The following is a 144,179-nucleotide window of genomic DNA, read 5'->3' as shown; positions in this document are numbered from 1 at the left end:
GCTTTTGCCGTATGATATCCCAATTGGAGTCTTGGACTTCTGCGTCTGGTTTCAGAATTCCCATTTCTAGATCGATTGGTAATTGGCCGGGTCTTGCACGCATAAGGTAAGCTGGGGTGCAATTGGTGGAACTCACCGGGACATGATTATACAGATCCACCAAGTCAGGCAATTTCTCTGGCCATTGATTCCTTTCTGCCTCAGGTAAAGTCTTTAGTAGTTCTATTACAATATGGTTCATCTTCTCGCATAAGCCGTTTGTTTGTGGATGATAGGCCGCCGTCCGGATCTTTTTGCAACCATACATATTACAGAATTCTCTGAAGATCTCTGATTCAAAGGCTGTACCTTGGTCGGTGAGAACCTGTTCCGGATATCCATGGGGTCTACAAAAGTACGTTTGGAACGCTTTGGCTGCTGTTTTTGCTGTCAGATCTTTTACGGGTACTACTACCAAGAAGCGTGAATAATGGTCCACGATGGTCAAGGCATAGACATAGCCGGACCGGCTTGGTGTCAACTTCACGTGGTCCATGGCTACAAGTTCAAGTGGTTGTTTGGTGATTATGGGCTGCAGTGGTGCTCTTTGGTTCTTTTGATCGTTTCTTCTGAGGTTGCACGGGCCACAATTTCTGCACCACTGTTCGATTGATTTTCTCATCCCGACCCAATAAAATCTTTCTCTTAGAAGTACTTCTAACTTTTTCCAACCGAAGTGACCAGCACCATTATGGTAAGCTTCGAGGACCATCTTGACATCTTGTTTAGGCACGATAATCTGCCAAACCAATTCATGTGTTTTCGGATTGGTGTACCTTCTACAGAGCTTCCCTTGATACAGGAACATCTTGCCTCTCTCTTTCCAGAGTTGATGCGTCTCTTCTGGGGCATCCTCATCGGGATATGCACTTTGCTCAGTTAACAGTTCCTTCACCAACTTCACAGCCGGATTGCTGTCTTGGGTGTCAGCCCATCTATGGTGTGCTAACGGATTAAAATTCACCTCTTGTTGTTTCTGATAGGTACTTGACTGATGATGTTTTGCCTTGGGATGATGGAAGGCTGGTAGTTCAATTTCTTCAAGCTCCCCCGTTTCTTCTTCTACATCTCTCAAGTGTGGCATCCGGGATAGGGCATCGGCATTTCCATTCTTGCAACCTGCTCGATACTTGATCTTGAAGTTGTAATTAGATAACCGGGCTATCCATCGCTGTTCTAACGCACCTAATTTGGCTGTGTCCAGGTGGGTCAACGGATTGTTGTCAGTATAGACAATAAATTCTGCAGCAGCCAGATAGTGTTTGAAACGTTCAGTTACAGCCCAAACTACTGCCAGTAGTTCCAATTTGAAGGAGCTATAATTTTCTGGATTTCTTTCAGTAGGCCGGACCTTTCTACTTGCAAAGGCGATGACTTTCTCCCGACCTTCTTGCTTTTGTGACAGCACCGCTCCTAGTCCCACATTACTGGCATCGGTGTAGAGGATGAAAGGTTGATGGTAATCTGGGTATGCCAGAACCTCTTCTCCGGTTAGTGCCTTCTTTAGTTGTTCAAAGGAGTCTTCCCTTTCATCGTTCCACTGAAAAGGAGGGTTTCGGTTTGAAGGTTTCTTCGTCTGCCCTACCAAGGCGTCTTGCAAGGGTGCTGCCAATTTGGTAATTCCCAGGAATTGCCTCACTTCTTTTGCGTTGGTAGGTCTTGGCCAATCCCTTATGGCGCTTATTTTCTCGGGATCCGGTGCTACTCCCTCCGAACTCACGATGTGTCCCAGGTACTGTACCTTTGGCTTGAGAAGGTGACATTTGGATGGCTTGATTTTCATGCCATACCTGGATAAGGCTTCGAACACTTCTGCCAGGTCTATTAAGTGTTGTTCGTAAGTCTTTGAGTAGACGATCACATCATCTAGGTACAGGAGGACGGTCTCGAAGTTCTTGTGTCCGAGGCAGCATTCCATCAGCCGCTGGAAGGTACCGGATGCGTTGCAGAGTCCGAATGGCATGCGATTAAATTCACATAGACCCATTGGTGTGGTGAATGCCGTCTTTTCCTTATCTCTCTCAGCCACAGGGACTTGCCAATACCCGCTTGTTAAGTCTAAGGTGGAAAAATAATTAGCAGATTTCAAAGCAGTCAAGGACTCTTCTATCCTAGGCAAGGGGTAGGCGTCTTTATGGGTGATGTTATTAATCCGCCGGTAGTCTACGCACATTCTCATGGTTCCGTCCTTTTTTTTGACAAGCACTAGAGGGGCCGCCCAGGGGCTACAGCTGTCTCTTATTACCCCGGCCTGTTTCATCTCCCTCAGCATATCTTTTGCACATTGATAGTGAGCGGGCGGTATGGGTCTGTATCTTTCTTTTATTGGGGGATGGTCACTGGTGGGGATTGTGTGTTCTACCCCTTCTATCCATCCGAAGTCCAATGGGTGTTTACTGAAGACTTGTTCATATTCCGTCACTAGCCTATATACCCCTTGTTTTTGATGGGTAGGTGTTGAATTTATGCCCACGTGTAGCTGTTGACACCAATCCTCCAATTCTCCGTCTGAGCCGTTGCCTTCCACCTGACAGGTTGGTTCTAAGGGATCAATGGTTGTGATGGCATTGTTGTCAACAGTATATAGCTTTGCCACTGTAGCATACCTTGGCAAAGTGACCTCTTCCTCTCCACAGTTCAAAAGTCGTACCGGCACTCGTCCCTGGTGTACCTCGACTACCCCTCGTGCTGTGAGTATAGTGGGCCTGCTGTTGGTGTACACTGGTTCTATTAAGGCTTGATAATCTCGTCCCTTAGTACCAATGGCTGCTCTACACCATACCAGCATTTCTGTTTTTGGTGGGATTACAATAGATGTTGGATCACTTACCCTCACACTGCCGATTTCTCCACCTGCAACTTCTACCTGTTGCCTTAACATCAATACTTTTATTTCCCTTTGGAGAACTCTCTGCTGGCAGGATTGGGCAGTTTCAGCAATTTGCTGTAAGACAGAAATAACTTCGGAAAAGCAGTTCTCTAACACATTCATTCCTATCAATACAGTTGGTTCACAGTTCCGCCGGTCAACATCAACAACAATTATACCCTGTTTCTTCAATTCTACTTTACCAATCTTTATGGTCATCTCCCTGAATCCTAGTTTCGGTACCAACTTACCATTACTGGCCCATATATCTAGTTCAACATCAGAGGGCCCTTTATCAATATCTGCATCAGCCCAGTACCTCTTATAAAGGATATACGGTATAGATGAAATCTGGGAACCTGTGTCCAGCAAAGCGTTGAGGGGAATTCCGACCAGCACGATAGGGATAATGGGTCGTCCTCCGATGTACCTCTCGTGCCAGGGTGTTGGGCCTTGAAAGTTCATTCCTGCGAAGCGGCCCGCATTCACAGGGGATTCCCGTTTAAATCACAATCTCGTGCAAAGTGGCCTGGCTGCTGGCAACGGCGGCAAATGGGCTGTCCATCCGGTTGGTAGCGGTCGCGGGGTCGTCCTCTCCATGTCGGGTATCTCCGGGGTCTCATCCATGGAACATCCTCTCTACGGTTTGCGAACTCTATCTTGGGTCCTCTCATCTCCTGCATGGTTTTAGCCATTGAAGCAAAAACATCAGTTAAAGAGTCAAGCTTTTGTTGAAGAGCCTCATTAGTACTGGGCCCCAGGGGCTTAGCAATGGCCCCGGACATAGCTGATGTCACTGTAAAGCAATGGCGGCCGACAGCACTACTGCAGCAAAAAGTGGTTGCTCGTCCTAACTCCACAGGACCCAAGTGGAGAAGTACATACCAACGTATCGAAGTGAAGGACAGCATCCAATCCGGGTGAAGATAAGAAACACTTTATTGTGCCATAGGTGCAACGTTTCAACCTCAGAGGGTCTTTGTCAAGCATACATAATGATCAACATGACGGCCTTATATAGGAAGTAGATAACCACCACCTGGCAGGTCCGCCCACAAAAATTTACATACTTATTAACTGGTGATCATAATAACAATAAAAATGTGAAAATTGTGTGACATACATAGTTAAAAATGCATTACAGTATTACTATATTCCCCTATTGTGGATAATAACTTTCATAATCAACATAGAAAGCACATGTGGATGATCAAATATAAATAAACAGCCTTGCCTGTCATTTCTAAGCCTATCGAAATGCTCACGGGGGCCATTATATACATGAACTACCTATCACCGGGCTTGTATCACTACATTCCTGGTTAACCAATCAATGCCTAAGGTGAAGATCCAATCTGGGGCACCGGTACAGAACCAGCCCCACACAGTGGAGCCAATCCAGGCTCCATGTCTGCTTACCTAGAACCGCCTCCCAGTCTGATCACTTTTCCCGTTCGTATCATTCATGACATCCAAGCTCCCCACAAAAGGCTCGAGTCCCGGAACCAGTGCGCACATCCGTCGGCCCCCCGGTGAAGCAAAGCATGAAATGACATGCCGCTCCACCCCGGACCATCGAGAGACACGCCCACCAGCAAAAATATCCGCCCCATGTACAAGAGCCAATCAAGGCTCCTGGCTCACATCGATCACAACGCCCCCATGTTGGTCACCTGACCGACCAACACTGACGTCCGCCGCTCACCTGGTGCACTATTGTGGGAAGGAGTCCCCGACCAAGTGCGCATGCTCACCGGCTCCCAGGCGACACATACACAATATGCAGTGCCGCCCCAAACAGCCGAAGGGCACGCCCACCGGCCGCAAGCCCCACCCCCCACAAAGCAAGCCAGATGATAGCTATGGAAAACGCACATCCACCAGTGGCATATGTACAACATAAAGAGTCACTAGAGGCAACCAAAGGACATGCCCAGATTAAAAAAGTCCACCAGTACCACTCCAGAGTACAATCGCACGAACCAACCGACTTTAAGGGCCAGTGAAGCAGCATACAATGATATTCCCTAAAACACAAGGACAAATTGGAGAGAACAGCTACCACAAATAGCCCTCGAATCTCTATCCCGAATTACAGATAACCAGATTCACTCTAGTATGAGATAACAATATTGAACAAGGGTCGGTAACATAAACCGTCTCATATACTATATCGCCATACCACTGGCAGTATATTGAATTATTATTAATGGGGACACACCAAAACTGGTAAGAGAACTCTCAATCCAATGAATAAGGGACAGTGAAAAATCACTTCATCATATACTAACCCACATGGCCCTAGAGGTCATCCTAGGGGGTAGAGTAAACTATATAACCAATCACCACTTAAAAACAAAACCATACAGATGCGAAACCCCACAAATCATGCAATGCCAGATTAGGAAACACATAACAGGAGATTGTAGTCAACATTCAACCCTCCCGGCTGACGAGAGCCCAATTTCGATATCCATCTGAGTTCCTTTTTCTTTAATAATTTAACCCTATCACCACCCCTACGAAGAGGAGGCACACCATCAATAACTCTAAATCGTAATTGACTGACTGAGTGTCCACTCTCAATAAAATGTTTGGGTATCGGTAAATCAACCATCTTGGTTCTAATGGTACTTTTATGCTTGCTGATACGCGCTTTTATTTCCATGGTGGTCTCCCCCACATATGTAAGCCCACAGGGACAGACAATAAGGTAAATAACAAAGCTTGAGGTACATGTGTACCTCCCCTTGATGGAGAACCTCTGACCTGTGCGAGGATGATTAAAAAAATCCCCTTTAATCATATTACCACAACACGCACAGCCTAAACAGGGAAAATTGCCAAGCTTCGGGGGGGCCAAAGTCCTCTGTAAACTAACTACCGTTGAACCAATATCAGACTTAACTAATTTATCTTTCAAATTGCGCCCTCTTTTATACGACAAAATTGGTGGTAGGGTAAATTCCTCAATGTCAGGTAGACCTTGATGTAAAATATGCCAATGTTTTAAGATCATATTTTTCACATGCCCACTGACTGTGCTAAAGGTAGTCACAAAGGGGATCCGCTTGTCTCTAACCCTGATTTTTTTCTCCCTTAGAACTGCTCTAGATGTCTCTTTAGCCCTCTCAACATGCTTTCTAACTCCAATTTCAGGATAACCTCGATTTAAAAATTTACTGCACATCTCATCTAATCTAGAATCGAGGCGCGTGTCATCCGCCACAATCTTTCTAACTCTCAGCATTTGGCTCCAAGGTAACGACTCAATCATAGTCCTTGGATGATGACTGTTAAACTGTAGCACGCTGTTTCTATCTGTGCTTTTCACGTAAAGATCAGTCCTCAAAGATGTCCCAATCGTATATACCATTGTATCTAATAATTGAACTTGCTCCTGAGAGTATGTGATTGTAAAGCTGAGTTCTGGAAAAATATTGTTTAACTCATGGTGAAACTCCAAGAGTTCACTAAGGGGCCCCTCCCAGACTGCAAACACATCATCGATGTAGCGCCACCAGGCCCGGACCCGGGGCCAAAACTGGGAGACATACACGTACTGGTCCTCGAGTACCGCCATATAGATATTAGCATAAGTGGGGGCCACATTGGACCCCATGGCGGTACCTCTCAGCTGCAGGTAGTAATCATCCCCAAACAGGAAGTAATTCCTTCTGAGGATGAACCCCAGCAGCTGGAGGACCAGACGTGCACAGCCCGGCCCCACGTCCGAGCCCGATAGCGCCACATCAACGGCTGCCAATCCTCTATCATGGTCTATGGAGGTGTACAATGAGACCACATCGAAAGACACCAGAAACATGTCAGCTGTAACACTCAAGTCCTCAATTTTATTCAGAAAATCATCCGTATCACGAATATAGGACTTCGCCCCTGAGGCAAACTTCGATAACACTTTATCAAGAAAGATTGACACTTTATTGAAAATGGAGCCACGGCCCGACACAATCGGCCGGCCCGGAGGATTAAAATAATCCTTATGGATTTTGGGCAGAACATATATCAAAGGCCTAACCGGGCAATCCATAATTAGATATTCAGACAGCTTAGGGTCAATCAGGCCATCAGTCAAGGCCTCATTGACCATAAGCTGCAGCTCCTTCTGGAAACGTAATCTAGGATCCCCTGACAATTTACAATACACATCAGTGTCAGCTAATTGGCGCAATATCTCTGCTTTATATTTGTCAGAATCCATTACAACCACCGCCCCACCTTTGTCGGCGGCCTTGATTGTAATGGATGTATTCATAGAAAGGTTATCCAGGGCTCTCTTTTCATCTCTGGTAAGATTATGCTGACCACGATTCCTATGTGTCCTTCTTAGTGTCTCAAACTCTCTTTCAACCAACTGGATAAACGCCTCAACTACATGGGTTTTAGTAGGTGGCTGAAACACACTTTTGTTGTATAGACCCACACCCTGTAGGGTAAACATATCACTAATACCCACATCAACTGGATTTATTGTATTTTGTTCTCTATCTGCAAAAAAAGATGTTAAGCGACACCTCCTAAAAAAAACAAATAGATCAGTCTCAAGTTCAAACCAGTCTGGTAAATTTGTGGGACAAAACGATAGACCCTTTTCCAAGACACTCAGTTCAATAGTAGATAAAGCCACAGAGGAAATATTCACCAAAAGAGTTCTGTCCTTCAATTGTTGAACCTCCGTTTCTCCTCTCCATTCCTCTGTTTCATTGCGGTGTTCCGTGTCATTCTCGGTCCTTGCTTTGTTCCTCTTGTGTTTCCTGCCACCCCTCCGATATTTCCTCCCGGGATGGTATCTATCGGAGGCTCTTTCTCCAAAAAATGCGTGGACGTAGAAGCTCCCACATTTGAGTCATCAGTGGAGTCAGACTCCCCAGTAGTGAAGCCAAATTGTTGTTTGCCTTCCGGGGCTCTCCTTCGTCGACGTGTTTGAAAGGTTCTGTTATTCCTGTACGAGGATGACTGTTTCCCCATGTGCCATGGAAAAACTCGTCCAGTTTTATAGTCCTCATTATCCCGGAACCACTTAGACCTTTTTGTGCTTTCATTGTCTGCACGAAATTTGGCCAAATTAATGTTCAACCGTGTCAAATAAGTACTCATATCTGCAGCAGTTAGATGAGTTTTAAGTAGCTGTTCACATTCAACGATATTTCTTTTGAGAGTCTCTATTTCTTTGCTTAAAAACTCAATGTTCAACAACATCAAATCAAAGCAGTACTTGTTCGTTATAGATTCAAATCTCGAGCAAAACAGCACATTCTCTGCCATAAGTGTAGGTCGAAGATGTGGACGTAGCCCACGTGGTATTCTATGTACCTTATAATATTCGGTCAAAGTTGAGACATGTAATTCCAACGAGATCAACCTCCGTTTCTCATTCTCGTATTTCCTTTTCAACATGTCGCCAGAAGGTACACTCAAGAAAGTCACATCTGTCTGCGCAGCATTAATGATTCGTGCGGCATCATCATCCGTATAGGAAAAAATGCTACTGGCACCATCCAGTTCACCCATATCTGGATTAAGATTAGATTCAGCCATAGTTCACAGGTGCACGCCAGCCAAGGATCCAAACACAGTCCAAGTAAAGCAATGGCGGCCGACAGCACTACTGCAGCAAAAAGTGGTTGCTCGTCCTAACTCCACAGGACCCAAGTGGAGAAGTACATACCAACGTATCGAAGTGAAGGACAGCATCCAATCCGGGTGAAGATAAGAAACACTTTATTGTGCCATAGGTGCAATGTTTCAACCTCAGAGGGTCTTTGTCAAGCATACATAATGATCAACATGACGGCCTTATATAGGAAGTAGATAACCACCACCTGGCAGGTCCGCCCACAAAAATTTACATACTTATTAACTGGTGATCATAATAACAATAAAAATGTGAAAATTGTGTGACATACATAGTTAAAAATGCATTACAGTATTACTATATTCCCCTATTGTGGATAATAACTTTCATAATCAACATAGAAAGCACATGTGGATGATCAAAAATAAATAAACAGCCTTGCCTGTCATTTCTAAGCCTATCGAAATGCTCACGGGGGCCATTATATACATGAACTACCTATCACCGGGCTTGTATCACTACATTCCTGGTTAACCAATCAATGCCTAAGGTGAAGATCCAATCTGGGGCACCGGTACAGAACCAGCCCCAAACAGTGGAGCCAATCCAGGCTCCATGTCTGCTTACCTAGAACCGCCTCCCAGTCTGATCACTTTTCCCGTTCGTATCATTCATGACATCCAAGCTCCCCATAAAAGGCTCGAGTCCCGGAACCAGTGCGCACATCCGTCGGCCCCCCGGTGAAGCAAAGCATGAAATGACATGCCGCTCCACCCCGGACCATCGAGAGACACGCCCACCAGCGTGTCTCTCGATGGGTTAGTATATGATGAAGTGATTTTTCACTGTCCCTTATTCATTGGATTGAGAGTTCTCTTACCAGTTTTGGTGTGTCCCCATTAATAATAATTCAATATACTGCCAGTGGTATGGCGATATAGTATATGAGACGGTTTATGTTACTGACCCTTGTTCAATATTGTTATCTCATACTAGAGTGAATCTGGTTGTCTGTAATTCGGGATAGAGATTCGAGGGCTATTTGTGGTAGCTGTTCTCTCCAATTTGTCCTTGTGTTTTAGGGAATATCATTGTATGCTGCTTCACTGGCCCTTAAAGTCGGTTGGTTCGTGCGATTGTACTCTGGAGTGGTACTGGTGGACTTTTTTAATCTGGGCATGTCCTTTGGTTGCCTCTAGTGACTCTTTATGTTGTACATATGCCACTGGTGGATGTGCGTTTTCCATAGCTATCATCTGGCTTGCTTTGTGGGGGGTGGGGCTTGCGGCCGGTGGGCGTGCCCTTCGGCTGTTTGGGGCGGCACTGCATATTGTGTATGTGTCGCCTGGGAGCCGGTGAGCATGCGCACTTGGTCGGGGACTCCTTCCCACAATAGTGCGCCAGGTGAGCGGCGGACGTCAGTGTTGGTCGGTCAGGTGACCAACATGGGGGCGTTGTGATCGATGTGAGCCAGGAGCCTTGATTGGCTCTTGTACATGGGGCGGATATTTTTGCTGGTGGGCGTGTCTCTCGATGGTCCGGGGTGGAGCGGCATGTCATTTCATGCTTTGCTTCACCGGGGGGCCGACGGATGTGCGCACTGGTTCCGGGACTCGAGCCTTTTGTGGGGAGCTTGGATGTCATGAATGATACGAACGGGAAAAGTGATCAGACTGGGAGGCGGTTCTAGGTAAGCAGACATGGAGCCTGGATTGGCTCCACTGTGTGGGGCTGGTTCTGTACCGGTGCCCCAGATTGGATCTTCACCTTAGGCATTGATTGGTTAACCAGGAATGTAGTGATACAAGCCCGGTGATAGGTAGTTCATGTATATAATGGCCCCCGTGAGTATTTCGATAGGCTTAGAAATGACAGGCAAGGCTGTTTATTTATTTTTGATCATCCACATGTGCTTTCTATGTTGATTATGAAAGTTATTATCCACAATAGGGGAATATAGTAATACTGTAATGCATTTTTAACTATGTATGTCACACAATTTTCACATTTTTATTGTTATTATGATCACCAGTTAATAAGTATGTAAATTTTTGTGGGCGGACCTGCCAGGTGGTGGTTATCTACTTCCTATATAAGGCCGTCATGTTGATCATTATGTATGCTTGACAAAGACCCTCTGAGGTTGAAACGTTGCACCTATGGCACAATAAAGTGTTTCTTATCTTCACCCGGATTGGATGCTGTCCTTCACTTCGATACGTTGGTATGTACTTCTCCACTTGGGTCCTGTGGAGTTAGGACGAGCAACCACTTTTTGCTGCAGTAGTGCTGTCGGCCGCCATTGCTTTACTTGGACTGTGTTTGGATCCTTGGCTGGCGTGCACCTGTGAACTATGGCTGAATCTAATCTTAATCCAGATATGGGTGAACTGGATGGTGCCAGTAGCATTTTTTCCTATACGGATGATGATGCCGCACGAATCATTAATGCTGCGCAGACAGATGTGACTTTCTTGAGTGTACCTTCTGGCGACATGTTGAAAAGGAAATACGAGAATGAGAAACGGAGGTTGATCTCGTTGGAATTACATGTCTCAACTTTGACCGAATATTATAAGGTACATAGAATACCACGTGGGCTACGTCCACATCTTCGACCTACACTTATGGCAGAGAATGTGCTGTTTTGCTCGAGATTTGAATCTATAACGAACAAGTACTGCTTTGATTTGATGTTGTTGAACATTGAGTTTTTAAGCAAAGAAATAGAGACTCTCAAAAGAAATATCGTTGAATGTGAACAGCTACTTAAAACTCATCTAACTGCTGCAGATATGAGTACTTATTTGACACGGTTGAACATTAATTTGGCCAAATTTCGTGCAGACAATGAAAGCACAAAAAGGTCTAAGTGGTTCCGGGATAATGAGGACTATAAAACTGGACGAGTTTTTCCATGGCACATGGGGAAACAGTCATCCTCGTACAGGAATAACAGAACCTTTCAAACACGTCGACGAAGGAGAGCCCCGGAAGGCAAACAACAATTTGGCTTCACTACTGGGGAGTCTGACTCCACTGATGACTCAAATGTGGGAGCTTCTACGTCCACGCATTTTTTGGAGAAAGAGCCTCCGATAGATACCATCCCGGGAGGAAATATCGGAGGGGTGGCAGGAAACACAAGAGGAACAAAGCAAGGACCGAGAATGACACGGAACACCGCAATGAAACAGAGGAATGGAGAGGAGAAACGGAGGTTCAACAATTGAAGGACAGAACTCTTGTGGTGAATATTTCCTCTGTGGCTTTATCTACTATTGAACTGAGTGTCTTGGAAAAGGGTCTATCGTTTTGTCCCACAAATTTACCAGACTGGTTTGAACTTGAGACTGATCTATTTGTTTTTTTTAGGAGGTGTCGCTTAACATTTTTTTTGCAGATAGAGAACAAAATACAATAAATCCAGTTGATGTGGGTATTAGTGATATGTTTACCCTACAGGGTGTGGGTCTATACAACAAAAGTGTGTTTCAGCCACCTACTAAAACCCATGTAGTTGAGGCGTTTATCCAGTTGGTTGAAAGAGAGTTTGAGACACTAAGAAGGACACATAGGAATCGTGGTCAGCATAATCTTACCAGAGATGAAAAGAGAGCCCTGGATAACCTTTCTATGAATACATCCATTACAATCAAGGCCGCCGACAAAGGTGGGGCGGTGGTTGTAATGGATTCTGACAAATATAAAGCAGAGATATTGCGCCAATTAGCTGACACTGATGTGTATTGTAAATTGTCAGGGGATCCTAGATTACGTTTCCAGAAGGAGCTGCAGCTTATGGTCAATGAGGCCTTGACTGATGGCCTGATTGACCCTAAGCTGTCTGAATATCTAATTATGGATTGCCCGGTTAGGCCTTTGATATATGTTCTGCCCAAAATCCATAAGGATTATTTTAATCCTCCGGGCCGGCCGATTGTGTCGGGCCGTGGCTCCATTTTCAATAAAGTGTCAATCTTTCTTGATAAAGTGTTATCGAAGTTTGCCTCAGGGGCGAAGTCCTATATTCGTGATATGGATGATTTTCTGAATAAAATTGAGGACTTGAGTGTTACAGCTGACATGTTTCTGGTGTCTTTCGATGTGGTCTCATTGTACACCTCCATAGACCATGATAGAGGATTGGCAGCCGTTGATGTGGCGCTATCGGGCTCGGACGTGGGGCCGGGCTGTGCACGTCTGGTCCTCCAGCTGCTGGGGTTCATCCTCAGAAGGAATTACTTCCTGTTTGGGGATGATTACTACCTGCAGCTGAGAGGTACCGCCATGGGGTCCAATGTGGCCCCCACTTATGCTAATATCTATATGGCGGTACTCGAGGACCAGTACGTGTATGTCTCCCAGTTTTGGCCCTGGGTCTGGGCCTGGTGGCGCTACATCGATGATGTGTTTGCAGTCTGGGAGGGGCCCCTTAGTGAACTCTTGGAGTTTCACCATGAGTTAAACAATATTTTTCCAGAACTCAGCTTTACAATCACATACTCTCAGGAGCAAGTTCAATTTTTAGATACAATGGTATATAAGATTGGGACATCTTTGAGGACTGATCTTTACGTGAAAAGCACAGATAGAAACAGCGTGCTACAGTTTAACAGTCATCATCCAAGGACTATGATTGAGTCGTTACCTTGGAGCCAAATGCTGAGAGTTAGAAAGATTGTGGCGGATGACACGCGCCTCGATTCTAGATTAGATGAGATGTGCAGTAAATTTTTAAATCGAGGTTATCCTGAAATTGGAGTTAGAAAGCATGTTGAGAGGGCTAAAGAGACATCTAGAGCAGTTCTAAGGGAGAAAAAAATCAGGGTTAGAGACAAGCGGATCCCCTTTGTGACTACCTTTAGCACAGTCAGTGGGCATGTGAAAAATATGATCTTAAAACATTGGCATATTTTACATCAAGGTCTACCTGACATTGAGGAATTTACCCTACCACCAATTTTGTCGTATAAAAGAGGGCGCAATTTGAAAGATAAATTAGTTAAGTCTGATATTGGTTCAACGGTAGTTAGTTTACAGAGGACTTTGGCCCCCCCGAAGCTTGGCAATTTTCCCTGTTTAGGCTGTGCGTGTTGTGGTAATATGATTAAAGGGGATTTTTTTAATCATCCTCGCACAGGTCAGAGGTTCTCCATCAAGGGGAGGTACACATGTACCTCAAGCTTTGTTATTTACCTTATTGTCTGTCCCTGTGGGCTTACATATGTGGGGGAGACCACCATGGAAATTAAAGCGCGTATCAGCAAGCATAAAAGTACCATTAGAACCAAGATGGTTGATTTACCGATACCCAAACATTTTATTGAGAGTGGACACTCAGTCAGTCAATTACGATTTAGAGTTATTGATGGTGTGCCTCCTCTTCGTAGGGGTGGTGATAGGGTTAAATTATTAAAGAAAAAGGAACTCAGATGGATATCGAAATTGGGCTCTCGTCAGCCGGGAGGGTTGAATGTTGACTACAATCTCCTGTTATGTGTTTCCTAATCTGGCATTGCATGATTTGTGGGGTTTCGCATCTGTATGGTTTTGTTTTTAAGTGGTGATTGGTTATATAGTTTACTCTACCCCCTAGGATGACCTCTAGGGCCATGTGGGTTAGTATATGATGAAGTGATTTTTCACTGTCCCTTATTCATTGGATTGAGAGTTCTCTTACCAGTTTTGGTGTGTCCCCATTAATAATAATTCAATATACTGCCAGTGGTATGGCGATATAGTATATGAGACGGTTTATGTTACCGACCCTTGTTCAATATTATCTCATACTAGAGTGAATCTGGTTATCTGTAATTCGGGATAGAGATTCGAGGGCTATTTGTGGTAGCTGTTCTCTCCAATTTGTCCTTGTGTTTTAGGGAATATCATTGTATGCTGCTTCACTGGCCCTTAAAGTCGGTTGGTTCGTGCGATTGTACTCTGGAGTGGTACTGGTGGACTTTTTTTATCTGGGCATGTCCTTTGGTTGCCTCTAGTGACTCTTTATGTTGTACATATGCCACTGGTGGATGTGTGTTTTCCATAGCTATCATCTGGCTTGCTTTGTGGGGGGTGGGGCTTGCGGCCGGTGGGCGTGCCCTTCGGCTGTTTGGGGCGGCACTGCATATTGTGTATGTGTCGCCTGGGAGCCGGTGAGCATGCGCACTTGGTCGGGGACTCCTTCCCACAATAGTGCGCCAGGTGAGCGGCGGACGTCAGTGTTGGTCGGTCAGGTGACCAACATGGGGGCGTTGTGATCGATGTGAGCCAGGAGCCTTGATTGGCTCTTGTACATGGGGCGGATATTTTTGCTGGTGGGCGTGTCTCTCGATGGTCCGGGGTGGAGCGGCATGTCATTTCATGCTTTGCTTCACCGGGGGGCCGACGGATGTGCGCACTGGTTCCGGGACTCGAGCCTTTTGTGGGGAGCTTGGATGTCATGAATGATACGAACGGGAAAAGTGATCAGACTGGGAGGCGGTTCTAGGTAAGCAGACATGGAGCCTGGATTGGCTCCACTGTGTGGGGCTGGTTCTGTACCGGTGCCCCAGATTGGATCTTCACCTTAGGCATTGATTGGTTAACCAGGAATGTAGTGATACAAGCCCGGTGATAGGTAGTTCATGTATATAATGGCCCCCGTGAGCATTTCGATAGGCTTAGAAATGACAGGCAAGGCTGTTTATTTATTTTTGATCATCCACATGTGCTTTCTATGTTGATTATGAAAGTTATTATCCACAATAGGGGAATATAGTAATACTGTAATGCATTTTTAACTATGTATGTCACACAATTTTCACATTTTTATTGTTATTATGATCACCAGTTAATAAGTATGTAAATTTTTGTGGGCGGACCTGCCAGGTGGTGGTTATCTACTTCCTATATAAGGCCGTCATGTTGATCATTATGTATGCTTGACAAAGACCCTCTGAGGTTGAAACGTTGCACCTATGGCACAATAAAGTGTTTCTTATCTTCACCCGGATTGGATGCTGTCCTTCACTTCGATACGTTGATAGCTGATGTCACTGGCACTCCCTGTTGTTGAGGTGCCTCTGCCATAGGTTGCGCAGGATCCTGATCCCGAGGTGCCTCTGCCAGCTGGAGACGTATAGCGCTCTCCTTTAATTGAGCAAATGTCAATTCAGGGTTCTTAAAAACAAGCATGCTCACATGCCCCCGATGAGAAGGGGTGTAGAGTCCCTCCATAAATTGATCTCTTAGCAGTTATCCGCTCCGGTGTTAAAAATGGGTTCAGCCAGTGTAAGTGATTTAAGGGCTTCCTGCAGGTTTAAGGCAAAGTCTCTCACGCCCTCATTAACTTTTTGTTTGCAATTAAAGAATCGTATTTTAGCTTTGCTGCTGGCAGTGGTTTCAAATGTAGCTTTTAATCCAGCAAATATGCGTTCAACAGTGCCTTTTAGATCAGCTGCCCATGCTGTGACTTCTCGCTTAGCATGGCCACTTAACTGCATCATCAGGAGACTAACACGCTGAACTTCACCCACGGGGAACATGTTAAAATGGGCCAGCATCTTTTCTCTGAAATCGTCAAGGGTATTAGCCTCACCTTCATACATTGGAAGCCACGGGCCACCTGGGGTATATGGCATCAGCACCGGCATGATGGGCGCCACTCCTTGCACCGCTGCGCTACCAGATGCTCTATCGACACTCTGTCTTTCAGCTGCATTAGCGCCGCCGGGTGCTGAGGCGTCTCCGTGCTGCGACATACTGTGCCCCCTTAGTTAATCCGGACCCTTCCGGTCCTCCGCTTCCGTCGGGATAGTGTAGATTCGTTCTGCTGTGCAACAGGATTGGTTTTCCCCTTGCTCTGACGTCAGAGCGCTCAGCTTGGTGCCGCCCACAATGACACGCCCCCTGCTGCTCCCGCCCACCGCGCGCTCTGTAATGGCGGATTCTGAAGTTTTTCAGTTAGACTGGGGCTCAGGTAATGGCGTAGCTCAATTAACAGTCTCGCGCCTAACGGTTATGAGGTGAGTACCTCAGGGGATGGCGGCCATCTTTACTCCATTATAACCAATGGGGAAAAGTCACTTTCAATAGTTTTTAATGGGAAATGGAATTTTCTTTAATAAAGTCAATTTTCACGATTTTTCATCCAAGTTTTCAAAGTTTTGGGCTCCAATCACGGCACACAATACCCGGTATATGGGCTGGCTCTATCCTGTTCGTGACGCCAATTGTGACGCCCGAGAGACCGGGGTACCCAGCACCGGACCAATGGGGTCTGTCTCTTGAGGGGGATGTCACGGGTGGCTTGACCCGGTGCTGTGGCCTCAGGCAATGCACAGTGTAAAGGGTATCGTGAGGGAACAGGCACTTACTTGATCAGCAGCAGGTTCTCCCAGCGGTGATGATCCCAATCCTGGATAGATGGCTATTGTCCAAATGAAAGACTGAGGCACTGAAACGTTTAACCAGTTTACTTTAACAAAAAAGGATTTACAACCAGTCCTGTCACCGGAGTCTGTATGGGAACTCTGAGTTACTTTGACCCTGCCGGGGTCTTCGCCTCTTATTGTACGCAATATCTGTGTGGCCCTGCTGCTGTATGTGAACTGGCTGCCGGCCCAATCTGTCCCCTCCGGGTCGTGGTTCGACGGGCAACCCGAGTCCTTTTATCGGCTTACCCCCTCCGGGAGTACCGCTGAACTCTGTGTCTGTTGCTGCGTCCGACCCTAGTGAAGCTGATATCACCTCACGTTTTTCCGGTTGCTGTATTATATATAATGAATACAGCCACGGATCCGGTATCCGTCTTTGCGCCTGTTCTGGGTAGTGATTAATGCTACCCGGTTCTCACAATGTCCTTTTTCTCTATCCCTCTTCTCCTCAGGCCGGTGATTTGGGCCTGGAAACCGTCATAGGGCTGTTAGAAATTCAGCTGTATGACCTCTCACTTTCAGCTCCTTAGCCCAACTGCCCAACTGCCAGTTCTTCTCTCAGACCAGAATGGATCAAGGGGAGTCTCTGGAGCTCCCCCTTCTGGCCGGAGGAGGTAGTGCAGTCTTGCTATTTTAGTATTTGTATTCAGTGTCAGTAACTATATTTGTGGCAAATACCTCTAGGGGTGCCACACAGGGATCACCAGTGACATTATACACAGGAGCTTTGTATATAGTGTCTCTGTACAGGTAATACAGTGATCACCGGTGACATTATACAAAGGACCTCTGTACACAGTATATAGTGTATAGTGTGCGTGTACATGTGTAAGGAGGTGGCGAGGACCCTCATGTGCCTTTTACCACTGTTTGAGGCTGTGGACTGGTGTATTTTATACTGATAACAAGTTCAAACATGTGCCATTACTACAGGTAATGAGTGGAGGACAGAGGAGTCTCTTAAAGAGGAAGTTACAGGTCTTTGAGAGCCAGAAATCTTGCATGTTTTTAAGTTGCCAAATACTTAATTTCCGCCATAATTTGCAAAATAAATCTTGCCAAATCAGACAAGGTGATTTTCTGGATTTGTTTTCGTCTTTTGACTCTCATAGTTGTGGTCTACCTATGATGTCAATTACAGACCTCTCTTATCTTTTTAAGTAGGAAAACTTGCACAATTGGGTGCTGACTAAAAATGTTTTTTCCCCACTGTATATGCAGTTATGACAATTGTTTTCTCATCCCATTCTTTTTCCTTCTGCAGGTAGCTTCCCATCTTGCTTTATTCTTTTATTATACATGGATCCCTCTACTGCAAAATTTCAGTACTCTCATTCTGGAATTTCAAAGCAAGGCAAACAGCTGCAAGACTATGGCCCCCTCCTTATCTCTTTTTGTCTTAGGCCGGCTTCACACTCAGCGTATGAAAATACGGTCCGTATATTACGGCCGTAATACGCTGAAAAGTCCCGAAAATAGTGGTCCGTAGCTCCTCCGTAGGCAGGGTGTTTGAACGTTTTTTGCGCATGGCATTCTCCATATGTAATCCGTATGTCATCCGTACTGCGTGCTTTTATCGCAGGCTTGCAAAACCGACCTACGGATATACAAAGGATCCATGTGTTAAAAAAACAAACAAACATATATACTGTCTATATATATATATATATATATATATATATATATATGTCAGTAGACACATATATGTATAAATATAAATATTTCATCCAGCGCGATATAGCAGAAAGCCGGTAATTCAATTACCGGCTTTTGCTTTCTCCTTCCTAAACCCGACATGACATGAGACCTGGTTTACATACAGTAAACCATCTCATATCACCATTTTTTTGCATATTCCACACTACTAATGTCAGTAGTGTGTCTATGCAAAATTTGGCCGTTCTAGCTAGTAAATTAAGGGGTTAAATGGCGGAAAAAATTGGCGTGGGCTCCCGCACAATTTTCTCCGCCAGAGTGGTAAAGCCAGTGACTGAGGGCAGATATTAATAGCCTGGAGAGGGTCCACGGTTTTTGTTCCCCCCCTGGCTAAAAACATCTGCCCCCAGCCACTCCAGAAAAGGCACATCTGGAAGATGCGCCTATTCTGGCACTTGGCCACTCTCTTCCCTTTCCCGTGTAGCGGTGGGATATGGGGTAATGAAGGGTTAATGTCACCTTGCTATTGTAAGGTGACATTAAGCCAGATTAATAATGGAGAGGCGTCAATTATGACACCTATCCATTATTAATCCAATACTAGGAAAGAGTTAAAAAAATACACAAACACATTATTTAAAATTATTTTAATGAAATAAAAACAAAGGTTGTTTTAATATTTTATTGAATGCAAAATCCAATCACTGAAGACCCTCGTTCTGTAACAAAAAAAAACATAATAAACCAACAATATCCTTACCTTCCGCAGATCTGTAAAGTCCAACGATGTAAATCCATCTGAAGGGGTTAAAATATTTTGCAGCCACGAGCATTGCTAATGCAATGTTGCTCATGTCTGCAAAACCCCGGAGAATGTAGGTAAAGTAGGTCAATGACCTATATTTACCTGCATTTGCGGTGAGGCGCCCTCTGCTGGCTGTTCCTAGATCGTGGGAACTTTCCTAGATAGCTCCCTGGCTCGAGTTCATATGAGGACAACCAGCAGAGGGCGCCCTCTTATGATCTCGAGCCAGGGAGCTTTCTAGGAAAGTTCCCACGATCTAGGAACAGCCAGCAGAGGGCGCCTCACCGCAAATGCAGGTAAATATAGGTCAATGACCTACTTTACCTACATTCTCCGGGGTTTTGCAGACATGAGCAACATTGCATTAGCAAAGCTCGTGGCTGCAAAATATTTTAACCCCTTCAGATGGATTTACATCGTTGGACTTTACAGATCTGCGGAAGGTAAGGATATTGTTGGTTTATTATGTTTTTTTTGTTACAGAACGAGGGTCTTCAGTGATTGGATTGGGCATTCAATAAAATATTAAAACAACCTTTGTTTTTCTTTCATTAAAATAATTTTTAATAATGTGTTTGTGTATTTTTTTAACCCTTTCCTAGTATTGGAATAATAATGGATAGGTGTCATAATTGACGCCTCTCCATTATTAATCTGGCTTAATGTCACCTTACAATAGCAAGGTGACATTAACCCTTCATTACCCCATATCCCACCGCTATACGGGAATGGGAAGAGAGTGGCCAAGTGCCAGAATAGGCGCATCTTCCAGATGTGCCTTTTCTGGAGTGGCTGGGGGCAGATGTTTTTAGCCAGGGTGGGGGCCAATTATCATGGACCCTCTCCAGGCTATTAATATCTGCCCTCAGTCACTGGCTTTACCACTCTGGCGGAGAAAATTGTGCGGGAGCCCACGCCAATTTTTTCCGCCATTTAACCCCTTAATTTACTAGCTAGAACGGACAAATTTTGCATAGACACACTACTGACATTAGTAGTGTGGAATATGCAAAAAAAAATGGTGATATGAGATGGTTTACTGTATGTAAACCAAGTCTCATATCATGTCGGGTTTTAGGAAGGGGAAAGCAAAAGCCGGTAATTGAATTACCGGCTTTAAAGCTGTCTAGCGCTGGAAGAAATATTAATATATATATATGTGTCTCACTGACATATATATATATATACATATATATATACCTATTCTATGTGTACACATTTATTCTACCTATTCTACTGTAAGCTGTCAGTGTGATTTTACCGTACACCGCAATGAATTACCGGCTTTTCTCTCTAACACCGCTGCGTATTCCTCGCAAGTCACACTGCTGGTCCGTGTGTAATCCGTATTCTTGGGGCTTCCATAGACTTTCATTGATGTTTTATTTGCGCAATACGGTGACAAACGCAGCATGCTGCGATTTTCTATGGCCGTAGAAAGCCGTTTAATACTGATCAGTTTAATACGGCAGATAGGAGCAGGGGCATAGAGAATAATTGTGCCGTATGTTTTGCGAGTTTTACGGATGTAGTTTCTGCGCTCTTACGTCCGTAAAACTCGCAAGTGTGAAGCCGGCCTTAAGGTACCGTCACACTGAACGATATCGCTAGCGATCTGTGACGTTGCAGCGTCCTGGCTAGCGATATTGTTCAGTTTGACAGGCAGCAGCGATCAGGATCCTGCTGTGCCATCATTGGTCGGAGCAGAAAGTCCAGAACTTTATTTCGTCACTGGACTCCCTGCAGACATCGCTGAATCGGCATCTGTGACGCCGATTCAGCGATGTCTTCACTGGTAACCAGGGTAAACATCGGGTTACTAAGCGCAGGGCCGCGCTTAGTAACCCGATGTTTACCCTGGTTACCAGCGTAAACGTAAAAAAAAACTAACAGTACATACTTACCTTCTGCTGTCTGTCCCCCGGCATACAAAGAAAACGGCATTTATATCAAAGGACTTGAGGTAAACCTTGTATAGTTTAAAACCATGATCTTCTTTCCATTCGACATTTTTGTTTCGCTGTTCCTCCTTATATGACCATCGTATATTTTGATTTGCTTTGTATATATCCCTTTTCTCTCCCCCTTTTTCCTTTTTCTGTTGGTGATTTATATGTATTTTATATGTGTGCAATTATGCCGTTTTCTTTGTATGTATGACACTGTTATTTATACGGTTTCTTTGCCTTTCCAGTAACCCCATGAATAAGACCCGGGAGGGTCGAAACGTCGGGTTCATTGTCTACCTTACCAATGTGGCAACTACCATTTTTGTATTGTTTTCCTGAATAAAATTGACATATACCTTTTTCAGCACTATACCAGTATTGAGTGTGCGGTCATTTTTTCTGCTATTGATTGGACCACATGGTCAGTTTACCAGCACCTCATTTGTCCCTGACCTGAGTGCACACCATTTTTTTCTTATTTAAGCTCTATGTAGAAACAGGAAGTCTCTTTTAGCTGCATGAGTCCTAGGTCACTGTAAAAGTCCCTGACGGGGGGAGGGAGCAGCTGGGTCAAGAGATGAAATTGGAATAATAAATGCAAGGGACAAGAGATTTCCTGTTTCTATGTAGAGCAGAGAAAAGAGAAGAATTGGCTGGGTAGAAAGACAAAATGAGCTATTGTAAATGCTATACAATATGATAAATGCAATATATTAGGAGGATAAACACTTTTCTTAAAGTGTCTCTTTAAGAAGGGAACAAATTACCTTATCTCCATTATGCATTTCAACAAAATTAACAGGGTCAACAGCTGGGATGCCAACAGTCTCAGATTAGTACCTATTAAGACTTTGGTGCAAATGTTGATTTGTCTAATTCCAATTACCGTCAGCCTTTTTTCTAGGATTTCATATTTAGATGGAACATGTTAAGAATGGACCATGATCATCACCACACCGATGTACTTCAGGCCGAAGGTGACACTATTGCCGACAGTAATGGCCTGCAAATTATCTCTGTTTTCCCTCTACCTTGCCCACAAACAGTTTGGGTGGGGAGTATTCTTTTTTTTTGTCCGGACAAGTAGAGCTAGTGTGGCACCCCAGGGTCCTGGTCATCACAGTGGTATTGCTTTCCTTCCGGAGAGAGTGATGCTACATTTTGAGGCAAGGAAGGATAACTGCATCCAGGTATCACAAACAGGCAACACATTCATACTCCAGGCCATCAGGGTTAGCTTTTGATCCTATTTACTAGGTGACTCCCCATATATATATATATAACTGGTAGTCTGTAGGGATAGTGAGTCAGTCCTTCAGGGAAGCTGTTCCTGGCAGGAGCGGATTCCTGTCAGAGGACGGAGGAGAGGGTCCACAGAGCTGTGCATGCCCTAAGAGCTGCAGTTCCCAGAAAGAGACATTGCAGAAAGCAGAATTATATTGCAGCGAGCGAGAAGGAAAGCAAGGCACAGTAGAAGATACCAGAAGGGGACCAGCCAGGAGCAGGCTGTTTCCTTCTGAGGCGCAGAACACCAGTAGCCGGAACACCGAGGTAGTAATGACCTCTATGCCTTACTTCAGAGACCAGCAGGACAGATAATTGCACGTTTCTTGTCCTCACCCACACCCAGGAGGCACGGTAGCACCCCTTAGAGGCCGGAGCGTGCTAGAGTCCCTATAAACAGCCTCAAGCCACCAGTCATATGGCTTTTGTCCTATCCGACTACGGGGGACAGAGAGAGAGACACCACATCTGTGAGGCCCTTATTTGAAGGTTATGCAGTAAGGGACTACACGACTACAGCGCAAAGGAAGGCTATTGATTTCCACCTGGACAAGGGGACTCTGGAATTGCCTCCAAATCGGCCGGACTCTACCTGCCCTGTGTTCTCTTGCTCTGGACTGTGGCTGCTGAAACCAACAGTAAACAAGGTAAAGAGACTACAATCCTGTGTCCTCATTCTTCACTGCACCTCTCACCATTCTACCATCTACACACTGGGAAGCCCTGGGGATATACTTCACCTGTGGGAAGGTATACCATTTAGCTGCCATAACATCACCCCAGCGGACCCCTTAAAGCAGCGTCGGTCACCCTGACCGAATACCACAGGTGGTGTCACGAACATAAACTTTATCCCTTTAAAGACCTTTCCCTTTTATATGTACATCCCAGGGCCACGGACCGGGTCAGCCACCGTGACATCCCCCTGTGAACACCGGACCTAGTACCGCGTAACGCCCTTTGCCCTGACGGGGTGCTCCACTAACATGCCTCACTTTGTTGTCCACAAAACATCTGCAGGAATAAAATGTAGGTCTGGTGGTGGGAAGTGGCCCAGGACCCCCTGAGGGTTGATTGCAATTCAGCTTGCTCTGCCAGGCATTTAGCAAATCATTGCACTTGTGTTCTCAAAAAACAAACTGCACATGCATTTGGGGATTACACTTTCCCATTTGCTGAAGGAAGACACCAATCCATGCAAGAGCTGTAGTTACTTCTGGTTACCTTTGGGTTGGACAGTTCTGGAACCTGATCCATGACTTGATATCCTGATAGGATATTGGTCCTTGGCTCAATGGTGCTTGGCATCATTCTTGACCAAGGCACATTTCTTTGGTTTTATCTGTTCCAATGATACCTTTCACCTCACAAAAGCGAGTCAACTCAACTTTCACTTCCTTCTTATTATATGGTGGAAATATTTTCAAAGTTTACATACAGACTCATCACACCTCCTGGTCAGTCGAAAAGAGAATGGTTGATTATATGCAAAGACAGTCAGTTTCAGGAGACAATTCTAATTTATGTCATATTTTCCCAAAGAAAACTCATTGTGGAATAATATGACCCTGTGAGATATGGGAAAATGATATCTAATTGATTTCATTTTAATATCTGATGGAGTCCCCTATCAGATACAGTTTTCTCAAAAATACTTGCTCCAAACTCAGCCCCCACTTTTGGCATTTTCCCAGGCCAAAATGGAAGTCAAATACACCTCAAACAATGAGACCTCATTATCCAGCGAAGGCACTTCCTTGGACAGGGCAAATCAATGTTTTTTTTAATAAGCTAAAGCAAATACTACTTTGAAACTCTCTCCAGGGGTGCCAAAAGGCATAGAACCTGTAACCCCAGCAACAGGTCCAGCAATTATAACAGGGGTGTGAACTCTTGTGCAGTTACCAGCCAATTGGCTTCCTTTGTTGGACTGAGGCTGACATGCAGACATATTGGCACCGCATATCTCAGCACAAGGCTCAGAGATGTTGAATTTAGAAAGTGACATATAATAAAAGAATGCAATATCTCTGAACCTAGCCGAGGACATAATCGGAATCTGCATTCCTTTCCCCACAAGCCCATACCATGCAACCACCACTAGAATGCTGTGTTATTGAGTTATAAAGCATAGCTACCAGGAATTAAATACGGTAGCCGTATTTGGTCTCCCTGCACAGATATAATCCAGCAGAACCCAGTGGCGGCACCACCGTCCCATTTAGAGCTTTGAGTGGAAAGTTATGGGCATCCACATTTCTGGCTGGAAAACCATGCTCTCAGATATCGGAGGAGAGAGGCTGCACAGCCCAGGGGTTGGCGCAGCGTGTGGGACGTAGCAGCCTAAGGGATCATAGGCAGCTCCTCATTTTGGGCTTAGTTTTTTTCTACTGGCAGGAGGCCCATTAGCTGATGCAGCCAGAGAATTACGTAACAAAGATTTGGACCTGTGATTCATCAGCCCCTCCCTTTGGTCACATGCTACATAACACAGTAATTGTAATCTATCTGTACCCTACCCTTGTACTACACTCCTGACTGTATACTTGTATATTTGTTCTTGTATATACAGTATATACCTGTATCTTTATAGTGCGCCTCTCGGCGGTTAAATACAAAATTAGTCTTGGGTTGCTTTTTTATCTCGATTCATGAATCTCCATGTCCGCTCTCTCAGTTGGTTATTATATGCTACCCCGTGGTTGGTTTCTAACCCGGTATAAGCCTGTTGTTGGACGGGGCTCACATCTATTGAGGAATTGGTGGCAGCATACCGTACTGTGTTAGTGAGGAACTGTGACAGTGATGTCCGGGAGGTTTACATATATATCCCCAGCATGGACTGGTGATATATATCCCCCTCACTGGGAGCTCCTCAATAACTCGTATCTATAAGGGAAGCCTCTCGGGCGACTATTTGCCCTTGGTGCAGTTTCCTGACTGACCTGGGGTAAGTGGTGGCACCAGAGAGCTCATCCCTACTGGATCATTCTCTCCCCTCCCCAGAGGTGAGTGAAGTCGACACAACCCTTCCCCTGTACGTTCCGTCACAGACTCTCATGTTTCTGAACACATTTTTACAACCCTATACATATCAAACATGACTATGATATATCCATGATTCGAGTTGATATCATACTTATGTGGTTTCCCAAAGCTGAAAATCCTTCCTGTTGTAAGGGTACCGTCACACTATAACATTTCGATCGCTACGACGGTACGATTCGTGACGTTCCAGCGATATCGTTACGATATCGCTGTGTCTGACACGTAGCAGCGATCAGGGATCCTGCTGAGAATCGTACGTCGTAGCAGATCGTTTAGAACTTTCTTTCATCGCTGGATCTCCCGCTGTCATCGCTAGATCGGTGTGTGTGACACCGATCTAGCGATCTAGCGATGCGATCCAGCGATGCGTTCGCTTGTAACCAGGGTAAACATCGGGTAACTAAGCGCAGGACCGCGCTTAGTTACCCGATGTTTACCCTGGTTACAAGCGTTAAACTAAAAAAAAAAAAACAGCACATACTTACATTCTGGTGTCCGTCAGGTCCCTTGCAGTCTGCTTCCAGCACTGTGACTGCCGGCCGTAAAGTGAAAGCAGAGCACAGCGGCTGTGCTTTCACTTTCACTTTACGGCCGGCAGTCACAGTGCGGGAAGCAGAGACTGCAAGGGACCTGACGGACACCAGAATGTAAGTATGTGCTGTTTGTTTTTTTTTAGTTTAACGCTTGTAACCAGGGTAAACATCGGGTAACTAAGCGCGGTCCTGCGCTTAGTTACCCGATGTTTACCCTGGTTACAAGCGAACGCATCGCTGGATCGCATCGCTAGATCGCTAGATCGGTGTCACACACACCGATCTAGCGATGACAGCGGGAGATCCAGCGATGAAAGAAAGTTCTAAACGATCTGCTACGACGTACGTCTGTGTGACAGCTCCCCAGCGACCACACTACGATTTACCTACGATCACGGCCAGGTCATATCGCTGGTCGTGATCGTAGGTAAATCGTATAGTGTGACGGTACCCTAACAGTAAGGTTCCGCAGATATATCCATGGATTGTTTTTACTCCAGATTATTGTAGAGATGGCACTAGAATATTGCATTTTCATTGTGCCATGTTGATGTCCCTGGTGTAAACTAGAGATGGCCAGTCAGTGTAGGGGCATTTATCTTCACCTTTTTGTTAGAACATCTTTGATACAGAGGAAGCACAGAGAAACCATTTGGTCTTCTGGTAGAAGGTCGACTCCTAGCTAATGTGATTACCTAGATGATTAGATTTACAGTGGTGCATTGATATCAGATTCTTGTTCACCTAATCCATTACTATCCATAGGATAGGTGATACATTTATCATAGCTGGAGGTCCTACCAGTTACTGTAACGGAAACTGAGTATTGTACCAGCTGAATGTTTTTGGTTGACCCTATATACATTAAATGGAGAGGTATGTGACATGCATGACCACCCCTCCATTCAAACTTCTCACTGTGGTTGGCCAGTGAGATGGAATTAATGGTTGTGGAACACCATTCTAATATTTTGTGGCGATCCCAGCAATCTTCATTTATGTAATAGGTGATATATTTCCTTTGTGGGACAACGCTCTTAAATCAGAATTTAAAAGAAGACCTTCTTATTTATTATTCAGTGGCATGAAACTTTCTTCCAGGTGCTATCATAAAACCAATCCATTTTCATCTGTTCTTGTTTTCCTTTTTGGCAAATAATTGAACCATCATTATGTGCACCAGTGTAATAAAATATAAAGCATGTTAAAAATGTGTTTTTTATTGTAAAAATCCAACATTGTTTTAGATTTTTCATGACAATAATCACACTACAATATGTATTTAATACAATGATGGATCAATAGGTAATATACACTAATTATAAATACCATTCATTATACTAACAGCACATTGTAGATAACAGTACTAGGAATAATTGTGTGGATCATTGTGCAATCATATCAACAATATCAAATGATCATACAGCAGGAAAGGAGAAAACAGTCTTGGCAGAGCTAGTCATTACTTGCCATAGTGCAATATATCAGAAATATTTCATTTTTTCTTCCAGATTGACCTACAAAGTATTTACAGAAAGCATGTCGCTATCATTTATAACTTCAGAACTCATTATGGGAATTTCATTCAGTGCATAAACAATATTTGTAATTATATTAAAGCAGATATTGCAAATGCTTCAGAGGAAAATGGAATCTAAACCAGAGCATCTTCTTACTAATCGCTAAGATGTAATCTCTAAGCAGTATTTTGAGAAAGTTCCATTGGCACCAACTTCTGTCTTCTTCTACTCCTGGAGCAGAACGAATGGCACACGTAACTCCTGAAAAATAATTAGATGGTTAATCATGCAATAAAGACATTAAGACAGTGTTTGCTGTAGGTAGAAATCTACTGGCTTAAAGTAGTGAGGCTGGAGAAAGTTGTGACTGTAATTATCAGCATTTTACAGTTCACAGTCAATACATATAATGTTTTCATATGAGAATCGCGGGTTGCAGAGATATACCACTCAGAATTTATTATAGTCCTCCAATATTGTCTGTCTGTGATTTTTGGATATGTTGTCTAGAAAAATAAAAAAATCAGGTTGACAACCCTTATACGGACTGCAATGCCATGACTGACCGAGGATCTTCTGAGGCTGGAAATTATAGCCTCATTTGGGTCTAGAGACCCAAAGCTCAGCCCGGAAATTTCAGGCCATATACAAACCATGAAATACAGTCATCTGATCCCGGCCTTTGAAACATGATGTTGCGGCATTTAGTAATAAATAAGTATCACTGGTTCTTTTACCACCCCACTGTTTGCCAGCACTGGTCGATGCACATGTATGAGGATGAGCTGGCGTATTTCTGGTACATCTCCGGAAGCATTCCTTACACAATGTCCATCATTTTCCTCCAATTCTATTACGTTCAATTTTGAGAACAGGAGAGCTGTGTGGTGTACAAGGAAACCCTCACTAACAAGTGCAGGAGCAAATCCTGTACTACATACAGTATATAGTAGTAATAATTGCTATGAATCATATCCGCGACACATTTATTACAACAAATAATAAGTGTTCAACCCCTTTAATTATTATCATTACTTGTTCATCAGTACAACCATTTACAGCAAATTCTATATGAAGAGTGTGCGTCGCTGAGATAATAACAGAGCACTGTTCTATTAAGTTAATTTCTAATTATGTCATCTATTTTATTACTTATGTAATCTCTTCTGTTTCTGAGAAATCTTGGTTACAACCAGTATGGCCTGATCAGAGTTGTTAATCAGCCATCACAAAAAAATAATAATTGTAGTCGCCCATCTCACAATATCCATTTGTCAACTTAGGGTAATTGTCATGGGATTACCGCGACAGAGAGGAGCCAGAAGACCGCAGTGTCAGATTGCTCCTACTTCTGCACTGCAAAAAAGTACTTCACCTTCTTTTTACATGGTGTAAATTTCTTTTGGCAATGCAGGAGTTAATCGGCCATATTGAGAGCTCTGGGAGCTACAGCTCTCAGCTGAGTGCAGTTAGCCACTCCAATTCCCTGTATAATTTGGGTCCTGACTGACACACATCATCAGAGGTAGCTTATGCTGCATGGCTGGGAGGATAGTAGTTGGTGGTTATATGAGAAGGCATTTGGTGGATTTATCGGTGACTGTTGCTAGGTTTTGAGTCTGTGATAATTCCCTTTCTTCTCCTACTTTGGTTTTACCCCATTCTCTACTTCCTGGTGTATTCCTCTGTTATATGTGAGTATTTGTTTGCATGCTTGGTATTTTCCATTTCCCCTGTTTGTGTTACCTTGTTCATCTAGTTGGTGTACTATGGTTCTCTACTACTCCCCTCTTCCCTGGGTGGGGGAAGGGTACAGATGGAGGGCAAGTGTAGGAGATAAGACAAGGTACGTGGTCCCGGCATCTTCACCGAGCGTTAGGAACAGTGAAGGAGACACTGGTCCCGTATCAACCGACAACAAAGTTGTGACAGTAATTTACTATTCTCCTGTAAAAAGCTGGATTACCACTCCTGTGGCAGTTATATTTATGGTATTATACAGGTAAATAGCATTTAAAGGGGCTAAGACAGAATGACTGTTCAAACCAAGTACAGGCGCTCGGTACCTCATGGCGGAGCCAATCATTTAAGTGCACCTTCCCACCTGCTTGTTTTCCATCTCTCTCCTCCTTTCCTACTGTCTTTGACAGCTCTGACTTTATAGGGCCAGAGAAGTGCAAAGAAAGATGGGAATCAATCAAGTGTGAAGGTGCACTTAAAATCATGCTTGGCATTCTTACTGGAGCAGGGGCTACAAGGAGAAAATGAATGTAGAAGCAGGCTGTCACCGTGCCTTGGAATAATTACAGCTGTAACTACTTCCTGCAACGCTCCAATCTCCTGAGTTAAATGAATGAATGGATATCATTAATTATGTTACATGATATCCATTAGATGGAAATTTAATGGATGTTTTATGATCTGTGATTATACCATCACTTATGAACAAAAGGGTCCTGAAAATTTTTATACCTTCCATATATAAGTGAGTATTTTGATCAGTTCACTTGATGTTGGTGCTGTATAGCGCTCATTGTTACTATGGTGCTATGTATTTAGGGTGGGGTGACTCCAGAGTCATTGAGGCTTTGCAGTATGGGTGCTGCTGGGCACCTGGCTCGCCTCCCCTTCCTCCTGCTGGTGCAGTGTTATGATGGCAGTTCTCGATGCACAGTGCTACACCTAATAAAGCAGAGGTTTGCTGTGATGTAGTAGTGGGCTTATATATTTTGATCAAAATGTTATCTAGAAACCTCCTGTTTAAATTTGAAAAATGTTTCTACTATCTCCATTTACCTCAGCGTCACTATTCCCTCAAGCGTGGTTTCGACTCTTTTCCAGTCCCTATTGGTCCATCCACGACAGTGTTCCCAGCACCTACCTGTCCCGATTCCAGCTGCTGAGGGTACCCCCTTTAGTGTAGCGCTAGCGGGTTCCCTTTTATAAGTATTAAGACGTGTTGTGTTTTTTATGGTGTATATATAGATACTATCCTTATCCAATTAACCCCTTAGCGATGGCTAGCATGTGTACTACCAGTGTATGGAATGTGCTCAGGAACTGAATATTCACAATGCAGCGCACGTACCTGTGGCTGGACGTCAGAGGAGGCCAGTCATTTAACAATACACTGTAATACTATTGTAATGCAGTGTATTGCATAAGTGATCAAGAGTTTGCAAATTAATGTCTTCTAAAGGGACTAACTAAAAATGAAAAAAAAAAAAAAATAAATAAATAAAAGTTGAAATCGCCTCCCTTTTCCCTAAAGATAAATAGCAAAATGTAAAAAAAATAACACATTTTGTATTGCTGGGTGCATAATTGGTCAAACTAACAATATAATAATATTATGTACAGTGAACACTCAAACGGGAATAAAAGTCAAAACACCAGAATTGGTATTTTTTGGTTACCGTAAATACCCCAAAAATGCAATAAAAAGTGATCAAAATGTCATTTGCACCACAAAATGACATCAATAAAATGTCTGGTCGATGTACAAAAATCAAGACTTTACAGAAAATGGTGACACAAACCACATTTTCTTTTGAAAATTTCCAAATTTTGTGCTTCCACAGAAATAAAAAAAAATGTTGTAATGTTTGTATTCTTTTTTTTTGCTTCCTCCTTTGCCCAGGAGATCAGACATGTTCAGACCACATTCCTGCACGGTCAGACACATTTACCGTAATTGTGGAGCTTATTTTTCGTCCGAGATCTTTTGATTAAAATGAACTTAGTTTGTGGGATCCTTCAAGGGATTAAGGCCGACAAACTACATGCTAGGCTCACAATTTTGCAAATGTATAATAAACTCCATACAGATGACAAGGGCTGTATGGCAATACAGAAAGAATAAAGATCAGATGGTATCAGGGTTTGTTTCCCTTCCTCAATGTTAAACCCTTTCACCCCCTTTTTTCTTCTCTTAAGGACAAATCCTTTAAAGCAGCATTTACTTCTTACTACAGAAGATACTTGCTTTCCAATTTGGAAATAGGCAACTATAACTTTACCCTTCCAAAATTTCAAGGTTTTAAAGTAATAAATAAAAGTATTGTTTTATGTGGTGTATTTTCTGTGACTATTACGGCCTCTGTATGTATGGAGTTATTTTCCCCAATATATCTAGGGAAGGTCATTGTTACATCTATCTTCTATATCATGCATATAACCCTAAAGATAATGTGATAGTGCTCATCTTAATATATACTTACCTTGTAATGTCTTCACATCCTGTTCCATCCAGATGTGTCCGGATCCCAGAATTCCAAGCGGCGGAAGTTCACCGACCACCATATTGGGACACCCAAGGGAAGGCTGTCTCAATATGGAAACTGCTGGTGATACCAGCCTCTTGAGCGGTACCACCATCGGAACACCGTCCCACCACACACAAACACACACACTGTATACGCCGTATGCACCACACACACACAAACACACTGTATATGCCATACACACAACACACACTGTATACTCCATAAGCACTGCACACAAACACACACACTGTATACGCTGTGAGGCAGTTACTCATGTCACAGGTAGGCCGCCGTCACACATGCGAGTTTTACGGACGTAAGAGCGCAGAATCTACGTCCGTAAAACTCGCAAAAAATACGGCACAATTATTCTCTATGCCCCTGCTCCTATTTGCCGTATTTTACTGATCAGTATTATACGGCTTTCTACGGCCGTACAAAATCGCAGCATGCTGCGTTTGTCACCATACTGCGCAAGAAATACGCCAATGAAAGTCTATGGAAGCGTGAAAAATACGGATTACACACGGACAAGCAGTGTGACTTGCGAGAAATACGCAGCGCTGTTAGAGAGAAAAGCCGGTAATTCAGTGCGGTGTACAGTAAAATCACACTGACAGCTTACAGTAGAATAGGTAGAATAAATGTGTACACATAGAATAGGTATATATATATATATATGTCAGTAAGACACATATATGTATATATATTAATATTTATTCCAGCGCTAGACAGCTTGAAAGCCGGTAATTCAATTACCGGCTTTTTCCTTCTCCTTCCTAAAACCCGACATGATTTGAGACATGGTTTACATACAGTAAACCATGTCTTCTCTCCATTTTTTTTGCAGATTCCACACTACTAATGTCAGTAGTGTGTATCTGCAAAATTTGGCCGTTCTAGCTCTTAAAATAAAGGGTTAAATGGCGGAAAAAATTGGCGTGGGCTCCCGCGCAATTTTCTCCGCCAGAGTAGTAAAGCCAGTGACTGAGGGCAGATATTAATAGCCTGGAGAGGGTCCACGGTTATTGGCCCCCCCCTGGCTAAAAATATCTGCCCCCAGCCACCCCAGAAAAGGCACATCTGGAAGATGCGCCTATTCTGGCACTTGGCCACTCTCTTCCCATTCCCGTGTAGCGGTGGGATATGGGGTAATGAAGGGTTAATGCCACCTTGCTATTGTAAGGTGACATTAAGCCTAATTAATAATGGAGAGGCGTCAATTATGACACCTATCCATTATTAATCCAATACTAGTAAAGGGTTAAATAAAACACAAACACATTTTTTAAAATTATTTTAATGAAATAAAAACAATGGTTGTTGCAGTATTTTATTCAACGCCCAATCCAGTCACTGAAGACCCTCGTTCTGTGAGTAAAAAAACATAATAAACCAACAATATACTTACCCTCCGCAGATCTGTAACGTCCAACGATGTAAATCCTTCTGAAGGGGTTAAAACATTTTGCAGCAAGGAGCTGTGCTAATGCAGGCTGCTCCTCGCTGCAAAACCCCAGGGAATGAGGCTAAAAATAGATCAATGATCTATATTTAGCTTCATTGGCGGTGAGGCGCCCTCTGCTGGCTGTTCATAGATCGTGGGAAATTACCTAGAAAGCTCCCAGGCTCCCAGGCTTTCTAGGTAATTTCCCACGATCTATGAACAGCCAGCAGAGGGCGCCTCACCGCCAATGAAGCTAAATATAGATCATTGATCTATTTTTAGCCTCATTCCCTGGGGTTTTGCAGCGAGGAGCAGCCTGCATTAGCACAGCTCCTTGCTGCAAAATGTTTTAACCCCTTCAGAAGGATTTACATCGTTGGACGTTACAGATCTGCGGAGGGTAAGTATATTGTTGGTTTATTATGTTTTTTTACTCACAGAACGAGGGTCTTCAGTGACTGGATTGGGCGTTGAATAAAATACTGCAACAACCATTGTTTTTATTTCATTAAAATAATTTTAAAAAATGTGTTTGTGTTTTATTTAACCCTTTACTAGTATTGGATTAATAATGGATAGGTGTCATAATTGACGCCTCTCCATTATTAATTAGGCTTAATGTCACCTTACAATAGCAAGGTGGCATTAACCCTTCATTACCCCATATCCCACCGCTACACGGGAATGGGAAGAGAGTGGCCAAGTGCCAGAATAGGCACATCTTCCAGATGTGCCTTTTCTGGGGTGGCTGGGGGCAGATATTTTTAGCCAGGGGGGGGCAATAACCGTGGACCCTCTCCAGGCTATTAATATCTGCCCTCAGTCACTGGCTTTACTACTCTGGCGGAGAAAATTGCGCGGGAGCCCACGCCAATTTTTTCCGCCATTTAACCCTTTATTTTAAGAGCTAGAACGGCCAAATTTTGCAGATACACACTACTGACATTAGTAGTGTGGAATCTGCAAAAAAAATGGAGAGAAGACATGGTTTACTGTATGTAAACCATGTCTCAAATCATGTCGGGTTTTAGGAAGGAGAAGGAAAAAGCCGGTAATTGAATTACCGGCTTTCAAGCTGTCTAGCGCTGGAATAAATATTAATATATATACATATATGTGTCTCACTGACATATATATATATATATACCTATTCTATGTGTACACATTTATTCTACCTATTCTACTGTAAGCTGTCAGTGTGATTTTACTGTACACCGCACTGAATTACCGGCTTTTCTCTCTAATATATGTGTCTACTGACACATATATATATATATATATATATATATATATATATATATATAGACAGTATATATATATTTTCTTTTCTTTTTGGGACACATGGATCACTTCTATAGCGGTATGTTGGTTTTGCTAGCCTGTGAGAAAACCACGCAGTACGGATGCCATACGGATTACATACGGAGGATGCCATGCGCAAAAAACGCTGACACACCCTGCCTACGGAGGAGCTACGGACCACTTTTTTCGGGACTTTTCAGCGTATTACGGCCGTAATATACGGACCGTATTGTTTTACGCTGTGTGTGACGCCGGCCGTAGGGGTCGCTGTGTCTTCTCCCCAGGTTGTGCATGGAGATGGATAATGTCCATAGGTGTGCATGGGAGTCACTGATTCCCGATCCGGGTTTTCCATGTACCTGACGACCACAGGTTTGTGTGTTAAAAGCCCTGCCGTAAGAGGTATGGGTGTGTGAGGTGCACGTCAGTATCAGTGTGGTGTCCAGAGCAGAGGCCTGCAGAGTGCATGGAGGCATAGGCCAGCGGAGCCAGCACCCAGGGCAGCTGAATAGCCTGGCACCCGCAGCGTACACAGCGATGCAAGTGGTCCATGGTACTGGTCTCGGATGTGGACAGTCCTGTGCCTGGAGGTGGATGTCCTGTGCCTGAAAGAGATGGATGTGGACAGTCCTGTGCCCAGAGGTGGATGTCCTGTGCCCGAAAGAAACATATGTGGACAGTCCTGTGCCCAGAGGTGGATGTCCTGTGCCCAAAAGAGGACTAGCATGTGTAACGATTGCAAACAGTTGGATGTGGTGCCCGGCTGCTATCCAGAGGATATTCTGGGCTGTGTACGGCTCTGTGAGTAAAGAGACTGTGATACAGTGATGCAGGACACCCACGGGAACTAGTCGGAGGGGCCTGGCGTGTGTAGTGTCTGCAACATATGAGGCTGTGTATATGAAGACTGTAATGTGGTGTGCGGTCGCCCAGGGAAACTGGACAAGGGAAGTCTGGCCTGTTTAGGGACTGTAAATCTAAAGCCATATGATATTTATTGCTATGAACTGGTGTGAACTGAACACTGATAATATACACTGAAGTTATATGCATTTGGAATTTAATGCAGGTCAAAGAAAAGAGCACAGATGGGAAAAGTCAGCACATGGAGAAGGACAGAGTGGATAGGTGGATGGGCACATTGGGGGGAGAGATTCTCAACGCTGCAAAGCCTGCTTCCATCGTGACATTACCGCCCTCCCTATGTGATAGCATCAAGCCTCCATCTAGTTTACTACAAACTGCTTGAATCATTTGAAACCAGACAGACGTCATATAAATCAATGGGATCCCTCTCCTGCTGTTTGATTTGCTCCTGTTTTATGTTTTTAGCCCTTTCTGAAGAAAGCAAGAAGGTTCAAAGATTTAACTATCTAGCTTTTCTTTTACTCATTCTCTTTGTCTTCATGGATCTGTGTCCTTTATTAACCAAAATAGCTGTGTATTAGTATTAAAATATAGAGAAGAAAAATCTACGCCCTCACAAACCTCTCTGACTCATGATTGCCAAGCTTTTACTTTGACTTTTTTTTGTGGTCTTAGAGAATGCATATGTCTATGGTTGGGTAAAAAAAATATTTTTAACCCCTTAACGACAAGCATCCTACATGTATGGATGCAGGCTTAAGGGTATGTGCACACGCTGCAGATTTTGCTGCGGATCCGCAGTGGTTTCCCATGAGTTGACAGTACCATGTTAACCTATGGGAAACGAAATCCACAGTGCACATGCTGCGGAAAAAAACGCGCGGAAACGCAGTCCTCCAGAATACGTGTGCACATACCCTAAAGAGCGGGCTCATGAGGTGAGCGTGCACCATTCCCAGCAGGTGATGGCTGTGTTATTCAGCTATCTGCCTCTAATAGTCGCAGGTGGAGCTGAACTCCAATTTCTGACAGCGGTATTCAATTTTTCTTTTTTAATAAATTTGCAAAAATGTCTACATTTGTTTTTTTCACTCAAGCTGGGGTGCAGAGTTTACATTAGTGAGAAAAAAATGAACTTTTTTGAATTTACCAAATGGCTGCAATGAAATAAAGAGAGAAAAATTTAAAGGGGTAGGAATGCTTTACTCACTCACTGTATATAGGCTTCTTGGGCAAGGCTCAGTAAAGCTCGTATTGTAGTAATTGAAATCCCTGGAGTTTGTATACATAGGAGTCAGGTGGGTTGTCATGCTCAGTGTCTTAGGCCTCTTTCACACTTCCGTCTTTTTGAAGACGTTGCAATGTGTCGTTCTGTGCAAAAAACGCATCCTGCAAAGTTGCCCGCAGGATGCGTTTTTTGCACATAGACTAGTATTACCGACGCATCGCGACGTATGGACACACGTTCCATATGTCGTGCACTGGATGCGTCGGTAATTGGCGGACCGTCGTCACAAAATAGTTCAATGTAACTTTTTTTGTGTGATGCGTCCGCCATTTTCAACCATGCACGCGCAGCTGAAATTCCGCCCCCTCCTCTCCGGACTGCAGAGTGGGCAGCGGATTCGTCGAAAAACTGCATCCGCTGCCCATTTCGTGCAAAAAACTCACAACGTCTGTCGGTACATCGGCCCGACGCATTGCGACAGGCCCGTACCGACGGAAATGTGAAAGAGGCCTTATCTATTTCTGCATGCACAGTCATACAGCAAATACTATTATTCACTGAATAGGACCGCCCACTGGACTCATGTATACAAACACAAGGGATTACAATGATTAAAATACAAGATTTACTGTTTCTTTTCCCACAAAAATGTATATCAATCTGATCGGCTCCTCCTGCTCTATAACATTGTGCCTGCACATCAGATACCATTGTCAATATGATCGGGTCTCTTTAAGGCAGGTTTTATTCTACAAGTATCTCAAACTCTGGGTTTAATGATTTCTTGGTAACTGAATGGCATATAATCTCTTTTGTAAAAATGAACTTCAGTTGCATTCATTAAGTTATGTAGTTTACTTGTCTTAGACAATTAAAAAAAATAAATCAGCGTAATAACAATCATCACATTATCGTTACTTTACATGGGGAATGTGATTGACTGTTTATTATCAGCATCTGTGTTTTTTTTGCGTTATTTATTCATTGAGAATATGCTGTACATTTTTCTCTTTTGATAGACTTACATAAATCAGTAATCTCACTGGGTGTTGTAAAGCTAGCTGACAAGGACATTAATTATATAAAAGTGATTTATTACTCAGGGAAGTTTGCAGGTCATTGCCAATTTATTCGCATGGTTAGCGATAAGTTGCAAAACAATTAGAAATATTATTGGTGTGGATACAGACGGTGACAAAATGGTATCTGTGTGTTTAAAGGGAACCGTCAGCGGGATTTTACTTCTTCAACGATTTATATGATCATGAAACCCTTTCAAAGACAAGACCAGCAATACCTTTTCATGGCCAGTCCATTACTGAGAAATCAGCATTTGAATTAATATGCAAATGAAGTTGAAGGACTACTGTAGATCTGAAGCCTCTGCCATGCTAGCTCTATTTCCTGTCCCTACTTTCCTCCCTAGCCTAAAGGCCCCTTCACATTAAGCGACGCTGCAGTGATACCGACAACGATCCGGATCGCTGCAGCGTCGCTGTTTGGTCGCTGGAGAGCTGTCACACAGACAGCTCTCCAGCGACCAACGATCCCGAAGTCCCCGGGTAACCAGGGTAAACATCGGGTTACTAAGCGCAGGGCCGCGCTTAGTAACCCGATGTTTACCCTGGTTACCAGCGTAAAAGTAAAAAAAAAAAAACACTACATACTTACCTACCGCTGTCTGTCCCCGGCGCTCAGCTTCTCTGCACTCCTCCTGTACTGGCTGTGAGCACAGCGGCCGGAAAGCAGAGCGGTGACGTCACCGCTCTGCTTTCCGGCTGACCGACGCTCACAGCCAGTACAGGAGGAGAGCAGAGCACAGCGCCGGGGACAGACAGCGGTAGGTAAGTATGTAGTGTTTTTTTTTTTTACTTTTACGCTGGTAACCAGGGTAAACATCGGGTTACTAAGCGCGGCCCTGCGCTTACTTACCCGATGTTTACCCTGGTTACCAGTGAAGACATCGCTGGATCGGTGTCACACACGCCGATCCAGCGATGTCCACGGGAGATCCAGCGACGAAATAAAGTTCTGGACTTTGTTCAGCGACCAACGATCTCCCAGCAGGGGCCTGATCGTTGGTCGCTGTCACACATAACGATTTCCTTAACGATATCGTTGCTACGTCACAAGAAGCAACGATATCGTTAACGATATCGTTATGTGTGAAGGTACCTTAAGTTGGCCTACAGTTTATCATGGCCTCTACAGCAGCTACTTATGCTACCTTAAAGGAAATGTAATATAAAAATCACCTATTGGATTAATTATTTCTTTTTCTTTTGTTAACCCTTTAAGGACTTGTCAAAAAGACCCAAAAGGGCATTTTCGTTTTTGTGTTTCCATTTTTTGCTCCCCTTCTTCCCATGGCCATAACTTTTTTTGTTTTTCCATCAATATGGTCTTGTTTTTTGCGGGATGAATTGTACTTTTGAATGGCACCATTGATTTTACTATATCGTGTACTGGAAAACGGAAAAAACATCCAAATGCAGTGAAGTTGCAAAAAAACTTAAATTACACTATTTTTGGGGGGATTTTTATTTACCATGTTCATTAAATGCTAAAACTGACCCACCATTATGATTCTCCAGGTCATTGCGAGTTCAAAGACACCAAACATGTCTAGGTCCTTTTTTATTTAAGTGGTGAAAAAAAAGTCAAAGTTTGTAAAACAAAAAAAAAAGTTGCTATTTTCTGAGACCCGTTGCGTCTCCATTTTTCAGGACCTGGGGCCGGGTGAGGGCTCATTTTTTGTGTTCCAATCTGACGTTTTTATTGATACCATTTTGGTGTAGATGCGTTCTTTTGATCGCCCGTTATTGCATTTTATTGCAAAGTTGCAGTGACAAAAAAATAGTAATTCTGGCATTGCAATGTTTTTCTCGCTACGCCATTTACTGATTGGATTAATTCTTTTTTTATATTGATAGTTTGGGTGATTCTGACAGCGGCAATACCAAATATGTGTATATTTGATTTTTTTAATTGTTTTATTTTGAATGGGGTTAAAGGGGGACAATTTGAACTTTTAATATTTTTTAATTTTTAAATATTTTTAAAAACTTTTTTTTACTTATTACTCGCTTCAATAGTCCCCATAGGAGATTAGAAGCTGTGATCATCCAATTGCTTGTGCTGCAGCCCTGCTCTATGTAGCAGAAATGCTCACTTGCTATGAGCACCGTTCACTGGGCGGCGCTCATAGCTATCCAGCTATGACAACCACAAGGGTCTCCTGCTGACCCTGGGTTGTCATGCCAACCCATTGGTGACCCGTGGTCATGTAACATGGACGGTAATGGGAGGAGGTAATGACGCTGTTCCTGTGCGTGCATGTTAAATGCCGCTGTCAGAGTTTGACAGCGGCATTTAACATGCTAACAGCTGCGGGTAGATCGCAATTCCACACACGGCTGTTAGGGGCACATGTCAGCTGATCAGATCAGCTCAGCTGTCATGTGCTGGAAAGGGTGCATGCTCATCACCGGAGCCAACACCAAACAGGGAGAGGCGTCCAATGACGGACACTACCCGTCATTGGACATTAACCCCTTTCTGCCAGCTGACGGAATAGTACGTCAGCTGACACATCCCCTGATTTGAGGTGGGCTCCGGCGGTGAGCCCAACTCAAAGCCGCGACATGTCAGCTATTTTGTACAGCTGACATGTGCGCGCAATGAGCACGAGCAAAATCGCGATCCGCCCGCGCCCATTAACTAGTTAAATGCCGCCGTCAAGCGATGACAGCGGCATTTAACTAGCGCTCCCGGCTGCGCGGCCGGAAGTGCTCGCACTGCTGACCCCCGTCACATGATCAGGGGTCAGCAGTGCATTGCCATAACAACCAGAGGTCTCCTTGAGACCTCTATGGTTGTTGATGGCCGATTGCTTTGAGCGCCACCCTGTGGTCGGCGTTCAAAGCAACCCTGCATTTCTGCTACATAGAGGTGATCTGTGCTTCACCTCTATGTAGCAGAGGCGATGGTGTAGTGCATGCTTCTAGCCTATGGAGGCTATTGAAGCATGCCAAAATTAAAAAAGAAAAATGATTAAAATTATAAAAAAATAAAAAATATATAAAAGTTCAAATCACCCCCCTTTCGCCCCAATCAAAATAAAACAATTAAAAAAAATCAAACATACACATATTTGGTATCGCCGCGTTTAGAATCGCCCGATCTATCAATAAAAACAAAGGATTAACCTGACCGCTAAATGGCGTAGCGAGAAAAAAAATCAAAACGCCAAAATTATGTTTTTTTGGTCGCCGCGACATTGCATTAAAATGCAATAACGGGCGATCAAAAGAACGTATCTACACCAAAACAGTATCATTAAAAATGCCAGCTCAGCACGCAAAAAATAAGCCCTCACCTGACCCCAGATCACGAAAATTGGAGATGCTACGGGTATCGGAAAATCGCGCAATTTTTTTTTTTCTTAAGCAAACTTTGGAATTTTTTTCCACCACTTAGATAAAAAATAACCTAGACATGTTAGAACTCGTAATGACCTGGAGAATCATAATGTCAGGTCAATTTTAGCATTTAGTGAACCTAGCAAAAAAGCCAAACAAAAACAAGTGTGAGATTGCACTTTTTTTGCAATTTCATCACACTTGGAATTTTTTTCTTGTTTTCTGTTACATGGCATGGTAAAACCAATCATATCGTTCAAAAGTACATCTCGTCCCGCAAAAAATAAGCCCACACATGGCCAAATTGACGGAAAAATAAAAAAGTTATGGCTCTGGGAAGGAGGGGAGCAAAAAACGAAAATGAAAAAGCGGAAAAAGCTCCGGGGTGAAAGGGTTAAGGGGTTAAATATAATTTCAAAAAAAAAAATGTTGGCAATGTTTTTTCATATCACAATCTGTATTTAAAAACTATATTAAATATTGCAATTTTCACCTTTGCCACTAGGGCTATTTATTTTTCTTTACAAAAGACTTTTCTGTAGCCTAATTATCATCAGAGGCAGAATTACAAGGACAGTTAACATAACTGGACATTTCATTCCCGCCTCCATGCATAACCCTTCACAACCTTGGGATTTTCCATTTTTGTGGTTTTGTTTTTTGCTGCCCTTCTTCACAGAGGCATAACTTTTTATTTTTCCGTTAATATGGCCATGTGAGGGGTTATTTGTTGAAGAATGAGTTGTACTTTTGAATGACACCATTGGTTTCACCATACAGTGTACTGGAAAACGTGAAAAAAAAAATCCAAGTGCGGTGTAATGGCAAAAAAGTGCAATTCCACAACTTGTTTTTTTAATTTTTTTTTACCAAGTTCACCAAATGCTAAAACTGACCTGCCATTATGATTCTTGAGGTCATTATGAGTTCGCAGATAGCAAACATTTCTAGCTTCTTTTTTATTTAAGTGGTGAAAAAAAATCCAAATTTAAGAAAAAAAACCAAAATGGCGACATTTGTAGAAAATTGTAGTGATTCTACTTTTAGGGATCTGAGGCTGGGTGAGGGCTTATTTTTGTGCACCGAGCTGACATTTCTATTGAATTTGGTGTAGATACAGAGTTTTGATCACCTGTTATTGCATATTATTGCAAGGCTACAGCGACCAAAAAAACGTAATACTTACGTTTTGATATTTTTTCTCGCTACGCCGTTTACTGGTTGGATTAATTATTTTTATACTTTGATAAATCAGGTGTTTATGAAGGCAGCAATACCAAACATGTGTATTTTTTTTTTTCTTTATGTTTTATTTTGAATGAGGCAGAAGGTTGGTGATATGAACATTTATATATTTTTAATTTTTTAAATATTTTTTAAAACTTTTTTTTTACTAAACACTTCAGCCCTGCTATATGTAGCAAAAATCATCATCTGCTTTGAACGCCAGCCATGGGGCTCTGCTCATAGCAGATCTGTAATGACAAGCATGGAGGTCTCTTGCAGACCCCGGTTGTCATGCCAACCTATTGGTGTCCCGCAGCCATGTGTCATAGGCACTGATGTGCGGGGCTTATGATGTGCTTCTGGCACCACTTTCAGAGATTGACAGAAGCATTTAACATGTCAACACTCATGGGTGGATCGTGAGTTCACCCACGGTTATTAGGAGCACATGACAGCTGATCAGATCAGCTGTCATGTGTCTGAAAAAATGCGGACTCACTGACGGAGCCTAAATCAAAGGGGGGTACATGACTTATGACGTACCTATACGTCATAGGTCGTGAAGGAGTATAATAGGATTTGTGCTGAAAAGGCGGACATACCTTTGGTGCAATGTGTGCTCTAGAAGTTAAAGTAGAGGGCAAAGCAACTATGCAACTGTGCATTTCTTCAGAGTCCTCTCTGGGGGCGTATTTTTCACCTCTCCCTCCCAGGTGCTGCTAATCACATCTTAGCCATATTTGAGGCTGGTAACCTACTAGATCAGCTGCCAAACTGTGATTAGCAGTGTCTGGGAACAATGGTTAAACTGCATGTCCCAAAGAAGACTCTGAAGAAACGTTCAGTTGAACTACAAGCAGAGATTTCACATACTGCCTTACTGTAGCAAAAATGTGAACATCTCTGCGATGGAGTGATGCAGCACGAAATGGAAAAGAGTCGCAGACTCAGTGGAGAGTGGGGACTTTACAAAGTATTTAAATAATTTTTTGAGCAAGTAACACATCCTTTTTAAAGAAGTAAACAATCTCTTTCACTCATGTATCTCAATTATAAAAACGTAAAAATAAACCCTGCCTACTACAACCAAACACAGAGCCACTTTAATTTTTCTATTGCTATTTAAGAAAATTAAAACTGTATTTTAATTAGTTACTGTGGGTTACAAGATAATTTTTCTTTTTTAATAAATTATGCCAGCTCTTCTCTATTTATATCTACAAGATAGGATGGGAATTCTGTTGGGATCACGGTTATTTTTGAAGGTAATAATAGCACAATGTTATGCGTTGTTTTGGGCTGCAAGTATAGATTTTCCATTATACTGTTTTTTTGTGTTTTTTTAAAATAAGGCACCTTGTATCACAAAACATATTTTTGTCATAGTTACAAAAATAATAATGTAACGTGTCATTATATGGCACTGATCACAAGATCACAGCTTTTCTGTGAATATATACACTCACTTTACATGAATTTCTATATATTTAAAAAAAATAGCATAATTATCTTGAAATGTTATGTTAAAACAGTGAACAAACACATTTACCTGTTTGCTAATTCCAAGGAAATCTCCTCCAGCGTCCTTCCCTTTGTATTTGGAACAAACATAAGAACAAAGAGCAAAGACGCCATGCTCATTACAGCATAACTAAAAATCATCCATGGAAGGCCAATGGACTCTGTTCATATTAAAAGTAAAGAAAAATGAAAAATTACTGAACCTACAAATCTGTAATTCTATGTATAGTAGATTAATCTTTAATAATGCTTGATTAGAAATAACAAACGACTAGGGCGAGAAAGTGTGGTTCAGATGTCCGTATAGCTGAAACTCTGTCTATCAACACTGGCTAGTGGCCACATGATTTTATTCTATAATTGTGAGGGCATTGGTCACCTAGGTTCGGCGGGCGGAGATTTGGTCTTGTGGTCAGCTGCATTGTATGTTCTAACCCTTATATTTATTGAATCAAACTATTTTGTCATCCAAAAGTTAATAACTAATATAAAAGAGAATCATTAACATTTTCTGAGGGCTCACGGTGTTAATATAAAGCCAATGAGTTAGAAAAACAGTTAGTAAAGCGGATGTGGAGGATTAAAAAGAAAAATTTTTTTTTTTTTTCCCCCTCGAAATTGTGCCATGCCTGTCCACAGGTTGTGTGTAGTATTGCTTTTCAGTCCTAATGCCTTTAAGGGAGCCTGTCATGTAAAAAAAAAGCTATTATCCTGCAGATATATGATTAATTTGCATATTAATAGCGTTCTGAACCTGCCCGGCACGTACACTGAGAGCCCTGCTGCCTGGAACAAATTAACTTTATTTCTCCTGGCAATGTTCGGCTTTCAGTCAAAGTGATGGGCCAGCATGGCTTCAGTCACTGTTCAGTGTATAGATAGCAGCTGAAGTAACCATGCCCCCACCACTGACTGACAACCAACTCTGCATTAATCATTAACCTGAACATCAACTCCATATCTGCAGATTATTAGCATTCTTTACATGGCAGGTTCCCTTTAAAGGGAACCTGTCATACCACGGGCACAATGAGTCAAAGACAGATTCCATAATTACAATTATCTACATTATCTAACATGCCAGTGTTAAAAAAACAAACACACTTTGAACAAAGACTGAGCAACAAGGTTACTACGATGACTAGTCATGATGGCAGATTGTCTTCTACCAGCTTCTCCCTGCCAGCTTTTCATAACTGATAGGTGTCTCTCAAAACACATATACAGCGGGTGAAATTAATATTGAACATGTCACCAATTTCTAAGTAAATATATTTCTAAAGGTGCTGTTGACATGAAATTTTCACCAGATGTTGATAACAACCCATCCAAGCCACACAGGCAAAGAAATCAAATCATAGATGTCAGTAAACTAAGTTATGTCTAATAATGAGAAATGACAGACACAGGGAATAAGTATTGAACACATTAAGAAAGGAGGTGCCAAAAGCGACGGAAAGTTTTGACACCAGCTGAAATCTAACAGTAATTAGAAAGCAAACCTACCATTTAGTGAAAAATAATTTCAGTTGGTTCAATTGACAGCCTATAAAAAGGTATCTCATTATCAAGGTGCCACACAAGAAATAGCTCATGATGAGTAAAATCAGTGAGCTGTCTTAAGACCTTTGCAACCTTACTGTCATGGTGATACTGCGACCGAGAAGGGCCAAAAGATTGTAGTGTCTCGTCACACGAAATCTTGCACTGATTAGAGCAGCTTCACTATCCTATTAAACAGTGTCGGTTTCCTTGCTGTTTCATTGTAAGGGTTTATCAGTTCAGTTGATCTCATTGAGTTCTCCATCCTGAATTGCCCCAGTTGTTCTGTGTTGGCCACTCCCCATTGGTATATATGCTTGCCACTGGCACTTGAGAATTGTCAGTGATAATTTTTAATTCCTGGTTAGCTGTTGGGGAGAAATTATGTGTCTGGAGTTGGCAATTTTAGAGTTATCCAAGAAATTTCTGCGTGGAGTTCATTTGCTTTCATTTGTTTATCCTTATCCTCTCCTATGTGGTTTCTCCAACCTTTCCCTCGCCTGTGTTCCATTCAGTTGTTTTGTGAGTTTTCTTTCATCCCAGTCTGCCTGGTTAAGGTACCTTCACACATAACGATTTCGTTAACGATATCGTTGCATTTTGTGACGTAGCAACGATATCGTTAACGAAACCGTTAAGCGTAACAGCGACCAACGATCAGGCCCCTGCTGGGAGATCGTTGGTCGCTGGGAGTGATCAGGACCTTTTTTTGGTCGCTGATCACCCGCTGTCATCGCTGAATCGGCGTGTGTGACGCCGATCCAGCAATGTGTTCACTGGTAACTAGGGTAAATATCGGGTTACTAAGCGCAGGGCCGCGCTTAGTAACCCGATATTTACCCTGGTTACCATTGTAAAAGTAAAAAAAAAAAAAGTACATACTCACATTCCGTTGTCTGTCACGTCTCCCGGCGTCAGCTTCCCGCACTGACTGTGTCAGCGCCGTCCGGCCGTAAAGCAGAGCACAGCGGTGACGTCATGACGATGGACTTCGGCATCGTTGAAGACAGTTTCAACGATGCCGAAGTCTTTCCCCTGATCGTTGGTCGCTGGAGAGAGCTGTCTGTGCGACAGCTCCCCAGCGACCATACAACGACTTACCAACGATCACGGCCAGGTCGAATCGCTGGTCGTGATCATTGGTAAGTCGTTAAGTGTAACGGTACCTTTAGTGTAATCTTATAAACTTCAGCCTCACACCTCCCTGAGTGTCGGAGGAAACATAAGATTTATGATAGGAGAATAGTAAGGTACATGACTCCACCTTCTGTGATAATCTGGAAGACAGGTATAGACTAGGATGCCCCCTTTGTTTGAGGGATCAGGTAGGCACTCATCATCCCTAGTCACTATGTGACATTATAACTTGCCATAGCTTTTTGGATCCATGATGGATCATGTGGCTTGGAGGGCAGTCTTACACTCAGTGGGTTTGCAGCACCTATTAACTCCAGGCTTAGGTCCCTCGGCTACCAGGCAACCCCTGGTTGAGCCAAAGATCGCTCTGCCAGATAGGCTCTCTGGTGGTCAGGAAATGTTTGTGGCTTTCAGGTAGGCCTGCAAAATTATTTTACATTGCTTCCTCACTCCTTGGGTACCAAGGAGCAACGGATGGGAATCGTAATCTCTCTTCTCCAGTCTTTTCTAATTACAAGTCGGTTCCTATATGAGAGAAAGGGGTAGTTATTGCTACTATATGTTCATAAGTGATCATAGAAGCCCAGGGTGATGCCTCTGCCTCCTTTCCTTCAGGTAAACTGTTTGCTCCTGTGAACCTCCATCTTAAAATTTTGAGTGAAGATCCTGATTTGGTCTTGGCTGGACATCCTGCTAGTAAAGCCACCATAGAGCTTCTTACTTGTTGTTTTTGGTTGTTTGCGGTGCACCAGGACGTTCGGGAGTATGTAACTGCCTGCAGTACTTGCGCTTGTTCTAAGACCCCACATACTCATCCATCCGGGGTGTCCGGAATCTTTGGCAATTCCCTACATACCATGGACTCATTTATCTGTAGATTTTATCACTGATATAACCATTTCAGCAGGCAACACTCTCATATTGGTGGTGGTTTACAGATTCAGCAAGATGACTCATTTCATTGCGTTCCCTGCTTTAACGAATCCAAAGACTTTGGACCAAATTTCTATAAAACAAATCATGGAATTACATGGGATTCCATCTGATATTGTTTCTGACAGGGTTTCCAAAATGTGGAAACATTTTGCTTGGGAATTCATCTTTTATTCTCATCCACTTTTCATCTTCCGTCTAATGGGCAAACTGAACGAATGAACCAGAACCTTAAGACATATCTTAGGTGCTTTGTGTCTGAGAATCAGGAGGACTGGGTTTCTTATTATCTTTAGCTGAGTTCACTGTGAATTATCGTTGTCATCAATCTACTGGAAAGTCCCCATTCTTTGGGGCATACAGTTTTTATCCTAAATTCTGCTCCTTCGATAGGAATCATTCTTCAGAAGTACCAGAGGAGGAACAGTTGTCTACGTCTATTACATCAGTGTGGCAAGGTGTTCTTAATAATTTGAAAAAGATAGGGTCCAAATTTAAGAGTATGCCCGACCTGTGTGTTGGTAATTTGGTGTGGTTGTCCTCGAAGAACATTAAGTTGAAGGTTCCTTCTTGAAACTGGGACCTAGGTTCTTTGGCCCCTATAAGATAGTTGCCATCGTTAATCCAGGTGGATTTCGCCTTGCTTTTCCACCCACTTTTAAGATGCATGTGTTTCATTGCTCCCTTCTCAAAAAGTACATTGCTTCCTCTGAGCCATCTTCACCACCACTTTCACCAATCATTGTTGATGGGAATCTGTAGTTCCAGATAGCGAAGATTATCAATTCTCACTTTGTACGGTCTTTTCAATATCTGGTACATTGGAAGGGTTACAGTCCTAAAGAGAGAATGTGAGGACCGGCAACTGACGTTCATGCGATCAGGTTGGTCCAGTGTTTTCAAGCATCACATCCAGATAAACCTGGTTCTGAGATTCCGGAATTCCCTCTTAGAAGGGGTGTACTGTCACGGGTATACCACAACAGAGAACGGCCAGAAGATCAGAGCATCTGATCCCATGAATTCCTGCAATGATTAGAACTGCTTCAAGATCCTATCAAACAGTGCATGTTTTCTTTGCTCTGTCAATGCAAGGGTTAATCACTTTAGTTGCACTCCTGGAGCTCTCCATCCTGAGTTGCCTCAGCTTTTCTGTGTTGGTCACCCCCCTCTGGTACATATGCTCGTCACTGGCACTTGAGAATTGCCAGTGATAGTTCTTACCTCCTGGTTAGGTGTTGGAGGAGAATTTCACTGTTTGGAGTAGACAGTTGGAGAGTTGTTCAAGAAATTTCTGCATGCAGTTGGTTTGCATGCTTATCCTCGTTCTATCCTATTTGGTTTCTCCATCCTTTGTGTCTTCTGTGTTCAATTCAATTGTTTGGTGAGTATCTTGGTATGATTGTAGTTTTCTCTCATCCCAGTCTGTCTTCCTTTGTCTGTCTGGTTAGTGTAATCCTATACACTTCAAACTCACTCCTTCCTGGGGGTGGGACAGAATGGATAAAGTTTAAGATAAGAGAATTGCAAGGTACTTGACCGTGGCGTCTCCACTTCTGGGGAAATCCGGGGGACAGGGATAGACTAGGGTGCTCCCCATATTTCAAGGGATCAGGTAGTAGCCCAATGTTCCTTGTCACTACGTGACAAGACTAATGGCATTGGATACAGAAAAATTTCTAAACTACTGAAAGTTCAAATGAGTATTGTTGGGGCCATAATCCAGAATTGGAAAGAACATAATTTTACAATAAACTGGCCACGAACAGGTGCTTCCCGCAAGATTTTAGACAGAGGAGTGAAAATAATTATCAGAAGAACTGTCGAAAAGCCAAGGACCACCTGTGAAGATCTACAGAAACACCTGGAATCAGCAGGTACAATTGTTTCAAAGAAAACAATAAGTAATGTGCCCAGCATCCATGGCCTGTATGTACGCTCACCACAGAAGACTCTATTGTTGAACGAAAAGCAATTTCAAGTTTGTTTAAAAGTTGCTCATCAAGATTTAGAAAAGCCTATGAAATATTGGGTGAATAATGTCTGGTCAGATCACACCAAAGTTGAACCCTTTGGATGCCACAGTACACACCATGTTTGGGACCAAAAGGCAGTGCAGACCACCCGAAAAACACCATACCAACAGTAAAGTTTGGAGGTGGGAATATCATGGCATGGGGCTGTTTTTCAGCGTATGGCACCGGCAAACTTTATTTAATTGAAGGAAGGATGAATGGACAAATGAACCAAGACATTCTTGATAAAAATCTGCTGCCATCTACCATGAAGATGAAATGAAGGTGGACATTTCAGCAAGACAATAATCCCAAACACCCAGCCGTGAAAACTCTCAATTGGTTTAGAGAAAAAAATAACGCTGCCCAGCATATCACCAGACCTGAATATAATAGAAAATGTATGGAAGGAACTTAAGCTCAGAGTTTATAGAGGAAGCTCACGGAATCTACAGGATTTGAAGAGTGTTTGTGTGGAAGAATGGGCCCAAATCACACCTTAGCAATGAATGCGACTAGTTTCTCCATACAGGAGGTGTCTTGAAGCTGTCTCAGCAACAAATATGTGATGGTGTGATATGTTATGTGGGTATCATTTTGTGTATATCTATATTTTACTGATTATCATGGTGTTCTCTTGTAGGATGAGTTGTTATTTGCCATCTGATATCCCCCCCCCCCAGTACTGTACTGTTATCTCTCCACAGAGTCAGTGAATAATGTTGTTTGCTAATATGCTAATGACGTATTGAACTAGCTTGTTGAAACAATGAGCCCCTGCAACCCATCCCCCTAACCTGTGAATGAGGAGAGGGACCTAAGGGAGGTGAGACACAGTCAGTCCTGTGTGGAATGATGATGTGCTCACAGCACGTCAGAGAGAATCGGATGCATATGGACCATTTTTTATCCTCTGTTTGCTGGATTATTGGACTCTCATCTCCTTGGACATTTATCCGGTTACTGAACTGCATTCGTGTTCTGGACTATCTTATCCTTTGTGTGGTGGATCGTATATGGACCTTTCATGTTTTTGCCTAAATAAAGCTTTTGGAATTGTTCACTATTCTCTTGCTCTGTTGATTGTGTGGTATCGGAGAAGGACCCTGTGACAAAAGGCTTTTGTACAAAGTATTAATTAAATTTCACTAAGCGTGTTCTATACTTTTTCTCTGTGTCTTTTCTCATTATTACACATAACTTCATTTATGGACACCTATGGGTTAATTTATTTGCCTGGGTGGATTTGATGGGTTGTTACCGACATCAGGTAAGCATTTGATCTCAATAGCACCTTTAAAAATATATTTACCTAGAAAATAAGTGACGTGTTCATTACTTATTTCACCAGCTGTAGGTGGCTCCTTCTTCAAAGTACAGTATATTTTCTTGGAAACGCCACAGTGTCTCAGAGTGAAGCATAAGTATAAGTAATGGAGGAGCCTGTCTATGATTAATGCTTCCCAGGGGTTCTGGCAGACTGAATCACCTTACTGGTCCCCTTTAATGGAGCTGAGATAGAATACCAGACAGAACCCATGGACAGGTGTTGTTGAGCCAAATATCCTTACTAAATGTTAATTCTGCCGTGTAATTTTTGCATGGATGTTGCCAAGAAGTGCTACATGTAAATGCAAATCGGCTAATACAGTTTACATTTTTGCAGAAGGTATTGGCTCTCACTCTTGTTAGCATGTACAGATAACACTGTGTGCATTTGGGTGTGCACAACAGGATCCACCTTAAATTAGCTGTGAAATGTATGCAGATGACTGAAAGTTTTATTAGGCAACGTGACCATTAAAATTAAACAATGAAAATTCTGTTGAGAGTTAATTCTACAAATGGTGAGGGCAATTATTGTGATAAAATCTCTTAGCTTAGATGGGATACAATTGTATAGACTAAGAAAATGTGAAGTCATTTTTTTTCTGCGTATACTGTCTTTAATTCAGCCAAACATATCAATGTCACATAATACTTGATACATTTGTTGCGTCTTTAGATACAAGACTTTTGTCTTGAACTGATTCCAATTTTTACGCCATCCCTCTACTGGAGTGACTTTTTGACTTTTTAAAAGAGTTACAAGCCAGAAATATGGATACAACCATGAAAATGTCAGGGACCTTTGTCATTTTGTGTTGAGTCCATCATTATTATTTTGAGATAATCAAAAGATGGAGTCTGGATGCAATAAAAAATGACAAAGAAAGCATAAACTTCCCCCCATACATGTTAGAGTGACAACCGACTTTAGTCCAATATATAGTTTAGCCTTGACTACCCCATGAGATTGAGAGCTGCCTTCAGCTCCTCTTCTCAGTGACTTCACTGCTCTTTATATTAGCTGGCTCACTGTATGCTTGTCTCTTTCACAATGTAAGTTTATGGAGTGGCTTGTAAAAGTCATTTCCGGGTCATGTAGAGCGAAATGCGACCCGGATAGTCTGTAGAGAGAGGACATCACTAAGATGAGAAGCAAAACAGTGCTGGATCCCGGAGAAAGAGTATGTGAGTATATTAATACTCTTACATTACTTTAGATACAGATATACAGTTTTATTTTGTTTTTTAAAACAGACCAATCATCTACTCTAAGGAAAAATGTATATATTTATCATACTTTTTTATGCATTATTCCATGTTGTTTTGTGTTGAAATTATGAGTGGTAAAGTTAAGGCATTGCTAACAGCAAGAATTATGAAAACATTAAAAATAATGTGATTGTGTGCTAGTTAAATTAAGAACACAAAAGAATTTTAAAGATCATTCTCACCCGTTAGTGTAAGGAACGTCAACGAGATGAGAAGATTCATGCCCCAGTTCATGCTACTTGTTATTGCAAAGGCTCGACCTTTTATCCCAGCAGGAAAGATTTCACTCTGTACTAGCCAAGCCACTGGAACACAGAAAAGCTGGAATGTTCACTTAATGACTGATATTCATGAAATTTGTGAGAAATAACAACTCAAAACATGAAATAGTCACCAATAAATCTAAAGACACTACTGGAGGCCAGTAGACATTACCAATATTTGTATTGCAATATATTTCAAGCTTTTTTTTATTTACGCAATGCGAAACAGGTAATTTTTTAATTTGTGATACAGTTTTAAAAATATTTAAAATTGAGAGTCCTCAGTGGTAGATACCTTTTAATGGCTAACTGAAAAGATGGTAACAAATTGCAAGCTTTCGAGACTACACAGGTCTCTTCATCAGGCAAAGACGAAAAGAAATTCTGAAGAATCACATATTTATGCACAACATAGCACAGAAATAGCATTTATGTTGTGTATAAATATGTGATTCTTCAGAATTTCTTTTAGTCTTTGCCTGATGAAGAGACCTGTGTAGTCTCGAAAGCTTGCAATTTGTTACCATTTTTTCAGTTAGCCATTAAAAGGTATCAACCACTGAGGACTCTCAATTCTAAATATTTTTCTATCTACTGGCTAACATGGTACCAAGATATATATCTTTCCTGATACAGTTTTAGTAAGTAATTAACCCCTTCACTCCAAAACTTTTTTTCACCTTTCTGCCCAAGCCAAATTTTCAATTCTGATTAGTGTCACTTTATGAGGTAATAACTCTGAAACGCTTCAATGTATCCCAGTGTTTCTAAGCTTTTTGTTCATGACACATTGTACTTTACAGTAGTGGTAAGTTTAGGTAAATATTTTTTGTGTATATTTGTGAAAATATCAGAAATTTGGAAAGAATTTTGAAAATGTCGCTAAATTGACTGCAATAAATAGGGGACTCCATGTCACGTTTAAAAAGCACCTGATGTACCAAAACAGTGGAAACCCCCACAAGAGACCCCTTTTTTAAAGCTACACGTCACAAAGCAATTTTTCTAGAGCACTTTGAACTCACATGCTGCACAGAATTTGATAATGTTGAGCCGTGAAAATGAGAAAGTGACATTTTCCCTGGAAAAATGTTGCTTTAGGCCCAGAATTGTCATTTCCACAAGGGGAATAGGAGAAAGTGGACCACCCATTTTTTGTGCAATTTATCCTGAGTATGCTGATATCTGGTGGAAAACTACTCTTTGGATACACAGCAGGGCTTGGAAAGGAAGGAGCACAATTTGACTTTTGAAGTGCAAAAAAGGCTGGAACAGAAAGTAGAGTCAAATGCCATGTCTCATTTGCAGAGCCTTTGAGGTGTCTAAACAGAGGAAACCCTCACAAATTACCCAACTATGGAAACTCCACCTCTCAAGGAATTTTTCTAGAGGTGTGGTGAGCAACTTGTACCCATAGGTGGTTCATAGAATTTGATAACAGCTTGAGCTTTGAAAATGAAAAAATACATTTTTCCTCTAAAATGTTGCTTTATCCCCAAATTTTTCATTTTCATAAGGGTAACAGGAGAAAATGGACCTCAAAAATTCTGCAATTTCTCCTGAGTATGCCAATATCCCATGTGTGGTGGAAAACTACTGTTTGGGCACACTGCCGAGCTCTGAGGAAGGAAGGAGCAATGTTTTTGAGCTCAGAGTTTGATGGGATGTCTTGTGGGTGCCTTGCTGCATTTGGAGAACCCCGGATGTGCCTAAACAGGGGAAACCCCTGGCAAGTGACCCCATTTTTTAAACTTCACCTCTGAAGGAATTTATATAGAGGTGTGGTAAGCACATTGAACCCGCAGGTGCTTCACAGAATTTCATAACGCTGAGCTGTGGGAATGAAAAAAATATTTTTCCCACAAAAATTTGTTGTAACCCCAAAATGTTATTTTCACAAGTGTAAACAGGAGAAAACGAACAATTTGTACAATGTATTGCTCAATTTCACATGCAGTATACACTAATACCCCATATGTAGTGAAAAAACTACTTTTGAGGCACAGTACAAAGTTCAGAAGTGAAGGAGTTGCCATATTATAGTGCAGATTTTGCTCTTATGGTTTGTGGGTGCCATATCAGGTTGGCAGAGCCGTGAGGTGTCAAAACAGCAGAATCCTCCTAAAAGTGACCCCATTTTGCAAACTACACACCTCAATGAATTCATCTAAGGGTGCAGTGTTCATATTGACAACACGGGTCACAGCATACCATTGGGCAGTGAAGCAAAAATAATTACATTATTACCACAAAAATTTAGTTTTAGTCTCAGATTTTACATTTTCACATGGGAAAATTGGTAAAAATGGCGCAAAATTTGTTACTCAATTTCTGTTGAATGTGGTATGTAGCTGTATAGTACTGTAAACACAGCAAGACTCAGGAATGAGCACTATTTGACTCTTGAAGCACAGATTTTCCTAGAATAGTTTGTGGATGCCATACATGGGGCTCCTAAGTGACAGAAGAGCAGAATCCGAACTCGAGTGACCCCAGGTGTACTGATGATTTTGACTTCATGGGTGTTTTCCAGAAATAAAAAGCAATAGATGTTGTTGAGTGAAAGTTGCAAATCTGCCATTGTATTGCTCAGTATGTTGTAGTGCTTGTACCTTATGCCTAGTTCGTGCTTCTGGAGACATGCATCTGCAAATTAAGTGGGCTCTTATTTGCTACAGAAATGATAAACTTGGATGCTAAATGTGGTTTAGGCATGCTGTGGCTCAGAAGGGAGGGGGACATTTGGATTTGTGAGTGCAGAATTGTTTTGCGTTTGCCCTTTTGCTTTTCCAGAGCCATTGTGTTACCAGTAACATGGAATCCCCCTAAATTCCATTAACAGATGACGGACCTAAGTGGGGACTTTCTTTTTTTTTGGAATAAGTTGAAGCTTTTACTCGGAACATTTTACATAACATTTTGGATCACATTTATCCTGTGCTCTACGCTGAATACTTACATCAGGGTTTCCATCTAAATCTCGGAATTATGTGATTCAGATGACTGCCGCGTCTGATCCAACCACTATAAAGAGGCAGCAGCGTTACTCTGGACTCCATCTGGCTTCTGTTCAGTGGTGTCCTTCTTTTCAGAGCTGCACAAAACTGTGGCGGATCGCGCTTTTATGGCCGCCAAAAAAAGACAGACACATCCAGATCACAGGCCCAACAGTGTCCACAGTAACCCAATCTGCCTCATTATAGGGAGCCTTCCATCAGGAGTTCTGTATTTCAGAGATTTACACGGAAACCTCGGTGTAAGCGCTTAGAATACAGCGCAGGATAGATATTCAGCCGAGCCTTATTGCGATCTTTGGGAGGCAAAATAAACAAATAAACAGCTGGTCAAGAATTGGTTATATGTATTTTTCACGCCATTTCTTGTGTTGCATGAGTGATTAGATGGCTTTGTGCTTTTGGTCACTGCGATTACAGCAATACCACATTTATGTCTTGATTTTATGTTTTGCTACTTTTACACAGTAAAAAATGTATTAAAAAATTGCTTTTGCATCACTGTATTCTGAGAGCTATATCTTTTTTATTTCTCACCTGATGGAGCTGTAAGGCAACTTGATTTTTGCGGGACAAGATTAGGTTTTCAGTGATACCATTTTTATTTACATTTTACATTTTGATCGTCTTTAATTCCACTTTTTGTTTGGTGGTGAGATGAAAAACATTTTTTCCCACTTTTTTTATTTACCATGTTCACAGAAGAGGTTAACTAGTGTGACAGTTTTATAGAATGGGTCATTCTGGACGTGCTGATACTAGATACAGTGGGGGAAATACATTTTTGATCCCTTGCTGATTTTGTAAGTTTGCCCACTGACAAAGACATGAACAGTGTATAATTTTAAGGGCAGGTTAATTTTAACATTGAGAGATAGAATATCAAACATAAAATCCAGAAAATCACATTTTATAAATTGTATAAATTCATTTGCAATTTGCAGGCAGCAATAAATAAGTATTTGATCCCCTACAACCATTAAGAGTTCTGGCTCCTACAGACCAGTTAGGTGCTCCTAATCAACTGGTTATCTGCATTAAAAACAGCTGTCTTACATAGTAACCTATATAAAAGACTCCTGTCCACAGACTCAATTAATTAGTCAGACTCTAACCTCTACAACATGGGCAAGACCAAAGAGCTTTATAAGAATGTCAGGGACAAGATCATAGACCAGCACAAACCTGGAATGGACTACAAAACCATACGTAAGATGCTGGGTGAGAAGGAGACAACTGTTGGTGCAATAGTAAGAAAATGGAAGAAATACAAAATGACTGTCAATCGACATCGATCTGGGGCACCATGCAAAATCTCACCTTGTGTGGTATCCTTGATCATGAGGAAGGTGAGAGATCAGCCTATAACTACATGGGGGGGAACTTGTTAATGATCTCAAGGCGGCTGGGACCACAGTCACCAAGAAAACCATTGGTAACACATTACGCCATAAAGTTTTAAAATCCTGCAGTGCCTGCAATGTCCCCCTGCTCAAGAAGGCACATGTGCAGGCCCATCTGAAGTTTGCCAATGAACTCTTGGATGATTCTGTGGGTCATTGGGAGCAGGTGCTGTGGTCAGATGAGACAAAAATGTAGGTATTTGGCATTATCTCAACTCGCCGTGTTTGGTGGAAGAGAAATGCTGCCTATGGCCCAAAGAACACCGTCCTCACTGTCAAGCATGGAGGCGGAAACATTTTGCTTTGGAGATGTTTCTCTGCTAAGGGCACAGGACTACTTCACCGCATCAATGGGAGAATGGATGGAGCCATGTACCGTAAAATCCTGAGTAACAACCTCCTTCCCTCCGCCAGGGGGGAAAAATGGGTCGTGGCTGGGTCTTTTAGCAAGACAATGACCCAAAACATACAGCCAAGGCAACAAAGAAGTGGCTCAAAAAGAAGCATATTAAGGTCATGAAGTGACCTAGCCAGTCTCCAGACTTTAAACCCATAGAAAACTTATGGAGGGAGTTGTAGCTCTCAGTTGCCAAGTGACAGCCTCAAAATCTTAATGATTTAGAGACGATCTGCAAAGAGGAGTGGCCCAAAATTCCTCCTAACATGTGTGCAAACTTCATCATCAACTACAAAAAACATCTGACTGCTGTGCTTGCCAACAAGGGTTTTGCCACCAAGTGTTAAGTCTTGTTTGCCCGATGGATCAAATACTTATTTATACAATGTGATTTTCTGGATTTTATTTTTTGATATTCTATCTTTCAATTTTAAAATTAACCTACCCTTAAAATTATAGACATGTCTTTGTCAGTGATCAAACTTACAAAATCATCAAGACATCAAATACTTATTTCCCCCACTGTATGTTGTATAGTGTTGTAGGGTTTCTAGTTACTCGGTTGCAGTTGAGGTAGTGCAGGGTGCAGTATTATTAAATGTCCAGGCTGGTTTATTAGGACTGCATAAACCGCTTTGGAAACCAAACAGCCTTTTTCAACACAAATTGAAAAGACAAAGTAAATAGTCCATACACTATTGCGGATTCGCCCACTCAGGTGAGTGTCCAGTTCTTAAGGCCTTACCACAGACCAACACACTGGAGATCTACACATCTCCAGACCCAGACACTGAATGAGAAAACTGGTCTCAATTTTATATGCCATACACACCCTCATGGTGGGGATATGTGAGCAGTCAGTCACACTCATCTCTTTGACTGCTCATAAAACCCTGATACACCCTATTAACTCTTTCAGCACTATAAGTGCTGGAGCCTGCTTTCCCACTCTTACATCACCAAAGCTACTAACCAACCTCGACGATGCATATCTCTCCTCAAGGACATGTCCTTCGGTAATCTTATAATGTGCACTTTTTTAACTCCTTTCTGACCTCGGACAGGATAGTACGTCCGAGGTCAGATCCGGCGGTGAGCCCACATTGAACAGCTGACATGTGCGCGCAATAGCGGTGGTGGAATCGCGATCCACCCGCCGCTATTAACTAGTTAAATGTCACTGTCAAACGCTGACAGCGGCATTTAACTACCGCTTCCGGCCGGAAATGCGCTCATCGCCGACCCCCGTCACATGATCGGGGGTCATCGATGTGTCAGCATAGTAACCAAAGGTCTCCTTGAAACCTCTATGGTTGCTGATGCCGGCTTGCTGTGAGCACCACCCTGTGGTCGGCGTTCATAGCAAGCCTGTAATTCAGCTGCATAGGAGTGATCTGATGATCGCTGCTATGTAGCAGAGCCGATCAGGCTATGCCAGCTTCTAGCCTCCCATGGAGGCTATTGAAGCATGGCAAAAGTAAAAAAACTGATAAAAAAATATGAAATAAATAAAAAAAATATAAAAGTTTAAATCACCTCCCTTTCGCTCCATTCAAAATAAAACAATAAAGTAAAATAAAATATACACATATTTGGTATCGCCACGTTTAGAATTGCCCGATCTATCAAGAAAAAAAAGGATTAACCTGATCGCTAAATGGCGCAGCGAGAAAAAAATCAAAACGCCCAAATTACGTTTTTTTGGTCGCCACGACATTGCATTAAAATGCAATAACGGGCAATAAAAGAACGTATCTGCACCAAAATGGTATCACTAAAAACATCAGCTCAGTGCTCAAAAATAAGCCCTCCCTCGACCCCAGATCACGAAAAATGGAGATGCTACAGGTATTGGAAAATGGGGCAATTTTTTTTTTTTTTAGCAAAGTTTGGAATTTTTTTCTACCACTTAGATAAAAAACAACCTAGAAATTTTTGGTGTCTATGAACTCATAATGACCTGGAGAATCATAATCGCAGGTCAGTTTTAGCATTTAGTGAACCTAGCAAAAAAGCCAAACAAAAAACACGCATGGGATTGCACATTTTTTGCAGTTTCACCGTACTTGGAATTTTTTTTCCATTTTCTAGTACACGACATGGTAAAACCAATGATGTCTTTCAAAAGTACAACGCGTCCCGCAAAATATAAGCCCTCACATGGCCATATTGACAGAAAAATAAAAAAGTTATGGCTCTGGGAAGGAGGGGAGCAAAAAACGAATACGGAAAAACGGAAAATCCCAAGGTCATTAAGGGGTTAATGCTTTTCTGCTCTAAAAAATTTTTTTTTTAGAAAAATGAATTGTTTTTGCATCGCTATATATCAGAAATTATAGTTTTTTTTTTTACTTCTCCGCTGGCATAGCTGTTGTGCCGACAGGAGCAGAGACGGAGCTCCCTCTCTCTGGTATGCCAAACAACGTCGCTGTCTCTATTGACAGTGGCATCAAATGGGTTAAACGCGCTCAATCATTAATACTGATCGTGGTTGTTTCTGCAGAGTGTCAGCTAAAATATATAGCTGACTCCTGCTGATGATCACACCAGCTCTGCGAGTGAGCCAACACAACCGTCTGGCCATACGTGAACGCACCTCCCAAGGCGCCATACATGTATAGCAAATGTCTTGTAGGGGTTAATGCTACTCTATTTCCACTGCTCTACCTAGTATTTTTGAAGGGGAAAATTTAGGTAGCAGTTATGCTTTCTTGGTCAGTCAAATTGCACAATTTTCAAAATTGTAGTAGTTCTTTTAATTTGCTTTCCTAGAGATCACACTGAATGATAACATAAATGCAAATCATTCAGTGTATGTTTAGTGATTTACATATATTGAAAAGGTTTTTCTACATTTTATGTAGCAGTAGTGGATGTTATGGGAAATGAATAAAAAAGTGATAGATGGCCATGTAAAAGTATGTGCACTCTTGAAGTACTTAGGTGAAAATATTATGAACTGCATTCTGAACATCTCATCATCATATCAAACTAATCTTTTGTATAGCAAAAATGAGGGAAGAATAAAAAGGACAGCTGAGGGTGAATGCAAAATAGATAAAGGCAAAAAAACAGCACTCTGTAGGTGTGAGGAACGGTATATAACAATAGCATGTGACGCCTTGGAAACTAACTTGCTCATTTAAGAGGTCTACCAACATATGATGAGTCTACTGGATGTTTCAAGGCAGTAGCCAAGTATGAGTGCCATATGCACAAATGCACGCACTTACTCGCCTTTTCTGCTATCAGTGAGGTTATTATTGGTGGTCTGAGGAATTTTCTGCCATTCTGCGTGCACTTAGGCATCATCAAAATGCACTTCTGGCAGCTTCCTTTGCAATTGCCCACTAATGACATCTCATGTGTGTTTGATGGGAGACACGTCTGGAGATACTGCAGGCCATGGTAGCACATTTAGGCCATGCAGGTTGCTCAGAGTTGCATGAGAAAGATGAGGCCTAGTATGCAGTACAATTGGTACCATGACCAAACCAATGTAATTGGCTATCATGGTGCAAGACATAAATGGAGGCTGGACTTGAGGTCTATCCTCTTCAAATCTAAGTCTCTGTTTTGTCTTAGATGCAACGATAGCAGACAATTGCTCTGTAGACCAAGTGCTCAATGGCATGCAGAGGTCTTCAAGAGGGATTATCACACTGGCCCTACTCTCAGTTAAGGTACTGTCACACTAGACGATATCGCTAGCGATCCGTGACGTTGCAGCGTCCTCGCTAGCGATATCGTCCAGTGTGACAGGCAGCAGCGATCAGGCCCCTGCTGGGAGATCGCTGGTCGGGGAAGAAAGTCCAGAACTTTATTTCGTCGCTGGACTCCCCGTAGACATCGCTGAATCGGCGTGTGTGACACCGATTCAGCGATGTCTTCGCTGGTAACCAGGGTAAACATCGGGTAACTAAGCGCAGGGCCGCGCTTAGTAACCCGATGTTTACCCTGGTTACCATCCTAAAAGTAAAAAAACAAACACTACATACTTACCTACAGCCGTCTGTCCTCCAGCGCTGTGCTCTGCACTCCTCCTGCTCTGGCTATGAGCGTCGGTCAGCCGGAAAGCAGAGCGGTGACGTCACCGCTCTGCTTTCTGGCTGCCCGGCGCTCACAGCCAGACCAGAGAAGCAGAGCGCCGAGGACAGACGGCTGTAGGTAAGTATGTAGCGTTTGTTTTTTTACTTTTTAGGATGGTAACCAGGGTAAACATCGGGTTACTAAGCGCGGCCCTGCGCTTAGTTACCCGATGTTTACCCTGGTTACCGGGGACCTCGGGATCGTTGGTCGCTGTAGAGCTGTCTGTGTGACAGCTCTCCAGCGACCAAACAGCGACGCTGCAGCGATCCGGATCGTTGTCGGTATCGCTGCAGCGTCGCTATGTGTGACGGTACCTTTAGGGTGTAACAATGTCGGGTGGCATAATGTACATTAGCTGGACCACTCCTGTCTGCATTTCAGATAAACTGTCAGCTAGACATTACAATGTTGAAGAGTTTTTGTCTGCAAAGTAGTGTAGTGGTATTAAAAAACTTACTGATCATTGTATTCCCTGTTTCCTAATGTTATATAACTCCTGTGTGATCTGGAGTTTATTAGAAATGAAAGGGAACCTGTCACCAGGTTTAGCAGATACGAGTTACGGCCACCCCCTTTCAGGGCTTATCTACAGAATTCTATAATGCTGTATATAAACCCCCGATCCGACCTGCAAGAGAAGTAAAATAACTTTTATTATACTCACCCGGGGGCGGTCCGGTCTGATGGGTGTCACAGGTACTGGTCACCTCCTATCTTCTTGGGATGCCGCCCTCCTGCTTGCTTCACAGGCTAGCCAGCATTGTGCTCTTGCGCAGCCGTACTTATCTGCCTTGTTCAAAGTACTGCAGTGTGCAGGCACCAGGAAAGGATCAGAGAGGCCCAGCGCCTGCACATTGCAGGAATTTGCTCTGCCCTCAACAGGACAGATAAGTATGACTGTGCAGGAGCACAATGCCGGGGAGCCTGTGAAGCAAACAGGAGAGCGCCATCGCAAGAAGATGAGAGATGCCGGACCAGGACCTGCAACATCCATCGTACCAGACCGCCCCAGGAGAGTTTAGTAAAAGTTATTTTTATTCTCTTACAGGTCAGATTGGAGCTTATATACAGTATTATAGAAAGCTGTAGTTAAGCCCTGAAAGGTGATGGCCATAACTCATATCGGCCGAACCTGGTGACTGGTTCCCTTTAAAGTCACATGACTCAGAAGAGGACCAGTGCAACATTAGAAACCCATAAATATGGAAATCGGTAAGTATCATGTTCCTCTGAAAATAATACAGGGTGTTATAATATTTTTTGCTCTAAAACATGGGTTAGGGCTTATTTTCAGAGGATGTCTTTTTCCATGAACAATTCTTTCTTGAATTCTTATTCTTGAAGTAAAAATTTAGCATTTATTACAATCATGTCATCCTGCATTTAAAGGACCTTTGATTAAATCATGGTCACATGATCGTGATGCCGCCAAAGGTCCATTGGCAGTTTTAAGCTAAGAATAGAAACGCTGGGGGCCCCTAAGGCTACGTTCACATTTGCGTTGTGCGGGGCTGCGTCGGTGACGCACCGCACAATGCAAACAAAAACGCAACAAAACGCACGCTAAAACGCAGCGTTTTGTGACGCATGCGTCCTTTTTTGCAGAAATTTGGACGCAAAAAAAATGCAACTTGCTGCGTTTTCTGCGCCCAACGCTTGCGGCAAAAAAAACGCATGCATCGCAAAACGCAGCACAACGCATGTCCATGCGCCCCCATTTTAAATATAGGGGCACATGACGCATGCGTCGCCGCTGCTGCGCCCGACGCAACCACGCAAAACGCTAATGTGAACGTAGCCTAAGAGAGTGGGGGCCCTGAGAAATTGCCCAGTTTGCCCCCTTCCCACAAATGCCAGCCCTGCATAGCAGCTTGCATCCTCTTTAGTTCCTCTATACTCCTGCAGTTAAAAGACTTTTTGTAACATCATGGTCACATGACCGTGATGTCACCAAAGGTCCTTAAGCATGTCCTTTAATCTTGGAATAGAAATACTGGGGTTCCATAAAAGAGTGGGAGCTCTGGACAACTGACCAGTTTGCCCACACCACCATCCAAACGCTGGTCCTGTCTGCAACAAGTCCTTTATTATTGGAGTAGGGCTTATATTTCAAGCATACTCCAAAAATCCAGAAAAATTATGCTAGGGATTATTTTCAGGGTAGGCTTTTTTCAGAGAAACACAGTATTTTAATACAACTATACTATATTACAGACATACAGTACAGAGCAAAAGTTTGGACACACCTTCTCATTTAAAGATTTTTCTGTATTTTCATGACTATGAAAATTGTACATTCACACTGAAGGCATCAAAACTATGAATTAACACATGTGGAATTATATACTTAACAAAAAAAGTGTGAAACAACTGAAATTATGTCTTATATTCTAGGGTTTTCAAAGTAGCCACCTTTTACTTTGATGACTGCTTTGCACACTCTTGGCATTCTCTTGATGAGCTTCAAGAGGTAGTCACCGGGTATGGTCTTCCAACAATCTTGAAGGAGGTCACAGAGATGCTTAGCACTTGCTGGCCCTTTTGCCTTCATTCTGCGGTCCAGCTCACCCCAAACCATTTCAATTGGGTTCAGGTCTGGTGATTGTGGAGGCCAGGTCATCTGGCGTAGCACCCCATCACTCTCCTTCTTGGTCAAATAGCCCTTACACAGCCTGGAGGTGTGTTTGGGGTCATTGTCCTGTTGAAAAATAAACGATGATCCAACTAAATGAAAACCAGATGGAAGAGCATGCCACTGCAAGATGCTGCAGTAGCCATGCTGGTTCAGTATGTCTTCAATTTTGAATAAACTCCCAACAGTGTCACCACCAAAGCACCCCCACACCATCACACCTCCTCCTCCATGCTTCATGGTGGGAACCAGGCATGTAGAGTCCATCCATTCACCTTTTCTGCATCACACAAAACACGGTGGTTGGAACCAAAGATCTCAAACTTGGACTCATCAGACCAAAGCACAGATTTCCACTGGTCTAATGTCCATTCCTTGTGTTTGTTGGTCCAAACAAGTCTCTTCTGCTTGTTGCCCGTCCTTAGCAGTGGTTTCCTAGCAGCTATTTTACCATGAAGGCCTGCTGCACAAAGTCTCCTCTTAACAGTTGTTGTAGAAAAGTTTCTTCTGCTAGAACTCTGTGTGGCATTGACCTGGTCTCTAATCTGAGCTGCTGACTCTTGGTCTTCCTTTCCTGGGGCGGTCCTCATGTGAGCCAGTTTCTTTGTAGCGCTTGATGGTTTTTGCCACTGCACTTGGGGACACTTTCAAAGTTTGCCCAATTTTTCGGACTGACTGACCTTCATTTCTTAAAGTAATGATGGCCACTCATTTTTCTTTACTTAGCTGTTTTTTCTTGCCATAATACAAATTCTAACAGTCTATTCAGTAGGACTATCAGCTGTGTACCCACCAGACTTCTGCACAACACAACTGATGGTCCCAACACCATTTATAAGGCAAGAAATCCCACTTATTAAACCTGACAAGGGCACACCTATGAAGTGAAAACCATTCCGGGTGACTACCTCTTGAAGCTCATCAATAGTATGCCAAGAGTGTGCAAAGCAATCATCAATGCAAAAGGTGGCTACTTTGAAGAAGCTAGAATATAAGACAATTTCAGTTGTTTCACACTTTTTAGTTAAGTATATAATTCCACATGTGTTAATTCATAATTTTGATGCCTTCAGTGTGAATGTACAATTTTCATAGTCATGAAAACACAGAACAATCTTTAAATGAGAAGGTGTGTCCAAACTTTTGGTCTGTACTGTATTGAAAGATTTAGGGGATAACATTTTGTCGAGAGTGCTTCTTTAAATGTAATTTTATTGAATTTGAATCAGAAATTTAATGACTGCACTCTTCTTCAAATTCTGATGCCACATTTACCATCACGAAATTGATATGGTTTACATGTGTACCTCAGTCTATGGATTCTTAAAAGACATATTTTTGAGCAACATAAAGTATAAATGAATTACAGTTTACTCAGGTGTATACTTGTTTGTAACTATAATGCAAACTGAAATAGGAAAAAACACTTACTTGGTCCTAAACCTATGGAAAATGCTGCTACATAAGACAGAAGACTGGCTAAATACAGCCATTTCATAAATACTGGAACATCTTCTTTCTTTTGGGTGATTTGAGGTCCTTCTGAGGAGCTCGGAGGTATCAGAGTAGTCGAATATTCCAGTTCGATCTCATGTTTTGAAACATTCAGTAGAGATGTTTTAGATGATAACTGATTGAATTCTTTCCAAAGAGAGTCATTACTACTGACTATTGTCATTTGTTTATATAAATAGGTGTCATCCAATGACTGGTTTAGTTGGGAATTAACTTTACAAATACTATTAAAATTAACATGAATGTTGAGAGTTATGATTCCCATTGTAACTAGTGACGCAGCCATGACAGCTGACCCAACACAAAGAAAAGTCTTACTTCCTACACGATCTACAAAGAATGTTGCCGGAATTGTACTGACCACTTTAACAACTCCAATTCCTGTAGAAGCAAGGCTTGCAGCTTCATTACTTTCATAGCCTACTGACTTTAGCACTGTAGAGGCATAAAACAAGATATTTGGTTGCCCAGTAATTTGCACAAAGAAACTTAATGCTAAACCTATTAAAAGACGAGCTCTCATGTTGTCCCTCGAACAAAATAAGTCCCAAAAATTATATTGGTATTCCGCTTTGATAGAAGATCTGATGGTTGTGAGTTCCTCGTTGGTTTGTGAAGTTGCTCTTAGTTTTTGAAGAACTTTCCCTGCAGCCTCATCATTTCCCTTCATGATCAGAAAACGTGGGCTTGGTGGGAGAAAATACATAGCAATGGCTTGTAAAGCAGCTAATGGAATGATGAGTCCAAACATATATTGCCAACCATTGGCGACTGTTGCAAATACATAGTTAGAAATATAGGCCAGAAGAATGCCAACAACAATCATTAGTTCATTTAGAGACACCAGCATTCCTCTTTTATGCTGAGGAGCAATCTCTGCAATGTAGACACAGGTTGCAATGGCAGATAAGGATATGGAAATTCCAATGACAATGCGACCCGCAATGAGGCTTTCATAGGATGCAACGGCGATCAACAGCAGATTAGCAAAAACAAGTAAACAAGAAGTGACCATGATTGTGATTCTCCTGCCATAGTAGTCTATGAGAAATCCTCCAACAAGAGAGGCAAAAAGTGCTCCAATGAGTAGTGCACTCACGACTATTTCCTGGTGTTGACATGAAAGGTCTAGTAAGGAGTGTAGCTGAAGAAGAGCTCCTGAAATAATTCCTAATTCGTAGCCCACAAGTAGTCCACTTATGGCTGCTATTACCGATGACAGAATGATAAAAAATCCACATCCTAAAAAAAAAAAATAGTTATATGAAGTTATATGAAGTAATGACACTTTTAGCTCTATATATCATAACAAAATCTGTGATTATATCGGTTACAATCAAATACACAATATTGAGATGCTAAAAATTAGCACTTTTAATATACTGCTTATATAGTTTGGACCCAATTTATCACGACAAACATGTTGTACCCCAGTCTTGATTAAGAGTGACTTGGAGAAAGATGTGACAAATCACAAAGAGGCGTGCACCCATAAAAAGTGTTGTTAGAACATGACCTTTTATTTAAATCATATTTTTTGGCATTAGATTTATTATCAAAAATGTTTTGCGGTAATTAATATGAAAAAAGCTATATTAGCAATCTTGCAATTTTTACCCTGGGGTTATTTTTAAGGGTACCGTCACACAGTGCAATTTTGATCGCTACGACGGCACGATTCGTGACGTTCGAGCGATATAGTTACGATATCGCAGTGTCTGACACGCTCCTGCGATCAGGGACCCCGCTGAGAATCGTACGTCGTAGCAGATCGTTTGAAACTTTCTTTCGTCGTCTAGTGTCCCGCTGTGGAGGCATGATCGCATGGTGTAACATATATCGTATACGATGTGCGCATAGTAACCAACGGCTTCTACATCGCACATACGTCATGAAATTATCGCTCCAGCGTCGTAGATTGCAAAGTGTGACAGCAGTCTACGACGCTGGAGCGATATTGTTACGATGCTGGAGCGTCACGGATCGTACCGTTGTAGCGATGAAAATTGCACTGTGTGACGGTACCCTTACTCATGCTTCCTTCCAGGAACAGTTTAAAGCAGTTTTCTTATCATCAGGATTACAATGACAGATAACACCTCCATACAAAGCTGATAACAAATCACAACAGTTCATTTCACAGCTGACCCTGCTCCCCCTCATTGCACAATGAGTTTTGCATGTGCTTATTAGAAGCTTCAATACAAAACATAGGGTCAGAGGTCAGAGTCTGTTAATTGCTGCTAATCTACATGTGAATTTCCTGAAAAAAACAGGAAGTTAGAGTGTAAAAAGTCAAACTGGCAAGTGTGAGAATTGCAATATTTCTAATTATTATTTTTAATAAAGATTGTGCTATGGAAAAAAACATTGTTGGCAATTGAAAAATACTGTACATTTAACACAAAAATCAGATTAAAACAATAAATTATTGGAATATCCATGTTGGTACCGGACAACTATTATCCTGCTTCTGTTGCTGTACAACATTGCAATTTTCATTGTGGATGAGGCAAGGTGACAGTGCGACAATCATATTTAATTCCCTGGGACTTCCCAGGGAGCTTGGGGTTAATTCCTGTTATTGGTTTAGCATTAACTTCTTGTTGTGAGCCCTGGATGATTCTGCTCAATATATAAACTCTTGAATCCCTGTCTTCCTATGCCAGTTATAATTGCTGTTTTACCTGGTTCACACGTGTTCTTTTCCCCTGTTTTGCAAGTGTTGATTCCTGTTTAAGAAGTGGTCTTATTTTCTGACTATTTTTCTTTTTGACTTTTGGGTTCTCATCCGTATTTCTGGTATTTCTGAGTGAAGGGGGGCACAGCGCCGGTTGCTGTGGACCAAAACTGAGTTCTCTTTTCCTTGAAACCCCTCTTCTAAACAGGAATCTAAGTGGAGTGTGTTGGGCTGTGGGGTTCGTTCTTTACTCACTTTTAGTTCTGGAGTCCTTGTACCTCCCCATCCATTGGACCAGTTCCGGCTACAGACAAGACAGGAGACCTTAGGCCCGGTTTAACAGGTTCAGCTTTACTGTACAATTCAGTTACACACGGCTACAGCATACAAATTAAGTCAGAGTCTACGATAGTAGCAATTGGATACAATAAAACTTTACTTTTATTAACTATTGTTAAAAATTCTGAATATACGCGACATATATACCAAAACAACAAAAAATATACGGAGGAAGGGACCAAAGTGAGAAAGTGCCCTATACCCTAACACAGAAGGAAAGACAAACATATACACAGATATAAGAATGACAGTACTGTTATATAGTTGAACTGGTATATACCAGCAACCAATAATAGTGCAGCAGCAGCTACACTATTGGCAAGCAAACGGGGAACGCTCTGTGCCTCCTAATCCCTGTGGAAAAAATGCATATATAATATCCAAAAGAATAATGCATAATGAAGCTGTCTACCATAGGGGCTAACCTGATATGTACGGATATCTGCTAATTCCTCTATACAGGCTAATGTCTAGGCATATATATATCCAAGTCACTCAAAAAACCTGAAGGGAATAAAGTTGCAGACAACAGTGTAATATAAGGAGGCTTTTTTTGAAAAAAGTAAACACAGCATAAGTCACTGATGTGGGTCCATAACTATAATATAACACCAAGGGACTAAGCCATTATATTGTGTTTATGTGCGTCCCAATCTTAACCCCTTCCCGACCCATGACGCCACGTAGGCGTCATGAAAGTCGGTGCCATTCCGACCCATGACGCCTATGCGGCGTCATGGAAAGATCGCGTCCCTGCAGATCGGGTGAAAGGGTTAACTCCCATTTCACCCGATCTGCAGGGACAGGGGGAGTGGTAGTTTAGCCCAGGGGGGGTGGCTTCACCCCCTCGTGGCTACGATCGCTCTGATTGGCTGTTGAAAGTGAAACTGCCAATCAGAGCGATTTGTAATATTTCACCTATTATAACGGGTGAAATATTACAATCCAGCCATGGCCGATGCTGAAATATCATCGGCCATGGCTGGAAATACTAGTGTGCCCCCACCCCACCGATCGCCCCCCCCAGCCCCCCGATCTGGCCGGTACACTGCTCCGGCTCCCCTCCGTCCAGTGCTCCGCTCCTCCCCGTGCTCTTGTCCGCTCCCCCCGTGCTCCAATCACCCCCCCGTGCTCCAATCACCCCCCCGTGCTCCAATCACCCCCCCTGCACTCCGATCCACCCCCCCCCCGGTGCTCCGTTCCACCCCCCCGTGCTCCGTTCCAGCCCCCCCGTGCTCCGTTCCACGCCCCCCGTGCTCCGTTCCACCCCTCCCGCACTCCGATTCCCCCCCCCGTGGTCCCCCCCCCCACCCCATCATACTTACCGATCCAGCCGGGGTCCCGTCCGTCTTCTCCCTGGGCGCCACCATCTTCCAAAATGGCGGGCGCATGCGCAGTGCGCCCGCCGAATCTGCCGGCCGGCAGATTCGTTCCAAAGTGCATTTTGATCACTGAGATATAATCTCTCAGTGATCAAAATAAAAAAAATAATAAATGACCCCCCCCCCCCTTTGTCACCCCCATAGGTAGGGACAATAAAAAAAATAAAGAAATTTTTTTTTTTCCACTAATGTTAGAATAGGGTTAGGGTTAGGGGTAGGGTTAGGGTTAAGGTTAGGGCTAGGGGTAGGGGTAGGGTTAGGGGTAGGGGTAGGGTTAGGGTTAGGGGTAGGGGTAGGGGTAGGGCTAGGGTTAGGGCTAGGGTTAGGGTTAGGGCTAGGGTTAGGGTTTCGGTATGTGCACACGTATTCTGGTCCTCTGCGGATTTTTCCGCTGCGGATTTGATAAATCCGCAGTGCTAAACCGCTGCGGATTTATGGCGGATTTACCGCGGTTTTTCTGCGCATTTCACTGCGGTTTTACAACTGCGATTTTCTATTTGAGCAGTTGTAAAACCGCTGCGGAATCCGCACAAAGAAGTGACATGCTGCGGAATGTAAACCGCTGCGTTTCTGTGGGCACAGCGATTTTTGTTTCCCGTAGGTTTACATTGAACTGTAAACTCATGGGAAACTGCTGCGGATCCGCAGCGTTTTCCGCAGCGTGTGCACATACCTTTAGAATTAGGCTATGTGCACACGGTGCGGATTTGGCTGCGGATCCGCAGCAGTGTTCAATCAGGTTTACAGTACCATGTAAACATATGAAAAACCAAATCCGCTGTGCCCATGGTGCGGAAAATACCGCGCGGAAACGCTGCATTGTATTTTCCGCAGCATGTCAATTCTTTGTGCGGATTCCGCAGCGTTTTACACCTGTTCCTCAATAGGAATCCGCAGGTGAAATCCGCACAAAAAACACTGGAAATCCGCGGAAAATCCGCAGGTAAAACGCAGTGCCTTTTACCCGCGGATTTTTCAAAAATGGTGCGAAAATATCTCACACGAATCCGCAACGTGGGCACATAGCCTTAGGGTTGGAATTAGGGTTGTGGTTATGGTTAGGGGTGTGTTGCGGTTAGGGTTGTGTTTAGGGTTATGGCTACAGTTGGGATTAGGGTTAGGGGTGTGTTGGGGTTAGTGTTGGAGGTAGAATTGAGGGGTTACCACTGTTTAGGCACATCAGGGGTCTCCAAACGCAACATGGCGCCACCATTGATTCCAGCCAATCTCGTATTCAAAAAGTCAAATGGTGCTCCCTCACTTCCGAGCCCTGACGTGTGCCCAAACAGTGGTTTACCCCCACATATGGAGTACCAGCATACTCAGGACAAACTGCGCAACAATTACTGGGGTCCAATTTCTCCTGTTACCCTTGTGAATCAAAAAAAATGCTTGCTAAAACATAATTTTTGAGGAAAGAAAAATGATTTTTTATTTTCACGGCTCTGCGTTGTAAACGTCTGTGAAGCACTTGGGGGTTCAAAGTGCTCACCACACATCTAGATAAGTTCCTTTCGGGGTCTAGTTTCCAAAATGGGGTCACTTGTGGGGGGTTTCTACTGTTTAGGCACATCAGGGGCTCTGCAAACGCAACGTGACGCCCGCAGAGCATTCCATCAAAGTCTGCATTTCAAAACGTCACTACTTCAATTCCAAGCCCCGGCATGTGCCCAAACAGTAGTTTACCCCCACATATGGGGTATCACCGTACTCGGGAGAAACTGGACAACAACTTTTGGGGTCAAATTTCTCCTGTTACCCTTGGGAAAATAAAAAATTGCAGGCTAAAAGATCATTTTTGAGAAAATATATATATTTTTTTTTTCATGGCTCTGCGTTATAAACTTCTGTGAAGCACTTGGGGGTTCAAAGTCCTCACCACACATCTAGATTAGTTCCTTTGGGGGTCTAGTTTCCAAAATGGTGTCATTTCTGGGGGATCTCCAATGTTTAGGCACCCAGGGTGTTATGACCCCAATGGCGAGGGTCTCAGAGGAACGTGGAAGTCTGCAAGATACAAAAATCCAGCTCATAGGGCAGTGGTAACTGGGTTGACCATATATCTACTCCTAACGCCAACACTAGAAGTAGCCGGGGGTCATACCTACGTTGATCCTAGATGACTCGCGCCAGCCGGAGAATCTAACTACCCCTAGTAGAGGAAAACAAAGACCTCTCTTGCCTCCAGAGAAAGGGACCCCAAAGCAGGATAGAAGCCCCCCACAAATAATAACGGTGAGGAAAGAGGAAATGACAAACACAGAAATGAACCAGGTTTAGCACAGAGAGGCCCGCTAACTAATAGCAGAATATAGAAAGGTAACTTATATGGTCAACAAAAAACCCTATCAAAAATCCACACTGGAAATTCAAGAACCCCCGAACCATCTAACGGTCCGGGGGGAGAACACCAGCGCCCTAGAGCTTCCAGCAAAAGTCAGGATACAGATTAGGAACAAGCTGGACAAAAATACAAAACCAAAAACAAATAGCAAAAAGCAAAGTAAATGACTTAGCTGAATAACCGGACCAGGATCAGTAGACAAGAGCACAGCAGATTAGCTCTGATAACTACGTTGCCAGGCATAGAACTGAGTGTCCAGGGAGCTTATAAAGCAACGCCCCTAACTAACGACCCAGGTGCGGATAAAAGGAAAGACAGAAAAACCAGAGTCAAAAAACTAGTAACCACTAGAGGGAGCCAAAAAGCAAATTCACAACAGTACCCCCCCCTTAGTGAGGGGTCACCGAACCCTCACCACGACCACCAGGGCGATCAGGATGAGCGGCATGAAAGGCACGAACTAAATCGGCCGCATGAACATCAGAGGCGACCACCCAGGAATTATCCTCCTGACCATAGCCCTTCCACTTGACCAGGTACTGAAGTCTTCGCCTGGAGAGGCGAGAATCCAAGATCTTCTCCACCACGTACTCCAACTCGCCCTCAACCAACACCGGAGCAGGAGGCTCAGCAGAAGGAACTACAGGCACAACGTACCGCCGCAACAAGGACCTATGAAATACATTGTGAATAGCAAACGACACAGGAAGATCCAGACGAAAAGATACAGGATTAAGGATTTCCAATATCTTGTAAGGACCAATAAAACGAGGTTTAAATTTGGGAGAGGAGACCTTCATAGGAACAAAGCGGGAAGAAAGCCATACCAAATTCCCAACGCGTAGTCGGGGACCCACACCGCGGCGGCGGTTGGCAAAGCGCTGAGCCCTCTCCTGTGACAACTTCAAGTTGTCCACCACATGATTCCAGATCCGCTGCAACCTATCCACCACAGAATCCACCCCAGGACAGTCAGAAGACTCCACATGACCTGAAGAAAAGCGAGGATGGAAACCAGAGTTGCAGAAAAAAGGCGAAACCAAGGTGGCGGAACTAGCCCGATTATTAAGGGCAAACTCAGCCAACGGCAAGAATGTCACCCAATCGTCCTGATCAGCAGAGACAAAACACCTCAAATAAGCCTCCAAAGTCTGATTGGTTCGCTCCGTCTGTCCATTAGTCTGAGGATGGAAAGCAGACGAAAACGACAAATCAATGCCCATCCTACTACAAAAGGATCGCCAGAACCTGGAAACGAACTGGGATCCTCTATCTGACACAATATTCTCAGGGATGCCGTGCAAACGAACCACGTTCTGGAAAAACACAGGAACCAGATCGGAAGAGGAAGGCAGCTTAGGCAAAGGAACCAAATGGACCATCTTGGAGAAGCGATCACATATCACCCAGATAACAGACATGCCCTGAGATAGCGGAAGATCAGAAATGAAATCCATGGAGATATGTGTCCAAGGTCTCTTCGGGACAGGCAAGGGCAAGAGCAACCCGCTGGCACGAGAACAGCAAGGCTTAGCTCTAGCACAAGTCCCACAGGACTGCACAAATGACCGCACATCCCTTGACAAAGAAGGCCACCAAAAGGACCTGGCCACCAGATCTCTGGTGCCAAAAATTCCCGGGTGACCTGCCAACACCGAGGAATGAACCTCGGAAATGACTCTGCTGGTCCACTTATCCGGAACAAACAGTCTGTCAGGTGGACAAGACTCAGGCCTATCAGCTTGAAATCTCTGCAACACACGTCGCAGATCCGGAGAAATAGCTGATAAGATAACTCCATCCTTAAGAATACCAACAGGATCAGCGACTCCAGGAGCATCAGGCACAAAGCTCCTAGAAAGAGCATCGGCCTTCACATTCTTTGAACCTGGTAAATACGAGACAACAAAATCAAAGCGGGAGAAAAACAATGACCAGCGGGCCTGTCTCGGATTAAGGCGTTTAGCAGACTCGAGATACATCAGATTTTTGTGATCAGTCAAGACCACCACACGATGCTTAGCACCCTCGAGCCAATGACGCCACTCCTCAAATGCCCACTTCATGGCCAACAACTCCCGATTGCCCACATCATAATTTCGCTCGGCAGGCGAAAACTTCCTAGAGAAAAAGGCACAAGGTTTCATAACAGAGCAACCAGGGCCTCTCTGCGACAAAACGGCCCCTGCTCCAATCTCCGAAGCATCCACCTCAACCTGAAAGGGAAGTGAGACATCGGGCTGGCACAAAACAGGCGCCGAAGTAAACCGGCGTTTCAACTCCTGGAAAGCCTCCACGGCAGCAGGAGCCCAGTTAGCTACATCGGAGCCCTTCTTGGTCATATCCGTCAAAGGTTTCACAATGCTAGAAAAATTAGCGATAAAACGACGGTAGAAGTTAGCGAAACCCAAGAACTTCTGAAGACTCTTAACTGACGAGGGCTGAGTCCAATCAAGAATAGCTCGGACCTTGACCGGGTCCATCTCCACAGCAGAAGGGGAAAAAATAAACCCCAAAAAGGGAACCTTCTGTACACCAAAGAGACACTTTGAGCCTTTGACAAACAAAGAATTTTCACGCAAAATTTTAAAGACCAACCTGACCTGCTCCACATGCGAGTCCCAATCATCAGAAAAAACCAAAATATCATCCAGATAAACGATCAAAAATTTATCCAGATACTTCCGGAAAATGTCATGCATAAAGGACTGAAAAACTGAAGGCGCATTGGAGAGCCCAAAAGGCATCACCAAGTACTCAAAATGACCTTCGGGCGTATTGAATGCGGTTTTCCATTCATCACCTTGCTTAATGCGCACAAGGTTGTACGCACCACGAAGGTCTATCTTGGTGAACCACTTGGCACCTTTAATTCGGGCAAACAAGTCAGACAACAGCGGCAGAGGATACTGAAATTTGACAGTGATCTTATTTAAAAGCCGATAATCAATACAAGGCCTCAAAGATCCGTCCTTTTTAGCCACAAAAAAGAATCCTGCACCAAGAGGGGAAGAAGACGGACGAATATGTCCTTTCTCCAAAGACTCCTTGATATACGAACGCATAGCGGTATGTTCAGGTACCGACAGATTAAAGAGTCTTCCCTTAGGAAATTTACTGCCTGGAATCAAATCTATAGCACAGTCACAGTCCCTATGAGGAGGCAATGCACTGGACCTGGACTCACTAAAGACATCCTGATAATCAGACAAATACTCCGGAACTTCCGAAGGCGTAGAAGAAGCAATAGACACAGGCAGGGTATCCCCATGAATACCACGACAGCCCCAACTAGAAACTGACATAGCCTTCCAGTCCAGGACGGGATTATGGGTCTGTAACCATGGCAGCCCTAAAACAACCAAATCATGCATTTTATGTAAAACAAGAAAACGTATCACCTCGCGGTGTTCAGGAGTCATGCACATGGTAACCTGTGTCCAATACTGCGGTTTATTTGCTGCCAATGGCGTAGCATCAATACCCCTAAGAGGAATAGGATTTTCTAATGGTTCAAGAGTAAAACCACAGCGCTTAGCAAATGACAGATCCATAAGACTCAGGGCAGCACCTGAATCTACAAACGCCATGACAGGATAAGACGACAGTGAGCAAATCAAAGTTACAGACAAAATAAATTTAGGTTGCAAATTTCCAGCGGTGACCGGACCAACAACCTTAGCTATACGTTTAGAGCATGCTGAGATAACATGTGTAGAATCACCACAGTAGTAGCACAAGCCATTCCGGCGTCTATGAATTTTCCGCTCATTTCTGGTCAGGATTCTATCACATTGCATTAAATCAGGTGTCTGTTCAGACAACACCATGAGGGAATTTGCGGTTTTTCTATCACATTGCACCGAATTAGGTGTCTGTTCAGACAACACCATGAGGGAATTTGCGGTCTTGCGCTCCCGCAATCGCCGGTCAATTTGAATAGCCAGTGCCATAGCATCATTCAGACCTGTGGGAATGGGAAAACCCACCATAACATCTTTAATGGCATCAGAAAGACCATTTCTAAAATTAGCGGCCAGTGCACACTCGTTCCAATGTGTCAGCACGGACCATTTCCGAAATTTTTGGCAATACACTTCAGCCTCGTCCTGCCCCTGAGACATAGCCAGCAGGGCCTTTTCTGCCTGAATCTCAAGATTGGGTTCCTCATAAAGTAAACCGAGCGCCAGAAAAAACGCATCAATATCAGCCAATGCCGGATCTCCTGGCGCCAGCGAAAAAGCCCAATCTTGAGGGTCACCCCGTAAGAACGAAATAACAATTTTTACTTGCTGAGCGGAGTCTCCAGATGAACAGGGTCTCAGGGACAAAAACAATTTACAATTATTCTTGAAATTCCTAAACTTAAACCTGTCTCCGGAAAACAGTTCAGGAATCGGTATCTTAGGTTCTGACCCAGGACTTCTGATAATATAATCTTGTATGCCCTGCACTCGAGTAGCCAGCTGGTCCACACTTGTAATCAAGGTCTGGACATTCATGTCTGCAGCAAGCAGAAGCCACTCTGAGGTAAAGGGGATGAAGAAAAAAAAAAAAAAAAAAAAAAAAAAATGAGAGAGGAGAAAAAAAAAAACTCAGAATCTTCTTTCTTATAATCCCTCTTTTGCAATGCATTAAACATTTAATATTGGCCTGGCAAACTGTTATGACCCCAATGGCGAGGGTCTCAGAGGAACGTGGAAGTCTGCAAGATACAAAAATCCAGCTCATAGGGCAGTGGTAACTGGGTTGACCATATATCTACTCCTAACGCCAACACTAGAAGTAGCCGGGGGTCATACCTACGTTGATCCTAGATGACTCGCGCCAGCCGGAGAATCTAACTACCCCTAGTAGAGGAAAACAAAGACCTCTCTTGCCTCCAGAGAAAGGGACCCCAAAGCAGGATAGAAGCCCCCCACAAATAATAACGGTGAGGAAAGAGGAAATGACAAACACAGAAATGAACCAGGTTTAGCACAGAGAGGCCCGCTAACTAATAGCAGAATATAGAAAGGTAACTTATATGGTCAACAAAAAACCCTATCAAAAATCCACACTGGAAATTCAAGAACCCCCGAACCGTCTAACGGTCCGGGGGGAGAACACCAGCGCCCTAGAGCTTCCAGCAAAAGTCAGGATACAGATTAGGAACAAGCTGGACAAAAATACAAAACCAAAAACAAATAGCAAAAAGCAAAGTAAATGACTTAGCTGAATAACCGGACCAGGATCAGTAGACAAGAGCACAGCAGATTAGCTCTGATAACTACGTTGCCAGGCATAGAACTGAGTGTCCAGGGAGCTTATAAAGCAACGCCCCTAACTAACGACCCAGGTGCGGATAAAAGGAAAGACAGAAAAACCAGAGTCAAAAAACTAGTAACCACTAGAGGGAGCCAAAAAGCAAATTCACAACACCAGGGGCTCTCCAAACGTGACATGGTGTCCGCTAATGATTGGAGCTAATTTTCCATTTAAAAAGCCAAATGGCGTGCCATCCCTTCCGAGCCCTGCCGTGCGCCCAAACAGTTGTTTACCCCCACATATGGGGTATCTGCGTACTCAGGACAAACAGGACAACAATATTTGGGGTCCAATTTCTCCTATTATCCTTGGCAAAATAGGAAATTCCAGGCTAAAATATCATTTTTGAGGAAAGAAAAATTATTTTTTATTTTCATGGCTCTGCGTTATAAACTTCTGTGAAGCACCTGGGGGTTTAAAGTGCTCAATATGCATCTAGATAAGTTCCTTGGGGGGTCTAGTTTTCAAAATGGGGTCACTTGTGGGGGAGCTCCAATGTTTAGGCACACAGGGGCTCTCCAAACGCGACATGGTGTCCGCTAACAATTGGAGCTAATTTTCCATTCAAAAAGTCAAATGGCGCGCCTTCCCTTCCGAGCCCTGCCGAGTGCCCAAACAGTGGTTTACCCCCACATATGAGGTATCGAAGTACTCGGGAGAAATTGCCCAACAAATTTTATGATCCATTTTACCCTACTGCCCATGTGAAAATGAAAAAATTGAGGCGAAAAGAATTTTTTTGTGAAAAAAAAGTACTTTTTCATTTTTACAGATCAATTTGTGAAGCACCTGAGGGTTCAAAGTGCTCACTATGCATCTAGATAAGTTCCTTGGGGCGTCTAGTTTCCAAAATGGGGTCACTTGTGGGGGAGCTCCAATTTTTAGGCACACGGGTGCTCTCCAAACGTGACATGGTGTCCGCTAAAGAGTGGAGCCAATTTTTGATTCAAAAAGTCAAATGGCGCTCCTTCCCTTCCAAGCCCTGCCGTGCGCCCAAACAGTGGTTTACCCCCACATATGAGGTATCAGCGTACTCAGGACAAATTGTACAACAACTTTCGTGGTTCAGTTTCTCCTTTTACCATTGGGAAAATACAAAAATTGTTGCTAAAAGATAATTTTTGTGACTAAAAAGTTAAATGTTCATTTTTTCCTTCCATGTTGCTTCTGCTGCTGTGAAGCACCTGAAGGGTTAATAAACTTCTTGAATGTGGTTTTGAGTACCTTGAGGGGTGCAGTTTTTAGAATGGTGTCACTTTTGGGTATTTTCAGCCATATAGACCCCTCAAACTGACTTCAAATGTGAGGTGGTCCCTAAAAAAAATGGTTTTGTAAATTTCGTTGTAAAAATGACAAATCGCTGGTCAAATTTTAACCCTTATAACTTCCTAACAAAAAAAAATTTTGTTTCCAAAATTGTGCTGATGTAAAGTAAACATGTGGGAAATGTTATTTATTAACTATTTTGTGTCACATATCTCTCTGGTTTAACAGAATAAAAATTCAAAATGTGAAAATTGCGAAATTTTCAAAATTTTCGCCAAATTTCCGTTTTTATCACAAATAAACGCAGAATTTATTGGCCTAAATTTACCACTAACATGAAGCCCAATATGTCACGAAAAAACAATCTCAGAACCGCTAGGATCCGTTGAAGCGTTCCTGAGTTATTACCTCATAAAGGGACACTGGTCAGAATTGCAAAAAACGGCAAGGTCTTTAAGGTCAAAATAGGCTGGGTCATGAAGGGGTTAAAGCCAGAGATGACCAGTACTGTCAAAAAGTAGCAGCATAGCAACGGAGCTTCAAAGCCAACATTTATAACACAATGCGCAGTAGTCCTAATTTTTATACACGTGGAACCATCATGCCCCCTATATCATTGGTGGGCGTTCCCTTACATTGGAACTGCAAATGCTAAGAAATGGCTTAAAATATGTGTACATCAATATCATTGATCCAGATCGGTACCCAATGTGTGTACTGAGTGTTCCCAAATAATGGGTGGATCTCACCAAAAATGCCAAAGAGAGTTCCTGGTTGTCTGGAGTTCTCCCGCATTGGTGAAACCAAAATAGAAGCCCCGGCTAAAAATGGCGTCTCCCAAGATGAGGGGGCATGATGGTTCCACGTGTATAAAAATTAGGACTACTGCGCATTGTGTTATAAATGTTGGCTTTGAAGCTCCGTTGCTATGCTGCTACTTTTTGACAGTACTGGTCATCTGTGGCTTTAAGATTGGGACGCACATAAACACAATATAATGGCTTAGTACCTTGGTGTTATATTATAGTTATGGACCCACATCAGTGACTTATGCTGTGTTTACTTTTTTCAAAAAAAGCCTCCTTATATTACACTGTTGTCTGCAACTTTATTCCCTTCAGGTTTTTTGAGTGACTTGGATATATATATATGCCTAGACATTAGCCTGTATAGAGGAATTAGCAGATATCCGTACATATCAGGTTAGCCCCTATGGTAGACAGCTTCATTATGCATTATTCTTTTGGATATTATATATGCATTTTCTCCACAGGGATTAGGAGGCACAGAGCGTTCCCCATTTGCTTGCCAATAGTGTAGCTGCTGCTGCACTATTATTGGTTGCTGGTATATACCAGTTCAACTATATAACAGTACTGTCATTCTTATATCTGTGTATATGTTTGTCTTTCCTTCTGTGTTAGGGTATAGGGCACTTTCTCACTTTGGTCCCTTCCTCCATATATATTTTTTGTTGTTTTGGTATATATGTCGCGTATATTCAGAATTTTTAACAATAGTTAATAAAAGTAAAGTTTTATTGTATCCAATTGCTACTATCGTATGTATCTTACTTCTTGGATCATTCACCCTGCTGATATATATAAGTCAGAGTCTATTTTGGGTGATGTTCCCTTTGTCCTATGTATTATCAGTCCTTGCCTTCATTCTGCCTGACCTGACACCTCCTCAACTTCCTCTCTTGGTACTAGGGACCTTCTATGTGGCATAACAGCTTCCGTGAAAACCACTATCCTTCCCCTTCGCTGAGACCCAGCTGACAACTTCCTCACAGGGTATGCATTAGAGATATTACACTCAATACCTCTTCCAGGCCGTAGGCCCAAGACTGTCCCAGCATTCTCAAAAAGCTGGAGATGTGTCCTCATGCTGTTTGGAGATTTGTCACTGACAGAACTCTTTCGCCTATGTTGCATCATCTTTCCCAGAACCTTCAAACACTGAAGTGTCTAGCCCTTTCTTCTACACTCCACTCTGCTAGACTTCTCTCTTCTCTTCAGTCTCTCACTAACTAAACCTCTAAACCAGGAAATGCTTTTTCTAAAAACTCATCTAACTAATGGGCTAATCCCAGTGTATTAACTGTATGCTCCCTGTGTAGCGAGAACTATATCCCTATGCTGGTAATGGTTCCCCTACTGGACAGTCCTCCCGAATACCCAGGGACAGCCTTAAGGTAAAGCCTAGCGTAGAAGTGAGACACTAAACCGGCCATAGGAATAAAATAGAACTTTTTATCACACACCTAAATAATCACACATCAACATCAATATATCAAACTTCAAACATGGTCATGTCAACCCCCTTGTTGCCACAGAGTCTTCATCATCCTTTCTTCCTCCCTGAATGAGGATACTGAAATTCTCTGACAGCATTCCCCACCAGAACGCAGCTACTCCTTGAACTCAACCCAGGGCACCTGGGTAAGTCTCAATCTCTGTGTTGGAGGCAAATGGTGAAGGCCAGGGATCCCTGGAACTTGATAGAAGGAGTAGCTAGTGCAAAGCCTGTGTGTGGAAACCTTATATATAGCTGACATGCTACCCCATAGAGAGCAACTTTACGGTCATTTTTTATGACACATTCCCTTTAAACACAGTGGTCTGGTGTTACAGCTTAGTATTATTAACCTGAATGAAATCTGTAGTGGTATACAATACTAGGCACAGTCACGAATAACAGTACAGAGCTATATCAGGTAGACAATTCTGTAAAGGAAATGCACTGCTTATATTGCTGCAGCCCTATGAATAATTTGATTCAGGTTGACAACAAAAGGATAAACCATAAACTTTTCAGTTCTAGATAATTCTTTTAAAGGCTCCCTCACACAAGTGTAGATTCTCTCATATAAGAGAATAGGATCCATTATGTAAAAGGTGTTCAGATACTGAATTCCCCATGCTCTGTGCACTGCGAGGATTTGCTGATTTCTGTGCCGGGAACGGAATGAAGGTGATGTATGCATTAGGCATACTCCCAGGCAGAACCAGGAATGGGGGTGATTTATGTAGTATGCATATTCCCAGGCAGAACCAGTGTAGCGGACATGGCCTAGTTCAGTATTAGCTTATGGAGTAGGCCGCGCGCACTAGACAGGTTCTGGCCAGGAGTATGCATATTACATACATCACCGCCATTCACGGGCTCAGAAACTGGCGAATTCTCAGAGAGCAAATGTGTGCACTGGGGGGATTCAGAAGTCTGCATTCACACTGAGATTGATCAGAGTGTCAGCTTAGCGTGATCTGATTGTTTCAGATGAGAGAATCGTAGCACAGGTGAAGAGAAGATGGAGATCAAAATTTCTCCATCTTCTCCATTGTGTAAGTCCGAGGAAATTGGACTGCACTCGGATGTCATCATAGACTTAAATGGAAGTATGACATCCAATTTGCACTGCAAATCATAGCATGGTGCAATTTTTTTTTCTTATACCGAATCGCTGGGAGGAAAAAAAACTGATCAGCACTGCCCCACAGAAAAACTTTGGTCCGAGTGCAATCTGATAAAACAAGGAATAGCTTTCGTCCGGCATAGCAACAATACAGTAGTATCCGACACGGTGACAATCATTTTTATGCTGCTGATCAGTATTTTAGGACACTTGATAATTTGACCCACAGCTTTATGTTAATATTTAAATATTGTGAATTTAATATACAGTAAACTAAATGTCTGATTTTATTTATTTACCTAGGTTCCAACTCATAGGTGTCAAAACTCCAACTAAAGGCCCCTTCACATTAAGCGACGCTGCAGCGATACCGACAACGATCCGGATCGCTGCAGCGTCGCTGTTTGGTCGCTGGAGAGCTGTCACACAGACCGCTCTCCAGCGACCAACGATGCCGGTAACCAGGGTAAACATCGGGTTACTAAGCGCAGGGCCGCGCTTAGTAACCCGATGTTTACCCTGGTTACCAGCGTAAAAGTAAAAAAAAACAAACACTACATACTTACCTACCGCTGTCTGTCCCCGGCGCTCAGCTTCTCTGCACTCCTCCTGCACTGGCTGTGAGCACAGCGGCCGGAAAGCAGAGCGGTGACGTTACCGCTCTGCTTTCCGGCTGACCGACGCTCACAGCCAGTACAGGAGGAGTGCAGAGCACAGCGCCGGGGACAGACAGCGGTAGGTAAGTATGTAGTGTTTGTTTTTTTTTACTTTTACGCTGGTAACCAGGGTAAACATCGGGTTACTAAGCGCGGCCCTGCGCTTAGTAACCCGATGTTTACCCTGGTTACCAGTGAAGACATCGCTGGATCGGTGTCACACACGCCGATCCAGCGATGTCCACGGGAGATCCAGCGACGAAATAAAGTTCTGGACTTTGTTCAGCGACCAACGATCTCCCAGCAGGGGCCTGATCGTTGGTCGCTGTCACACAGAACGATTTCCTTAACGATATCGTTGCAACGTCACCAAAAGCAACGATATCGTTAGCGATATCGTTATGTGTGAAGGTACCTTTACACTCCTGACTTCTAGCAGTGCTCTGTCTTTCGACAATGTAAATATGTAATTCACATAGCGTAAAGGGATTTGTTTACTCTAGATACTGTAGCTATAGTGTATTCAGTGCATACAGAATAAGCAAAAGAACTATTCAGAATAATAAAGGGAGAAATGAGCACAATGAAGCTTCCTCTGTGACAGTTGCACGTAGCTAAGATGTTATAATTAAAAGAGTTGTCTTAAGTTCATTAACCCCTTCATGACCGTGGGATTTTTCGTTTTTCCGTGTTCGTTTTTCACTCCCCTCCTTCCCAGAGCCATAACTTTTTTATTTTTCCGTCAATTTGGCCATGTGAGGGCTTATACTTTTGAACGACATCATTGGTTTTACCATGTCGTGTACTAGAAAATGGGAAAAAAATTCCAAGTGCGGTGAAATTGCAAAAGAAGTGCAATCCCACACTTGTTTTTTGCTTGGCTTTTTTGCTAGGTTCACTAAATGCTAAAACTGACTTGACATTATGATTCTCCAGGTCAGTACGAGTTCATAGACACCTAACATGACTAGGTTATTTTTTACCTAAGTGGTGAAAAAAAATTCCAAACTTTGCTAAAAAAAAAAAATAAATTGCGCCATTTTCCGATACTCGTAGCATCTCCATTTTTCATGATCTGGGGTCGGTTGAGGGCTTATTTTTTGCGTGCCGAGCTGGCGTTTTTAATGATTCCAATTCAGTGCAGATACGTGCTTTTGATCGCCTGTTATTGCATTTTAATGCAATGTCGCGGCGACCAAAAAAAACGTAACTCAGGCGTTTCAATTTTTTTTCTCATTACGCCGTTTAGCGATCAGGTTAATGCTTTTTTTTATTGATAGATCGGGCGATTCTGAACGTGGCTATACCAAATATGTGTAGATTTGATTTTTTTATTAATTGATTTATTTAGATTGGGGCGAAAGGGGGGTGATTTAAACTTTTATATTTTTTTTATTTTTTTCACATTTGTTTTTTACTTTTTTTTTTACTTTTGCCATGCTTCAATAGCCTCCATGGGAGGCTAGAAGCAGGCACAGCACGATCGCCTCTGCTACATAGCAGCGATCTGCTGATCGCTGCTATGTAGCTGAAATGCAGGTGTGCTGTGAGCGCCGACCACAGGGGGGCACTCACAGCAGGCCTGCATCAGTAACCATAGAGGTCTCTAGGACCTCTATGGTTACCATCCTGACGCATCGCCGACCCCCGATCATGTGACGGGGGTCGGCGATGATGTCATTTCCGGCCGCCCGGCCGGATGCGGTAGTTAAATGCCGCTGTCTGCGTTTGACAGCGGCATTTAACTAGTTAATAGCGGCGGGTGAATCGCGATTTCACCCACCGCTATTGCGGGCACATGTCAGCTGTTCAAAACAGCTGACATGTCCCGGCTTTGATGCGGGCTCACCGCGGAGCCCTGCATCAAAGCAGGGGAGCTGACATCGGACGTACTATACCGTCTGATGTCAGTAAGGGGTTAAATGTTAAAATTGCAAAGTGTTTGTTAAAACAAGCAGCTTTGCAATTTATTAAAAACAGAGGGATTTTAAATCTAGGTTACCGACCACCTGAAATTAGCTCCTAGGCAAAGCGAGCGGCAGCAGTGATCAGTGTAGATACAGTTTCATAATTTTTAATGTTGAAGTCAGACTTGGCTCTATCAAGTTCAACAGTTCAACCTATAGCTTAAAATGTTGATCCAAAGGAAGGCAAAAACCCCATGGAGCAGACACTAATAGCTCCATATACTAATAGCTTCTTTACTCTACATATGGCAGAAAAGTGCCCATCACAGAATATAGTACACATAACTACATGTAAGCTAATCGGCCGTTATTTACAGACCTGTTTAGACAGGCCAATCACACTTCTATGTGCACAAACAGTTTTGAGCACATAGATAATGACATAAATGTCAACTTAGCAATACATGTCCGGTTGACATTTACCCGGCAGCACACTGTTACGCTCAGGGACCAGGAAAGCGAGATAAGTGGACCCACTGGACCGAAACAGCGAACCTCCCCAGGACGAGTGGACCAGGTGGACCGCCCCCTATACAGGGAGCGTTAGGAGCAGGCCCAGGGGAGACTACTGAACGGCAGCCGGTACCAAAGTACAAGGAAAGGAAAAGGTCAGGGCAGGGACGACGGAATAGAGAACGAAGAAGGAGAAGCAGAACGGGTAACGGGAACTGACAAGACAGACAGAGAATGGAAGGACAAACCGGAAGACAGGACGGAGACACGAGACCAAGGAAGCGCAGGAGAGGATGGCGGAAGGACTAGGCAGAGGATCAGGAACACCGGGTAGAAACGAAGGTACAGGAGAACTGGAGCTGCAAGGGAAGCACGGAGACAGTTAATGATAATACACAGAAACGAAAAGTCAGAGACAAGCAGCAGGGAGAACGTAAGGTATGCTAGGAAGCGAGGGAGCCAGAGGCATTTGCCAGAAAACAAATGACAGACAGGCACAGCCAAAAGGAAGAGGCGGCCTTAAATGCAGTGTGGCAGCATACCTTCCGGGTCATGGTCCTCCAGGACCACAGAGAGCAGGGGAAAGAGTGTCCAAAGAAAAAGGCAGAGTGCGCATACAAGTGCTCCCAGTAGAGGGCGCTGTGGACGCGCAGGAGCGCTGCTAGTAACGTCAGCGCTGCCAGCGAGACACAAGGCTGACCGGAGCAGGGAAGGCAGAGTGCGCGTGCGCAGGACACCCTAGTGCGCGCGCGCCCGACAGGAAGCAGGAGTCGGGAGAGCGAGCAGAGAAGGCGGCGCTGGAACAGGAGCGCGCCGGGACGCCGAGGAGCGGTAAGTAAAAGCGGACAGCAGGGGCCGCGGCGGTGATAATGGCGACCTGACACACACATACCGCTCACCCGAGCGGTATAAGGCTATGTTCATATGTTGAGACAGCGTTCCGTTCTTTTGTTGCTAAAGTAGAGCTGAAACATTTTTGGCACAATTTCAGAACAACAACACAATAAAAAAAAGTGCAGATACAGTAAATGCTTTTAAATTGTTACCTGCAACTGGCAAAATGTTAACCCCTTAATGACCGCCAATACGTCTTTTAACTGACCTGAGATATAAGAGAATAGCCTCCCCATACAGGTGACAATCCAGCAGCTGTCGGCTGTACACTATAGCTGACAACTTGCTGTATCAGCCACGATCAGTATTTGCACCTTCTAAATCTGTTTAACCCCTTAGATGCTGCTGTCAATAGTGACTAGATCATTATAAATGGTTAACAGAGTGTGGGGGCTTCTTCTTTATCCCAATTGGTGCCCTCAGATCACGATTTTGTTGTCCTGATGTTTGCGATGGCAATTCATGACCAAATAGCGGCCTTACAGTCTGCCGGCTGTAGTAATCTGTTTAGAAGTTAGCAACATTTAGGTGGTAAAAATACACATTTTCATTTCTGTCATGCCACTTTGCATTAATTCCTGTAAAGCACCTGAAGGGTTAATAAACTACCTGACAGCAGTTTTCAATATGTTTAGGGGTGCTGTTTTTAAAATGGTATCACGTTTGGGGGTTTCCCAATATATGGGACCCCTAAAGTCACTTCAAACATGGATAAGTCACTAAAAAAATAAATGTGGTAAATTTCTTTGAAAAAATGAAAAATTGCTGCTACATTTTTAAACCTCCTAAAATGCTAACAAAATAAAATAACATTTTACAAATGGTGCTGATGTAAAGCAGACATGTGGGAAATGTTATTTATTAATGGTTTGCTGTTGTATGACTATCTGGATTAAAGGGATAATCATTCAAATTTAGAAAATTGCTAATTTTTTAACATTTTTCTCAAATTTTTTATATTTTTTATAAATAAACACAAAAAATGTTGAACTAAATTTACCATTATCATAAAGTATAATGTGTCACGAAAAAACAGTCTCAAAATCACTGGGATTTGTTGAAGCATTGCAGAGTTATTACCACATAAAGTGACACTGGTCAGATTTCAAAAATTTGGCTCGGTCACTAAGGGGTTAAACCTTTTGACAAAACCCATGAAGGAGCTTGGGAAGAGACAGATTAGATTGTTTTGTTTAAAATACATACATTTCCTCAGTGTTAATGACATTTTCTAAGGAAATCTCTTAAGACAATTATCTTTATTTTTTGTTTGCAAAAAATCTTAATGTGTACAGCCAGCTTAACCCTATTGATGCATTGTCCCTTCATATCTAGTGTCTATGGTAAGTTGTATAACTTCCTACTGGGCATTCACCTTCAGGAGATTAGTGATAACAGGCATTTATTGTCCCTGAATCTGCTCTATTTTATCATAGATTTGTTTCCATCTATCTACTTTGCTAGTGTCTGTTATGTTGGCTAAGTAGAGGAAAAGTAGAACAGCACTCCAGAGTAGTACATGTTTGCTTCAACCAAAGATTTCAGATTCAACAGAAAGACACTTTATCGGACTTTATGATGATTTATTTATTTAGTTTTTGAGCTGAAACATTTTATGTAATGAATAAGAATTCCAAGAGCTGGATTTTTGATGAGTCTGGATTTTTTCATTAAATCTATAATTGAGTAAACCCTGTAAGACTGCTCTACTTTTCTCTACATATAAGGGTACTTGGATGAGGGGTGGGCAGCTAACATAGAATGTGCACCCGTACCCCATACACTATGTAGGAGTTGTGCCGCCTTAATTTGTACCAGGCATCTGTTATTTTGGATATGCCCACATCTATCTTAGAACTGTATGGCAGCGGCTTTAAGCTCTGTGTGGTAATTAGGCAATGACCCAAGAAAGTTCAACATAAATGTGTTTGTTTTCAAGATCACAAACTATATCATCCAGTTTGCAACTGGAACGTCCGTATCAGTCCTTTGCTGCAGGTGACTGCGCCACCGTATGACTTGTGGGTGCGTCAGAAACTTTGCTTTCCCTGGCTCTGGCCTTTTATCAGTCTGAAAAAGACTTGTCCTACATAGAGCCCCCTACTCTGATGCTCCAAACAGAATATTGACAAACCCAAACCATAACTGAAAGTTTAAATGTGATTTGTGTCAGTCCCATGACCTGGACTGGAGGAAGAGATCCACCCAACTACCATCCTGCAGATCTCTCCAAAAATAAAAGCCCATCTGGTGACTCAAGAATTCCTCTCCTTGACATTTCTTATTGAGATGAAGTGCGAATGGTTCGTTACCAAGCGAAACTGTTACTGGATCAGATAATAACATAGAGACACCAAGGCACACTTAATGGCCAAGCACTCCTTTTCCACTACATTCTAAGTTTTATCTGCCAGGGTAAGTTTCCTACTCAAGTAGGTGACTATATGTTTTTCTCTGTTCACCTCCTGTGACAAAACTGCTCCTAGGACTACTTCAAATGCATCTGTTTGCACAATAAAGTCTTTCATGAAGTTGGGACTGGTGAGGATGGGCTTTCCTCACAATGCCAACTTCATGTACTGGAATTTTCCTCCACAAAACCATGAACAATTCCCTTCCCTTTAAGAGATCGGTCAAGGGTGCCGATCTCTAGGCAAAATTAGCTCTAAATTGTTGGTAATACCTAATGATGCTGAGGAATGCTCTTACCTGTTTTGTAGTAAGAGGCTAGGGCCAGTATTGAATGGCCTCAGTTTTGTTTAATTGGGGTTAGATAAAACCACGGCCAATCATGTAACCCAAATACCGGGCTTTATCTAGACCTATTGCAAATTTTTGGGGGTTCGCCATCAAGCCTGCGGCTTGGGAAAAAATCCACTACCTCTTGCACCTGGGATAAGTGGGTATGCCCGTCAGTACTAAAGATGATAAAATCAGCGAAATATGCCAATGCATACTTCTGATGGGGCTCTCAAACTATGTCCATCAGCCTCTGAAACGTGGCCGGGGCCCCATGTAACCCAAAATACAAGATGACATAGTGATAGAGACCCCACAGCATTATGAAGGTGGTCTTTTCTTTCGCTGACTGTCACAGGCATCTGCCAGTAATACTTTGTCATTTCAAGCGTCATAAATCACTGGGCCTGCCCCAGTCTCTCAATCAAGTAGTGCACCCAGGGCATTGGATAAAGGTCAAATTTTGATATTTCATTCAGTTTTCATAATGATCCATTTGGCTTCGGAATCAGAGCAATGGGGCAAGTCCACCCACTCCTGGACTCCTCAATAACTGCTAGCTGGAGCATTTGTTTCATCTCAGCCATAATGGCTTGCCTCCGGCACATGGTACAGTTTCATTTGTATCCTTACCTGAGCTTCGGTGACAATGCCATGTTGGATTACAAATGTTCAGCCGGGCAGTTCCAAGAATACGTCTGTATTATGTTGCCAATTTCCGTGCCTCCCGATTCTACTGTTTAGAGTGTGTCCGTTATGTTTACCTCTCCCCCAGTGTAGGAGGGTTCACAGACCATACAACCAGAGTGTCATCCGTGATCATACATTCTTGGTCTTTCCATGCTTTTAGCAGATTTACATGATATAGTTGTTCGGGTTACCTCTTCCCAGGCAGATATACTCTATAATTCACTTCCCCAACCTTTTCCTGGACTTCATATGGCCCTTGAACTTGTCCACGAGCTTACTTTGTGAGGTGGGCACTAAAACTAAAACCTGATCACCTTGTTTAAAGGACCAATTGTTGCCTTTCTATTATACGCTCAGCTCTGTGCTGCCTGGGCATCCAAAAGATGTTCTTTTATTTTTTTACAGTAAGCATTACCGCCATGATCTGGTCCTGCATACTCGCTGCATGGTCTATTATGCTTTTATGAGGAGTAGGCTCCTGTTCCCATGTCTCTTTGGCTATGTCCAGCAGGCCTCTGGGATATCTTCCGTATAATAGATCGAATGGAGAGAACCCCGTTGAGGACTGCAGTACCTCCCAGACGGCAAACATTAAATAAGGCAGTAACATATCCCCATCCTTCTCATCTTTGGAGACCACTTTCTTTAGCATAGATTTAAGGGTCTTGTTGAATATTTCCATTAGATCATCTGTCTGTGGGTGGTACACCGATGTGCGCAACTCTTTTATCTGGAGCAGTTTACACAGTTCCTTTTTAACCTTGGACATAAAAGGAGTCTCCTGATTCATAAGGAACTCCTTAGGTAGCCCATGGCGACAGAACATAGAAAACCACTCTTAAGTAATAAGTTTAACCGAGCTGTGACGAAGCGAAATTTCCTCCATTGTAACGAGTAGCATAGTCCTTCCAGATCCATAGCAATCCATTCAAAAGGTACCTCTATAATAAGAAAATAGGCAGAGGCACCAATGGACTACAGAAAATTGTGGTGGGTGTGGTGATCTGACACTCTGGGCATGACTAACAAATCCTTTGAACCTCGGTATAAACCCTGGGCCAAAGAACAGTTGAAGAATACGCTCTTGCGTCTTTTTAACTTCTAGGTGACCACCCAGCTGTTCCACTACTTTGTCACAGATTTTGTGAACCTGATACAGCAACTGTTAGTTGACTGCCATATGCGGAAATAGCACTTCTGCTCCCAGTTGCTGAGCCACCCCATTTACCTTTATCACCCTTTCCCATGCCCGGGTCAGATTAGGATCCCGAGATGCTTCCGGCTCTTGGATCAACGTGGTCTCCTCAACCTCTCCTGTCTACAATTCTTGGGAAAACCTGTGCAGTGTTTCATTTGAAGATGGTGAGGAAGGCTTCCAGGTCATCCTCCAGACTCATTTTCCTCAGCGTCGTTCTGACTTTGTCCCAGGCCTCGGAATGGACCAAGGTCAGTGGTGGGGGTGTCTCTCACAGAGCAGCAATCTGTTGCAGTTTCAGGCTGTTAGTCTGCAACTGGTACAGCTACTGCTGTTGCCACTGAAACTGTAGTTTCTGCTCTTGGGTGAGATCAACTGCTCCAATAGCTCCTCCATATTGTCATATAGGAGAGTAGCTTACTCACCCACCTAGCACCCGATGTGCATTTCGCCAACACTTCGTCTGACGAAGCGCATCGGGTGCTTTGTGGGTGAGTAAGTTACTCTCCTTTATGATGAAGCACATTGGGTGCTTGGTGAGTGAGTAAGCTACTCTTCTATATGATTTACATGTGATCCTTTACTTCATACCTTGGGGGCTACTTGTATGTGCAGGCTTAATGCCAGTTTGCATTCCCCTTTGTATACAATCTATCACAATGCTAGCTAAAATACATACTGCATATACTTTTTCTAGCTTTGTATAACATGATAGTAGGAATATTTAACTCTCAGGTAGCTTTGTGAGTTTATTTATTTGTTAATGCACTTTAGAACTAGCACATATATATATATATATATATATATATATATATATATATATATATATATATATATATATATATATATATGATATACCCTTTACCTGAATAAATTTGTTAAAACCTCATCTTCACATACAGTATTTGTATGTAAATACCCCAGATTGTCTCATCTACCATCTTTTATGTGTCTGCTCTTTGGATTTTAAATATATATTTTAAATATTTTTTTTATATATTAATTTCAATAATGGTTTTGAAGTTTTTAACATGATATAATACTAGTCCTGGCATTCTTTTTTCTTTTTGATGTATATTTGGTGATGCTATATGGGACAAGATAAATACCACCAGAGGTAATTTTGCAGCTCATTGATATTTATATATGCAGATGTTAGTAAACCCTAAGTCAAATTGTATGGAAGTATTAAAGATACGTAGAAGTTAAGGTAAACATTTATGCTTATAGGTATTACTGGAGTGTTCAATCTGAGCACAATCTCGCCTGATGCTCCAACAATAGTCAGTGACTAGTCACCCATCCAACAATGGTCACCCATTATGTGAGCAGGTAGCGGGATGCAATAACGGACAGTAGGCAGAGCAAAAGTTAACAGGTTTATTAACAGGGGCATACACCATGCAGGGAGGTAATGGGTTAAGCAGGAGGTATAAGGGTTAATATAAGCACGATATGAATGTGGGGCAAGGTAACAGAATATGCAACTGTTCATAACAGGGTTAACTTATCAATCCACCGACTTCCTCACTGCAGAGCCTTTAGGTTCCAGTGGTGGTGCCTATGCAACTGGCACGTGATGACTCCGGTTTTGTCCTTTGGAAGCTGGAGGTCCAGTTCCTGGTGATGGCGATGAGTCCTCGTTGTTTCAAGTGGCGACCTGGATCCACGGTTTGTCGTATGGGGTACAGCACAGTCTGTTACACCGCTGGAGCGTGGCTCAGCTCGTTGAAGGTCGGTCCAACTTGGAAAGCTTTCCCCCTGGCATCAATGGTGACAGCCCCAACAGTTCCAGAAGCGGCGCAAGAGAAGTAGCTCTCCAAAAGTTTCTGAGCAATTTTGGTGAAACTACATTGTATTTCCAAAAAAGACAAGGTCTATGAGTGATAACAAAGCATTATTTTGGAGTTCTAAGACTGTCCTGAGGAAATGTTCATTATTGATGAGCTGTTGAATCTGTGCACCATCAAACACACGGTCTTTATTTTTTCAAATGACAGGCTAGTAAATGCCAAAATAAGGTACTTGAAACAGTAGAAAATGCTTTTTGAGACCAAGTTTCATGTGCAGAGGTGGGAATATTATCATGCAGAGTGTGGGAAGACTAAAGGTACCGTCACACTAAGCGACGCTGCAGCGATACCGACAACGATGTTGATCGCTGCAGTGTCGCTGTTTGGTCGCTGGAGAGCTGTCACACAGACAGCTCTCCAGCGACCAACGATGCCGGTAACCAGGGTAAAAATCGGGTTACTACGCGCGGCCCTGCGCTTAGTAACCCGATGTTTACCCTGGTTACCAGTGAAGACATCGCTGAATCGGCGTCACACACGCCGATTCAGCGAAGTCTGCAGGGAGTCCAGCGAAGAAATAAAGTTCTGGACTTTCTGCAGCGACCAACGACATCACAGCAGGATCCTGATCGCTGCTGCGTGTCAAACTGAACGATATCGCTTAGCCAGGACGCTGCAACGTCACGGATCGCTAGCGATATCGTCTAGTGTGACGGTACCTTTAGTGCAACACGAGGGGAGGAGGGGAAGGAAGCCCAAAGGCTAGAGAAAGGGGGAGTGGAGACCCCTAGGCAAATGTGTCATCTTTAACTTTAGGCCTTTAGACATCATTTCATCTTCAACTTGCTTACCTGTTCACAATAACAGTAATTTTCACCAAGGGTACCCAAACTTTTACATGCCACTGTACATGATGCCTTAAAACACAGTCAGATTTGTGCATGCAAAGAATGCAGATTCATAATATAAAAAGTCAGTACAAGCTTGTTTACGGCAATTTACACGGCGCAATGCACACCAAATATAATAATCAATTTGCATATTGTCGACAGCAGATCAAGCGTTTTCTTTTTAAAATGAGATGCCAATGTCACTTATCTTTGAGGCCTCACAAATGAGGCAATTTTCTCTTTCAACGTAAACCTTGTTTATTTCTCCAATGATCAGGAACAGTCGTTCTTATAAATGGTTGTTTGTCCAACTAACAATAATCTAAAAAGGCCTTTGGTTTAGCTAATTCTGCTCATACATATTACATTATATTACCACCATGAAGGCAGATTTTCTTAGATTGATTAGAAATTGCTAGTTCCCTTGTTGTCTCATGGTGCTGATTTTTCTCTTCTGTTTTACACATGGTGAGAAAACTGAGATAGGTTACCTTATCAGCACTCATGTCCGCAGATAATTAAAGTCCTTGGCAATTTGGCCATGTTTGTAGCGTTAAACCTTACATAATCTTTCTTATGTTTGAGGAGATGAAAAGTGCAAAGGGCAAAAAGAAAGGTCTAGATAATCTGACACTATACATCTTGGAAACTGAATTCATTACTGACTTCTAAAGTAATTTAGCCAAAGTAAAAACAAGTGGTAGTAAAAGCAATTTAAAGCAAAATAAAAGTGATTTCTTCTATTTTTTTCTAAATATCCATTATATCAAATTGTGCCCTTCATTGACCCCTTTCCGACATCGGGCATAATAGTACACAGATGTCGGACTCCCCCTGTTTGGTGCGGTCTTCGGCGCTGAGCCCGCACCTTTCCAGGCACATGAAAGCTGAAATATACAGTTGACATGTGCCCACAACAGCTGCGGTTGGAATCGCGATCCACCCACGGCTGTTAACTAGTTAAATGCCACTGTCAATTTCTGACAGCGACATTTAACTCGCTCTTCCATCAAGTGCACCTGAAATCCCAAACATCGGTGACCCCGTCTTGTGATCGCGGGTCACTAATGGGTTGGCATGACAACCAGAGGTCTTCAGCAGACCTCTATGGCTGTCACAGCCAGATTGCTATGAGCGCCGCCCGGTGGTCGGCGCTCATAGCAAGTGAGCATTTCTGCTACATACAGGTGATCTGATCATCACCTGTATGTAGCAGAGTCGATCAGACAACTGCAGCTTCTAGTCTCCCATGGAGATTATTGAAGCATGCAAAAAGTAAAGAAAAATGTTTTTAAAAATATTTAAAAAATAAAAAAATAAAAGTTCAAGTCACCCCGCTTTCATCTCATTGAAAATAAAACAAATAAAAAAAATCAAATATACACATATTTGGTATCGCCGCATTCAGAATCGCCCAATCTATCACTTTAATAAAAATTAACCTGATCTTTAAGCGGTGTAACGAGACAAACGTTAAAACGCCAGAATTACGTTTTTTTGGTTGCTGCAACATTGCATTAAAATGCAATAATGGCGGATCAAAAGATCATATCTGTACCAAAATTGTAAAATTAAAAACGTCAGCTCAGCACACAAAAAATAAGCCCTGAACCAACCCGAGATCGCGAAAAATTGAGACGCTATGGGCATCGGAATATGGTGCTTTTATTTTTATTTTTTTTAGCAAGCTTTGGAATTTTTTTCACCATTTAAATATAAAAGAACCTAGGCATGTTTGGTGTCTTTGGATGAAGAAATCCATCTTCTGTTTCTTGTGTAATCAGTGATAGAAATTTTCAGTTAATGATATGCCCGTGCTCCAGGGCGGGGCTGTCTGTTCATCATCATAGAGACAGACAGTTTGTGGTTCGAGGCGGCCTGTGGGCAAGTCTCTCCTTGGTTTCTCTGGCCTAGAGCAGGAAGATAAGTCCAGCCCCGGAGCATGGGCATATCATTAACTGAAAACTTCTAAGGCCGGCGTCACACTTGCGAGTTTTACGGACGTAAGAGCGCAGAAACTACGTCCGTAAAACTCGCAAAAAATACGGCACAATTATTCTCTATGCCCCTGCTCCTATCTGCCGTATTTTACTGATCAGTATTATACGGCTTTCTACGGCCGTAGAAAATCGCAGCATGCTGCGTTTGTCACCGTACTGCGCAAGAAATACGCCAATGGAAGTCTATGGAAGCGTGAAAAATACGGATTACACATGGACAAGCAGTGTGACTTGCGAGAAATACGCATCGGTGTTAGAGAGAAAAGCCGGTAATTCAGTGCGGTGTACAGTAAAATCACACTGACAGCTTCCAGTCCAATAGGTAGAATAAATGTGGACACATAGAATAGGTATATATATATATATATGTCAGTGAGACATATATATGTATATATATTAATATTTATTCCAGCGCTATACAGCTTGAAAGCCGGTAATTCAATTACCGGCTTTTTCTTTCTCCTTCCTAAACCCGACCCTCTCCAGGCTATTAATATCTGCCCTCAGTCGCTGGCTTTACTACTCTGGCGGAGAAAATTGCGCGGGAGCCCACGCCAATTTTTTCCGCCACTTAACCCTTTAATTTAGTAGATAGAACGGCCAAATTTTGCAGATACACACTACTGACATTAGTAGTGTGGAATCTGCAAAAAAAAAGGAGAGAAGACATGGTTTACTGTATGTAAACCATGTCTCAAATCATGTCGGGTTTAGGAAGGAGAAAGAAAAAGCCGGTAATTGAATTACTGGCTTTCAAGCTGTATAGCGCTGGAATAAATATTAATATATATATATGTGTCTCACTGACATATATATATATATATATATATATATATATATAGACAGTATATATATTTTTTTATTTTTGGGACACATGGATCACTTCTATAGCGGTGTGTTGGTTTTGCAAGCCTGCGAGAAAACCACGCAGTACGGATGCCATACGGATTACATACAGAGGATGCCATGCGCAAAAAACGCTGAAACACCCTGCCTACGGGGGAGCTACGGACCACTATTTTCGGGACTTTTCAGCGTAATATACGGACCGTATTGTTTTACGCTGTGTGTGACGCCGGCCTAACACTAATTGCACAAGAACTAGAGACAGATTTCTTCACTGCAGGTATCAGTTTAATCAGTATAACAGTGCCAACCTGACATTGCCTGTAGTTTACTTAGCAAAATCCTGCTGACAGGTTTGCTTTAAACTATTGTTGCTATGATGAGGCACAAAATGAAAAGGCTAATCATCTAGAGATGACTTTTATTGCAACCATACCCCAGAGAAGACAATCAAGGACAGGTAACTGCATGCATCTAGCTGAAGTCAATCAATGTATTTTCTCTTTTTTAGGCTACGTTCACACTAGCGTTGTACGCCGCTGCGTCGGCGACGCAACGCACAACGCACGCAAAAGCGCAGCAAAACGCATGCAAAAACGCTGCGTTTTGCGACGCATGTGCCGTTTTTTGCCGAAAATCGGACGCAAGAAAAATGCAACTTGTTGCGTTTTCTTGGTCCGACGCTTGCGGCAAAAAAGACGCATGCGTCGCACAATGCAACAAACAAAAACGCATGCGTCCCCCATGTTAAACATAGGGGCGCATGACGCGTGCGTCGCCGCTGCGTCGCCCGACGCTAACCCGACGCACACTAGCATAACTCTAGTGTGAACGTAGCCTTAGTGCTGAATTCAAAACTGAACATTGTATTGGCATACTGTATATATTTGTGTATAAGCTGAGTTTTTCAGCACTTATACACGAGTCATTGTCCAGAGTTTATGGTGGGGGAGGGGGAGTGGTGGAGCAGTCGGTCGCAGGAGGCTGGAGCCGATCTTGTGCCCGCTGCTAAGCAGTATGAATATTCATTGCACAGGCAATGAATATGAATTTCTCTTATAGCCTACGCCCTGTTACAGCTGCGGCCGCCGGCTTCCAGCACATTCTGGGCTCTCACGGGTGCCCGCTCATTAAGGTAATTAATATTCACCACTCCAACAGGCATGGAGAGAGATGAATATTCATTAGCTTAATGAGCGAGGACACGTGATCGCTTGGCCGGAAGAGCTGCTGGAAGCCGGAACGAGATGCTGCAAGAGCGGGCAGGGAAGGTAAGTAGTATGTTTTGTTTTTTTTTTAAATGCTTTTCTCAGGTGGGCGATACATACCAGAATGGAGATGAGGAACCATGCATACAAGGTTGGGGATATGGAACCATGAAGACAAGAATGGAGATAAGGAGCCATGCATACAAGGACGGGGATAAGGAGCCATGCATACAAGGATGGGAATAAGGAGCCATGCATACAAGGATGGGAATAAGGAGCCATGCGTACAAGGATGGGGATAAGGAGCCATGCGTACAAGGATGGGGATAAGGAGCCATGCAGACAAGGATGGGGATAAGGAGCCATGCGTACAAGGATGGGGATAAGGAGCCATGCATACAAGGATAGGGATAAGGAGCCATGAGTACAAGGATGGGGATAAGGAGCCATGCGTACAAGGATGGGGATAAGGAGCCATGCATACAAGGATAGGGATAAGGAGCCATGCATACAAGGATGGGAATAAGGAGCCATGCATACAAGGATGGGGATAAGGAGCCATGCATACAAGGATGGGGATAAGGAGCCATGTGTACAAGGATAGGGATAAGGAGCCATGCGTACAAGGATGGGGATAAGGAGCCATGCAGACAAGGATGGGGATAAGGAGCCATGCATACAAGGATGGGGATAAGGAGCCATGCATACAACGATGGGAATAAGGAGCCATGCGTACAAGGATGGGGATAAGGAGCCATGCGTACAAGGATGGGGATAAGGAGCCATGCATACAACGATGGGGAAAAGGAGCCATGCAGACAAGGATGGGGATAAGGAGCCATGCATACAAGGATGGGGATAAGGAGCCATGCGTACAACGATGGGAATAAGGAGCCATGCGTACAAGGATGGGGATAAGGAGCCATGCGTACAAGGATGGGGATAAGGAGCCATGCATACAAGGATGGGGATAAGGAGCCATGCATACAACGATGGGAATAAGGAGCCATGCATACAAGGATGGGGATAAGGAGCCATGCAGATAAGGATGGGGATAAGGAGCCATGCATACAAGGATGGGGATAAGGAGCAATACATACATGGATGGGGATAAGGAGCCATGCGTACAAGGATGGGGATAAGGAGCAATGCATACAAGGATGGGAATAAGGAGCCATGTGTACAAGGACAGGGATAAGGAGCCATGCATACAAGGATGGGGATAAGGAGCCATGTAGACAAGGATGGAGATAAGGAGCCATGCTGTGAGAGCGGGCAGGGAAGGTAAGTAGTATGTTTTGGGGTTTATTTTAATGCTTTTCTCAGGTGGGCGATACATACCAGGATGGGGATAAGGAGCCATGCATAAAAGGATGGAAATAAGGAGCCATGCATACAAGGATGGGAATAAGGAGCCATGCAGACAAGGATGGGGATAAGGAGCCATGCATACAAGGATGGGGATAAGGAGCCATGCGTACAAGGATGGGGATAAGGAGCCATGCATACAAGGATGGGGATAAGGAGCCATGCGTACAAGGATGGGGATAAGGAGCCATGCGTACAAGGATGGGGATAAGGATCCCATGCAGACAAGGATGGGAAAAAGGAGCCATGCAGACAAGGATGGGGATGAGGAACCATGCATACAACGATGGGAATAAGGAGCCATGCAGGCAAGGATGGGAATAAGGAGCCATGCAGACAAGGATGAGGATGAGGAACCATGCATACAACGATGGGAATAAGGAGCCATGCAGGCAAGGATGGGAATAAGGAGCCATGCAGGCAAGGATGGGGATGAGGAGCCATGCATACAAGGATGGGGATGAGGAACCATGCAGACAAGGATGGGAATAAGGAGCCATGCAGGCAAGGATGGGGATGAGGAGCCATGCATACAATGATGGGGATGAGGAACCATGCAGACAAGGATGGGAATAAGGAGCCATACATACAACGATGGGAATAAGGAGCCATACAGGCAAGGATGGGGATGAGGAACCATGCAGACAAGGATGGGAATAAGGAGCCATACAACAACGATGGGAATAAGGAGCCATGCAGGCAAGGATGGGGATGAGGAACCATGCATACCAGAACAGGGGATAATGCATACCAAGTCAATAAGTTTTCCCAATTTTTTGAGGCAAAATAAACATACACGAGTATATACTTTAATTAGAAACTATATGAAAATTTGAAAATGCTACTGTAGTGGGAAAAGAATGTATTATTTGTAAGGTCACTTTCCTCCTGTATTGAGTAATTGCCACAAAACATTCATAGGAAATTACAGCTATGCAGGCCATTGTAGCAATGGTTAAAGGGAATCTGTGAACAGTTTTTTGCTATGCAATCTGAAGACAGCATGACTTCAGTGATGTGTCGCTATTTTGGCTGTGTGCTGTTGTTTCCATACAATGAAGGTTTTGACATCAGAACATTATCACTGCCAGGACTAGTGCCCACACGCTTCCTTCTCTGATAAGGAGCTTACTGTCAATATACAATGTACATGACAAGCTGGGGTGTGGGCGAGGTTAGCTTTGCTACATGCTACATCTAAAAACTCTTTGTCATAACTGCTGCACCCATTAAACTAAGTGATACATCGTTGGAATCAGGGTCTCTTTTCTGACATTATTCTGCTCTCAGATGGGATAGCAAAAACTTGATGACAGATATCTTTCAACCAACTTAGGTCCCTTAAAAAACAATGAATGGTTGGGATATGGATGTGGAACACAAGTGGCAAAGATACCATGATGATATTTCTGTTTGCAGTGGAAAAGGCAAACAGCATCCTCTCACAGCCGTGTCCTTGTAAGGATACCATATTACAAGGGCAAAACATGCCAACACATTATACTGAGTAGACTGTGTTATACTTAATGGTTTATTGAATCCCTTCTTTCCTTGACAACTCAGCAATTTCAGCAAGTCAAGTAGTGCACCAAGAAGGGCTCCCATCAACATGTTTATCCTCTTAACCCCTTTCTGACATCAGACGTACTATCCCATCGAGGTGACCATCGATGGGATAGCATGTCATATGCTATCATCCGCGCTCACGGGGGGAGCACAGCCGATCGCTGTCGGGTGTCAGCTGATTATCACAGGTAACATCCGGCCCTATGTGCCAGGAACGGTCACAGTTTTCACAGTGTTCCGGTGGCATAGGGAAGTATTGTGCAGGGAGGGGGCTCCCTGCATGCTTCCCTGAGACCCTCAGAATATTGCGATGTGATTGCGCTGTTCCGAGGATCTCCTCCCTGCAGGCCCCTGGATCCAAGATGGCCGCGAAGTCCTTCCGAATCCTGCAGGGAGGTGACTTGTCAGTGCCTGATGAAAGCAGGCACTGAGAAGCCTCCTGCACTGCCTGTCAGATTACTGATCTGACACAGTGCTCTGCAAAGTGTCAGATCAGTGATCTGACACTATATAGTGATGTCCCACCCTGGGACAATGTAAAAAAGTTTTAAAAAAATATATTAACTGTGTACAAATTAAATGTGTAAAAATATATTTTTTTAAATTCCTAAATAAAGTAAAAAAATATTGTTCCAATAAATACATTTCTTTATGCAAATAAAAAAAAACAATAAAAGTACACATTTGCTATCCCCGAGACCGTAACGTCCTGACCTTTAAAACTGTCACACTAGTTAATCCCTTCAGTGAACACCGTAAAAAAAACAAAAACAAAGCAAAAAACAACGCTTTATCATCATACCACCGAACAAAAAGTGGAATAACACGCAATCAAGAAGATGGATATAAGTAAACATGGTACCGCTGAAAACATCATCTTATCCCGCAAAAAAACAAGCCACAATACAGAGTCATCAACAAAAAAATAAAAAAGTTATAGCTCTCAGAATAAAGTGATGCAAACACAATAATTTTTTATATAACATAGTTTTTATACTGACCTGAAGAATAAAACTGCCTTCACAATTTTACCACACGCATAACGGTATAAACGCCCCACCCAAAAGAAATTCATGAATAGCTCGGTTTTGCTCATTCTGCCTCCCAAAATTCGTAACAAAAAGCGATCAAATAATTAATGTGCCCGAAAATGGTACCAATAAAAGCGTCAACTCGTCCCACAAAAAACAAGACTTCACATGACTCTGTGGGCCAAAATATGGAAAAATTATAGCTCTCAAAATGTGGTGATGCAAAAACTATTTTTTGCAATAAAAAGCGTCTTTTACCGTGTGACTGCTGCCAAACATAAAAACTCGCTATAAAACCCGCTATAATTAGTAAATTGAACCCCCCTTTATCACCCCCTTAGTTATGGAAAAATAATAAAATAAATTTTTTTATTTATTTCCATTTTGCCATTAGGGCTAGGGTTAGGGTTGGGGCTAAAATTTGGGTTAGGGCTAAAGTTGGGGTTAGGGTTGGGGCTAAAGTTAGGGTTAGGGTTGGGGCTAAAGTTAGGGTTAGGGTAGGGGTTAAAGTTAATGTTGGGGCTAGAGTTGGGCTTATGGTTTGGATTACATTTACGGCTGGGATTGGGGTTAGGGTTGGGATTAGGGTTAGAGGTGTGTCAGGGTTAGGGGTGTGGTTAGGGTTATGGTTGGGATTAGGGTTAGGGGTTTGTTGGGGTTAGGGGTGTGTTAGGGATGGGGTGTGTTGGGGTTAGGGATGTGGTTAGGGTTGGGAATAGGGTTAGGGGTGTGTTGGGGTTAGGTTTGTGGTTAGGGTTGGGATTAGGGTTAGGGGTGTGTTTGGGTTAGGGGTGTGGTTATGGTTAGGGTTGAGATTAGGGTTAGGGGTGTGTTGGGGTTAGGGTTGGAGTTAGAATTGGGGGGTTTCCACTGTTTAGGCACATCAGGGGCTCTCCAAACGTGACATGGTGTCCGCTCTCAATTCCAGCCATTTCAGCGTTGAAAAAGTAAAACGGTGCTCCTTCCCTTCTGAGCTCTGCTGTGGGACTAAAAAATCTTTTTTGTGGAAAAAAAAAGATTTTTTATTTTCACGGCTCTGCGTTATAAACTTTAGTGAAACACTTGTGGGTTCAAAGTTCTCACAACACATCTAGATAAGTTCCTAAGCCTCCAATATGAGGTCACTTGTGGGGGTTTCTACTGTTTAGGTACATCAGTGGCTCTGCAAATGCAACGTGATGCCCGCAGACCATTCTATCAAAGTCTGCATTCCAAAACGGCGCTCCTTTCCTTCCCAGCTCTGCTATGCACCCAAACGGTGATTCCCCCCACATATTGGGTATCAGCATACTTAGTACAAATTGCACAACAACTTTTGGGGTCCAATTTCTCAGTTACCCTTGAGAAAAGGGCTAAAAGATAATTTTTGTGAAAAAAATATGATTGTTTATCTTTACGGCTCTACATTATAAACGTCTGTGAAGCACTTGGGGGTTCAAAGTACTCACCACTAGGGTTGAGCGACCTTTACTTTTATAGGATCGGGTCGGGTTTCACGAAACCCGACTTTCTCAAAAGTCAGGTCGAGTGAAATCGGCCGATCCTATAAAAAAGTCGGGGTCGGCCGAAACCCGAAACCCAATTCAGTGCAATGGGTTACTATGGTTCCCAGGGTCTGAAGGAGAGGAAACTCTCCTTCAGGCCCTGGGATCCATATTTAAGTGTAAAAGAAAGAATTAAAATAAAAAATATTGCTATACTCACCCTCTGACGCGCCCTGGTACTAACCGGCAGTCTTCCTTACTTAGAATCAGCGCTTGAAAGACCTTCGGTGACGTCGCGGCTTGTGATTGGTCGCGCGACGGCCCATATGACCGCTCACGCGACCAATCACAAGCTGCGACGTCACCGAAGGTCCTTCAAGCGCTGATTCTTAGGAAAGAAGGCTGCCGGAAAGAAGCAGGGCGCGTCCGAGGGTGAGTATATTCTTATTAGGTATATATCACAATACTAGCTAAAATACATATATACTTTTTCTAGCTTTGTATAACATGATAGTAGGAATATTTAACTCTCAGGTAGCTTTGTGAGTTTATTTATTCATTAATGCACTTTAGAACTTGCACATACATACATACATATATATATATATATATATATATATATATATATATATATATATATATAAAAGCAAATATATGACATACCCTTTACCTGAATAAATTTGTTAAAGCCTCATCTTCACATATTTGTATGTAAATACCTCAAATTGTCTCATCTACCATCTTTTATGTGTCTGCTCTTTGGATTTTAAATATATATTTTAAATATTTTTTTATATATTAATTTCAATAATGGCTTTGAACTTTTTTAACACGATATAATACTAGTCCTGGCATTCTTTTTTCTTTTTGATGTACCTAGTAGGAATATACTCACCCTCGGACGCGCCCTGCTTCTTTCCGGCAGCCTTCCTTCCTAAGAATCAGCGCGTGAATGACCTTCTGAGCTCTGCCATGTTCCCAAACAGTGGTTTACCCCCACATATGGGGTATCAACCTACTCAGGACAAAGTGCACAACAACTTTTGGTGTCCAATTTCTCCTGTTACTCTTGGGAAAATAAAAAATTGCTGGTGAAAAATAATTTTTGTGAAAAAAATATGATTTTTTATTTTTAAGTCTCTACATTCCTTAGGGAGTCTACATACCCAAATGGTGTCACTTGTGGGGGTTTTCACTCTTTAGGCACATCAGGGGCTCTCCAAACGCGATCTCAAATCAAGCCAATTTTGCACTGAAAAGTCGCTCCTTCCCTTCCAAGCTCTGCCATGCACCCGCACAGTTGTTTACTCCCACATATGGGGTATCGGCGTACTCAGGACAAATTGTACAACAGTGATGTAGAATTGTAGTTCGAATGATGACTCATACAGGGAGAAGAATTCGCAGAGCCTACATTTTACCCCACACATGACGGTAGATTTAATCCGCCATTATATGCCTCTAACATCCACAGGTGGACCTAATAAATCCTGATGGCAATCTCTGACAGCGGCATTTCACAGGCCCAACAAGGGCACGAGTCGTTCCACGCTCCCATCGGCAGTGTGCTCGTGACATGTGCGTGGTGCACTGATGAGTTGTCATTACAGCTGGGGTTTTGCTGATGACACTTATGCCTCTCATTAGGATCCTTCTATGCCAGCTAGGCGCATTCATAGGAGATCACAGTTTAGCTATGCACTGCCATGTATAGCACAAGCGATTGGATTATTGCAGCTTCAAGTCCAGGGAACCCTCTTCGACAAAGCTGGTATGCGAAACGCACGTCAGGGGCTGTGGGTAGGGTGACAGTTGCTGAGACCTACTATAGGTAAGCGGAGAGGACTTCTTAATGACTGGTTCATTACTTGATGCATATCTTGTACTGTATCTTTTTACTCCTGTGATGGTTGGACCTGTGCCACAGTGTTTTACTTGATCCGCTTTATGGGTCCTATTTTCACACTGTTGCCTATTTCCTCTCCTCGCCTATCTCCATGCCTCCTCCACATTTTTTCATGTTTTTCATGGTTACATGTTTTCCATTGTAATATGTGTGTTTTTTATGTGTATTAATAAAAATCTGATTTGTTTTGCTTATAAACCTTATAACCTCATTCCAAAGACATACTGATAGGGATTCTAGATTGTGAGCCCCATCGGGGACAGTGATGATAATGTGTCCAAAATTGTAAAGCGCTGCGGAATATGTTAGCGCTATATAAAAATAAAGATTATTATTATTATTATTGGTTTATGGCTTACTCCATTTTTCTAATCTCGGCGCACGCCCAAAATACTCAGAGAACACCCGAGCATGCTTAGAAAACCCGAGTAGCAAGCACACTCACTCACCACTAATGATTGCAGATTATTAAAGGCATATGGCATCTGAAAATTAACTATTGTTGAATTCAATTTTTATGTTGATGATGTTTTGTTTATTTTTTTAATTAATTTTTCATATTCTAACAGAAATCTTGCATTTCTTATACAGGTCACTAGGTCTTAAGCTCATTCTCATCACAGACAGGATTATGTAGTATATCGTAGAGGATTTATCATATACAATAGGTGGTGTCACAACTCACCACCTTCCTTTACAATGACGTTTGCCCACATTAGAGCATGCTCAGATTATAAACTCAGAAGAATTCTATATAAACAAAATAGGGTCTGAGCCAGTCTATTGATATTAATGTCTGACCGACAAAATATTTTTAATTTTTTTCAATATAGATAGCAATATTTTTTTGATACAACTATGTGAACATTTCCCATTTATTTGTTCTATTCCAGATTTTTGCTCTGTTTAGCATTCTAGTGTAAATCAGCAACAAGGTCCCTGCAGAGATTACGTCAGAGCTGGAACATCTTCCAAGATGTGGTTATTATTGATAGTCAGTAAGTAAAAACATGATAATCTGCTTTTCTTAGAAAGCAAAAGAGTTTGTTTTCCTGGTATAGGATTTTCTCAGTAAAATATGAACAAATAAATGTACCTCATTTATCAATGACCTAAGCGCACCTTAATAATAATAATAATAATAATAATTTTATTTAGATAGCGCCAACATATTCCGCAGCGCTTTTCAAATTATAGAGGGGATTTGTACAGACAATAGACATTACAGCATAACAAAAATCACAGTTCAAAATAGATACCAAGAGGAGTGAGGGCCCTGCTCGCAATCTTACAAACTATGAGGAAAAGGGGAGACACGAGAGGTGGATGGTAACAATTGCTTTAGTTGTTCGTACCAGCCATAGTGTAAGGATCGGGTGTTCATGTAAAGCTGCATGAACCAATTAACAGCCTACTGTAAGTATGTAACAGTACAGACACAGAGGGCTATTAACTGCATGAAATATATGAGAACATAATGTGAGGAACCTGATTAAGGTTTAAGGTTTTTGTTTTTTTAATGGGCCACACAGGGATAGTTAGGTTAATGCGTTGAGGCGATAGGCCAGTCTGAACAGATGCATTTTTAGGGGACGCTTAAAACTATGGGGATTGGGGATTAATCTTATTAACCTGGGTAGTGCATTCCAAAGAATTGGCAAAACACGTGAAAAGTCTTGGAGGCGGAAGTGGGAGGTTCTGATTATTGAGGATGCTAACCTCAGGTCATTAGCAGAACGGAGAGCACGGGTAGGGTGGTAGACTGAGACCAGGGAGGAGATGTAGGGTGGTGCTGAGCCATGGAGTGCTTTGTGGATGAGGGTAATAGTTTTGTACTGGATTCTTGAGTGGATGGGTAACCAGTGTAATGACTGACACAGGGTAGAGGCATGGTGTAACGGTTGGTGAGGAATATGATCCTGGCTGCAGGCATTCAGCACAGATTGGAGAGGGGAAAGTTTGGTAAGAGGGAGGCCAATTGGTAGAGAGTTACAATAGTCCAGACGAGAATGAATAAGTGAAACAGTAAAGGTACCGTCACACTAGACGATATCGCTAGCGATCCGTGACGTTGCAGCGTCCTCGCTAGCGATATCGTCCAGTGTGACAGGCAGCAGCGATCAGGCCCCTACTGTGCTGTCGCTGGTCGGGGAAGAAAGTCCAGAACTTTATTTCGTCGCTGGACTCCCCGCAGACATCGCTGAATCGGCGTTTGTGACACCGATTCAGCGATGTCTTCACTGGTAACCAGGGTAAACATCGGGTAACTAAGCGCAGGGCCGCGCTTAGTAACCCGATGTTTACCCTGGTTACCATCCTAAAAGTAAAAAAAACAAACAGTACATACTTACCTACAGCCGTCTGTCCTCCAGCGCTGTGCTCTGCACTCCTCCTGTACTGGCTGTGAGCGTCGGTCAGCCGGAAAGCAGAGCGGTGACGTCACCGCTCTGCTTTCCGGCCGCTGTGCTCACACAGACAGTACAGGAGGAGTGCAGAGCACAGCGCTGGAGGACAGACGGCTGTAGGTAAGTATGTAGTGTTTGTTTTTTTTTACTTTTAGGATGGTAACCAGGATAAACATCGGGTTACTAAGCGCGGCCCTGCGCTTAGTTACCCGATGTTTACCCTGGTTACCGGCATCGTTGGTCGCTGGAGAGCGGTCTGTGTGACAGCTCTCCAGCGACCAAACAGCGACGCTGCAGCGATCCGGATTGTTGTCGGTATCGCTGCAGCGTCGCTAAGTGTGACGGTACCTTAAGAGTTTTTGCAGTGTCAAAATTAAGAAAATAGCAAATTCTTGAAATGTTTTTGAGATGCAGATAAGAAGAGCGAGCCAATGATCGGATGTGGGGGATGAAGGAAAGCTCAGAATCAAGGATGACCCCAAGGCAGCGGGCATGTTGCTGGGGAATAATGGTGAAACCACACACGGAGATGGCAATGTCAGGCAAAGGTAGGTTAGTAGAGGGAGAGAACACGAAGAGTTCAGTTTTTGACAGGTTCAGTTTCAGATAGAGGGAGGACATGATGTTAGAGACAGTGGTAAGACAATCACTAGTGTTTTCTAAAAAGGCAGGCATGATATCAGGAGAAGAAGTGTATAATTGGGTGTCATCAGCATAGAGATGGTACTGGAAACCAAATCTACTGATTGTTTGTGCAATAGGGGCAGTATACAAAGAGAAGAGAAGGGGACCTACGACTAATCCTTGAGTAACCCCAACAGTCAAGGGAAGGTGAGAGGAGGAGGAACCAGCAAAAGATACAGTGAAGGAGCAGTCAGAGAGATAGGAGGAGAACCAGGAGAGAATAGTGTCCTTGAGGCCGATGGAGTGGAGCATAGTGAGGAGGAGTTGATGATCCACAGTATCGAATGCTGCGGAGAGATCCAAGAGAATTAGCATGGAGTAGTGACCATTAGATTTAGCTGTTAGTAGATCATTAGAGACTTTAGTGAGGGCAGTTTCAGTAGAGTGTAAAGAGCGGAAACCAGATTGAAGAGGGTCGAGAAGAGAGTTATTTGAGAGATAGCAGATAATACGAGAGTGGACCAGTCGTTCGAGGAGTTTAGAGATGAAGGGAAGATTATAGACAGGTCTATGACAGTTTTGATCGAGGAATGTTTTTTTAAGTAATGGGTGTATGATGGCATGATAAATGAGGAGGGAAAAATACCGGAAGAGAGAGAAAGGTTGAATGTTTTTGTTAGGTGAGAGGTGACAGCCGGGGGAAGAGACTGAAGGAGATGTGACGGAATGGGGTCACTGGTGCAAGTGGTCGGGCAAGAAGATGCAAGGAGCCTGCTTACTTCTTCTGGAACTGGTTCAAAGTCAGAGAGTGAACTGGATGCAGTGGGGGAGGGAGGACAGTGCATGGTATGAAGGGATTGGGAGATAATTTCCAGTCGAATGTGGTCAATTTTTTCTTTGAATTAATTGGCCAGATCGTCAGCGCAAGATCCGTGGTTGGGGCCTGCACTCTTGGGTTGAGTAGGGAATGGAAAGTGTCAAAGAGATGTTTATGGTTATTCGACGGGGACCTTCAGCCAGTTTCCACATACACTCCAGACTTTTTGTTGCCACCACTTGCTTTTTGAACAAGGCCAGTGGGATGCTCGCAGTGAGTAACACACTAGCACACTTGACACCCAGATTTCCCAAGCATCCTGGTAGGTACTCTTCCTGAACCACCAGGCTATACTTTCCCTCTAAAGAGCTGTGAGTATGTTTTGAGCAACAAGGTACAACTTTATTTCATTTTAGATTTAATATACAAAAAATGTACAGTGCTTCAGAAGTTAAGAACAGTATAAAAATAAAAGGGATAAATACAGAAATGTCTAATTGGATCCGTGAAAGCTTTGGGCAGAAATTTGGACAGATCTACAATAGACGTTGTCTTTTCTGAACATAAAATTATCTAGATGAGATTTTATATAGGTCTCATCCGATACCTCTCACCCATTGTCTTGGTCAGGATAGACGAGGGTTGCTAATTGTATGCACAGTAAAATGGTAGACAGGCACAATTCAAAAATAAAATAGAACCAGAGATGAGCAGATTGAACTACAACGAATCGACTTTTAGTCAAATTTCTTGAAATTTTCCAATACTGGAAAATACAAATTATTTGCAATTTGATTTTTGAGGATCAAAAAAAAAATTCCTGGCATTTCACAAAAGCTGACGATTGTATCAGCCTTCTAGCGGGCTTATGAAGTCATGCACAACCTTGCAGGCCTCTTCATAATGCCTGGCAGCTATCATACATTGTTTAGCACAGCCAATCAGGGTTTCTATTACTTGGACTATAGAAGATAAAAGGGCAAGCAGCAGCTATTTTAAGAGTTTACAGCCATGGCATCGTCAGTTTATATATAGGGATAGAAAAACGGCCTTAATCTGATTGCGGTGTACTACCGCATTGCTGAAACACATTAAAAAGGAGAGTGGTAGTCGTAGGGCAGAGACAGACTGCCGTATAACTCATGCGAAGATCGTAACGCATTCCTCGTACTGGCTGTCTGCTCTCCGGACCAGAGTGTGACAGCTGCATAGAAATACATCACGCTGATATGCTCAGGTCAGGAGAGGTGCAGGGCCAGTCCGTGCAGTGTGATACGATCATTGCACGAGTTATACGGCAGTCTGTCTCTGGGAGGTGCTGGAGATGTAGAGTGTAACTGTGAATTAATTAATAGATTTTTAATAGACAAAAAAATCACCAGAATCTATAAAATTAAACACAACTGTCTACTTCACAAATTGTGTGTGTTGTAAAATAAGATAGATTTTTAGCACACTTAGTTGTATTAATAGTCCACTATTAGACCCATACACACGACCACACAGTAGCATGTTGGGACCTAACTTTTCTCATCCTGTCTTTATTTTTAAACATCTTTAAAAAAGGACACATTTCAGTTTATGAACTGATGTTTTAACAGTCCAATTTCACACCTGGGTACCCCATGGCAATATTCCATGCTGTTGGCACATGTTTTTTTACAGGTGTTAACCTATATATAGCTACTTAGCAACAATGCATTTTAGGGTTTCGTTGCATTTTTTTTCCAGGAGGGGGTGGGTAGGATAATTAAAACTGAAAAAAAGTAAAAGCTGTAAATAAAATACCAAAAACAATTAAAGTGAGGAACTGTTTTACTAATCTTTATTTTTATATAGCGCTAACATATTCTGCAGCGCTTTACAGTTTGCACACATTATCATCGCTGTCCCCGATTGGGCTCACAATCTAGAATTCCTATCAGTATGTCTTTGGAATGTGGGAGGAAACCGGAGTGCCCGGAGGAAACACGGAGAGAACATACAAACTCTTTGCAGATGTTGTCCTGGGTGGGATTAGAACCCAGGACCCCAGCGCTGCAAGGCTGCTGTGCTAACCACTGCGCCACCGTGCTGCCCAGTCCAATTTAACAAACGTATACATTGTAACAATACTGTACTTCTGGCTGTTGATGCAACTTCTTTTCTATATATAGCACAACAAAGTTTTTTAGAGTTGAGAACTTTGTTAAGATGAGGAGAATATAAACAACAAAATATCTATTAAAAAAATACAAAAAAAGGTTTTGCATAACTCTTTTAATAATACAATTTAACAAGGGTATGCGCCACAAGAATCTGGTTGTCCTTTGCCGCAAGTTACTTTCCAAATGTGTTTTAAAAAAAAAACTATTTTGACATTGGGCACACATTACTTCTTTTATACCTGTTTTAATATTCTAATTGTCAACTGTACAAACCACAAATATACTTTTGGATTTTGCTGCATTTCAATGTAGTGTTTCTAGGTCCGGGCATTTGTTGTTATATGGCCCTTTTTGGGAAAGTGGAATTAATGTTTTTTAACCAAAAATCTAATTATTACACTAAATCAAGATATTTATCTATGCAGGTCTGTTTTGGTGCACCTGTTTAAACTGTCAAATTGTAGACACATACAAGCCACCCAATATTTCAGGTAGGCTGCTATTGCATTAGACCTTCTATGCGTCATGTGTACCCTACCTGGCAATTCTGGATAATTTCATATTGCGATAAGTGTGGTATGAATTCTTTTAAAATAATGTAAACATTATACTTATGTTCAAAATGTATGTTAAACAAAACAGTGGCACTGGCAATTTACATGGCCACACGTGAGAAAAAAAACCACACACCACATCAAGAAATGTGGAAGCCGCTAACAGCAACAACACCAGCACTGCTGGCAGCAACCATCCTGACAATATTAATTCCAAATCCAGGTCATGCTTGGCATTTTTAGCCTCTGGCAGGCAAACTACAGAAGAGGAAGCACAGGGGGTAATTGAATGTATCTCACTTCACATCAGTCTTTGCGGGAATGTGTAGCCTCTGACAGCAACAAAATCAGCTTAAGTCATTGTTCTGTTCTCAGTCCATCATGCCATCAATACTGCAGTACTACTGCTGTTGGCACTGGCCTTGCTAGCCCTACAATGCCAGAAATCTCTGTTGCCTGCCCCATTTTATTTTTCTCACTTGCAGCTTCTGAAGCTGCCACTGACTCTGCACAGCCTTGTCAGCCACACATCTCCTGACTGCCCACTGTGTTTTACCATACTATACTACCGGCTGCTATTGCTGGCCTAGCATTTCCAGACATGCTCTTGTGTTCCTCATATTATTTTTCACCCATGCGGCTTCTGCCATTGGTGCTAGACGCCCAGACACATTGCCTTCGCTTGTGTATTGTGTAACTATAATGTACTGGTGTTAAGAAGAAGACTACCTTAAAGCTACATGAACATGTATCAGATCAGAAAATATAAATACATTTTTGCACAGCTCGTTGACAAGCCATTCTTTGAAAACAGCTAGCCTGTTCATGATCCCTAAAACAAGGATAATTTTGGATGGCTTGAATAAAACATTGGTAGTTGTTTAATCATTTTGACAATAGCAAACCTATTGCGGATCACAAATAAGGGATATTTCTTTCTCATTTTTGAAAAGCCATTAGTTCTTCACTTTCAAAACAACACACTGTTTTTGCTCCCTACATAAAGGGATAATTTTTGGAAGGCTTGTGAAAAAGTTATTGCTTTCTTAGCGAGGAACATAGTTCTTGATACTGTGACTTGAGACTGTGTTTAAGTTAAACCATACCAAAGCGGTTCAATACAGTTCGAGGAGACCTCAGATTGTTATACATGTCTTTTTCGAGATGTTAAAATGTTTGCAGTAATGAGAATCTCTATGGATTTATTTATTGAGAATTACATTTTGACGAAAAATTTGCCAAACACGGCAAATTCGAATTTCAAAAGGATCTGCTCATTTTTATCTAGGACTCCTACCACTTGCTTTAATGAAAGAGATGCATTGCCTTGGCGTATAATGTTGACTACAGTATCTATTTACCAGAATAAAGGTGCTACCATGGAAGCAAATAGAAATAATATGTACACGTGCATTTATATATTTCAGTTATTTGTGTATGTGTACTTGTTTATTTCCGTACTTGTATTAGTGTGTATTTATTAAGTCATGAACAACGTTATAACTAACCAACTTTTTCGAAAAATCTGGCAACTCATTTTGGTTCATGGACGGCATGTTACTTTGCTGTGGTCAGTTGTGAATGTCCATTATCCATATTAGAAGGCAGACTAAAAATATAGTTATTCCTTGTTTCTAGGCAATTTGACAATATTTTTTGTTCAGATTAAGTATGGTAATTGATTTTACTTGTGTCAATTCAGAAGCATTGTTTGTACGGTTACACCCAATGTCTACTAATTCTTGTGTCGTAACTTAATATCAATTCCAATAACGGTTGCTCGAAAGAACAAAGCATGCTGGCATCCAGCAAAAGGTATTTGGAAATCTTTCTTATTAGTTTACTTTTAGGAGATAATTGATGCATTACAGGCGTATTATAATGCTTACCTTCTACATGTAATTGGATAGTGTTGCCTTACATTATTATATTTATCAGAATATACCCTATACGAGGTTGGAGCTTTTGTACGGCAAGGTCCTATGGAAAAGTGACGTTATCTTTATGTTTGGCTCTCAGTAAATTTGCTAAAGGAACAAAACATTCCTTTAATAATATATGAACAGATAGTACCTTCTCCGTGTTTCTGCTTGTTTGGGAGTCTTGCTGTAGCCTCCTTATTATCGGAAGTGGATTGTAAAGATTTCAGTAAAGGGTGATTTTTCCCCTAAATCCAAATTGATGTGAGATATAACCATTTCCACTGTGCAAATTTGTATCCTTCACCATGGGGTACATTAGTGCATAGATAGGAAAGATAAAGTATTTGATTGAAAAATTTTTTTTGTATAATTCTCAAATATGCAAATCAATGTTGATATTTCCCCTCTCTACTATTTTTAGCAAGTTATTAAAAATGGGGATTTCATTAAGACCCCAATCTTAATATAACACGTGCTGGAGTAAGATGCGCCAACTTTATTGAGACCTCTTTACACTTACTGACTGGCAGCACAATACAACCCCTGTTTGGTCAACTTTTGTCAGTCTGCAGTCAGTTAAATGTCTGTTTACACAGGCAGACCAAAGTGAGTCTGAGTGATCTATACTATACTATGCTATGATCAGCACACTGAGTGATCTATACTATACCTGATCACAAATTGCATATAGGCTGCCACAGTTCTTGGTAGTGCAAGTCCTGTTTACAAAGGACGTTGTACCGCCAAGAACGATGATCTTTTGTGATGCACAAAAGATCATTTGATCCAATGCTTGAGCGTTTTGCTTGTTTATTGGGTGATTTGCAGCCTGTTTACATGGCCAGATTATTGTTAAATTAGCATTTTTAGCAACGCTCATTCATGGCTATCTTTTAGTGCAAATGCGCCTTTAAATTTGGTATATCTCTTACCGTTCATGTTCCAGAAAGAAAAATCTACTTCTGCATGCTGCTTCTTTCAAATACTACCTAGTATTCCCATAGTTCCCTCTTATTCTCCATTAGCTGTCTGAGTAAAGAGGAAGACCTTACATGAACTCGAGCGTGGGAATTTAGAATATTTTCTCACGCTCGAGTCATATGAGGTTATGCCAGCAGGGGGCGCAGCACTGCAAGTCAAGGTAGCTACATTCCCCTGCATTCCATTAATTCCCCAGTTTTTACAGTCAGGAGCACAGCTGCATTAGCAGAGCTCCTGGTTATAAAATTATTTAACCCCTTCTGATGGATTTACATCGTGGGACATGACTGTAGTGGCAGAGAGGTATGGGATATTGTTGTTTTTTTTTTTACCTTTTTTACAGAAGACATGGGTCATCATTTGGATTGAACGTATAATAAACATATTACAACACCCTGTGTCTTTATTTCATTAAAACACTTTTTTAATATGTGTGTTTTTTTTAACCCTTTATTAATATCGGATTAATAATGGACAAGTGTTTTATTGACAACTCTCCATTATTAACCAGGCTTAATGTCACCTTACAATAGCAAGGTGACATTAACCCTTTATTACCTCATTTCCCACCGCTACAGGGGAGTGGGAAGAGAGAGGCTAAGTACCGGAAAAGGCGCATCTTCCAGATGTGCCTTTTCTGGGGTGGCTGGGGGCAGATGTTTTTAGCCAGAGGGGGGCCAATAACCATGGTCTCTCTCTAGGCTATTAATATCTGCCCTCAGTCACTGGCTTTCCCACTCTGGCGAAGAAAATTGCGCGGGAGCCCACGCTAGTTTTTTCCGTGAATTAACCCTTTATTTTAACAGCTACAGCTCCCAAATTTTGCACACATGCACTTGGAACATTATTAGTGAGGAATATGTAAACAAATAACGGATATGAAATGGTTTACTGTATGTAAACCATGTCTCATATCCTGTCGGGTTTGGGAAGGAGATAGCAAAAGCCCACAATTGAATTACAGGCTTTTATGCTATCTAGCGCTGTATTAAATATAAAAATATATATTTGTGTGTCTCACTGACATATATATATATACTAGCTATTGAACCCGTTCTACGCCCGGGTGGCGAGCATTTATATTGGTATATGGTCTCCATCCTGTCATGTGCTGCACCCATCCTGCGTCCCCATCCTGTCATGTGCTGCACCCATCCTGCATCCCCATCCTGTCATGTGCTGCACCCATCCTGCGTCCCCATCCTGTCATGTGCTGCACCCATCCTGCGTCCCCATCCTGTCATGTGCTGCACCCATCCTGCGTCCCCATCCTGTCATGTGCTGCACCCATCCTGCGTCCCCGTCCTGTCATGTGCTGCACTCATCCTGCGTCCCCATCCTGTCATGTGCTGCACCCATCCTGCGTCCCCATCCTGTCATTTGCTGCTCCCATCCTGCGCCCCCATCCTGTCATGTGTTGCTCCTATCCTGCGCCCCCGTTCTGTCATGTGCTGTTTCCATCCTGCGCCCCCGTTCTGTCATGTGCTGCTGCCATCCTGCGCCCCTGTTCTGTCATGTGCTGCTCCCATCCTGCACCCCCGTTCTGTCATGTGCTGCCCTATTCTGTCATGTGCTGCTCCCATCCTGCGCCACCGTTCTTTAATTTGCTGCTCCCATCCATATGCCCCATACGCTGCTCCATAAAGGTTTATGGCCCCCATAAAATGCTCCATAGTATATGCCCCGTACACTGCTCCATAAAGGTTGATGGCCCCCATAAGATGCTCCATAGTATATGCCCCCGTACACTGCTCCATAAAGGTTTATGGCCTTCATAAGATGCTCCATAGTGTATGCCCCGTACGCTGTTCCATAAAAGTTTATGGCCCCCATAAGATGCTCCATACTATATGCCCCCGTACACTGCTCCATTATTGTTTATGGCCCCATAAGATGCTCCATACTCTATGCCCCCGTACACTGCTCCATTATGGTTGATGGCCCCCTTAACATGCTCCATTCTATGTGCCCCCGTACACTGCTCCATTATGAATAACCAAAATGAAAAAGAAGCACCAGCAGAACCAGTATAACAAATATATAATAGTTTATTAAACAAAAAAAGGGAATTAAAAACATATATCGCAACAGGAGCACAAGACAAACGACAGGGAACACACCACAAAGGGTGGCAACATGGTGTCCACCAGGCAAACCATTGTACAGAGATAATAACTATAGCACACCTATATAATATATGACCCAATATAAAGCAGCAGTGCAGAGCCTATAAGGGTGCGTAGGTACGTACCAACAACTATAAGGCACCAGCAGGAAGCTATGTCCGAAAAAAGAGGACGAGCACAAATGAGCATGAAGTATAATACAAGAAGGTTTACCTGCGGAGACCACGGTGTCACCCACCCCAACGCGCGTTTCGGCTCCGTGCCTTCTTCCGGGGGTATGGCATTAAGAATAACAGGCAGGGTTTTAAAGGCTGAGACAGCCAATCCAAGTGGCCGTAACACAAATGCCCATGAGTCGGCGCATGCGCTGTCGGCCGCATCCAGAAGGCAGCGCGACACCGAGGGCGTCAAGCAAGACCAAGACCCATGTCACCGGATACGCCCACGTGAAGTCACATGAGCGGAACAGATGGCAAGGATCCAGCCGAGCCGGAGGAGACGCCGTCAGCATCGCCTGGCAACGGAGCGCCGGCGCCCATGCGCACTGGGTCAGATGAGTGTATATGGGAACGGCATCCAGAACAATGTCATTTAACTAACAATGCCCATTATAATATCAAATGCAATTATTAACCATTGCGGGCAAATGAACAAAAAAGACAGATAGAAAATAACAAATATAAAAAATATAAAATAAGGGACAATTAAAGTGCAAGGTGCAACGTGACATAAATAGTACAAATACAACTGACAATACCGAATATACATCATAGAGGAGGCACAAATTACTATAGCCAGTACAAAAACAATGTATTCAAACAATTTAGCAATAACAACAGTCATGTGATAACAAACCATATCTCAGATACACAGCAATACATAATAAATATATACTGAGCATATGAAGGAAAAGTGTATGGCGTGCATTAGTCTTCATAAAAAATCGATGTCCCATATAGTCCAAAGATAATGGTGCACAATCAAATGCCCACGATAATGATCAATCCAAAAAGACCTAAAATCTAAAAATAAAAAACAAGGAAAAAGTTAATAAAAGCAAATAAACAATAACAATGCCAATTAAAAAGTGTGGCCACGATGATCAAAGGAAAGGGGCAAAACTAAGTGTTTCGTTAAGGCCCAAAGGATGGAGTGTCTGAAGTCTCCATATCCATCGTGCTTCCTTCTGCGCCAAAAGACGGCTCAAATCCCCACCTCGCAAATTAGTTATAAGATGGTCAATGCCCTTGATCCTGAAACCAGAGGGATCACAAGAATGGTGTAATTTAAAGTGTCTAGGGATGGTCTTTAAACACTCCACATTGTCCACCTTGGCAGCCGCCAAGATATCCCGGACATGCTCACGTGCCCTAATTTTAAGGGCACGTGTTGTGAGCCCCACATATATTTTATTGTAAGGGCATGTCCCATGATATACCACCATTGTGGTCAGACAATTGATGGTATGCGTAATGGTAAATTCACGACCATCTGATGCAGAAAAGTGAGTGGCAGAGTCGATGTTCGGACACGCAATACAGTTGCCGCACGGTTTGCATCCCCAACGAGGGCGATTACACTTAGAACCACCAGAAAAAAGTGGCGGAGGGGGCACCGGTTGAAAGTAACTCCTGACAAGGTGATCACCAAGATTTTTGGATCTACGTGCCGTGATAGATGGATGGGGAGGCAGATACTGTTTAAGGACAGGGTCAGCGAGCAGGATAGGCCTTAACGAAAACCTCCTTTGGGCCTTAACGAAACACTTAGTTTTGCCCCTTTCCTTTGATCATCGTGGCCACACTTTTTAATTGGCATTGTTATTGTTTATTTGTTTTTATTAACTTTTTCCTTGTTTTTTATTTTTAGATTTTAGGTCTTTTTGGATTGATCATTATCGTGGGCATTTGATTGTGCACCATTATCTTTGGACTATATGGGACATCGATTTTTTATGAAGACTAATGCACGCCATACACTTTTCCTTCATATGCTCAGTATATATTTATTATGTATTGCTGTGTATCTGAGATATGGTTTGTTATCACATGACTGTTGTTATTGCTAAATTGTTTGAATACATTGTTTTTGTACTGGCTATATTAATTTGTGCCTCCTCTATGATGTATATTCGGTATTGTCAGTTGTATTTGTACTATTTATGTCACGTTGCACCTTGCACTTTAATTGTCCCTTATTTTATATTTTTTATATTTGTTATTTTCTATCTGTCTTTTTTGTTCATTTGCCCGCAATGGTTAATAATTGCATTTGATATTATAATGGGCATTGTTAGTTAAATGACATTGTTCTGGATGCCGTTCCCATATACACTCATCTGACCCAGTGCGCATGGGCGCCGGCGCTCCGTTGCCAGGCGATGCTGACGGCGTCTCCTCCGGCTCGGCTGGATCCTTGCCATCTGTTCCGCTCATGTGACTTCACGTGGGCGTATCCGGTGACATGGGTCTTGGTCTTGCTTGACGCCCTCGGTGTCGCGCTGCCTTCTGGATGCGGCCGACAGCGCATGCGCCGACTCATGGGCATTTGTGTTACGGCCACTTGGATTGGCTGTCTCAGCCTTTAAAACCCTGCCTGTTATTCTTAATGCCATACCCCCGGAAGAAGGCACGGAGCCGAAACGCACGTTGGGGTGGGTGACACCGTGGTCTCCGCAGGTAAACCTTCTTGTATTATACTTCATGCTCATTTGTGCTCGTCCTCTTTTTTCGGACATAGCTTCCTGCTGGTGCCTTATAGTTGTTGGTACGTACCTACGCACCCTTATAGGCTCTGCACTGCTGCTTTATATTGGGTCATATATTATATAGGTGTGCTATAGTTATTATCTCTGTACAATGGTTTGCCTGGTGGACACCATGTTGCCACCCTTTGTGGTGTGTTCCCTGTCGTTTGTCTTGTGCTCCTGTTGCGATATATGTTTTTAATTCCCCTTTTTTTGTTTAATAAACTATTATATATTTGTTATACTGGTTCTGCTGGTGCTTCTTTTTCATTTTGGTTATTTGTACTTATATGCACTGAACCTCTATATGTGCATCCTGGCACCCCTTCTATGTTAGTGTGGTTGCCTTAAACTTTTTCGGGTTTGTAAACTGCTCCATTATGGTTGATGGCCCCCTTAACATGCTTCATTCTATATGCCCCCGTACACTGCTCCATTATGGTTGATGGCCCCCTTAACATGCTCCATTCTATATGCCCCAGTACACTGCTCCATTATGGTTGATGGCCCCCTTAACATGCTCCATTCTATATGCCCCCGTACACTGCTCCATTATGGTTGATGGCCCCCTTAACATGCTCCATTCTATATGCCCCCGTATGCTGCTGCAATATATTTAAAAAAAAAAAAACATACTCACCTATCGTCGCTGGGCGCCGAGTGCTGGGGGGCCTGAGCAGGCGGGGACACCGGCGCGCTGTGGGGGTCAGGTGTCGGTATTGCCGCCAGCTCAGGCTCCCCAGCACTTACTATATTCACCTGTCCTCCGTTCCACCGCTGCGCGCCGCCATCTTCCCAGTCCTCTGGCTGTGACTGGTCAGTCAGAGGGCGACGCCGGCGTGCATTAAGCGCGTCATCGCGCCCTCTGAACTGAAGGTCACAGGCCGAGGACCGGGAAGATGGCGGCGCGCAGCGCTGGAACGGAGGACAGGTGAATATAGCCGATACTCACCCTCCTGGCGGTCCCTGCTTCTCTGTTGGAGATCGCGGTGTGCGTTCAGTGTTAACGCATACCGCGATCTCCCGGGAGCGTCACTCTGTGAGGCCCAGACTGCGCCGGCGCTTGCGCAGTCTATAAAGGCTTCGGACAGAGTGACGCTCCCAGCGTTATATTATAGATACTGTATATATATATATATCTACCTATACTATGTGTATATATCTATTCTATTCTAACCTGTCAGTGTGATTTTACTGTACACCGCACTGAATTTCCAGCTTTTCAAAGAACACTGATGCGTAAAAATCGGATAGCACTCGCATGGTGTGAGTGCTGTGCGATTTTTTTTTTTCTCGCACCCATTTACTTGCATTGGCGAGTCTCATCCAAGACTCACAGCAAATCGCAGCATGCTGCGATTTTTTTCTCAGTCCGTTTTCGGCTGAGAAAAAAATTGCAAATGAGATGTCACCTATTGACTAACATTGGTCCGAGTGCAATCCGATTTTTTATCGGATTGCACTCGTCCGTTTTGCGCGCAAGTGAGTATGAGCCCTTAGACTCATACTTCTTGTTTTGTACTGAAGACTTTTCGTCAGTCTCATTCTCACAGACACGATTATGATGATAGGTGACACCTCAATATGCAATAATTAGTAGGTGACCTCATGCTATTGCTGACCATAACATAAGATCTGAATACAGCCAAAATTAAATACCCTAAAATATAATTAGTATTGAAAATCTTTTTTTTCCTTTTTTCTTTTTATATAGAGCTAACAAAGTCCACAGCGCTTTACAGTTTGGACACATTATCATCACTGTCCTGATGGGGCTCACAATCTAGAATCCCTATCAGTATGTTTCTGGAAAATGAGGAATGTTCAAAAAACAAGTTTGGAGACATGCAATGCTTTAGGCTGGTTTCACACGTCCAGATAATTCCGGTACCGGAGAAATCGGTACCAGAGTTATCCCTGTCCATGTGTCCGTGTGCTGACGTAGCACATCAGTGTGGCACACGTGCGGCAGCCGTGTGCCGACTGAGGACCACACGGACCTTGCAGGACACAGCACTACAGTTAAGCACTGTCCCCTGCTTTTGGTGCTGAAGCCGGCATTCATTCCATCTCCCCAGCAGCGTTCGCTGGAGAGAAGGAGTGAAAAATCAAGGGTTTTTTTTGTTTGTGTTAAAAATAAAGTTTGGGGTCACCTCCCGCCTCCCATCCCCTGTGCACCCGCCCGCTTGCCGAGAAATACTCACCCACGTGGTACCGCTCATTATGTGCATATTCATCACTGTAATGAGCGGTACCATGTGACCGCTCACACAGGACCTGCTGCAGGCGCTGAGAGCATACATCGCAGGAGCTGGGTGAGTATTTCTCGGCAAGCGGGCGGGCGCACAGGGGATGGGAGGCGGGAGGTGACCCCAAACTTTATTTTTAACACAAACAAAAAAAAAACTTTGATTTTTCATTCCTTCTCTCCAGCGAACACTGCTGGGGAGAAGGAATGAAAGCTGGCTTCAGCACCACACGCAGTGGGGACAGAGCTTACTGTAGCGCTGTCTCTCCTGCAGGCGGTACCTGCACACAAAGGAGAGTGCACACTGTTCTCCGTGTGCACGTATGCGGGACGTATTGCGGTACGTGCTGCCGGAGAAAAGCGGACATGTCTCCGTGTTTTGCACATGGACCCACGGTCTGTGAAAACACGGAGACATGTGCATAGACCCATTCATTTGAATGGGTCTACGTGTGTCAGTGTCTCCGGTACGTGAGAAAACTGTCAGTACACGTACCGGAGACACTGACGTGTGAAAGAGGCCTTACAAAGAAACCTGCATTAATGCTTATTAAATGGTGACAGTTTTTATATCAAAGGTGCTGATATTAATCACTGAGGAAAGTACTCCTTTTTCTTTTTTAATTTATTATTTTCTTGTTATACTTGTTTATCCTGTTCCATATATACCTGTGAGTTTGTTAAACCATACATTTTTGTCTAACAATTGTGTGTTGTTTGTGCTTTTTGCATTGACAGTCTAACCTGTAATTACTAAAACATTTTTGCTTTCAGCTACAGTACAAAAAAGTTGTAACCCTGCCCTTCCATATGATAGCAATATCCCCACATCTTGATACTGCACCAACATGTTTTAAAGCTTTTTTTTATACGAGTAGACATGTGATATACATGATTGCTGACATAGCAGCTATAAGTCAGCACACTGTGATTAATGATGTGAATTCCACTATGGCTATAAAAGTGAAAACATGGCACACATTTTTTTTCTTTTTTTAGCAAAAAGCATCAAGGCCATCCAAACATGCAAATATGACATATGCTCAGCCAGGCTGTAAATTAAAATGGTGAAGAACTAGAAACAAGGCTTAGCTTATAATAATACCTTTCTGGAAAAGATTGGTGGATAAAGGTGTAGAGCCAGGGAGGGGGCTACCCTCTTCCAAATGCAAACTGCAAAAAAAAAAAAAAGGTCCAGCACACCTTTTCTACCAGCCTGGGCTCCTTGCTTGTTCAATTTTTGCTTGTTCCCAAATTAATTTACAATTTGTTGTAATTAGTGTTGAGCATTCCGATACTGCAAATATCGGGTATCGGCTGATATTCGCTGCATCGGATTTCCGAGACTGAGTTCCGATATTTTTAAGATATCGGATACCAGAATTGGAAGTTCCCATAGTGCAATGATGCACTATAATGGAGTGTGGGCGGTGCATGGGCGGAGACTGCGTCTGTGTGTGTGTGGGCGGTGTCTGTACGTGACCATCGGGGGTCTGTGCGGGCCTGCAGGGGGTCGGTACGGGCCTCTTGGGGGGTCTGTGCGGCCTGCTGGGGGTCTGTGCAGCCTGCCGGGGGTCTGTACGGGCCTCTCGGTGTTCTGTGCGGCCGGCCGGGGGTCTGTGCGGCCTGCTGGGGGTCTGTATGGGCCTCTTGGGGGTCTGTGCGGCCTGCCTGGGGTCTGTGCGGCCTGCTGGGGGTCTGTACGGGCCTCTCGTGCAGAGGTCTACCTAGCACCAGGTGAGACATGCTCTCTTAACATTCCCATCACCGGGTCTCTGAATCGGACACCTATTACGGTTTTTACTTTTTTATTTTTAGGGTCCCGGTTGATGCAAAATTCCCCCTAGATAGGGATAAAGAAGGGACTATGCCTTCAAAAGGGCTAATTATGCATATGGATACTTTCTCTTAGACTAGCATACAGGAGAGCTTTGTCTGCACCTTATATACAGCAGAACCACACTTATATACTATATATATTTTTGTGTGGTGGACCTTCTAACTCTGTCTTTTGATATTTGCACTTTTGTGTTATTTGCACCTTCATTATCTTGATATGTGCTTGCATCTTTTATCGATTTTTAAATTGTGTGTATTGTTATAAATAAAATGTATTACTTTTTATACTTAAAAAACTTCCTTTGGTTCTCTTGAGTTTAATATGGCAGATTTAAGGAAGGATATATCATTATTTAGTGACGAATAGTTGTCACAAGATGAATCTGGAAACAGTATTATACATACTACATACATTACATACATACTACATAAATACTACATACATACAACATACTACATACATACTACATACATACAACATACATACTACATACATACTACATACATTACATACATACTACATTCATACATTACATACTACATTCATACATTACATACAATACATACATACAGACATACAATACGTATAACATAGATTACATACTCACCATCACTTGTCATTTTGATCACCGAAGCCAGTGTCATCTGTAAAAAAGATTAAAATAACAAACAACCAGTATACTCCCTGATCCGCAGAAATCCACGAGTGTACAACGACGATCTCCCGTGGAGAATGGCAGCATCAGCTGATGCGACCGCTCTCTAGCGGCTCCAGGAACACAATGACGGGAGGAAGGTATCCTTCCGCACTGTATTCCTCCGCCGCTGTAAAAAAATAGTCCCTAGTCTCCCTTTTGGCATTGCTGCGTGAGAAATTTTCCCACGCAGCAATTGCCATAAAGTGAGACCAGTGAACTACAGTAACCTCTCAGTGATGCACTGCAGGAGCCATTGTCTCCTGTCAGTGTGTCACTGAAGGTCCTATAGAGCAGTGACATCACCCGATGTCACTGTTCTATAGGGGAGATCGTCGTGGGACACTCGTTATTAATTGGACTACAGCGGACAGGAAGTATATGGTTTATTATTTTACATTTTTTGCAGGCACTGAAGTGTGGTAAGTATGGTTAAATGAAGAATATTAAAATACCTTTTTCCCACAGTAATCTTTTGCCACCACATTATGGGTTAGTTTTGGATACTAGCAATAGATAGTCCTCAAGTTCCTTGTAGGATTCACTTAGTGAGAAGGAAATCATGTCCTACCCATAGAATTCCACCTTACTTGGTCATGGAAATGTAAATGGAATCTGTTAGCATAATCTCACACCCCAAACTACTTATATGTGCACGTGCAAGCATGTGGGGAATAGACCTAGAGTGACAGATGCTTCAAATCTGCAATAGCTCTTCAGCTTCAATTGCACATCTATGGACTGGCTATGCAAATGCATTGCTGGACTACTCTTTGAAAGCACTAAATGCACATAAATAGTTTGGTGCTTAAAATCTAGCAAATAGATTCCTTTAAATGGTCACAAATTTTGTTAACTATTGTGGTAGATGGGCTCACTTAGCTGCACATAGAGGTAGACAAAGGAACACTGTCTCTTTAAATCTTCCACTGGTTTATTAATTAAAAGTACTGCATAAACCAGTGCAATGTTAGCAAAAACAAACCCGCTCTTCCTGGCCTAACAGGAAAACCAAAACATAATGTAAGGCACAGTCATTGTTGCTATGGGAATGCTGCTTCAGGAACAAATAGCAAAACGTTCAACTTCCCTTAACATGAAAACAAAGCTCCAGAGCTTGCACCTCTAGGCCCACTCCTTCTGAATGCTCTTTAAGGCTGGGTATTAATCCTCTGGACTACGCCAACTCTACAGCTGTTCAATCAACCTAGAACTAAACGTAGATGATTAACCCCTTTCAGCACTTAGGGTGTTGGGGCATTTGCTAGATTGCTATCACTGAGGCTAACCTATAGTGAAACATACTTCCCCTCCAGTACTTTGCCAGTGACTTTGTCACACTATATACACAGTCCACAAACAGTTACTCACTGTTCTCTCTCAGGCGGACTCTGGTGGCTCTCTAACAGGCTGTCACTGCACACTTTCTCCCCCTCTATGACCTTTCTTTTTTCAAACACAACTTTTCCCCACCGGTGCAATCACTGCCTCCTGTTGTGCTCTTTCACTACCTGGAAGCTTCATCTTAGGCTGGGGTCACACTAGCATATGGCATCCGATGCAAGAGCATCGGATACGATATCCTAATGACCCTCGGCTCCTGCTCTGCTGTGAGCGGGAGCCAAGTGTCATGCTACTGTGGTCTGATCCTCTCACACAGAGAGAATCGGAGCACAGCTGAGAAAGTAATTTCTCCATCTCCTCCACTGCCGGGGTCAGCGTATATCGCACCGCACTCGGATGATATCCGAGTGATGTGCGTTGTGTCACTCGCACCCATAGATGTATATAGGTGCGAGTGAGCAAAGACTCGACTGAGTCTTGGTGCCAATCGCAGCATGCCGCGATAGTTCTCGCATGGCGACTCGGCATAAGAAAATAATCGCAGATGTGATCTGCCCCATAAATTAATGCTGGTCTGAGTGCTCCTCATTTCATAGTGTCACACCTTTGCAGCATCTCAGACCTGGTGGCCTGTCCACCTCAGTTCTTTAAAAATGATTCTGTAGCTTAATTTCATTCTCTGCTCACCTAAATTTCTTGTAGTGCAGAGCCGCCTGCAACATTTATGCCAATGGTTGATAGAAGACTTCATTGGGTTAGTATCTCTGGCCAAGTTTCATTAGCTGCATACATTGTGGTCAACATAATTGTGATCCTTAAATTAACCATAGCCTTTTGCTGCAAACACACCCATAAATACTCAAAAGACATCCAAAGTGTGAAATGTGCCTTAGGCATCAAACACATAGCTATAATACTTCTAGGTATTGCACTCATATTTGTTTAAAAAAAACCCTCTTTGTTATGGGTCTATACTAGAGATGATTAAATCTTTTGAAATTAAATTTGACAAAGTTTCCCCAAAAAGTGTTTTGCAGCTCATTGATTCACCCAAAATCTCACTAATGCAAAGCCCCTTATTGCGCAGAAAAGACGTTATGAGGTTTCTTTTAGACTGTATTGAACCCATTTAAGATCTTTAACGGAAACAACCTTAGAAATGTCCAAGTGTGCTCAACATATCTAGCTAGGGAATAAACAGAAGGTAATCTCTGATGACTAACAACACACTGCACTATTAGACAATTTACACTTTTTTGGGGCAGATGTATGCCTTCCTGGTGTTTATATGCAGGTAGAGCAAATGGAAGAAGCCATAGCCTTTACCTAAGGGGTGGTGCAAATATTATCCCTGCTTGGGGGTATCAAGAGCTTTCTAGCTCTTTGCTAAATGAAAAGGCAGGAGTTTTTTTTAGACACTGATCTATGCCTGATTCATTTTGGCAAATATAAGATTTTCCATGCTTGTGGTGAATAACCTGGTTTGCTTAGATGTGACAAAGCCACTGACCATGCTGAATGCTATTTCTTACAGTACCCTGGAGAAGGTTAGACATTATAGTATGCTCTTAACAAACTGGGTTAGTTCTTGACACTGAAGTCAATGGGATTAGGACTCCAGTATACAGTCTTGGTATGAATAAATATGCATCAGGTTGGCACAGCATATGATTAAACATCTGGTACATCATGCCAAATATACTGTAGGTGCTGCTGATTATAGACCTAACACTGGCACAGGCAAATAAGCGCTATCTCTGCAGAAAGCAAAGAGGGTTCTCCTGGTCAGCTGTATGTTTAGCAGGTGTTCCCTCTGCAAGAGCATCACTAAGCAGTGAACCCAGCTTATCCTTGTAATACACCAATTTGAAATGCCTGTTGGAAACCAGGAACAATTTCCCAAATTTGTTTTTATAGCGAGGGTCTCAAAGGATGCCTATCCAATAGCCATCCCTAAAGGTACCCATGTTATGCCACAAAAATTCCAGCATACAGTTTGACTTTCTCTAAAGCACTACTGAGGGCCCCATTGGTTTAATTTCTGCCCACCCCAAAGATTAGTCGTCATGGCTAGCGTTCCTGTTGTCATTATTTGCAGCCTGATTGTCAGCCTTGTCTCTTGGCTGTGTCAACTCAATGTCACCCTCCACACCCACTCACTGCTACTCCCCTTCCACTCCCTCCTCCAAATCTTGCAGCATGTAACATGGACGTTGAGTTTTTCAACAGTCACAGCAATGATGAACATACAGTTAGGGCCAGAAATATTTGGACAGTGACACAATTTTCGCGAGTTGGGCTCTGCATGCCACCACATTGGATTTGAAATGAAACCTCTACAACAGAATTCAAGTGCAGATTGTAACGTTTAATTTGAAGGGTTGAACAAAAATATCTGATAGAAAATGTAGGAATTGTACACATTTCTTTACAAACACTCCACATTTTAGGAGGTCAAAAGTAATTGGACAAATAAACATAACCCAAACAAAATATTTTTATTTTCAATATTTTGTTGCAAATGCTTTGGAGGCAATCACTGCCTTAAGTCTGGAACCCATGGACATCACCAAACGCTGGGTTTCCTCCTTCTTAATGCTTTGCCAGACCTTTACAGCCGCAGCCTTCAGGTCTTGCTTGTTTGTGGGTCTTTCCGTCTTAAGTCTGGATTTGAGCAAGTGAAATGCATGCTCAATTGGGTTTAGATCTGGAGATTGACTTGGCCATTGCAGAATGTGCCACTTTTTGGCACTCATGAACTCCTGGGTAGCTTTGGCTGTATGCTTGGGGTCATTGTCCATCTGTACTATGAAGCGCCGTCCAATCAACTTTGCAGCATTTGGCTGAATCTGGGCTGAAAGTATATCCCGGTACACTTCAGAATTCATCTGGCTACTCTTGTCTGCTCTTATGTCATCAATAAACACAAGTGACCCAGTGCCATTGAAAGCCATGCATGCCCATGCCATCACGTTGCCTCCACCATGTTTTACAGAGGATGTGGTGTGCCTTGGATCATGTGCCGTTCCCTTTCTTCTCCAAACTTTTTTCTTCCCATCATTCTGGTACAGGTTGATCTTTGTCTCATCTGTCCATAGAATACGTTTCCAGAACTGAGCTGGCTTCTTGAGGTGTTTTTCTGCAAATTTAACTCTGGCCTGTCTATTTTTGGTATTGATGAATGGTTTGCATCTAGATGTGAACCCTTTGTATTTACTGTCATGGAGTCTTCTCTTTACTGTTGACTTAGAGACAGATACACCTACTTCACTGAGAGTGTTCTGGACTTCAGTTGATGTTGTGAACGGGTTCTTCTTCACCAAATTAAGTATGCGGCGATCATCCACCACTGTTGTCATCCGTGGACGCCCAGGCCTTTTTGAGTTCCCAAGCTCACCAGTCAATTCCTTTTTTCTCAGAATGTACCCAACTGTTGATTTTGCTACTCCAAGCATGTCTGCTATCTCTCTCATGGATTTTTTCTTTTTTTTCAGCCTCAGGATGTTCTGCTTCACCTCAATTGAGAGTTCGTTTGACCGCATGTTGTCTGCTCACAGCAACAGCTTCCAAATGCAAAACCACACACCTGGAATCCACCCCTGACCTTTTAACTACTTCATTGATTACAGGTTAACGAGGGAGACGCCTTCAGAGTTAATTGCAGCCCTTAGAGTCCATTGTCCAATTACTTTTGGTCCCTTGAAAAAGAGGACGCTATGCATTACAGAGCTATGATTCCTAAACCCTTTCTCCGATTTGGATGTGGAAACTATCATATTGCAGCTGGGAGTGTGCACTTTCAGCCCATATTATATATATAATTGTATTTCTGAACATGTTTTTGTAAACAGCTAAAATAACAAAACTTGTGTCACTGTCCAAATATTTCTGGCCCTAACTGTATATAAGTTGCTGTTCTTCCTCCATCACTTTTTCTATGAGAGTTTTTTCCAGGATAAATGTGTTGAATTACATTGTTGATGCCACAGTGCCCTCCTTACAAATGTCACCTCTTCGAAGAGCTTCAGTAGGCAACACGCATCTCCTCATCAACTATCAATAGCAGATCTCAAAGCAAGTTGTGCTTTAACTGCTACATGATATAAGCTGTGACCCCTTTATGCTGCTCATAAAGACCCTACAGCATATGCAGCATTGAATTCCAGCAGGTTGTGACATCGCAGATCAGGCTGTGCATTGGCATCACATACTGTTTTTGAAAAACCAGGAGAGCATCCCTTGCCACAGTTAAAATGAGCACTTTCCTTGCCATAGCCACCTCTTGGTATATTCCAAAAGAAATGTTGCACAATTAAATTCAGGATGTGTGCCATGAAGGGAGCTTCAGTTACTTTACTCAACCACAAGGAAACCAGAATGTTCCAGGCATTGTCGATCACAACAGTTCCCAGCTGCAGTTGACAGGGAGCCATGCAGGTGGGATTTACGGCTTCATGCACAGCAACAACTCATTCATATATGGCTTTTGTCACACATGATTCCAAGCTGTAAAACTGTTTGGCAGCACTTTGCATTGCATGAACAAAAATAATGAGGACAATGTGTAGAATCAGTGCTTTGGGGATCGGGTCATATTTGTTGAGTAGAATGTGTAGGAGGAAAGAGATATTTGCCACTTGGTGGTGGAAACAGATGTAGCTGCCAGTTGTAGAGGCATTACCACTTATCCCAATTGCTTTGGGGCATCGCTGCCACTCAAAACATTTACTCAATGGGATGTCAAACTCATGTGTTGTTCCTGGCCATAGTTACTGCTCCAAGTGTCTACAGTGCAGTGCACTTTAGAGCACAAAGGCAAGTTGAGAGAGTGGCGCAGATTCTCCTGAATGTGACAGCACAGAGCAGGTAACCTTTATGTGCAAAATAATGGTGGCTCCATATCTTCCAGGAATGCTGAGTGCTAGCCGTAATTTTGCAAAATAGCGATGACTCGGAGAGCACACAGTTATATTTCAAATGGAGGTGTCAGAAGATAGAGATAGAGCCTTGATAATATGTCTAGTCACATTCACTGCACACACCAATAGTATCACTCATAAAATATATTTTATTGTGGTAGATAAGATGTCATATAGTTCAAAGGAAGACAATGCAATCATTCAATGTTTTTTGGAGATTTTACACATGTGGTCAAAATTGTTGGTACCCCTCGTTTAATTACAGAAAAACCCACAATGGTCACAGAAATAAATTGAATCTGACAAAAGTAATAATAAATAAAAAATCTATAAAAATGAACACATGAAAGTCAGACATTGTTTTTCAACCATGCTTCCACAGAATAAAAAAAAAAAAATCTCATTAAATAGGCCTGGACAGAAATGATGGTACCCCTGAAAATAATGTGACAAAAGGGACATGTTAAATCAAGGTGTGTCCACTAATTAGCATCACAGGTGTCTTGGAATCAGTGAGTGGGCCTGTATATAGGGCTACAGATACTGTGCTGTTTGGTGACATGGTGTGTGTCACACTCAACATGGATCAGAGAAAAGGAAAGAAAGTGTTGTCTCAGGAGATTAGAAAGAAAATTATAGACAAACATGTTAAAGGTAAAGTGATAAGACCATCTCCAAGCAGCTTGATGTTACTGTGGCTACAGTGGCACATATTATTCAGAAATTTAAGATCCATGGGACTGTAGCCAACCTCCCTGGATGTGGCCACAGGAGGACAATTGATGACAAATTGAAGAGATGGATAATATGAATGTTAACAAAAGAACCCAGAAAAACTTCTAAACAGATTAAAGGTGAACTTCAAGCTCAAGCAACATCAGTGTCAAATTGCACCATCCGTCATTGTATGAGCCAAAGTGGACTTCATGGTAGACGACCAAGGAGGACACCATTAGTGGAAAAAAAATCTTAAAAAGGTCAGACTGGAATTTACCAAACTACATGTTGACAAGCCACAAAGCTTCTGGGAGAATGTCCTAAGGACAGATGCGACAAAATGGAACTTTTTGGCAAGCCATATCAGCTCTATGTTCACAGACGGAAAAATGAAGCATATCAAGAAAAGAATACTGTCCCTACTGTAAAACATGGAGTAGGCACTGTTATGTTCTGGTGCTGCTTGGTTTCAGTCACAGGCCATGGGTCTTGCAACAGGATAATGACCCAAAACACAGCTAAAAACACCCAATAATGGCTAAGAGGAAAACATTGGACTATTCTGAAGTGGCCTTCTATGATCCCTGATCTAAATCCTAATGAGCATCTTTGGAAAGAGTTGGGACATGCCGTTTGGAAAAGGCAACCTTCAAACACGAGACAACTAGAGCAGTTTGCTCTTGAGGAGAGGGCCAAAATACCTGTCGAGAGGTGCAGAAGTCTCATAGACATTTACAGGGATCGTTTGATTGCAGTGATTGCCTCAAAAGGTTGTGCAACAAAATATTAAGTTAAGGGTACCATCATCTCTGTCCAGGCCTATTTTATGAGTTTTATTTTTCTTTAAATTCTTTGGAAGCTTCGTTGAAAAGCAATGTCTGACTTTCATTTTTTAATTTTCATAGATTTTTTATTTATCATTACTTTTGTCAGATTCAAGTTATTTCTGTGACCATTGTGGGTTTTTCTGTCATTAAACGAGGGGTACCAACAATTTTGACCATGTGTGTACTTCTTTATTGGAGCATGCAGTGATTGTAACTATGCTTAATTTCACAAAAGGTAGCCAGCTGCAAATGGTAGAATTGCAGCGACTGCACCATCAGCACCTTGACCTGGTGAGATTTTAATTGGCACACAGACAGTTGTCTGAGAGCATACCTCTGTTTTCCTGATACACAATCATGGATGAATATCTGCTGTCACAGAAAAGGAGGAGTATTTGGAGAAAAACAAGCAGTAATGGTGGGTGATAATAAATCATATGATGACTGCAACCAGGTAGTACTTGATTGCTGAACTGCTTGTTTTTTTCCAAATGAACAGGTGATGCTGCTTTGTGTATTGATGGAGAGCTTACAGAGAGCCAAAGAATCATATGGCAGAAATGTGCAAAAGAACTCACACATGAAATAGCTGTACATGCAACTTTCAACTTTCTTAGGTGCTTTTTAGCTTCCTCCATTAATAGCATGTGCAGAATCACCTGGTCCAGAACCAACCACAAAAGAAGGAGATTTTACCCAAGTTTAATTTTGCAGCACCTTGCCTCTGCTGTGTATCACTGAGGCAAGTACCCTGCTCCTCTGATAACATCACCTCCTCAAAACCCTTCTTGGGTTCCCAGATCTGGTCGACCATAGAATCATCATTATTATTATCCTCATCATCCCCTACTCTGCTGACTGTTTCCTCTGTGTGGAAAATGACCTCAACTCCTTGCCCCCACCCCCACAAAATCCCCACCAAGAGATTTGCCCTGGGTCAGTGGGCTACTGCCACTGCCAGTGCCTCAAACACCATAACTCAGGCTGACTGTTTATCGCTTCCAATAAATCAACTAGAACTTCCTTCAATCCCAGGGTGCTGTGGGTTAGGGCACAAGGGAGAAGTATGGATAGACGTGTCATTGATAAAATTGAAATTGTACTATGTAAAGTATTAAGCAAAGGATGTGGATTAAGCAGGACATTGACTCACTGATTGTGTCACTGTTGGAGGCAACATCATCCTCCTGTGACCGAGATGAGTGCTGTTGCATAAATTACATTATCGCCTCTACTTCGTCACCGATATTGTGCTTCCTAGAAATGAAATAGGGAAGTGTGACCTAAATTTGGTACTACTATTGATGGGATGGCTGATGCCAGCAGTGCCAGTGGTATGTTTTTTTTTACACTACCACGATCATTGCCAGTGCCACATCTTAATTCACCATACATTGTGGACATATGTATAATGTTATCCAACTCTGGAAAATATTGCATCAACAAGAAATGCTATGGAGGTTACACGTGATAAAGGCTAATGTCAAGCGGTTTAGGAGATATGATAAACTGTATTTATGTTTTTGCCAAATGTTCTTTGTTTACATATAATTGACACATACATACACTATGGTACTGCTATACCTCTAAGGTGTATTACCATTGTTTGTAATTTTGGAATTGCTACATCTTATATGTATTACTACAGCGCCCCAGAGTCCTGGTCGTTGCAGTAATCTTGTTCTTCCACAAGGGGGAGTGATATTACGTCTGATGGCACTAAAGGAGTTCACCCTGCCAGGTAGCGCAAACCATACACCACACTTCACACTCCAGTCCACCAGGGGGACCAAACTTTCTATCTACTAGGCCACTCCTCACATTAGGGTAAAACTGGTGGGTTGGATAGAAAGTGAGAGAGAAGCTGACTGGGCTTTGCCCAGGCAACACCTGTCAGGCAGACAGCGAGAAAGGAGGAACACCACAAAGCTGCAGGCATAGGGCCCCAGACAGGGGTGGGATCCTGTCGGAGACCTAGCACGAGACACAAAGACACGGAGCTGCGCCTGCAACCCATGCGGCAGCATCCTAAGGAAGGACGAGAAAGGAATTGTATTGTAGAAAGTGAGACACAAAGTCATAGCACAAGGAGAAAACCAGAAGGAGTTCTGCCCTGAGAGAGGCTGCCTCCTTCTGAGGTGCGTAGCCGGTGGCCGGAACACCGAGGGAGTAATAGACTCTACGCTTTACTTCAGAGACCAGCAGGACAGTCAATTCCAAGTTGGCTGCCCGACCTTAAATACCTAAGAAGACACGGTGGCAAATTGTGGGGGTCGGGGCGTCTCTAGGGTCACTATAAACAAGCCTCAGGCCATCAGTCATACAGGTTTGTCCTATCCACACCATCTGGGGGACAGAGAGGAAGAAATAACATCTAGAACATCTACAAGAGTTGTGAGGACCTTACCGAGTTGCTCAGCAGGGAGGTACTACAACACCCAGGCTCTAGTAGGAAGGCTACTGAATTCCACCTGGATAAGGGGACTCTGGATGTGCCTTCGGACCGGCCAGACTCTACCTACCCTGTGGTCTGGGGCCATGGACTGTGGATGCTGAATCCTTCAGTAAAGGTAAAGAGACTGCACCCTTGTGTCCTCATTATTCATTGCGCCTCACATCATCCACCATCTACTACCTACACTCTGGGAAGCCCTGGGGATATACTTCACCTGTGGGAAGGTATACCATCTTGCTGCCATAACATCACCTCAGTGGACCCCTAAGCAGCGTCGGTAACCCTGACCGAATACCATAGGTGGCGTCATGAACACTATCCCTTTAAAGACCTTTCCCACCATTTCATCAACGGACCTCCCGAGGGCCACGGACCGGGCCAGCCACTGTGACATCCCCACTGAGTACAGAAGAGGGCCCGGTGCTAAGTTCCCCATAGCCCTTGGGGGCGCTCCATTACCATTTACTGTATTAGTATGTATTAAATAGGGAAAGTTTACTACCCCGGGTCAGCCCCTAGATGGGGGAATAGAACATTACCTCAGCTGGGTCACTAGATGGGGGAATTTTAGTACAGTACATATTTAGCAATAGGAGGGGCTGCTGCTTGGTAAGCCAGGGAATAGTTCCTGGAATAGTTGAGTAGGGCGGGAGCGCCCAAAGGGTCCACATGGGCTATAGGCCTAGGACACAGCAGAAGCTGTGTGGACCCAGCATCTAGCATCCAGGTGGCCAGAGCACAGAAGAAAGTACAGCAGCAGCAGAGCTAGCCCACGAAGAGTGACTGAGGCTGTATCACTGAGGAAGAACGCTAAGCAGGATGGGAGCAAGTAATCCAACATGTGGCAGATTTTGGCGTGGGACGCTATTCTTAGGACCGGGGCGAAATGGCAGAGAATACCCCCATGAGAAGCAAAAATTCTGGGCATTGAGGACACTAAGGGACTGGAAGACACGGTCCGTCCAGGGGACAGGTTTAGCGGCAGAGAGAAGAGGCAAGGGAAACCGTTACCAATTTCTGTGATTAATTGTGCCCTGGATGATGTCGTGCTGAGTAAAAGAGTTGAAGTTAAAGTGAAGCCGGACTGTGACTCTTTATTTGTGGAACCATCTGCAGAGGAAACAATCTTGTACCGGGAGAACCCAGATGGCGTAGAGGAGCAGCACCGAGGTACTCAGCAGGGAAGGGGCCAGCGGTGACACAGAGATTACTGGCGGTGATACAGGGATTACTGGCGGCCATTATTACAGCCTTGAAGCCCAGCTTTATACTTTATATTAAAGGTCTAATGCAACAGCTTGCCCATGATATTGGTCTGGCTTGTACTTGTATGCAATTTGAAAATTTAAACTGGTTTGCCACTACAGACCAGCACTATTAAATGTCTCAATTTAGTGTAATAATTTCCTTTTTCGATTGCTGGATAAATCCTGTCAGCAGGATTGTGCTCAGTAACCTACAGACACTGTCAGATCGGTGCCGTTACACTGATTAAAGTGATCCTGTCAGCAGGATTGTGCACAGTACCCTACAGACAGTGTCAGGTCGGCGCCGTTATACTAATTAAAGTGATATCTTGGTTGGTGAAATCCATCTTGTGGTTGTTGTTTCATCTTTATTTTCAGTTTTTAGTCAATGATTTGCCCATGCCCTGGGGCGGCCTGTGAGGGGTCTTCATGTGGAGCTCTGCTTAGGTATTCATAATGCAGACTGCTGAATAATGTGAAGAAAATGTATTCTTGGTAAACATGCGATTATGCTGCAGAGCAGGTGCCACGGCTGTCACCTGCCTGCAGAAGGTTTTTTTTTAATTATGTAAGGTATTCATTAGGTAAACTAGGCGGCAGGTATCTGAGAGATGAGAGACCTGTCAGCAGTCTGCATTATGAATATCTAAGCAGAGCACCACATGAAGACCCCCACAGGCTGCCCTGGGGCACGAGCATATCATTAACTGAAAACTGAAAATAAAGTTTAAAGAACAATCATATGATGGATTTAATCAACCCAGGTATAATTTCAATCAGTATAATGGCGTCGACCTGACACTGTGTCTAGGTTTCTGTGCACAATCCTGCTGACAAGTTCCCTTTAAGTGGGTACATTCCCCCTGCTCAAGGAGGATAACATAACAACTAATGCAAAGGAGTAGTACAGTTGTGCTCAAAAGCTTACATATCCTGGCAGAATTTATGCTTTCTTAGCCTTATTTCAGAGAATATAAATAGAATTATAGAATCATAGAATGGCAGAGTTGGAAGGGACCTCCTGGGTCATCTGGTCCAACACCCTGCTCAAAGCAGGATTCAAATGTTAACACAAAACCTTTTTCTCTACTCATGGTTAGTGGTTGGGTGAAGCCATTTATTGTCAAACTACTGTGTTTTCTCTTTTTAAATCAAAATGAAAACCCAAAACATCCAATTGACCCTGATCAAAGGTTTGCATACCCTGGTGATTTTGGCCTGATATCATGCACAGAAGTTCACACAAATGGGTTTGAGTGGCTACTAAAGGTACCATCCTCCTCACCTGTGACCTGTTTGCTTGAAATCAGTGTGTGTGCATAAAAGCTGAATGAGTTTCTGGGATCCGGACAGACACTTGCATCTTTCATCCAGCCACTGATGTTTCTGGATTGAGAGTCATGGGGAAAGCAAAAGAATTGTCAGTGCATCTATGGGAAAAGGTAATTAAACTGTATAAAACAGGAAAGGGATATAAAAAGATATCCAAGGAATTGATAATGCCAGTCAACAGCATTCGGAATGTGATTAACAAATGGAAAATGAGTGGCTTTGTAAAAACAAAACCACAGTCAGATAGACCCCCCAAAAAATGTTGTCCACAACTGCCAGGAAAATTGTTCGGGATGCAAAGAATAACACACAAATAACATCAGCTGAAATACAGGACTCTCTGAAAACTAGTGGTGTGGCTGTTTCAAGATGTAAAATATGGAAGCATTTAAAGAAAAATGGGCTGCATGGTCGAGTTACCAGAAGAAAGCCATTACTGTCCAAATGCCACAAAATATCTCACCTTCAATACGCAAAACAGCACAGAGATAAGCCTCAAAACTTCTGCAACAAAGTAATTTGGAGTGATGGGACCAAAATTTAACTTTCTGGCCACAACCATAAATGTTACATTTGGAGAGAAGTCAACAAGACCTATGATGAAAGGAACACCATTCCAACTGTAAAGCACGGAGGTGGAGCTGATGTTTTGGGGATGTGAGAGCTACAAAGGCACAAGAAACTTGGTCACATTTGAAAGAAAGATGAATGCAGCATATTACTGTATCAGCAAATAGTGGAGGCAAATTTGCAATCATCATGAAGCTTGTATAACAGTGTACATTTGAAATTCATGAAGAACAGGAGAAGTTCCAGAAGACTGGAGAAGAGCAAGTGTTGTCTCTATCTTCAAAACAGGGAAGAAGGTGGACCCAGGGAGCTATAGGCTTGAAAGATCTTTGAACAAACTATTAAACAACATGCATGCAAGTACCTGGTTGAGAATGAAGTGATAAACCAGAGCCAGCATGGTGTTGTAACTAATAAGTCATGTCAAACTAACTTAATTTCCTTCTATGACAGAATCACTGACTGGGTAGATCAGGAAAATTCAGTAGCTATAGTATATCTTGACTTCAGCAAAGCATTTGAGCAAAGCATTTGATATCTATATTTGATTTGATATCATACCATCCTTATTGAAATGAAAAAGTATGGAATGGACAAGGCAACTGTTAGGTGGATTTATAACTAGCTGAGTGATCTGACCCAAAGAGTGGTCATAAAGTACTGCACAAGCTAGGAGGGATAGCTAATACTAGAGAAGACAGAGAGAGGATTTAAAAGGATCTATGCAAACTGGAACTGTGGGCAGCAAATAGCAGAATGGTTTTTAACAAGGAAAAATGCAAAATCCTACATCTGGGCATGAAAACATGCTAAAAACATATACAGAATATGAGGAATAGCGCTAAGCAACAGCACATGTGAAAAAGACTTGGGTATACTAGTAAATCACAGACTGCACATGAGCCAACAATGTGATGCAGCAGAAAAAAGGCCAACACAATTCTGGGTTGCATTATCAGAAGCATAGAGTCTAGATCACGTGAAGTAATTATCTCCCTCTACTCCTCTTTGGTCAGACCTCATCTGGAATACCGTGTCCAGTTTTGGGCACCACATTTTAAAAAAGACATCAACAAACTGGAGCAAGTTCAGAGAAAAGCAACTAGAATGGTGACTGGTCTGCAAACCATGTCCTATGAGGATCGTTTTGAGGAATTAGGAATAGTGATGAACGAGTGTATTTGTTGCTCGGGTTTTCCTGAGCACCCTCGGGTGACCTCCGAGTATTTGTTAGTGTCCGGAGATTAAGTTTTCATCACCTCAGCGGAATGATTTACAGCTATTAGCCAGGCTGAGTACATGTGGGGGTTAGCTGGTTGCTAGGGAATACTCACATGTAATCAAGCTGTCTGTAGCTGTAAATCATTGAGCTGCTGTGATGAAAACTAAATCTCCGAACACTAACAAATACTCGGAGATCACCTGAGCGTGCTCGGGAAAACCCAAGCAACGAGTACACTCGCTCATCACTATTTAGGAATGTTTAGTTTGCAAAAAAGAAGACTGAGAGGTGACTTAATAGCTGTCTACAAATATTTGAAGGGTTGTCACAGTGTAGAGGGATCATTCCTATTCTCATTTGCACAAGGAAAGACTAGAAGAAATGGGATGAAACTGAATGGGAGAAGATACAGATTAGATAATAGAAAAAAAAAAATTGACAGTGAGGGTGATTAACTAGTGGAACAGGCTGCCACGGGAGGTGGTGAGTTCTCAATCAATGACAGTCTTCAAACAGGCTGGACAGACATCTGTCTGAGATGGTGTAGTGAATCCTGCATTGAGCAAGACGCATGAAAGCTGTGTTTAAAAATCATGGTTATTCCATAAAATATTAATTTCTGAACTCTTTCTGAGTTAAAACATTTGTATTGTTGTTTCTAAATGAATATGAGCTTGTTGTCTTTGCATTATTTGAGAAAGCCCTGTTTTTTTTTGTTTTTTTGACCACTTCTCCTTTTCAGAAAAAAAATACAAAATGTATTGCTTGGAAATTCGGAAACATGTCAGAAGTTTATAGAATAAAAGAACAATTTACATTTTACTCCAAAATATACCTATAATGAGAAAACATCAGACAAATTGAACATTTTGCAGTGGTCTCTTAAATTTTGCCAGAGCTGTATATACTGTATATAATTTCCCTACTTGCATATTTTACAATGCATGTCATAGTCCGCCCTGACTGGGTGCGCTAAGCGATATGATGTGATAACTGCACGGCATTATGAAGATGCCCATGTGGCCATACGTACTGTTATAATGAGCCCGCACTCTGGCTAATTCAATATTCAGCAACGTGTTAAATGGCACCAGGTATTTTTGTTTTTTACTTTTTGCCCAAATGAAATCGAAAATTGTTCAAATTCACCAGGACCTGCGAATTTCCTGAAATTCATCTCAAATTCAAGTCGCAGCAGACGTTTTGATCATCTCTAATCTATTCTGTACCCTTGTGAACCTTGTGGCATGCATCATTGTACCACGTATTAGGCAAAAATACTCTTGTAAAAACACTGATGAATGATTGCATACAGGTGCATAGAAAGGACCCTACTATACCATTAGATGAGATATTTGATGGGCTCCTTATAACGTAGAACTGTCATACGATAATATGAAGGAAACACTGGGATCACCAATACTTCTAATTTCCTATTAGTGGCATTGTAGGTCCAAAAATGCAGAAATGGAAAGAAAATAACTAGAGTGGTGTAGATACAGCCGAAACTGCTCTGCATTATGGCCTCAAAAATTGTTCCACTTATCTCATCTCATAAGCTTATATACATGCCTGTATCCTGCAATTTTAATATGATAAATTACAGCACCCATAGACTTCTGTGAGTACCCTACTGTGAGATTGTATGTTCTCCCCAGGTTTGCATGAGTTTCCTCCCAGTACTCCGGTTTCCTCCCACACTTCTAAGACATACTGATAGGGAATTTAGATTGCGAGCCCCAATGGAGACAGTGATGATGATATCTGTAAAGTGCTGTGGAACATGATGGTGCTATATAAGCAAGCAAAATAAAATATTAAGTTATGAAATACTGCACCTTTGTAATCTCCATTGAATGTTATATTACGCACCCAATAACCTCATGATGGAGAAACAAGGACCCGATGTGTCCTTGTAAAGCCTCATGCACACAGATTAATTATATACACGAGGCTTAAATATAACGCTACGGAAAAGGAATATTGCACTTTCAGAATTTTTAACTTGTGAATAAAGTTAGACAAAAAGTTTTTTTTATAAATGTAGCAAAACAGCACCAAATAATACATGACAACTGGTCTGGGCAGCATGGTGGCTCAGCGCTGGAGACCTGGGTTCAAATCCCACCAAGGACAACATCTGCATGGAGTTTGAATGTTCTCCCAGTGTTTCCTCCAGTTTCCTCCCACACTCCAAAGACATACTGATAGGGAATTTAGATTGTGAGCCCCATCGGGGACAGCGATGATAATGTGTGCACACTGTAAAATGCTGCGGAATACGTTAGCGCTATATAAAAATAAAGATTATTGTTACGGACACTTTTTTTTGCTTTTGGAGGTTGACGTAATGATTTTACAATATATGGATAAAAAAAAACACAAAACCAAAACAAATAAACAAAGAAGAAAGCAGTATGAAATAATATAGATCACTTTATGCATTTTGTGGAAAAAAAAGTCAAGCTACAGTATGTTTTAGAGTTATTTTACCTTTGGTCACTGATGAAGCAAAGCACATTAGCAAAAGTAGAAGAACAAGAGGCCTGGTGAGAACTTCACTTAATAAAAAATGAGAGAAAGTAAAGATCCAGAACGAGCAGAATTTGTATTTCCATTGTCACGCAGACTGTCGTTACCTGTTTGTCTAGGATCTGGTTGGTTCCTGTCAACTGCGGCACCCTGCTGCGGTAGTATGAGGTCCTCTGTGGTGCTCTCGGGAAGCATTTTCCTGGTGTATGGGATTGTTTCCCAGGGGACATGTATCTCTATGGAAAAGATGCTCTTCTCTTCCCAGCTGCAGCAGACAGTGAGTTTACCTTGCCAGGCATGGCTTCATAAGGCTGCAGGTTTTAAAGTGCTGGTGCGAACAACTTTGTTTCTATTTCAAAATACTTTGCCCTTCAGTGACACAGACTGCAACTATTCTTAGCAACCTATGGCAGGCTCAGGGAGGGGCCTTGTGCGGCCGCATATTGTTCTGTGCCTGACACAACAACAGCCTGAAACATGGAGCATTTCTGTTCCCTTCATTTGCATTCTTCTTATGATTAATGTCGCGTGTGTGCTTCATTACAGGATTTAAAGCTTACCTAAGGTCAAAACCTGTTACTTGACTCCTTCAAGAATTTGCAGCGTAATGAATAAAGTTTCCCTGGTTGTTAGTAAACTTTTACAGATTTTCCTTAAACAAAAAGTCCCTTTCCTGGGTCCTCTCCTCAGTCTCTCTAGAACAGGGATTTCAAACTCGAATACACAGAGGGCCAAAATTAGAAGCTTGAACAAAGTCGCCGGTCAACCTTGATATTTATTAAAAAAATATCTACAATTGAGGAAGTTTTTCCTTATCAAATATAACAATGAACTTTTTCATATGGAAACAAACTTAAAGGGTTGTCCCATTAACAAAGTATATAAAACAGAAGAAAGAACGCGGCAGCACTCACCGGACCTGTGATCAAGTCTTGTCTTTATTAGGAAGCACGTAAAAACATCTTCACGGCACGGGGGAGTGGAGAAGCAAAGGAGGTGAGCGGGGAAAGGACTCACAGGTCCGGTGAGTGCTGCCGCGTTCTTTCTTCTGTTTTATATGGTATGTTCCTGTTTTTTCTACGCGAGCACCTCCCGAGACTGTCAGTGTTCCATGATTAAGGACTGAGTGTGTACCTAACCTCGCTTGAGGCTGTGCTGCTGTGTTTTTCTTTTCTCTTGTTTGGCCCATTAACAAAGTATATTTTAATTAATAGATCTTAGAATAAAATATTGGAAAAATATAATATGTTATGTAAGAGCAGTAAAAAGCATATTGTCCCAGTGGCCTAATTTAAATATGTAATAACAAAGCATAAAAAACCTTGAATGATACTGACAATAAAGTACACTGCTCAAAACATAACGGGAACACTTAAACAACAGAATACACTGTAACTCCAAGTAAATCAAACTTCTGTGAAATCAAACTATCCACTTAAGAAGCAACACTGTTTGACAATCAATTTCACATGCTGTTGTGCAAATGGAATAGACAACAGATGGAAATTATTGGCAATTATCAAAACACACTCAATAAGGGAGTGGTTCTGCAGGTGGGGACCACAGACCAGATCTTAATACCAATGCTTTCTGGTCACTTTTGAATGTTGGATGTGCCTTCACACTCGTGGTAGCATGAGATGGACTCTGCAACCCACACAAGTGGCTCAAGTAGTGCAGCTCATCCAGGATGACACATCAATGCGAGCTGTGGCAAGAAGGTTTGCTGTGTCTGTCAGCGTAGTGTCCAGAGACTGGAGGCACTACCAGGAGACAGGCCAGTACACCAGGAGTAGTGGAGGGGGCCGTAGGAGGGCAACAACCCAGCATCAGGACCGCTACCTCAGCCTTTGTGCAAGGAGGAACAGGAGGAGCACTGCCAGAGCCCTGCAAAATGACCACCAGCAGGCCACAAATGTGCATTTGTCTGCACAAATGTTAGAAACCGACTCCATGAAGATGGTTTGAGTGCCCGACGTCCACAAATGGGGGTTGTGCTCACAGTCCAACACCGTGCAGGACGATTGGCATTTGCCACAGAACACCAAGATTTGCAAATTCGCCACTGGTGCCCTGTGCTCTTCACAGATGAAAGCAGGTTCACACTGAGCACATGTGACAGACATGACAGAGTCTGGAGATGCCATGAAGAGCGATCTGCTGCCTGCAACATCCTTCAGCTTGACCAGTTGGGCAGTGGGTCAGTAATGGTGTGGGGTGGCATTTCTTTGGAGTGCCGAACAGCCCTCCATGTTCTCGCCAGAGGTAGCCTGACTGCCATTAGGTACCGAAATGAGATCCTCAGACCCCTTGTGAGACCATATGCTGGTGCAGTTGGCCCTGGGTTCCTCCTAATGCAGGACAATGCTTGACCTCATGTGGCTGGAGTTTGTCAGCAGTTCCTGCAAGATGAAGGCATTGAAGCTATGGACTGACCCGCCTGTTCCCCAGACCTGAATCCGATTGAACACAACTGGGACATCATGTCTCGCACTATCCACCAACCACAGACTGTCCAGGAGTTGGCGGATGCTTTAGTCCAGGTCTGGGAGGACATCCCTCAGGAGACCATCCGCCGCCTCATCAGGAGCATGCCCAGGCATTGTAGGGAGGTCATGCAGGCACGTGGAGGCCACACACACTACTGAGCATCATTTCCTTGTCTTGAGGCATTTCCACTGAAGTTGGATCAGCCTGTAGCTTCATTTTCCACTTTATTTTTGAGCATCAATCCAACTCCAGACCTCCGTGGGATATTAGTTGTGATTTACGTTGATAATAGGTTTTATTGTTCTCAACACATTCCACTATGTAATTAATAAAGTTTACAACTGGAATATTAATTCAGTGATATCTAGGATGTGGAATTTCAGTGTCCCCTTTATTTTTTTGAGCAGTGTATGATGCAAACAGAAGTGCCCCCAAACACAGTAAGATACCTCCACAGTGAACTCAT

At 42.8% G+C, this 144,179-nt stretch overlaps 1 protein-coding gene across 3 annotated transcripts; it reads right to left on the bottom strand.

Annotated features, from left to right (window-relative positions):
• Nucleotides 1-27,400: 27,400 nt before the first annotated feature.
• SLC2A12 (solute carrier family 2 member 12) lies at nt 27,401-141,746 on the bottom strand. Of its 3 annotated transcripts, none has more exons than XM_069725994.1 (5): nt 141,331-141,746; nt 65,449-66,774; nt 52,402-52,524; nt 44,023-44,155; nt 27,401-27,977 (listed from the first exon to the last, which is right to left on the bottom strand). In XM_069725994.1, the coding sequence occupies exons 1-5, from the start codon at nt 141,416-141,418 to the stop codon at nt 27,893-27,895; spliced, it is 1,755 nt and encodes a 584-aa protein (XP_069582095.1). In that variant the 5' UTR covers nt 141,419-141,746; the 3' UTR covers nt 27,401-27,892. The 3 variants fall into 3 exon arrangements, with proteins under 3 accessions (XP_069582095.1, XP_069582096.1, XP_069582097.1); XM_069725995.1 differs by lacking the exon at nt 141,331-141,746 and adding an exon at nt 141,185-141,247; XM_069725996.1 differs by lacking the exons at nt 44,023-44,155; nt 52,402-52,524 and having other exon boundaries at nt 141,331-141,685.
• Between the last annotated feature and the right edge of the window lie 2,433 nt (nt 141,747-144,179).

This window comes from Ranitomeya imitator, chromosome 5 (genome assembly GCF_032444005.1).
Source record: "Ranitomeya imitator isolate aRanImi1 chromosome 5, aRanImi1.pri, whole genome shotgun sequence".
Taxonomy (NCBI): Eukaryota; Metazoa; Chordata; class Amphibia; order Anura; family Dendrobatidae; genus Ranitomeya; species Ranitomeya imitator.
The sequence above is the reverse complement of the archived record's forward strand: the minus strand, read 5'-3'. Positions and strand labels throughout refer to the sequence as shown.

What these genes read in the sequence shown, in the direction of transcription:
- SLC2A12 (XM_069725994.1), bottom strand. Translation starts at nt 141,418, where the DNA reads ATGCTTCCCGAGAGCACCACAGAGGACCTCATACTACCGCAGCAGGGT. An exon ending in TTCCATAGGTTTAGGACCAA is followed by an intron (nt 52,525 to 65,448) that starts GTAAGTGTTTTT and finishes TCTGTGTTCCAG; the next exon opens with TGGCTTGGCTAGTACAGAGT. An exon ending in GACGTTCCTTACACTAACGG is followed by an intron (nt 44,156 to 52,401) that starts GTGAGAATGATC and finishes TAATATGAACAG; the next exon opens with AGTCCATTGGCCTTCCATGG.